This window comes from Gymnodraco acuticeps, unplaced genomic scaffold (assembly GCF_902827175.1).
Source record: "Gymnodraco acuticeps unplaced genomic scaffold, fGymAcu1.1, whole genome shotgun sequence".
Lineage (NCBI taxonomy): Eukaryota > Metazoa > Chordata > Actinopteri > Perciformes > Bathydraconidae > Gymnodraco > Gymnodraco acuticeps.
This window is the reverse complement of record NW_022991632.1, coordinates 2,326,106-2,470,284: the sequence shown is the minus strand read 5'-3', so window position 1 is coordinate 2,470,284 and position 144,179 is coordinate 2,326,106. Positions and strand designations below refer to the sequence as shown.

The following is a 144,179-nucleotide window of genomic DNA, read 5'->3' as shown; positions in this document are numbered from 1 at the left end:
AATTAAATGCACCTTTGCTGAGCTTATTACAAATGTGTTTTAGACATGTTAGACAACATATTGAGTCTTTTTTCCATTTAAAAAATAAATTTTGTGCATGTCTTAGGCACAATCATTGCCAATCAAATGACTACAAGTAAAGATAATTTTCTTAACCCCAATCCAGGGACAAATCTTGTATGCCATAGTGGAAAATTATTCTCGAAAGCAATGATAAGTACATTTCTGGGATGGGAAGTCCCTTTGTGAATCAAAATAAATGACCTATACATTGTTGCCATCTGTTACCCATTCAACTAAACATGTCCTCTTATACCAAAACAGCACATTTATTTGCCAATACCTTTTTTGTTGTCTCTTTAAGACATTCTTGCACTCTTGCAACTCGATCCTGCACATAAGGTTTTAGTGTCTGGCCTATAGCCTATTGATTCAGCTTGTTCAGTTCTCATATACTGCGCTGCCAACTCATTTAGTGGAGGAAAGCTTTGGGCTAACAACCCTTTAGAGAACACCATGCTCATCCTGTGTACTTTTTATTAAGATTTTTGCTGAGGATTGATTTTAGGGGTTTATCCTTTCCATCTGCTTTCTTAAGGCAATGTTGGATGTTAACTAATTAACATCCTTTAACATTTTGGCCAGCAGAGATCAAACTGAAGAGGAATTTGTGGATGTCATGCCTAATCTCTTTCAACTGGAAAGCCAGAGCAATATCTGGTCTTGGAAGCACTATTGATTTTATTTTCTTCATGATAGAACGTCTGTATACCAGTGCAGTGATGTTGTGTCTGTTGGGCACATTACAAATTAGATCTATGATCTGAGCCCGGCTAGTTCAATTGATGCACTTGAAATAAATAATAAAATTAATCAAAACTTAATTAAGTGTGACTCAACCGCTCACAGTTCATTAATGGAGGGACTCAACACGAATCTTTGAACTTTGAGTGTGTGTGTGTGTCAACACCATTGCTAATCGTATCACCCTCAATTAACTTGACTTCTTACTACTGGATAAACCTCTTCGGAGGGGGACGTCGGGGGGAGAGAGGGGAGTGGTGTGCCCCTATACCCCATCCCTCCACCCCCTATCTCTTTACAGGACTGCCAGCCCGTCTAGAGTTATTCCAGGAATGCGTATGAACATGGCTGCCGCGATGAAGGCGCAGAAAACGGGACTGCTGGAACTTCGACTGACCGTGGACCGCTGGATCCGGGTGTTGGCCACTCTTACCGAGGACACGCTCACATTAAACCCCGGGGAGGGTGCCGAGGAGCCCGCAAAGCCAGCCCTGAACCCCGCCGGTGCTATCAACGGAGACCCCCCGAACCTAAGCTCGTCCCCGGTCCCGGAAACCATCACCAACGTGAAGCGCACCGTGCGAGTTACGAAGCAAGATGTTGGAGGTCTGGGAATCAGTATCAAAGGTAAGGCACTTTAAATAAATAATTACCAAACCGCTAACTTCATAAACGGCGAGGCGGTGGTAGTTAGCTCAAGTTTTGGCTAGTTGGGAGTTTGAGTTTATGTCAGCGACGGCGAAAACAAAACCGTGTAGTCTACTTGTCAGTTAACTAACCAACTTCAATCCGTTAGAAAGTGTCAATTTCCACGACGGTTAGTGAAGGCATTGTAACTCAAACTTATTTCATGGAGGGCTGTGGTTTGCATGGAGAAGAAATGACAGCTGTGATTCTCTCACGCTGTGCCTTACCTCAACAGGGAACCATTTCAGAGTCCCAGCCACCAGCGGGGATTACTGTCGTTTAACGTTAGCAGGAAATGAAGTTATTTATCCTACGTAGTCTTTTCCCCAAACACACCCGTTAAACAGAGGCGGAAGAAGTACTAAGATCTTGTACTTCAGTAAAAGTAGAAGTACCAGAGTGTAGGAATACTCTGTTACAAGTGAAAGTCCTGCATTGAAAAGATCCTGAAGTAAAAGTTCAATTATATGAGCATCAAAATGTGCTCATTAAGCAGATTGGCCCATTTCACAATGATATATTAATTAAATGTTTGGATTATAATGATTGATGCATTGAAGTGTTATCAAAGCTGGTTAAGGTAAAGCTAGTTTTAATAACTGTGCTGCAGGGTAGCTTGTGAATTTACTCCAGGTGTTGAAATTCTCAAGTCAAGTAGGCCTACAAGTAACTCAAAAGGATACTCAAGTACAGTACTTGAGTAAATGTACTTGGTTACTTTACACATCTGCCGTTAAACAACTTAAGGTCAGATAATAGCTACCACATGATGTATTTAATTTACTTTAATGCCAACCCTCTCCTACTTGTTTTTTTGTTTTGTTTGGGTTGGTCCAGCAAACTATCTTCCAACAACATGTTATGAACCAAAATCCAACATTACATATCCACTGTTTGCAACTGTCGGCCAGCACAGTTGTTTTTGTGAGTTTTCTTAACCTTTTATATTCATATTTCTGAAGGGTGCATCTCAATTAAGTACTAGGCTGAACATGAAAGTGGTGAACAGAGAATCACAGAAAAGAGTAAAACCAATACTGTTTTTACAGAATATAAACTACTTTGGTTGGCTTGAAAAAACATTATTAATGCATTTGAATGCACAAATATGCATCTATATTCCACCACTGCTACATTATAGTTCCACCAACATTGCTCTTATAACCTTGCAATGAGAAAAGGTTGTGACCTCTCGATATCTTACAAGCCAGACTTGCATACCTGTGCTGTGTGCTGTTTGACAACTGATAAAAGCCTTTTCCTTGTCCTGTTTCCACGACCTGCAGCAACAGGCTACTATCGTGATGGAGATCTCTGTTAGGAAAATTCAGGGCTGCTCATTTGGAATCACTGTAAAAATAAAAAGAACAGCATAGTTGAAATACAGTCTGAGCCATATTTGATTTGATTAGATGGATGTGACCAAAATGGTTTTCCAATCTTGTAGTTCAAATTTTGTAGGTTTTTATTTTATTTTGTGCTTTATGTCACTATTTAGTTTATTGATAATTGTAATCTTACTGTGGACCACATTAAGTTTCTATCTTCCTGGCATACCAGACCTGTTTTAAAGGTTAAGTTGTGATTGCTCAGTGACACTTACCTTGTTTTGGTTGATACATTATCACAACAATATTGGTGAATAATATACACACATTTTGTTTGTGTGTGTGATTTTACATGTGTGTTAGAGCCTCCACCTCCTTACTGGTCTGCAGTCTGAATACTGACATATTGTCACCTGACTATTGGCTGATGCACAGGGTCGATTGGATTGGCGGCTGTGGTCTTGCATCACTGTCATTTTGCAAAGAGGGATCATCATTGTGGCTGCTGGTGACATGTTTATTTTCATCCCCCCACCACTACCACCACCACCATCACCAACAACAACAACAAAGCCCCTAATGACATAAATGTTATGTCCATCTTTCTGGAAATGGGTGGCTTTGAAAATCAGACAGTATGCTATTAAAACAAAAATCATAGCTGGCACCCTGCTGACTTGACATTGTTGTGATGCCTGTTGTTCAAAGGCAGAGATGAAGAGATGGAGGAGGAAGGTTTTAACAGAAGGATAGAAAGAGAAAGCCATACAGGAAACAGGTCTTGAAAAAAGCCAGCAATAGGTCAAATGAGTAAGAAATAGTGCAGTTTGAAAAAGAAAGGGGTTGAAGAAAATGAAAGAACAGGGCAAAGCTGTTGTGGGCCAACTGACACCACATTGTGAACAGCTGACAGGAGCAACCCACACTAACAGTTGTCATTGGCCAAGGATGAAAGCTATGTGGCTGGGAGTGGAGTCCTCCACTAGTGTTCATTTTAGGGAGCCCACCCCAGCTTGCAGAAAAGCATGGACAACCTTTACTCTCACACGTCTACATTTAAGAAGAGAGGCTAGGAAGTGAGGCTCCAGAGTTCTACAGAGGCCTATTGGTCAGCATGAAGTAGAGTGTGCTTCTGCATTTCTGGGTGTAGCACTTTGGTGTAAGCTTTGTGGGTTTTTACCACAATTAAAGTAACAGTGACAGTATCAAAATACATTACTTGAATGTAATAGCTTCCTTGACACTGTTTAAAAATGATCCCAGTGTGCTTTATCTGAGTCAGGTCTGACAGTTTTAGGGCAAACATTATGAAACAATGTTTTGATGTCTGAAAATCTTTCTTCACAACATTTCCAAAATGTGAGAATATGTGTCAGCTAATAAGGCCAAGGTGGAGTGTTATGCAACAAATAAATAATTAAAAAGCCATTGTCTTCTTATCTGGTTCTGCAAATTCATCAGGAATATGTTATCAGACTATTTTTGAAGATTTTTGTGTTACATCTTTTGCTGTAGTTTATTCCAGTGCTCATTAGCACTGCATGCAACTCAGCTGAGTTTAATAAAGTTAACTGCTAATCATGCGAAATTCTTTGAAATAAGCATTATCACAACAAACACATTGTGAGCAAATAATTACCTAATTAGGTACATGTCAGTGTTGTAGAAATTAGTACCCTTCATTTACCTGTCATGGGTAGCTCCAGTGGCTCCACCCCACCTCCACAGTGCCACCTTCCTGTCAGCTGAGTGACAGGCTGCCGGCTGAGGGGTGCTAAGCTGTGTTTGATGTGAAAATTGGAGAATAAAAGGTAGGGGTTGGAAGGGAATATGGAAGTGTTGTGTAGGAGTGGCAGACATTGATGCTATTTTTCCCATATGTCAAAGATGCTTATTCAGCATTCATGTCAGCAAGAGATATTTCGGATACAAACCTGAAAGCAGTAAAGAGAGGACAAATAGTCTGCCTGCCCCAAGTTCAGACCTTTTTAGTGTGTCAAATCTTCTTATCCATCACATAAGTAATTGTGTCCTCTTATTGGTTCAAATATCTACAATCTACGTACAGACATCATTGATGCAGTTGCCAGGTCATTCGGACACCAATATCATCCTCTCAAATGAGCCAGCTTTCTTTTGCCTTCTTCTCCAACCATTTACTTTAAATAGATCCTTCACATTCATTTGCACCACTCATCATGTAAAAGGAGATAGTATTGCAGTCGGTAAAGTTGGAAGTCATTTGGTGAACGCTCTATTAACATTGGTTTGTCACGAAGGATATTAGCATGTCATATTTTAATGAAGCTGAAAGGTCACCGGACGTATCCTGCACTTGTAATGATGTTCAAGTCTGCAAGACCCCACATCTACCCTGCATTAGTTGGCTTTCAATTAATGTTGTAGTTGGACCAGCAGCCCAGCAGTAATGTACAGCAGTAAAATGAACTGAGCGTTAACATTTGCAATTTGATACTTGATACAAATACTTGAAATCAATGAAAACTTCCCTTCCCAATAGTCCCATTAGTAAACAACTGTTGGATATCTAGTGGTAAATCTGTAAATACTTCACGTAAGAAATCAAAGAGTCAGCAGTTTGTGTATTTCTAAAGTACCAAGGAGTCTTCGCACACTCAAAGGATAATATAGAGCATGGTAATTCACTACAGTTTCTGTGGTAGAGCAAATGTGGGAAAAGGGTAACCTGAAGGTTAGAAAAGCAACTTGTGACAGGGAGGTATTTAAATATAATCCTCAAACCAGCTGGGAAGATTTGTATGGAGGCGATGAGCAAGTCACTGGCCCCACAGGACAGCAGACCCTTTAACTTGACATTCAGAACCACACATATGTTATTGTTTCAGATAGTGATCAGCGGACAATCCCAGGCATGTGTCAGCATGTCTGTGAACTGTTGAGAGACAAGCAGCATCATTACTTAAAATGAGTTTCACTGTTTTTCTATCATATTTAATTAGAATAAAATTACTTTGGAAGTGGCAAATCTTAATTTGTGGTTGTGTCTGGCTCTTTTGCTGACCTGCTGTGGGAAGAATGTCTCCCTAAGCTTCTAGATGGCATGGCCTCGTAATCATTGCCTCCCTGCATAATAATAATCTACTTTAATAATGTAACTGTTCCTAAGGGTGCTTACTGTTTACCACATGAGGCCAATTCAGCAAACTCGGCTTTCCGCACAGTTGGCTATAATAGCGCATTGCATTTAAATGTTTGAATCATTACTGTTTTGGGAAAAACACATATATATTTTACTTGTTTTTAAAGGATCAATTGATGCTGATTCATGTCTCTATTAGCATTTTGGGATTGTATTAGCACAGGACACCAAAAGATAGTTCCTTAGCAATACCATTCCACAAAAAACTCTATAGTAGTAGAAGTACTTCCCTAGGGTATGGAAAATACACCGTCCATCACTTCTACCTACAATGCCAAATAGCTTGACTTACCTACAAACGGAACACAATATCTTCACTTTTTGGCGCGTTTCCACTGCAGCGGGTAGCTCGCTTTTAAGCGGCCGAGCCCGTTTTTGGTTGCGTTTCCACTTGGCCTAGTTTTGGCCCGGGGCTACTTTTCACCTTTTTTCTGGCCCGACTAAATCGTGGTTCTAGGGCCAGGAACAACCAGGCTGAGTCGGGCTGAGTATGCTAAACTAGAGAGAGAATCGCTGGCAAGGGGGCTACAACTACAACAAGATGAACATATTTGACCGTGATTTAATTGTAATACACGTTTCAAAATGATGCCGAAGTAACAACATACTGATACCGGTTAGTAAAAACCATGAATTAATGCTTTGACAAGTCTGCAGACAGACGGCAGGCGAAAAACCCTTTTTAAAATGCGTGTTTTCTGAATGGAGACCGGCTAAGCTAACGTTATATATGCTCCGACCGTCCACACTCACAACAACGGCCTACAGACATAATAAACCAGCGACTGTATTCGCCATGACACAGGCAGTCTGTGGTTTGTACTTGTTTAACTTTTGTCTAGTTTCTGAACAAATATGAGGAGCTGTGAGCTCTGAGTGCTAAGAGCTAACGGCTGTGTTGTTTTTCTGGGGCTCTCATTGAAGATGACGTCACGGCTCCGCCTACACTGCGTTACTATAGTAACTGCCCCAGTTCCTAAACTGTAATGGAAGCGCAGCATTAAAGTGAGCCGGGCCTAATGCGCGTTTCCACTGCAGGGGCCTCGCTCGGGCCGTCGCTCGGTTTGGTTAGGCCTTATTAGGCCCGGCTCACTTTAATGCTGTGCTTCCAGTTAAAAGAAAAAAGGTGAAAAAGTAGCCCCGGGCCAAAAAAGGCCAAGTGGAAACGCAACCAAAAACGGGCCCCGCACGGCTCGGCACGCTTAAAGCGAGCTACCCGCTGCAGTGGAAACGCGCCATAAGTTACACAGAAATGTTAAAGAGGTCAGTTGTTCTATGTTTTGTACAAAGCTAATGCTAAGTTTTTTCTACAGCACACATCATATGAACATATGCTACAGTAGTTTGAAGATCTTTACCTAAGATATCTAATAAGTATTATAGTATAGGATTTAGTATTATAGTCCAGAATAATAAAGGAGATAACTAACTTATTTTACCGATCCCCACATTGGTTTAAACTCAAATGAAAACAATGGTTAACAGATGTTGTTCTTTGGTGTACAATGAGTGATGTCAAAAGTTTGCATCATAAGTTGCATCACTAGCGGTGTTGTGGAAAAAAATCATGCTCATATCTTTAAGGGCCTGATGCAGGTTCATTCATGCCGCGCAGTCGGAATCCAACCATGTCTCTATAGAGGGTTCCAGTGTTAGGCATGGCTAAAGCTGGGTATGATGGGCTCCTTTTCCCCCCACCAATAGCAGTTTTCTTTATGGAGGTTCATTTCTGACATGCTCAGGTCTCTCGGGGGAACTTAACAGTTGCACAATATTGCGCTTGTGTCACTACTACAGTTCTTGTCTGACAGTCACAGCTCCTCACTCACAGCTGCATGTATACTGTATGCAACAAATATGTGATCAGAGACAGAATACTGTTGTTTGTCCAATGGAAGATGTCCACTTCTTCTTTTCCGCTGTGCGTCATTGTATATGGTTGTATTTAAATGCTGCCTTTCTATGTTTTGTGCCAAATTCCAGTAACTTTACTTTATTTAATGATTCAAAAACATTAGTGAAGTTCATGATTTTGGTTGAAATACTGAAATTAAAAACGCTTGATGAGATAATCAGGTTGCACCTAATCTCCACTTAATATTTCTATCAACACATCACAATTTAGGGACTCTGTAAGTAAAGGGGATCATATCACTTCTAATACTCAGTCATGCAGTGAACAACCATCTGATGTCACAGAGCGGTCAAGTAGCTGCAAAATCCCTCCTTCTCAAACCCCAACAGCATGACTGACATAGTAGGAGTGTGTCAGCTCAGCCCTGGTGTGTTTAAATGAAGAACACCATGCAGTGGCCTCCGAACGATTATACATGATTATACATGAGTAAAATCCAAAGGAATCACCCAGAGGAAGCAACCTGTAGAAGATGTATTTAAAATTAATTAAATGTAATTCTCTTTTAGATAATTCCTCACATGCCTGAAGGCCAGAGTCCAACTGGCGGCTGACATTAATGACCATATTTCTCATGAAGAGTGGAAGCCCACAGCAACAAGCAGATCCATCAGCCTACTAGCTGCTGACCTTCATTTAATGAGAGAGAGAGAAAGAGAGTGAAGGGGGAAGGGGGAGAGAAAAGGAAAAGGAGGGAGGGAGGAAGAGGAAGAGATGGGAAACTGCTGAGTTAGTACAGGAGGCTAATTGCTGCTCTCAGTCTGTCCTCATATGGTCTCTGTAGTTTATGTGACTGACATCTTTAGACCTTGATTGCTCCAATATGAGGATAGTAAATGGAAGTAAATTATGTGTGGAGCTTAAAGGTGACCTATTATGTCTTTTATACATCAACATGTGTGTGTCCTCTGTGTAAAGAGATTCTGAAAGTTTCAGGAAAAAAGATTCTCTCTCTTTTTGTCCTGATCCATTTCTATAAAAACCTGTCTGAAAATGAGCTGATCAGACTTTATGATGTCATAACGATTGTTTGGCTTGTGTAACCATTAGCCAATCACCAACCAAGGTAACCCCCCCCCCCCCCCCACACACCTAATCACCTGAATCTCCTCCTAGAGCACCATTGTGTTCTTTTTAACCAAATATCTCTCAGAGGGGCGTGGGGAGGGGCTCCTTATTTTCATCTCAAGTAACAGACAGAGAATCAGCACTTTGGAAACAGGGCTGAAACAGAGGGGATTATGGGATGCTGCAATGATCTGTTTGGTATTTCGAGCAAAACACTTCAGAGACATGTTTTTTATCTGAGACCTATAATCTATTGATGAAAAACAGTATAATAGGGGACCTTTAATTATTGTATAGTTAGGTTCTGTGTCTAAAACATGCAGTTATTGGACAACATGCTAATGCACTGTATATTTTCATTAAACTAAGCTGTTATCTTTCTCTTTGGTTTCAATATCAGTATTTATTCTATTCCTGGTCTTATTTCACTGTGACCTGAAAACTACCTTATGCGTGTGAAGTTGTGAATTGCTCCCAGCTCCATATTCCAACACCTTTTAACAGCATGCCGTATTGGATGTTGTTGATGTACTGGAGCTCTTAGTGTAAGCACTTGCACTTTGCATGGATTGTGTAAGTAGAAAATAACTTAATTCCCAGCTGCTCCGATAAAGCTGATCAGGGGTCAGGGTGGACGGTTATGGTTGCACTATTCAAGTGTAAATGTATGAAATCACGTATAAACACTAAGTAAAGTAGCAGATCCATGAACAAATATAAGATGAAACAGCAACACGTTTTCCTTTATTGTCATTTGGCAGGTGGGAAGGAGAACAAGATGCCAATCCTCATCTCCAAGATTTTCAAGGGCCTGGCTGCTGACCAGACGGAGGCCCTTTATGTTGGGGACGCCATATTGTCTGTCAATAGCTACGACTTAAGGGAGGCCACACATGATGAGGCTGTGCAAGCACTGAAAAAAACTGGCAAAGAAGTCATCCTCGAAGGTAAGATTGATTTCACTCAGAAAAAAGACTTTGTCTGAGGAAGTCTTCTGTAATCGCTGTCTTTCTTTTTTGTCTCTGCTTTGCTGTTAAAACGTTTCCTGCCAGGAGATAACACTTGTGAAATATGTCACCAACTTTTTCTATCATATTTATTTCAAAAATATAATCCTCAGAGCAGTCAAAATAAGATTATTCTCCTTCATGACAAAGGAGCATTTCCCTTTCTTCACTAGCTGCCCCAGATATATGCACAGATGAAAACAAAGGAAACTTTTGATACTTGAATATGTTTTGCTGCATTTCTCCTGCAGTTTTGGTTCCTTTTCCCTAAAGGGCCACATGTGATGAGCCGGGAGACAATCTGTTAAGTAACAACTTTGATCAGACATCCTCAGAAACATCAAAATAATGAGTTGAAAGGGAGAGGAAACCAAATATTGAGAATATTGTTGTGGCTCACACCTCTGTCGTCCATCAAACGCTGTTAATAACAGAAAGTATTGTGTTGCTCTTGGTGTCAGGACTGAGAACTGTTGAAAACGTACACGGTAAGACCGGCTGTACTGTAACAAGGTTTTCAGTGGAGTCAGCAGGTATTTGAAATAGTTTGTACCGTAACTCTGTCTCTTTTTGTCTCATGTTTACAGTAAAGTAATTTGCTGGATGTGTTTGTGTATGCAAGTTTGTCTTAAAGCATCAGTCAGGTGTGACTTCTCTTAATATGAGAGGTGATCTTTAGCTGTGAGGACAGAAGAGTGGGATTAAAAACAATCTATCGTCTTGCCAACTGATTGCATCACAGGAATTCTCCGTGGCCTCCCACGAAGCTGGGTTTGAATTGAAGATTCGCTACAAATGCAAAGATTCTAGAGTTTGATTGATGTATTATACAGAATGTTACTATTCAAAAAGAATATGTTTCCATCAGGAGCAGTAAAACTTGACATTTTGTTTCTTCACATTTATTTATTTCTTCTATTGATCTTTATATTCTCTGTGTTTAAAAGTCAGTGTTACGAGAGCGAGCTTGCCCACAGAGTCCAAACAGAAGCTAACAATTATGAGCAGCGATGTGAGTCGAACTGACACTTCAGACCTTATGTGCTTTCAATGTATATTTTCAGATGAAAACCTAGTTCGCCAAAGGGTTTCTAAGGTAACTGTGCCCACACACACCCAAATTCTTACGTGGTTCGAACAAAAGGATAACTAATGCAACACGACATCAAATGTGCTTTTGAGAAAGTAAATGTCGGAAAGTAAATCTAGAGTTACCAGTTTTCTCAGTCAGTAACGTCAGTCAGCGGAGCCGGTACAGCCAGGGGAAATCATTGCAAATCCCCCTGCCTTACTTGTCTGTGGTCAGGCAGAAAAGTGTTGATATCAGACGGCTCAACCAGCGCTGCTCTGTGATCCGTCATGTCAGGAATCATTTCATGGGTTTCCCTTCCCCCCCAAGGACCTGATAGAGGAGTGAGGAGATGAAAGTGTGTGTGTGTGTGTGTGTGTGTGTGTGTGTGGTGTGTGTGTGTGTGTGTGTGTGTGTGTGTGTGTGTGGTGTGTGTGTGTGTGTGTGTGTGGTGTGTGTGTGTGTGTGTGTGTGTGTGTGTGTGTGTGTGTGTGTGTGTGTGTGTGTGTGTGTGTGTGTGTGTGTGTGTGTGTGTGTGTGTGTGTGTGTGTGTGTGTGTGTGTGTGTGTGTGTGTGTGTGTTGTGTGTGTGTGTGTGTGTTGTGTGTGTTGTGTGTGTGTGTGTGTGTGTGTGTGTGTGTGTGTGTGTGTGTGTGTGTGTGTGTGTGTGTGTGTGTGTGTGTGTGTGTGTTGTGTGTGTGTGTGTGTGAATGAGAAGCTTTCAAATCATTTTAGATAGAGGAAATAAAGAGTGAATGTTTTTGGTGCACAGTTAAGGGCTATGAGCTTTCTAGATCCAGTTTTCAAGATTCAGATTTGCCTTTCAATACTATTTGTGCATCATCAAAAAATACTTGTGAGTGCATTTGACATGTGGTCCAAGTAAGATGTTTGCTTTGGTTTATTCAGAAACACTGTCCGAAACAGACTCCTACTTGGCACTACTCCAGTGCTTAAGGTCAGAGTCGCAGTCTTTCCTACAGCACAGCAACAAACAAGCCACCACTGCTGCGCTTAAGGCACTTTTCTTCGCTCTGTGAAATTCACAACAAGGAGATCAAGGAGACACTGCCCACATCACATTAAAATATCTGGAATGTGTGAACAGTAATACTTGAATCTGTCAGATAAGTACTTTCACAACATCTAGGTGAGTTACATTACAAGCCTGAGTGGCATTCTGCGCTTGTGGCAGGATCTTTCCTTTTTAACCTCTTGAGAGTCAAGAGGAAGAAGAAATATTTTTGCCTGTATTAAACTGATTTCCGCTCACTAAGATTAGTGGAAATTAGATTGTAATAACAGCACATGTAAGGTATTAAATCTGAGCTCTGCCTTAAACCTTAAGCAGTATAATCAAGGTGAGGAATGTTTTCAAGGTGTATGTATTTTTCTTTCAGTGAGTGAAAGTCCAAATTGTCTAAATGCCTAACATTAACAGACTAGAAAACAAGAAAATTACTTTTAAGATTGGTTTTGAAAAGCGTTTGGTGTTATAGCTGATATGGCACAGCTGTAAATAGGTTTACCATTGTTCACTTTATAGATTTTTAATAAATCATGTGAATATATGTCCCACACAGTTGCTTAGCAGCCATAAGCAGATGAAAGGGGCAGCACTGTTGAGTGTTAATATTTGTAAAACTTCTGCATCCTGCTTTCCTAAATCTGTTTTAAAAAAAAAAAAAAATGTTTATATGTTTCCAATAGGATGCCCTCTGCACGCTCTTCTTCCTCTGTAATCATGTCTCACCATACATCAAAATGGTGATGGAATAATCAGTGTGTGTCAGCAGGAGAGGAACAGTAACCACCTGAGAGGGTCAGATAAATATAAGAGACCAGATGAAACCCTATAACCACAGGGCCCTTCATTTCCGCCCAGCGACATTTACAGCCTGACTGTGTGTGTTTGTGTATGGCCGTATAAGCACATGTACTGTTAGCATTCCTGTGTGTGTGTGTGTGTGTGTGTGTGTGTGTGTGTGTGTTTGATAAAGAGCAGGCTGGTGTATCCACAAGTGTGTTTATGTGGGAAGGGAAAGGACGAGGACAAAGAAGATAGGTACATAAGTCACCTTAACATTTCACCGCATGCCTTATTATCACACCTGAATGTGCTATATATAAGATACATACTCATACAGGGTTGCATTCACAATAAAAGGTGGATTTATATAGATTTAGCTAAATCTTCAGTGTGAGAACATCATGGAGCAATTCAACATGGCTTGATGGAGCAACAATGAACACATGTGAAATAAAAAATAAATTGGGAGAGAAATAAAAGAACAAAGCAGACATGTGAGGCAGCTCTACAGGACCAAACCACAAAGCCTGACAGAAAATCACACACACAACCAAATTCTACACACACTCCCACATGGTGTGAAACAGAGACGCAGGATAAATTGGCTCCAAAGGTCAGGGCACCGAGGTAAGTGTGTGTGCATGGGAATGTGTTCAGTGGGATAAGATGCATGTCAGTGTCTCTGTGTGTGAGTGCTGTTCATGTATCCGAGAAGTCAAATTACTAGTACACTATGTTTTGAAGTGCAGAGGAAGAATGTAATACTATTGATTGAGCTGCTGAGGCATGTTGTGAAACCAATAGTGTGGATGAGTGGCTGCTCAGAGCTGTTGTACAACTACCTCATTTATATTCTAGTTTTGGTAGCCAGTAGCAGACTTGACCCTCTTACTTGGTGGCTTAAGACTTTGCTATATTCACAAAGAAACAGTGTGTACAATATGTCCTCAGACCACATCTAAAAGCAAAAGTGTTTTAGGGATTCCAAGCAGCCACACACAGAAGCGGTAGGTACGAAAAACCTGTCATTATAGAGAGGAGTGCGATGTTAGAAAACGCAGCCCGTCAATTCCGTCTCCAGAAATAAGTGGGAATAGGGGGTTTTATCTTACATTTATTGGAAGCAATATGGTGCTTGTAGTTCTCAAAGTGCCAAACTATACATCTGAGCAGTGTTTTCCTAAAATCATGACCCAGTTTCTCAAGAAAATCAACAGACCTTTTTGTGAGCAGTTTGATGTAGGAACTTTTTCTTTCTACCAAACTACACCCATCAGTCATTAGCAAAAACAAATAGGTGATGTCACATTGACTAAACTTCTTATAGTCAATTGATCTCTTCTATGTAAGTTAATAGAGTAACACAATACAGATAGAGAGACCTGTTTTCTTAAATGAGTTAATTTGTGGAAGAGTCATACTTATTTTGTATTTCTAGTCCATATGGGGAGCTCTTTCAGCTGGCACCTAGACTGAAAGTTTCCATTAAAAAGTACATCCAGCCTCTTTCTGACGAGAATGTTTGACAGACTTGTTCCATGTGGTGAGGTCCATTTTTCTTCTTGGTGAGGATAATGTCAGCCTGAATTTTCAGGACAATTTACTTGGAAATCCAGGGGTCATCATTTTCTGATTGTCTGTGCACGAGGGTATAAGGGACAGAATGAGATAGAAAGACAGAGATACTTTTCCTCTACCAAGACATTTCTGAACACAGCTGTTTGTGTCTGTCCTGCCTTTTGTTAATGTAGGTGTGCTCGAATAATAAACATAAAAACACACAGATGTATTCAATAGACTTAGTTATGGAAGCTCTAAGGTTTCAGTCTTTTCATTGTCTAAAAGTTATTTTAGTAGGACATGTCTTGTTTGATAATTAGAGTCTCCTCATTTCTGTTATCCCCATTGGGCTGTTGGCCAATGTGTAAGCATGAACTATTGATACACTTTGTAAAGTATGTCATGTTTCAAGCCAAAGTATGATGCACTGTTTTATCAGGACTGTAACCCCCTAATCCCACCAGGAGCGTCTGCGCTGCGTTGCGCTGCGGCTGCGGCGTTTTTAGCGATCGCGGCCACTCTAGTCAATGGGTGCTATTCCACCAGACACGCTGCGCCGCGCTGCGCCGCGGCTCGAAGCGTCCCAGAAGCTCCTCGCCGCAAGGAATTTCTAAAATATAGGATGAATCCTATTTTTGGCAGGCAGGAAGTGGAATGTTCATCCAACAACTGCGAGGCTGCACACACGACGCTCCGCTTCCGCAACGTTTTGAAACGCGCCTGGTGGGTTAGGACGCAGGAGGAGGTCGCAGCGCGGCGCAGCGCAGACGCTTCCGGTGGGATCAGGGGGTAAGGCTTTACCTCAGGGGTGGGGAACCTCGGGCCGTATACGGCCCGCGAGACCATTTGGTACGGCCCTCGAGGTAATTTATAAACACACGCAAAAAAAGAAAACAATTCAAATTATCTAGACCGCAAAATAATTAAACAAGCGAGTGCCTGTTTTTCCTGGCCAAGGTCAGGGTCCTTAAACACAACACGAGCCTAACGTGTCATCACGTGGTATATGTCTCGTCTGACCTTTATATATACAGTCTATGCGTCTGACACGGGTGTAGTTCTAACGGAGAGCACCAGAACACGGCTCCGGGCCGGGACTTCACAAATTGCAATACCCATAAGGAGCTGTACACATGCCGCAGTTTTTGCGTGGCTGTGTCTTTAGTTGTTAGCCCAGTGGCGATCTGTTCATCTGTCATACTGATCATACAGTCAATAACTTTGTTGTTATTAGCATCTGGTTAGCTAGCTATGCTAACGAATATAAGAAGCTTTTTCTCCAACCAGTGAGGTAAAGGCACATCTTTATATGATCATTATAGTTGTAAAAAAATAAGAGAATAAATTAAACAGGAATAAAATACTATATGACAGTAAAAAAAAGTTATTATTAATAAACAAGAATACAGTTTAAAAGGGGAGTGATTTGTAAAATATCCATAAAGAAACAAATCTGCTTACAGTTATGTTTCATCTGGGTGTTGAGAGATGTATCCATAGATCTATTAATTTGACTCTCAAAGTGCACCAGATTGATGCTTTTAACTTCAACATTTAAAAAAAATCTTCCTGGTGGTGCATGCCCCCAAACCCCCCTAGATGAGGTTAGATCCCCCCCCCCCCCCCCCCCCCCCCACTTAAATCATGTCCACATTGATATGAAACTAAATACATTTGCACACATCTTGTGTCCATATACTTCTGTTTTGGTGGTCATGCATGCGCGGCTCATGGTCAAATATCTGGATTAAAAGGTTGCCGTTTCTTTGCACAGCATGAAAGAAAGGCGAAATGAATGGGCTGTGATTTTAGTTTTTTAAGCAGACGTTGAGTTCAATAATTTGTACGGCCCTCGGAGGAGGTTGTAAAAATTGAAATGGCCCTTGAGAAGAAAAAGGTTCCCCACCCCTGCTTTACCTGAATCAGACATATTTGATTTGAATCTGATTTGGCTTTGACGTCCAAAAGTTGTTTGATGTATCAATGATGGACAATTTGACTGATATGTTTCCATGAGTGTAAAATCACACGACAAACAATCGCTATGTTTTCACTATTGTTGTGTCTTTGTAAGCGTAGAATAAGCCCATCAAATCGACATAGTCCTCTTCCATAGAGTCAGCCATGTCGCACCACCATATTTGTACAGTAGCCCAGAGTGGAATGGACAAACCAAACTTTCTGGAGACCACAATAGGATCAATAACCCACCGGGGAGGGGTGAGCATAGCAGTATTTAGTTGTTTTAAACAGCCTTTTGGCAAACAAGATGATATTTTCTGATGGTGGTGCCCAATGTTTATCTCCTGTTTGAAGAAGTCGCTGGCTGGACACAACTCTGGCATGCGTTCAGAGTGGACTGGGTGCCAGTGTGCTCGCCCACCTGTGGATTGTTTGCAAATAAAAATGAAAGATGCTAGCCGTGTGGGAGAAAGATCAGCAACATGCAGTGTATGAGACAAGTTTCTTTCCAGAAAAGCGACTGCAATCAGATTTTGGAGAAACAACTACCACTGTTTTCCAGCACTTTGTACTTCATGCGTCAGGACAGACAGTGAACCCTGCTTGTCTTTGTTTGCTTGGCGCATGAGGGGATGAATTGCAATAACAACAAAAACATTGGCACAGGCTATCTGCAAAACCGTTTTTATAAAAAACATCAGTATCGTTTCAGAATTTCATATTTTGTATATCCCTTAAATAAAACAAACGCTTGGATTACAAGACACACACAGGGAATATGCATCACTATCGGCTCAGTACAACATTACTCCACTATATCTTTGCATATAAATAAGTGGTTTGCTGCTATATTAATGACACTTTGTTTACTGCACTAATGACCCCACACAACATGGCACAAATCTGCAAGAATTGTATTTTTGAATTCTATAAATCAAAATGTTGTCACATGTTGCTTTCTTCAGGAGAATTGAAAACAACACTAGTGTGAAAAGAACAGGTGATTGAGTTTTAAATACTCACATGGCAATCAACATGAATGTAGACACAAAGCACATATAAAGGTTATTCAGCAATAAAAGGTCTCCATAAACTATTTCTTAATTTGAAATGTTGCTACATTTTTGTTTCTATAGTTAGTAGATTTTAGAAATATGGAAATGTAGGACCTTTCTTGGCAATAAATACCTCTATGTTATCTCTTTAATTGATTGATTCTTTTTGATTTCCTACTGATTTGAAACAACTGTTCTACACACTAAACTATGTAAGCTGGTGTTTTTAAGGTTTTCTTTTAATCCCAAAGAAAGAAAGAAAAAAAAAAATCTTCCATTCTTAAAAGTTGCTAACCATTAGAGGCAACCTATGTTGGGCGAGAGTTATTTAGATCATGCCTTTCATGCAGGCTATATTTTGAAGTTTTATTATATCTTTTAAAATGAAATCCCAGCCGACACAGTGGTTGCACTATTGATTGTATAGTCAATGAATCTGATTACATTCACTGCATAATTCCACTGGAACTGCATTTATACTGCTTTAAAATGGTCAGAATGTGAAAATTCAATATGCACAAGTAGGAATGTGTTTCAAGAGTGCCCGAGGTAAGATTAGATTTAAAGAGGTTCATTCGTGTCTGATGAGTATTAGCTGAAGGATGCTTCGTCAGCATTCCCAATAAGAGCTAGACTCAAGCCTCTATTTCTCTCTCTCAAACACGCAGGCACACAACCTGTGACATTTTAGAGAGCTACAATAAATAACTAATTGTATTGAACAAATGTACTGAATTGCATACAAACAAGATGTTTGACGAGCAGACTGATTGTTGATCAGTTTTGGTAATGTATAAAAGTGTTCATAATATTACATAATTTGAGGTTTTAGTACAAGGACAGGACATTCAGCTCTTTAGAGAGCTGAGGAGTGCAGAGAGTAGCAGTTAGTTACATTTTGCTTTGAGGGATAAAAAGTATAATTTTTTATCTACAGGCTCTTCAAGGACATGTGTGAATATAGTCCATCAAAAAATGATACATACCACATAGTCTTTTTGAGCAAGGCCAGCAGAAATATATACGCCAGCCCTATCTCTCTGCACTGATCCAAGTCTGGTTAAGTGAGTGATATATGGAATATAATGACTTTGGGGAGTTTAAAGCTCCTTATTCGGACATAGCATGCTTCTGGCTAAGGCTGTCTGTACTAAATACATTCTTTGTCTAAAATTATTTTCTAAGCCTACAGGTTCTGTTATTGAAGCAACATAAGCCTCAGTTGTGTTGGCTGTTCACATATGATATCATCTGTAAATAGACTGTGCTCATGTATGCAAGCACATGCACTTGGATATTAATTTGCACACACATATTTCTGTACTGCTGATTCAGAGGGGTCACCCATGTCAATCAATCAATTAATGTTTATTTATATAGCCCAATATCACAAATGTTACATTTGTCTCAGTGGACTTCACAGTTTGTACAGAATATCAGTATGACAATACGACACCCTCTGTCCTTAGACCCTCACATCGTACAAGGAAAAACTTGTTTAAAGGGGAAAATGGGAGAAACCTCAGGGAGAGCAACAGAGGAGGGATCCCTCTCCAAGGACGGACAGACGTGCAATAGATGCCGTGTGTAAATACGTGTCTCGTATTGGACTTTACCAAACAGGTAGCCAGGGACGCAAGTGAGATTTTCTTAATTCACAGTTTCCGACTGCAAATTCTGGTGGTGTTTTTGAGCTAAAATGCCTGAGCCTAGTCAGAGATGTGAGAGTTGCGATTTGTGTGGAATGCTTTCTCAAGTGGCTCTTTTTGTTTGACAACTTGTGTGGGGTCCTTCTAAAGGCCATTTAACACTGTACTAGGAGAAACATGGTCAAATCTATAGTCATCAATCCAAAGAAGTGGTTGATTACAACAGAAACAGACGGATATTTTCTGTCTTCTGTCTAGGCTTTTGCTGTGAAAGAACAACATATAGATAGTGGCTTGATGTATGTCTGGTTCTCCCCTGATCGGCCAGCACACTGAAACTAACTAACTAACTAGCTTGAGTAATTTCTTGCATTTAAATAACTGTTTTGATTTGTTCCAATCAGGCTTTCGTCCAAACCACAGCACTGAGACTGCTCTTGTAAAGGTATTAAATGACATCCACTTAAACACAGACAGTGGCAGAACTTCAGTGTTGGTATTATTAGATCTCAGTGCTGCGTTTGACACTGTTGACCACAACATATTACTAGACCGACTAGAAAACTGGGTGGGACTTTCGGGAAACAGTTCTAAATTGGTTTGAATCCTACTTAAAGGACAGAAACAACTTTGTTTCTATAGGTAAATACACATCTGAGTTGACAAATATGACATGTGGGGTTCCTCAAGGCTCCATCTTGGGGCCTCTTCTCTTTAACATCTACATGCTACCACTGGCTCAGATAATGAAGAACAACAAAATAAGTTACCATAGCTATGCAGATGACACACACATTTACGTAAAAATTTCACCAGGAGACTATGTTCCAATTCAAACACTGAGTAAGTGCATTGAACAAATCAATGACTGGATGTGTCAGAACTTTCTCCAATTAAACAAAGATAAAACTGAGGTAATGGTTTTTGGAGCCAAGTCAGAACGTATAAAAGTTAGCGCTGAGCTTCAGTCTGCAATGTTCAAAACAACAGATAAAGCCAGAAATCTAGGTGTAGTCATGGACTCTGACCTGAGTTTCAACAGTCACATTAAAACAGTTACTAAATCAGCCTACTATCACCTAAAAAACATATCTAGGATTAAAAGACTAATGTCACAGCAGGATTTGGAAAAACTTGTCCATGCTTTTATCTTCAGTAGACTCGACTACTGCAATGGTGTCTTCACAGGTCTCACTAAAAAGTCTATTAGAAAGCTGCAGCTAATTCAGAACGCTGCTGCTCGAGTCCTCACTAACACTAAGAAAGTGGATCACTCCTGTTCTGAAGTCTTTACACTGGCTTCCTGTGTGTCATAGAATAGATTTCAAAATACTGCTGCTGGTTTATAAAGCACTGAATGGTTTAGGCCCAAAATACATTTCTGACCTCCTGCTAAATTATGAACCATCCAGATCTCTCAGGTCTTCAGGGACTGATCAGCTTTCTGTCCCCAGAGTCAGAACTAAACATGGTAAAGCAGCGTTCAGTTATTATGCTCCAAATATCTGGAACAAACTCCCAGAAACCTGCAGGTCCGCTGCAACTCTGACTACTTTTAAATCCAGGCTGAAGACTTGTCTTTTTGTCGCTGCTTTTAATTGAACTATTCATATCTTAGACTGCACTGTAACTTTTATCCATGTATTTTTTCTTTTAATGTTTATTTTATTAGCTTTTCTTTTTAATGACTGATTTTAAATGCCATTTTCTTAATCTCTTTCATTTTTTTGTAAAGCACTTTGAATTGCCTTGTGTTGAAAAGTGCTATATAAATAAACTTGCCTTGCCTTGCCATCCAGCTAGCAAATATGCTACAGACGCAACCTAGCAACCTAGCCTGCTATGAATCGACAAGGTGGGCTCACGTCAGCTTGCTCAGTGAATCACACTTCCACTCTAAGGTACCGTTATTCTCTGACTGCATACCGTTATTTTGTTGAGTTTCCTTTGAGTTGTATTAGAATATTACAGAAAACATGTTCTGTGCCATAAAAAAAGTGATTATACTTATTGGTTTGTTTAGCAGTATTATCTCCACATATACATGTTTAGTATAGAGCAAAGAATGTCTTAACTCTTCAGAGTTTGACCTGAAGGACTAGTACATTTCTCATTCTATCCCTTGTCATGCAGGATTTGTGTAGTCACTGGTGAAACCTTTACCGTAGAGCCATAGTCTGCTGTCCTATTCATTTATGTTGCTTTGCTGACTTTTACTGTCATCTCAGTCCGTAGGACCCAGAACTCCCCCCCAAACTAAAAGGCAAATGTATAAGTTAAACTAATAAATAAAGCCATGAACACTGGACTAGATCCACCTCCACACTAAAATAATAAACAAAAAGACAACAATAGAGAGCTAAATCCTAACTAAAGATCAGTGTCAGAGCCAGCTCCTTCTCTTCCAGCCTTCCTTTGATTGTAGACATCAGGAACACCTGAGTGGAGGCAGAGCCAGGAACAGATCAGGTGCACCTTTACACTGAGGAGAGACGGAACCAATAGGTGCGACGCCCGCGTAACAATCTCTTCTGATTAAACTTTTGTCATAACTGGAAGACCAATTTAAAGCTGAGGATTGGACATGCATCTTTTTCTCAATATGATCTGTCCGTCAAATTTAATTGGTGAGAAGTTCATCTGCATTTGGCAATATTTGAGTGTTGAATATTTGAAATCTAACATGAATGGTTTGCTGATGAGCTTGTCTGCAATTAAAAAAACATGGTACAAGTTTCTGTCTGCCTAAAATGCACAATGTTGGGATGTCAGTAAAGAAGTAATTGTATGAAACCAAACTCGTGTTTTGACTGGAGCTGTACAGTGACGTCAGTGACATGCATGTACTTCATCACCCAATTAAAACCTTCTGGCTCTCGCTCCTGTGACAGAATAATGATTACTTTGAAAATAAACCTTTCCCTTGTAGCCCGACTAAATCTCTCAGCCACATCCCTCCAACTTCTTACTACCTATTGGATCTTTGTTCTCAAAGCCACCTTTGTTCTCTTATCTTTAAAGATATAAGTGAATTATTTAACAGTAAAGAGATAAAGGATTTTTTTCTTAATTTCAGATGTATCATTATCTAGATATAGAATCATTTTATAGAGCCGTTCAGTGCAGAGTTCAGCTTTGTATAATGTGTTTTAATTGCAAACTAAATTGAACTCTATTCACATTGGTTTCAGATAACCTTCATTGATCTCCTCATTTTGGAGATAAAACATATTTTGCTGTTATTCGTTCATTTTATATAAATAAGTAAAGTTGTCTGTGAAACTGAAGTATAAGAAGTATTAGTAAAGAGAATATAATTGCCTGTATATATTTTCCAGTATGCAGTAGCTGACAGAAAAAAAACGGGCAGTTATTTTCCGCTTACATTTCACCACAGTACATTTGACACCAACACACAAACGTAGACCGAAAGACACACAGTACTTACGTACTTAGTGTATCTTGTATCAATATGTTGTCTTCACACTGACCTAGATGCAATGATGTTGTGCCCTGTTCCTGTAAAAACCTTCAATTTAGGATTCATACATATCCACCATCTCTGGGTCTTCTCAGGACACAATCAATGTGATGTTACTGACAATTTATTTGGCACCTTCAGAAAAATAAATCCCACCCAGCTGGTGTTCCAATTCTTTCAGGTAAACAATCACAAATAGCCACTGCCCAGTAAAGTCAAACTTGTTTTACTTTAGTTCTGCAGGTTGTTTGGAACCATCCACAGCAGTGTCAGATTAATAATTGTAGTATCATGAAAGGATTGTTTTTCTCTCCTCAAGCTTATGGCTCAGTGTTGTTTGTGTATTACGAATGTGTCAAAGAGTGTTACCACAGTAGTACCAATTCATGAAAAGCAAATATGAATCTTCTGTTGAAAACCTACCTATACTGTAAACCTCGCTTTCTTGAAGCCTTTGGACGGGAAAGGAGAGTATGAGGCAACACAGTGGATTTACACTGTATTTGCATTTAAAGCAAATCTTCATAGATAATTCCTGTCCAACCACTCTTCTGCTCTTTGAATGTATTTGACTGAGTTTCTGTCTTGAATCTCTCTGCTGTGAAACCTCTAACCCTCTGGACACACAGCTTGGTTCCTTCTCCTGCAGAGCTGCTGGCCCGTGAGGACATTGTGCTTATGCTCAGCGAGGGAATGGATTCATTCGCAAAATAACATAGCTTTATTAAATCACAACTGTCCCTCAGACCCTCTGTCCCTCTGTGGCGTCAAGTTTTCTTAACAGGCCCCCTCTCAACCCCGCTGCCCTGGTCCGGGGCCCCTGGTAAATTGGTGGCCAAGTCTTTGTGCCCCTCTCTCACTTCATTACAGACTCAGACTCCACTGAACCGTCTCACAGTATTGTGCAGCCTCTGCATAAAGGGGAAGTGGGGGTAGGAGGAGTAACAGATATGCCAGGGTGTGTATGACGCTATTATTCTAAATAAAATGCATGAAAAACTAAAGGTAAAAATATGAATTAATCCATTCTTCAGCATATCTAAAAACTGGTGATGTACCAGCCGACACGGATTAAATTGACTGATTTTTCAACATGACTACTTAGGATTTAATATATGTGTCTATAACTTATGGTACATCATTTAACTTTTTTTTAATAAACTCTTTACATTTTCTTTTAAAGTCCATCGCTATTTAAAATTCAGAATCACTTGTTGTAAACAAATACTATAAATGAGGTTCCTAGGTCAGACAGCAAGATGCCACTTTGCATCACTGCTTCAGGCAGCAAACAGACCTCTCGACGCAAAATTAAAAACGTTTTTGGAAAGTACGGTTCAAATGTCTGCCACTCAACCCCCCTTTTTATCTGTTCTTGTCCTCTGCCAGACCCTGCGGAAGTTTCTTTCACTTTGTTGAATTAGGATAATGAACTCTCCTGATATGCAAAGTAATCAAATCTGTGCTTTGGCAGTATGTGAATTAATTTAAAAGTCTGATTCGGTGTGCTCTGCCTCTCTCACACTTCTCTCGTACCACAACCTCCCAGTGGCGAACCGTCAGGGCCTTCAAGGTATTCTGAGAATACCCTGGAACACTCAGATAAAACAAACAAAAAATCGATTTAATTATATAAATAAAATGTATATAAAATGAAAAAATGAGAATCGTATCTGTGTTGATGATCTGTAATATTACAGTGTTACGTTGATTTGTTTGTCCTTCTCGGACCATGCACTACGCATTTCAGTGGTTTTGTGTTAGAAAAGAAAGCAACCAATCAGATCTTGTTCTGGGTCTCTGGGTAGAATATCCTTCAACCAAGGTATTCTACATCCTTGATCGAATGCCCTGGCCGTTGCACTGAATGAGAGCGTACGTTTGGACTGACAGTTTGATCATCCAATCATATATTGATGTGTAGCCAATGGGCGTATTCTTTCAGAGTTCCCCTCGGTTCCAGGGTATTCTAGAAGGCCCACTAGTTAACTGGCTCGAGACAGAGGATCTAGATGAATGCGACGAAGCAATTCATGCCGTTTTATTGTTTTTAAAGTTGAAATGACAAGTGCAACAGGTGAAGATGAAGTTGTTGCGGAATTGTTGTGAGTACCCTTTTCAAGACAACAATTCAGTAAAAAGATGCCGCGGCGGGGGTTGTGTGTGTCTACAGAAGGTCCAGTTGTGATAGACACGGTTTGCCACTGCAACCTCCACACCTCAAGGTTGGCATTTTATCCATGACTTTAATGAGATGGGAACAATTAACTTATTTAAATCATTCAGAACAGGGAAAATCTTTGTTTGGCTGATTGACGCTGCCAGAAAGAGACACCCATTAAATGGAAACACTAGGGACACATGAACCTGACATTTATTAGCTAACTGTACGCGGTGTTGTAGAGATCCCTGAAAGGAGTCATGATGTATACTTTTTTTAGTTGAAGTTTAATTAAGTTACTTACATAAACTAATTTTTTACAAGAATCCCTTCAAGCTGTTTTAAAGAGTACATTGTACTTGATTTCCATTACTCATCCACCTTCATATGCTGATGTGATATTAGCTAACATTGGCTGATGGTCTCGTCCATGCTCTTGTATTAGTCTTGAATCTGAACGAGTTCCTTTTCTGCATGAATACACTTTTGTTACTGAATATGTAAAATGTTAACAACAATTTGGTAATTTTGAGTTGCATCCTCTTTTGCACAGTTCCTATACCATATTTTTTAAAACACAAACTAGATACAAATTGACACCATCTAATTTATGATTAGCAGAGTTGACTAAATAATGACTTTAATTTATGTTTACCTCCATTGACCTCAATGTACTTATTGAAAACAGCAAGTGTTCCTGTTACTTTGCAGTTATTTATGATGTTGTTTTGGCCCGGGACATCTTTCCTTGTTGGTGGTGTAATATTGGGACATTCTTCGTCAGACATGGTTTACAGAGCCAACAGCATGCTTCTGAGGTCGCTGGCTGGCCAATGGCATTCCAGCTGCTCCCACGGTAACCAGCAGTGGTGGGAGGAAGGGCTGGTGTTCAGATTCAGAGCATTGTTTTCCCTTTTATAAGTCACTAACACTTGTTTACCGCATGTTTTGAGGCATTTTAATGACTGCCAATGACATTAACTTCCTGGTTTTATGATTAGATACCACAGAAGGCCGTTCAAATTTTGTATAATCAAAGATAACTAAAAAAATAAATAATCGAGTGCGGGGATGCAATCAGAGATTTTGGATGATGTTGTGTAGGAAGGGCTACAGTATGTGTGCAAAGGTAGTGCAATCAACACAATGGAGAGTAATGGCTGGCCAGAAGTTGAAAATATAGACTTGTGGCAATTTGGACCGTCCAATAAACAGTAAAAGAAAGAGCTTTTCAAACCACAGTTAACTGAATTGTGTAAAGACTGAATTGGCGGAAAATGTCTACTCAGGATTTGTGAGGTTCAATGTAAAGACTTTAGCAGAAAAAAGCTTAGTGGCAGATTCTGCTAAGGGAGCAAAGAAACCACACACACACACACACACACACACACACACACACTACAGTACAGTACAGTACAAAAGTAGTTTCACTGGCTGACAGATAAGCTAAAGTAATAACAGTGCCATCTCAGCTAATTTTAGCTCTGTATTGAATGTGCCGCCACTGGTATTCATGGCAACATTTCTGGTTGAGCTTAACTCTATGTTTGGTCTCTCTGTATTGCCTGTCTCACTCTTTCTTGTTCATTCCTTTCCTCTGCCCCCATATCTCCATCCCTCTCTCCTCTCCTTTTCATTCACTACTCTGTTTGAAAGCTATCTTGCCTGATTTGTTATGTGGGGCCACAGCTAATGCCTTACATTTCTAATCTGGGAAAAACCAATGTGATCATTTGGAAATCGCCTTTTTTGGATAGTAGTTAATCCTCTTAAATATCTCCTTATATGTTCTACGGTTGGTGTTTTTGCACAGCTCTTACAGCTATGCTTTCTTGGTCCTGCCTTTCTCTAACAACACTTTTACGAATCTTTTATTTGTTTAAGTGTTGCAATAGCTGCATGGCTGAGACATAGATATCGTATCATCATACATCTAGCCCTTCTATGATGGCTTCCACTTGAAACTAAAATATAGACAGTCCCATTTCCGTTCCCAGTCTTGTGGATGAGCCTGCTGTATTGAGATTGACCACATTCATTTGGAATGGCCTTGGTCCAGCGACAAGGAAGCAGTTGGCCTTCCCATGGTACAAACATCAATGGGTTGGCACGGGAACAAATGGACTCAAGCTCATTTCCATGAAACATTACGTATGCAAGTTGACGGCCACTTCAAAGCTGTAGCTGGTACATATTGGTTGCTCATTGATTCCTAGTCTACAGTACACACCCACAATATGTCTTGTTTTGTCAACAAATGTGCATTTGTTTATGGTAAATTGAGCTGATATTGCATAGCTGTAATGAGAAGCAAAGTGATAAGTGAAAATAACTCTTATAGATTCTTCAAATGCTTTTGGGTCATGTTATGTTAGTGTGATTTGTGTATGAGACCATACGCAAAACATAAGGTCAGTGGGGCATTCAGTAGAACAAAAACCACAGTGGCATCTAAGGGGTCATTGTGCACTCACTACTTGTTTTCTTTATGGCTGGGTCAAATGTGCCAATGCTGATATGATGCCGAAGTTTAATGAAAGCTTTGGGTATTCTGTGCTGTATATAAAAAGCACCATGGCTGGATTATCAGTGATTCCAAAATATAACTATGCTTTTGGATAGGCATTGATTTTGGTGCTCATTTATGTGTGCTAAACCAGGAAGAGTGTGTGAGCAAGTGTTTGCGTCAAACCCAGACTGTGTGTGTTTTGTAAATGCGTGTCCCAGGAAACCATACTGGTAGACTAGAGTGAGAGAAAGAGTATGTAATGCAGACATTTCCAAAACTCTTAATCCAAAGTGGAGACAAAGTCATTCCTCTCAGTGATTCATTATAGATTTGAGAGAAAAATCTTTAATGGCGAGAGATTTCTATATTTCACATTTGGAGACAATCCACTTCCCAAACCAACCTGAAAATGAACTGACCTCATCTGTGATGAAGGGAAGGGTTGGAGACACATTAGAGTTCCAGGACAATATCATTGAGAGAGAATACGTTCTCAAAAGAAGAAGAAGTGCAGACAGAAGGATAGTGAACTTTCCGCTGACTCAGAGAAGCTACTGTGTGTTTATAGGTTTAAACTAGGGCTGTCAGTCGATTAAAATATTTAATCGCGATTAATCGCATGATTGTCCATAGTTAATCGCAAATTAATCGCACATTTTTGATCTGTTCTAAATGTACCTTAGAGGAATATTTGTCAAGTTTTTAATACTCTTATCAACATATGAGTGGACAAATATGCTTTATGCAAATGTTCGTTTCATTTGAACAATGACAAATATTCTCATGAATATTAAACACAACAACCTCTGAACATTACAAATATCCGCCTCAATTCAACCTGGAACCTCTCGTGTGTGTGTGTGTGTGTGTGTGTGTGTGTGTGTGTGTGTGTGTGTGTGTGTGTGTGTGTGTGTGTGTGTGTGTGTGTGTGTGTGTGTGTGTGTGTGTGTGTGTGTGTGTGTGTGTGTGTGTGTGTGTGTGTGTGTGTGTGTGTGTGTGTGTGTGTGTGTGTGTGTGTGTGTGTGTGTGTGTGTGTGTGTGTGCGTGTGTGCAACAAGGCATATGCTCGAACGGGAGCTGCCTGGACGCTGCAATCATGTTGCGCACTATCCGTGCTGACTGTTCGTACAATGTCCCACTGTCTGGCTGCCTGCATAAAGTCAAGTGCTCGGCGCAGTTGTCGGCGAAATGTCGCTCCTCTGTTTTCATTTAAACAGCTCCTTATATCCGTTAGCGCTGCTAGCTAGCACCAGATGCTAACAACAACAATACACGTAAGGTCTCTCTCTCGCGCGCCACACATACACACATACACACACCCTCCCGGTCCTCCCGATGGCCAATCCGTGCCTGCCGGTGAGCGTGGAAGTGTGGTCTGCTGCCGCAAGCGGACGGCAGGAGCGGGGCTGTCAGCATCAGTGACAGCTTGTAGATGGTATTTTAAACTCAATGCGCTCTGAAACTACGGGGCGGCCGAGGACAAAAAATACACATGCGTTAATCGCGTTAAAATAATTAGTGGCGTTAATTTTTTTTTGCGTTAACTTGACAGCCCTGGTTTAAACATTAGGTCATGCCCTTTTCTGCTGCAGCTTAAGTCCCCTTCAGACATATTGTGCTGCCAGTTTTAAATGTAGGCATCTTGCTTTTTCCCCATAAAAAGGCAGTTTTCCTACTTAGGAACCACGTGTGAGTACATTCAGTTCCTTTGCCATAAAAAACAACGTTTTATGATGTTCTTCCATTTGACATTTCTGCATAAAGCATTAGAATCAATCATGGGCGGCCAGAAACAATTAACTGTTAATGCTAGGCTATTAATCATATTAAGGATTTTGAAGTGTACTAACTTTGAGATGGCTTTTATAAGAATGACTAGAGATGGTTTGGTTTTACATTCACAGTTGCGTCTTATTAGTCCTAGACATGATGTACTGCTTGTTTTAAAAAATAACTATGGCTGCCTGTCTGTCTGACTGGCTGGCTGGCTATGGGCTCTATTTGAGGAATGGTGGATCCCCCTCTTTCTCTCCTGTTGTCCTGTGCTGTGACTCTTCTGCTTGCCCTCTGACTACATGCCTCTTGTCCTGTGCAAGAAGAGCACTTCACACTTCCCCGGTGAAACCAGAGCTCTGCCTTCAGCCTTTAGCCTCATGCCACGCCATGTCCTCTGGGCTATTTTTACTCCAGCAGTGGCCACTTCTGCCAAACCCATACCACAGCCTACTGGTCTGCAGCTCAGGCAATGTGTGTATGTGTGTGAGTGTGTGAGTGTGTTAGTGTGTGTGTGTGTGTGTGTGTGTGTGCGTGTGTGTCTGTTTGTAGGTAGGGTGTGAGTGTGAGTAGGTGTGTGAGTGGTAAAAACACATTAAAAAATAGATGAGAGCAGAATAGAGCTGGGCAATGTGCCAGAATGAAATACAATAGATTCTGATAATTATTGTTTGCAATTGTGATTGGAAAATTACAAAAAGGTCCAAATTACAAACAAATACATTTGCCCCTTTTGGGTCATTCATACAGTGCATATTACAAAACAGCCAATACTTAAAATCCCATTGACCATATTGACTAATGCCAGCATGAAAACAGATAAACCACTGTTGTCCAATTGGCAGGAATCAACCAATTTCAGTCAATAAATCACTTTTGTTGTCCTCAAAGAGCAATTGGTTATGCATGCTGTGAAATAACAAGATAAAAAGGACACAAAGCACATGGAATAAACTAATTCAGTTAAATATAAATGACATTTATCTAGAAAGTTCTTCCACCGCTTTTACATTCCCCAACGTGTCAGCCATGCCAGTCGGCTCACAGCTGGAAGAAACCACTTCCTCCCCCACACGGTTATGAGTGTGGGCTGCACATGTGATGGCAGAATGCACTGTGCATGCAGAGGGTCATAAATTGACTGAATTATTATTTAATATGAATTCTTATTTAATGGGATGCTGGCAAATGATCACATGTAATGGAAGAGTATGCTGTTGATTACAGTGCATGTTTACAATTAAATTGGAATACTTTTAATCAAAACATGCCATGAGACCAAGTATTGTTTTTTTATATAAGTTCACAATTAAAAGGCATGAATTAAATATTGAAATCATGCAAAATCCCTGAGCACAACTTGCCTTTGAGATTTCTCTGGAAATGTACCAGACATTTCTGACCCAACCCTAGTTAGACCTTTTCTTTTTCTTCATGAAAGAGCATGATAAGCACTGTATAAGAGCTGAAGAATCTGAAGTGACGGATCATTCTTTACAGATGAATTTCTTTTTAAAGCTGTTAAGTGCTACAGCTTTCTACTCATCTCAGAACCTGGAGGCTCCATATTCAAATCCCAAATTCCTTTTTCTCTGCCTCCTCTGTGCTCTTGTACTTCTTTAGCCTGTACGCTTGATCTAATTCTCTCTCTCACACTCTTGCTCTGTTTCAGTGAAGTACATCAAGGAGATGTCGGCCTTCTTTAAAAACTCGGGGTCTCCCGGGGCCGCCCTCCCCTGGGACTCTCCCCCCTCCACCCCTCAGAGGGGCACTGAACTCTCACCTGCTGAGGGGAAGGAGCCCCGCAGCATCCCGCTAAAGATGTGCCAGGTATTACGGAGACAGTGCCCCCCGGACACAGAACACAGGTACAACACGTTACAAGTTTTATGTAACATTTTGATATTTATAGCTCATAGATTCCTTAAGAAGAAAACAATATAACAGATCTCATCTTGAAAATAACAAATTGGTTCAGAGAGAATATTGTAAAAGTCACTTCCCATCTCCTTCACATATTCTCTTTTTTATTGAAAACCTCTTCACCCTAAAGCTTGTGTCTCTTTGCCATTCCTCTTTTATTCCTCTAACTTTCTCCTTAGGGTTAGGGTTAGAGGTTAATGTTGTCTCCCTGCTTACTTATCTCGGTCTTACTCTCGTCTGCCAGGTATTTCGAGGTGATTTCAGCCAACAGAAAGAACTCTGTGTTCCTGCGGGCTATAGACCCAGCCATGGCTCAGTCCTGGTTCAATGCCATCCAGACCGGCACTGCCAACCTTCTACCCCGAGTGAAGGGGGAGATGAAGAGCATGCAACTTGGCATTGATGTCAAACATCTGGGCTGGATTACAGAGCAGGTATGCAATACATGATCCATATTGCAAAACTCACTTTGAAATATTTAGCAGTCTTTATGTGTGTGTTAAAGGTTCCCTATTATACTGTTTTTCCTCAATATATTATAGGTCTCAGATATATACAAACATGTCTCTGAAGTGTTTGGCTCAAAATACCAAACAGATCACCCATTGTAGCATCCCATAATCCCCTCTGTTTCAGCCCTGTTTCAAAAGTGCTGATTCTCTGTCTGTTACTTTAGATGAAAATAAGGAGCCACTCCCCACGCCCCTCTGAGAGATATTTGGTTAGAAAGAACACAATGGTGCTCTCGGAGGAGATTCAGGTGATAAGGTGGGGCGGGGTTACCTTGGTTGGTGATTGGCTAATGCAGGGGTGGGGAACCTCCGTATACGGCCCGCGAGACCATTTGGTGTGGCCCTCGAGGTAATTTATAAACACACGCAAAAAAGAAAAAAATTAAAGAAATCTAGACCGCAAAATAATTAAACAAGTGAGTGCCTGTTTTTCCTGGCCAAGGTCAGGGTCCTTGAACACAACACAAGCCTAACGTGTCATCACGTGGTATATATCTCGTCTGACAGGGGTGTAGTTCTGACGGGGAGCAGTGAGCACCAGAACGCAGCTCCGCTCCGGCACTTCCAAAAATTGCAGTACCCATAAGGAGCCGTACACATGCTGCAGTTTCTGCGTGGCTGTGTCTTTAGTTGAAAGCCCAGTGGCGATCTGTCATACTGATCATACAGTCAATAACTTTGTTGTTATTAGCATCTGGTTAGCTAGCTATGCTAACGAATATAAGAAGCTTTTTCTACAACCAGTGAGGTAAAGGCACATCTTTATATGATCATTATAGTTATAAAAAAATAAGAGAATAAAGTAAACGGGTATAAAATACTATATGACAGTAAAAAAAAGTTATTATTAATAAACAAGAATACAGTTTGAAAGGGGAGTGATTTGTAAAATATCCATAAAGAAAAAGAAAATCTGCTTACAGTTCTGTTTCATCTGGGTGTTGAGAGATGTATCCATAGATCTAATGTTGCTCTCAAAGTGCACCAGATTGATGCTTTTAACTTCAACATTTAAAAACAAATCTTCCCAGGGGGGAGCATGCCCCCGGACCCTCCTAGAGGAGGTTAGGTCCCCCCCACTTAAATAATGTTGATAGGAAACTAAATACATTTGCACACATCTTGTGTCCATATCTTTCTGTTTTGGTGGTCATGCCACAACCGTGCACGTGCGTGCATGCATGCGCGAGTCATGGTAAGATATCTGGATTAAGAGGTTGCTTTTTCTTTGCACCACATGAAAGAAAGGTGAAATGAGTGGGCTGTGATTTTAGTATTTTTAAGCAGAGGTCAATAATTTGTACGGCCCTCGGAGGATGTTGAAAACATTGAAATGGCACTTGAGAGGAAAAATGTCCCCCTAATGGTTACACAAGCCAACAATTCGTTATGACATCATAAAGTGGCCAAAATCTGATCAGCTCATTTTCAGACAGGTTTTTATATAAAGGCGCGTTTCCACTGCAGCGGGTAGCTCGCTTTAAGCGTGCCGAGCCGTGCGTGGCCCGTTTTTGGTTGCGTTTCCACTTGGCCTAGTACCGGCTAGCGGGTCCTAATTCACAGTTTTTCTGGCCCCATAAAATCGTGGTTCTAGGGCCAGGAACAACCAGGCTGAGTCGGGCTGAGTATGCTAAACTAGAGAGAGAATCGCTGGCAAGGGGGCTACAACTACAACAAGATGAACATATTTGACCGTGAATTAATTGTAATACACGTTTCAAAATGATGCCGAAGTAACAACATACTGATACCGGTTAGTAAAAACCATGAATTAATGCTTTGACAAGTCTGCAGACAGACGGCAGGCGAAAAACCCTTTTAAAATGCGTGTTTTCTAAATGGAGCTTGGCTAAGCTAACGTTATATGCTCCGACCGTCCACACTTACAACGGCCTATACAGACATAAATAAACCAGCGACTGTATTCGCCATGACACAGGCAGTCTGTGGTTTGTACTTGTTTAACTTTTGTCTAGTTTCTGAACAGATATGAGGAGCTGTGAGCGCTGAGTGCTAAGAGCTAATGGCTGTGTTGTTTTTCTGGGGCTCTCATTGAAGATGACGTCTCGGCTCCGCCTACACTGCGTTACTATAGTAACTACCTCTGTTCCTAAACTGTAATGGAAGCGCAGCATTAAAGTGAGCCGGGCCTAATAAGGCCTAACCAAACCGAGCGAGGCCTGCAGTGGAAACGCGCCATAAATGGATCCGGGCAAAAAGAGAGAATTTTTTTTTTTTCTGAAACTTTCAGAATCTCTTTACACAGAGGGGACACATGTCTATGTACAGTGGGGCAAAAAAGTATTTAGTCAGCCACCAATTGTGCAAGTTCTCCCACTTAAAAAGATGAGAGGCCTGTAATTTTCATCCTAGGTACACCTCAACTATGAGAGACAAAATGAGAAAAAAAAATCCAGAAAATCACATGACAGAGGTCAAACGTTTTCTGTAAGTCTTCACAAGGTTTTCACACACTGTTGCTGGTATTTTGGCCCATTCCTCCATGCAGATCTCCTCTAGAGCAGTGATGTTTTGGGGCTGTCGCTGGGCAACACGGATTTTCAACTCCCTCCAAAGATTTTCTATGGGGTTGAGATCTGGAGACTGGCTAGGCCACTCCAGGACCTTGAAATGCTTCTTACGAAGCCACTCCTTCATTGCCCGGGAGGTGTGTTTGGGATCATTGTCATGCTGAAAGACCCAGCCACGTTTAATCTTCAATGCCCTTGCTGATGGAAGGAGGTTGTCACTCAAAATCTCACGATACATGGCCCCATTCATTCTTTCCTTTACACGGATCAGTCGTCCTGGTCCCTTTGCAGAAAAACAGCCCCAAAGCATGATGTTTCCACTCCCATGTTTCACAGTAGGTATGGTGTTCTTTGGATGTAACTCAGCATTCTTTCTCCTCCAAACACGTCTAGTTGAGTTTTTACCAAAAAGTTCTATTTTGGTTTCATCTGACCATATGACATTCTCCCAATCCTCTTCTGGATCATTCTAAATGCTCTCGAAGCAAACTTCAGACGGGCCTGGACATGTATTGGCTTAAGCAGGGGGACACGTCTGGCACTGCAGGATTTGAGTCCCCTGGCGGCGTAGTGTGTTACTGATGGTAGCCTTTGTTACTTTGGTCCCAGCTCTCTGCAGGTCATTAACTAGGTCCCCCCGTGTGGTTCTGGGATTTTTGCTCACCGTTCTTGTGATCATTTTGACCCCACGGGGTGAGATCTTGCGTGGAGCCCCAGATCGAGGGAGATTATCAGTGGTCTTGTATGTCTTCCATTTTCTAATAATTGCTCCCACAGTTGATTTCTTCACACCAAGCTGCTTACCTATTGCAGATTCAGTCTTCCCAGCCTGGTGCAGGTCTACAATTTTGTTTCTGGTGTCCTTTGACAGCTCTTTGGTCTTGGCCATAGTGGAGTTTGGAGTGTGACTGTTTGAGGTTGTGGACAGGTGTCTTTTATACTGATAACGAGTTCAAACAGGTGCCATTAATACAGTTAACGAGTGGAGGACAGAGGAGGCTCTTAAAGAAGAAGTTACAGGTCTGTGAGAGCCAGAAATCTTGTTTGTTTGTAGGTGACCAAATACTTATTTTACTGAGGAATTTACCAATTAATTCATTACAAATCCTACAATGTGATTTCCTGGATTCTTTCCCCCCATTCTGTCTCTCATACTGTAGTTGAAGTGTACCTAGGATGAAAATTACAGGCCTCTCTCATCTTTTTAAGTGGGAGAACTTGCACAATTGGTGGCTGACTAAATACTTTTTTGCCCCACTGTATACAATACATGAAAAAGTGGATTTTGCATAATAGGTGACCTTTAAGTATGAGATGGTGCCTTTTTTTCCAAATGCGTTATGCTTTTGTGCTTGTGTACCGGTTTCCCTTGGCATTTCTGTCATGTATGGTAATCGTGAAGTACCTTATGTTGAATTTAAATAATTTCTCATTTGCAGGTGACCCAGGGTCCAGAGAAGCCGGTGCTGGCCATGTTGACAGACAGAGACCTGCTCCTGTATCCCTCCCTGCCTGAGAGCAAAGAGAGCCTCAGCAGCCCCATCAAGAGTCACCCGCTCATTGCTACCAGGTTCAAACACACACATGCCTGCATTTATACAAAACACCTCATGCAATACTCAATATTTAACAAAACACGTAGCACATTTGCCATTTCATAAACTTCTGTCCTTCACCCTGAGCAGTCCTGTGGCTTGTTTTGGCCCAGCCACGAGAGAACCAGCTCACTCTTTCCATAACTGGACTGTTGGACTTTCTGACTCATAACATTCATTTGGAAAACATTAGTAGATCCAGAAGAATGAGTCATGTGTTTTTCCTTCCCTTCTTTCTCTCCTGTGCACTCCACATCTTGTCACAAACACACATATCCCTTTATTTGCTCCAAACGTTTTCTATAAATTCATTTTATAGAAAGATTTAAATTCATTCCGAGCACCTCTCCCTTGGAATCGTCTTCCATTTCAGATCTGCGAAGCTATTTCCGTTGACTCCTTTCAAAGCAAACTCAAAACCCATCTCTTCGCATCTGTCTTGTCAACTAATTTCCATCACCTAGTTTCCATCTACATTAGCATCACTTCAGTCGCATGCTTTTATCACATGGCAATACTTATGTTGTTGTATAATTTTTTTATAATTTAAAAATAATTGTTATGCTATGACATTTGTATTTAGTTTTTGTCTTTGCTTTTGTTTGCTTTCTACAGCCCTCTGAGGCATTTCTTGTGATTTGGGGCTATAATACATTTTGATTTGATTTGATTTACCCTTTTTCTAATCCACATTCTTCTCGTCCTTTTTTCTCCCTATAGACTGGTCCACTCCGGCCCAGGAAAAAGTTCTCCTCTCCAGGACTCTGACCTCTCATTTGGCCTGCGCACAGGCACAAAGCAAGGCGTGGACACCCATGTGTTCAGGGTGGATTCTGCCAAAGAGCTGTCCACCTGGACTCATCTGTTGGTGGAGGGCTGCCATAACGCTGCTGAGCTCATCAAGGAGGTCACCACGGGTACAGACACAGAGATTTGTCTCAATGTTCTATATTAATTCCTGCCACACAGTTTTCTAAGCTATGATGAAAAAAATCTAACTCTGCTCTGAATGACTCAACCAATGTTCAGCGTTATACTCCCACTGAGGTCATTGCACAGCAAGTTCCTTAATACAATGATTTCACTAAATGCAACATAACAAGAGGAATATCCGTGCATAGGAAAATAACTGTGTTGTTGTGCAAGCTATGTTAATTCAGTTTGCGGTGGCTGCCTCTATGAGTACTTCAAAGTAAGGAACTGCCAGTTTAAGAGGAATATCAGAAACAAAAGTATTTCCTAATGGAAGCATTATTAGCTTAGAATGTATATAAAATACCAACAGTACATTTGTACAATGTTGGCAAGCGCACTTTTTCGCACTTGAATTGACAAAAACGGCTCTGTAGCACAATCCATGATCAAAATATGAACAAAGGAAGAGCCCCTCAACCAAAGCTCCATACTCGACACTGCTGTCACTCTGAGTGATTGACAGGTCTTTGACACTTGATAATGTAAGGCAAGCTATGAAAAATGTGTAAACATGCCTACATTTTATTTGAATATGGATGTGCTGACAATGAAACGTGCTCATTATATCAACCAAACTCCTCAATCGTATTCTATAGCTTACCTCAGATCTATTTAGACAAAACAATGAATGCTTGGGAACAAGATTCTGTGTCTCCTTGCGATCATAAAATATGTGTGCACCTAGGATAAGTAATAAGGGAGCAAGGAACTATTCAACAAAGACACAAAAACATGTTGCTTCATAACAGAGGCCTGTCTAACAAAGCAAGATTAGGAGTTATTATGTATTGTTTCTTGTACAATGATTTAGGGAATGTAGTCGTCTGCAACATTTCCTCTGGCTGCATGTTAGACTTGAACTGTGTTTTTGAAAGACTAGCGCTTTTCGTAACCTAATTTTATGAAGAGCTTGCAAATATTCTGTGTGAGTACAGCTGTAAATGGTGTTTTCTATGCTGCATACAGATTCTGCATTTTAGTCATCAAAGTTTATTTTAGAACTAGTAATCCTTGTATGTGAGTTTCAGGCAGCAGGTCAGTGTAGTGTAGTTTTGTTATTATACTGCCCTCTGCTGGTACTATGAGGTGGTGCAAAAAGCTTCAGCATAAAACCTCAAATGGTATAATTTTAGTAACAGAATACAGCTAAGCATTCTATTTATCTAAGACCTCTTATCTTCTCTTAACAATAACTGTTATTTGAATCGTAGTGTTATCCTTTCACTGTCACATCTAAAGGATACTGCCAACACTTCTGGGCTCGGTATCAACACTGTAACTCTAACAACAAAAGGAGAACACAAGAAATATGTAATATAAATCCAGGTTTATTTGAGAACAGTTTCAGACTTATACTGTAAAATCATTACCCTTCTTTTCTCGCCTCTTTGTAAGCCATGTTGTTTTTTCCTACCCTGGCAGCCTGCAGTTGGAATGGGAAGGAGTGTAACCTGGGAGTCCACATTGATGAGGGCTTCACACTATTCACTGAAGAGATGGGTGTCAGGAAAAGTATTCTGCTGCAGCAGCCCTTCGAGCGCCTCAGAATGTCATCAGATGATGGAGTTCGCATGATGTTCCTCGACTTTGGAGGCCCTGAGGCCGAGATTGTAAGTTCATTTGTTCTACTAGACTTTTCCCTCAATGCAGCATTTTTACTAATAACCATACATTTGAGTTCTTATGTTGAGCACTTCAAAGTCGGCTTGGGATGTTGACAGTGTTTCTGATTTAAATAAATCAAATGGATAATAATAAAACAAGTAAAGGTCACACCTCTATTATAATGCCACTGGTATTTCTAAGTTATTTTGACAACATCATCTTGATTTTTACTCTGGAGCCTTTTACAGAGCATTCAATCATTATCTGTCTTTATAAGTGGCTGACATTTCTCAGATTGCATAGCTAACAAATTAGCCTTCAGTTTGACAAATGAGTAAACCCCAATGCTGATGAAGACCATGACATGAAGAGGTCAAGAATTAACTCTCATGTCAGATTTACCTGGAATCTGACATGTTTGTTTTGTTTAAATAAACATTTAGCACTTTAGTATAAAAATTCATATTTTTCGTCAAAAATATTGATCATTTACTGACTCAACTTTCTTCCTCACTCACATTTCCTACTCTGTCTCTTCTTTCAGCAACTGGACCTCCACTCTTGCCCCAAGACCATCGTCTTCATCATCCACTCTTTCCTGTCTGCTAAGGTCAAGAGACTTGGCCTCCTGGCATGATAATGGCCAACCATCCGGAACATCAACGATAGGAATATTCAATAAAACACATAGCCAGAAGACTCAGAGACAGACGGAGGATGTGGCCCTCGTAGGCCTCTAAAACGATCGATTCTGGTCGGGCAACTGCTGGTTTTTCTAGGGGATTGAAGAGAAAATGCAACATTAATGGACCTTTGTTGAACTTGTAGTTGTAAGGTAAAGAGAGGTTTGACAGATCAGCAGCCACTTAAGGGATCTGACATCTGTCAAATCTGTTACAGTGGGTCACGACACTTAATGATGGCAAACTGTGTGAAATGACAGCCTGCATCCTAATGTTTCTAAGCTTGAAGTCCCACCCATTTTACGTTTTTTCGCCCCATTGTTCAGTTTTGTTTCATGAGTCACAGCAGGCCTTTGTCATGAGCATCCTTTCATCTTTCAATCTATGTGCTGTGAGCAGTCACAACAAAAGTGATTTCACAAATGTCCTGATTGATGTTGGACAAATATTTGTTCTTATAAAGGCAGCTTCAGAGAAGTGACAGAATGACATGACTGATCACTACATGATCAATAGTCAGTTGTGAACAATGTAGACAATACAACCCTAACTATTTGCTTGTTATGTAGGTGCTTGAGTTGCATTTACCCTGTATTGACAAGTTCCAAATCAAGTATATTTTTCATTACAGTTGAAAAACGTATTTTTTATTTCCCTCTCTGTCTCTCTTCTTCCCTGTTTTCAGTGTGCTCATCCATGGCCTAACAAAGAGAAATGACTAACAGAATATGTTATAAAAGGTTTTTCTTATTATTGTGTTTTAGATAAACAAATTAATTGGAGAAAAACTTGTAATTGTCCTAACAAAAATACACCTTTCTTGTGTCTGAATGGCTTTTGTCAGACAGTATGACTGCAGTTGTATTTCCTATTAGCACCTGTGAAGTACCAAATAAGAGCACTTGTGTTTTTAGAGTCCTACCAACAAAGGTTGATCCATTATCATGTATTTATATATGACAAACAGTTGGCTGGCTACTTCTCCTCTATAATTAAGCTTTCAAGTACATACCCGTACTGAACTCTTGGAAAACACAACTTGACAGTGTGTTTTGTCTGTATTTCACAATGTAATCATGAGAAGGGACAAACGTTTTTCATCAAAATTCACCGATCTGTTTTCTACACAATATCTAACATTTAAATATGTTATTTCACCATATGAAAGATGTTGAGTTGTTTACATCATAAAGTGTATGATTGTACTCTTTTTCTTTACTTTTTGTGTTAACTTAACATCCACAACTTGGGGCCTTTTATCTGTGTCACACTAAACAGACATGTATTAATATATACTTCAAAACTAAAAACCTGTTTGCTTTCAAGAATAAAATGTATTGTATATTCTTATTTAAACAGAGGTGTGCCTTGCAGGGTTGTTTGTATATAAACATGTAATAAACTTTGTTAACTTTTATTGTCCACTTTGCATTGTCTTTATTGACAGAAAGAAACCTTATTTCTTGTCAGTAGCTTACGTGCTAAAGCTACGCTATGTTTGCTTGAATTGAAGACCCACTTTATGCTGCATTGCCCTTTAGCTCTTTAGAATAGTTTTTTGTATGTTTTAGCTTTTTCTTTTTCAGTTTTAAACAAAACTGCTTACTTGTCAACTGTTTTAAGTAGAAAAACACGTTGAAAAAAACCCATTGACCAAAGTAAGCAACACATTAATTAAGTTATTTAAGTATTTAGCGAGTATAAGATCATGATTTAAGATTTGGAGGAGACCAAAAACAGCAAAAAGGAAAATAATAAAGGACACATCTTCATCAGGTAGACAGAAACACGACTCTAAATAAACTCTAACATTCTGTGTCCGCTGGTTATGTGAAAAGGTTTCTGTTGCTAACAACAACTGCATATGGTCAATGTTAAGTGTATAGCTTAGTTTGCACTGCTGCCTGTGGCAAGACACACACACATTTAAAGCAGCTTTATATTCTTTGCTGTACAACCATGCAGTGTAGAGAAACATGGATATTGTGTGGGTTGCATCCGACTGTATCCTGATGGAGTATTTTAACTTGGATTTACCACTCGCCATCATCAAAGAAAATACATTTGGGGTTACAAAGGAGTAAGCCTTTATGAGGTTGAAAGCTTGTCTTAAACTCAAATCATATTTATACTTATTGTTTACGTCCTAATCACCTTATGATTCTCTAGTTGGAAACAACATTTGTACTCCATACAACTGAATGAAGAACCAGCACCTTACCGTGGTAGAGAGGTTTGTGTGCCCTGATGAACCTGGGGGCTGTGTTGTCTGGAACCTTGTGTTCCTGGTAGGGTCTCCCATGGCAAATTGGTCTCAGGCAAGGGGCCAGACTAAGATTGGTTCAAAAGACCTCATGAAAGACGACACAAGAAGTGAGGATACCCGGCCCGGAGGAAGCCCGGGGTCCCCTTCTGGAGCCAGGCCCAGAAGGAGGACTCGTCGGCGAGCGTCTGGTGGCCGGGCTTGCCACGGAGCCCGGCCGGGCCCAGCCCGAAAAGGCAACGTGGGCAACACCTCCGCTTCTCCGTCCCGCGGGCCCACCACATACGGGAAACATCGATGGGGTCGGGTGCGCTGCCAGAAGGGTGGCAGTGAAAGCGGAGGGTCTCGACGGACCAGACCCGGGCGACAGAAGCTGGCTTTGGGGACGTGGAACGTCACCTTTCTGGGGGGGAAGGAGCCGGAGCTTGTGCGGGAGGTGGAGCGTTACCAGTTGGATCTGGTTGGGCTCACCTCTACGCACAGCGTCGGCTCTGGAACCTTACTTCTGGATAGGGGTTGGACTCTATTCTTCTCCGGAGTTGCTCAAGGTGTGAGGCGCCGGGCGGGTGTGGGGATAGTAACAAGTCCCCGGTTAGGTGCCTCGTTGTTGGAGTTTACCCCAGTGGACGAGAGGGTCGCCTCCCTACGCCTGCGGGTTATGGGGGGGAAAACTCTGACTGTTGTGTGTGCTTATGCACCCAACAGCAGTTCAGAGTATACGACCTTCTTGGAGACCCTGGAAAGAGTCCTGTATGGGGCTCCTGAAGGGGACTCTTTAATCTTGCTGGGAGACTTCAACCCACATGTGGGCAATGATGGAGACACTTGGAGGGGCGTGATTGGGAGGAACGGCCCCCCTGATCTGAACCGGAGTGGTGCTTTGTTACTGGACTTCTGTGCTAGTCATGGATTGGCCATAACAAACACCATGTTCGAACATAAGGATGCTCATAAGTGTACGTGGTACCAGAGCACCCTAGGCAGAAGGTCCATGATCGATTTCGTTATCGAATCATCGGACCTGAGGCCGTATGTTTTGGACACTCGGGTAAAGAGAGGGACGGAGTTGTCAACTGATCACCATCTGGTGGTGAGTTGGGTCGAGTGACGGGGGAAGCCTCTGGATAGACCTGGTAAGCCCAAACGTGTAGTTCGGGTGAACTGGGAACATCTGGAGGAGGCCCAAGTTCAGGAGGCCTTCAACTCACACCTCCGGCGGAGCTTTTCGGGCATTCCTGTGGAGGTTGGGGACATTGAACCAGAGTGGTCGGTGTTCAAAGCCTCTATTGCCGAAGCCGCGGCGGGGAGCTGTGGTCTCAAGGTCCTAGGTGCCTCAAGGGGCGGTAACCCTCGAACCTCCTGGTGGACACCGGTGGTCAGGGAAGCCGTCCGACTGAAGAAGGAGGCCTTCAGGGATTTGTTATCCCGGGGGACTCCCGAGGCAGTTGCAAGGTACCGACAGGCCAGAAGGGCAGCAGCCTCATCCGTGGCTGAGGCAAAGCAGCGGGTGTGGGAGAAGTTCGGAGAAGACATGGAGAAGGACTTTCACCAAAGTTGTTCTGGAAAAATGTCCGACACCTCAGGAGGGGGAAGCAGGGAACCATCCAAGCTGTGTACAGTAAGGATGGGACGTTGTTGACCTCAACTGATGGAGTGTTAGGGCGTTGGAAGGAACACTTTGAGGAACTCCTGAACCCGACAACTCCGCCCTCTATGTTAGAGGCAGAGCTGGAGTATGACGGGGGATCAACACCAATCTCCCGGGGGGAGGTCACTGAGGTCGTCAAACAATTCCACAGTGGCAAAGCCCCGGGGGTGGATGAGATCCGCCCGGAAATGCTGAAGGCTCTGGGTGTTGAGGGACTGTCATGGTTGACACGTCTCATCAACGTTGCGTGGAAGTCGGAAAACAGTACCGAAGGAGTGGCAGACCGGGGGTGGTGGTTCCCCTTTTTAAAAAGGGGGATCAGAGGGTGTGTGCCAATTACAGAGGCATCACACTACTCAGCCTCCCCGGGAAAGTTTACTCTAAGGTACTCGAAAGGAGGGTCAGGCCGATTGTCGAACCTCAGATTGAGGAGGAACAATGCGGATTCCGTCCTGGTCGTGGAACGACGGATCAGCTTTTTACTCTCGCAAGGATCCTGGAGGGGGCCTGGGAGTACGCTTATCCGGTCTACATGTGTTTTGTAGACTTGGAGAAGGCGTTATGACCGAGTTCCCAGGGAGTTACTGTGGGAGGTGCTGCGGGAGTATGGGGTGAGGGGGGTCTCTACTCAGGGCCATCCAATCTCTGTACTCCCAAAGCGAGAGCTGTGTCCGGGTCCTCGGCAGTAAGTCGGACACATTTCCGGTGAGGGTTGGCCTCCGCCAGGGCTGCGCTTTGTCACCAATCCTGTTTGTAATATACATGGATCGGATTTCGAGGCGTAGTCGTGGGGGAGGGAGTCTGCAGTTCGGTGGACTAAGGATTGCACCACTGCTTATTGCAGATGATGTGGTTCTAATGGCTTCATCGGTCTGCGACCTTCAGCACTCACTGGATCGGTTCGCAACCGAGTGTGAAGCGGCTGGGATGAGGATCAGCACCTCCAAATCTGAGGCCATGGTTCTCAGCAGGAAACCGATGGACTGTCCACTTCAAGTAGGGAATGAGTCCTTACCCCAAGTGAAGGAGTTCAAGTATCTCAGGGTCTTGTTCTCGAGTGAGGGAACAATGGAGCGTGAGATGGGCCGGAGAATCGGAGCAGCGGGAGCGGTACTGCAGTCGCTTTACCGCACCGTTGTGACGAAAAGGGAGCTGAGCCAGAAGGCAAAGCTCTCTGTCTACCGGGCCATTTTCGTTCCTACCCTCACCTATGGTCATGAAGGATGGGTCATGACCGAAAGAACGAGATCGCGGATACAAGCGGCCGAGATGGGTTTCTCCGCAGGGTGGCTGGTTGTCTCCCTTAGGGATAAGGTGAGAAGTTCGGTCATCAGGGAGGGACTCGGAGTTGAGCCGCTCCTCCTTCGCGTCGAAAGGAGCCAGTTGAGGTGGTTCGGGCACCTAGTTAGGATGCCACCTGGGCGCCTCCCTAGGGAGGTGTTCCAGGCACGTCCAGCTGGTAAGAGACCAAGGGGTAGACCTAGGACCAGGTGGAGGGATTATATCTCTTCGCTGGCCTGGGAGCGCCTTGGGATCCCCCAGTCAGAGCTGGTTGATGTCGCCAGGGAAAAGAAAGTTTGGGGCTCTCTGCTGGAACTGCTACCCCCGCGACCCGACCACGGATAAGCGGGAGAAGATGGATGGATGGATGGACAACTGAATGAAAGAAGCTATAGTGACCCTTTAAACTACAAAAAAAAGTTTGGAAAAAACTGTCTTTCTATCCCATCTATCTTGTTCTGCTGTAATAGCTCTCTCAAACGGTCTTGTAAAGTCCTTATGAGTCAGTCCAAATGCACTTTTCATATCCAGCTGCAAGTTTGTAATGTCATATCTCATGGTCTTTAACGATCCGTTCCACTGCAGCACTTCAGACAGCAGATAGGCCTAGCGCGCTCTTTATTTAACAGTCCCAGTTGGTGGTCTGACAGTTTTATTAAGTCCAGACAGATCTGTAGAATAGCAAGTGCAAAGATGATGATGAGATGCTTAAGTCAGCGGGGTGTGTGATGGAGACAGTTAGGCCTACTGCTAGCCATTGTGAAGGGAACTAGCAAACAGTCCTCTCTATGCTTTTACTGCTATGAGGCAGCGTTATCAGTGAGGCGCAGATGCTGTTTGTTGCTGTGTAAAATGTGTGTGTGTGTGTGGGGGGGGGGTGTGGGTGTGTGTGTGTGCATATGCTTTTTAAACACACGTGTGCATTTGCATGTGTTTGCCTGAACAACAAATGGAAGCGGGAGAGTCTAGTAATAACAAACTGTGAGCTGTGTATCAGCCTATCAAATCAGAATAGAGTGTTCATATTTGATCATATCGTCTTTCTCCTTTCTCCCCTTTCAGCCCCCACTCCTCTTGTTGAGATGTTACCATGGCAACAGCAGGCAGCTCTCACATTGGCTGCGTCCGTCACTTCCCCCTGAACTATGGTTTTGCTGCTGAAATTGCCAATCAGCCTCTCAGATCTGCTGGAGAGGAGGAGGAGATTGTGTGAATATATTTTGATTAACAAAAATGGAAGGGCACTTAGGAGGGAGAGGAAGGGGGAGAAACTTGTCAGAAATATGAGGTTAGTAAGGGGAAGGGGGCTAAGAGAAAATGTTGCATTGGATAGAATACACTTTGCAATCCCTTCTTTTGTGTTGAAGCCTGGAGAGCAAATAATATTACACACAAAGAGAAGGAATATTGACTCTAAATCAGATTGAATAGGCACTGTAACATTTGTCTGCCAATCGGTTATTATGCTCTTGGTTTGAATTTCCACAATAACCAGGAATATTGTGTGAATGTAGACATTAAAGAATGAAAAGACTGAAATGAGACACGGGTGGGGCGATCGAGCCATGCACAAAGACTATTGTTTTCTATTGTGGTTTTCTACGATTGTTTTTTAAGTCTTAGCCCAGATTGTATTTATAAATGTTGCAGCATGATAATGCAGAGCAGACATTTCAAATAAATCTGGCAGCTGCCTTATCAGCCAACAATAAGGCATATTTGACAACTGTGATTAACATGGAGACACGTTGTTCTTTGAAAGAAGGAGAAACACATTCAGATATGTAGACAACATACTTTGCCAAGGGGCAAATAAGAGCTCTACAATAAAAATGGGCTGAAACAGCAAACACTGATCCTCTTAAGCCCCACGGACCCGGTTCCGGGGCCGAAATCACGTCATTTGCAGGAAACAACGTCTAAGGAACCTTAATATTTAATAAACTATGAATATTTCATATCCATATAATAGAAAAAAACTCATTTAACTGATCTTTTTCATTTTTTATTTTAAAAAAAACACACAATGCTAACACTGACCCTCTGAATTAGCCCCGAGCGAAAAATGCTAACCTATTACTGCACCAAAAATCACTCCTAGCTCCCTTATTACTTATCCTAGGTGCACACATATTTTATGATCGCAAGGAGACACAGAATCTAACGGTGCCCACCGCAACACTGAAAGATACAAACTCGCGATAACATGGCTTACCTTGGTCTTTGTCTGGTCAAAACTGGTCTTCAATGGCATTAAAACGATAAAAAACCGATGCTGTAGTTAATCCATAGGTTAATATCCAATGTGACTGTGTCCCCTTTGAAATGTTCTGATAATCCATAAGCAATAAAAACTGCTTTTCCGTTTCCAGGTATCAGAGCAGGGATATTCCTACGCTCTGCAACAAGATTGCATGTGCAGAGACGCCAGAGTCTATAGACTCTATGGGATGATTTCCCTTTGATTCTATTGGCTCTAACGGTCAGGAAGAGATGTCACATGTCAAAATCGAGCAAGGGGGGCCAGAGATAGGTCAAATCCACTCAAATGGCCCCAGAAGAGGTTTTTTTTGCTAAATCTGTCTAAAAAGGTCAAATATCACTTATTTTGCATAGGGTACTTATTATCTGTTGTACTTTGGATTCCTAAAGCTTTTAGTCTACGAACCCATCATCCAAGGTTAGTTTTCACTATAAGTACAACATATTTTTTGGACGGACACTATAATTTACAGTTTTTTACCATGTTCAATCTGAATTTTCTTTAAAATAAAAAACATCTATATTGATTCTGACTTTTCTACATCCAACTCACAGGTTTATCATTACTTTGAGAAAAAAGATTATTAATTTAACCCTTTTAGAAGGGAAGATATGGTCATTTGTTCTGGGAATGTCATTTTCTAGCCTGAAACCTGACAGGTGTAAACCAATGTTAGGAGTAAATAAACAAAACATCATTGAATACAAGAATAAGTAAATTCATCATGCTGTGTTTTTGAGCCCAGTATGCTGCACTGCAATCAAATAAACCTGATTATTATTGCCCCCCAGCACCTGCATGTAGTCAATAAAATGTTTCCATAATTGTAGCTTTGCTGCAATGTCCCTACGTTCCAGACTAATGACATGTTTTATGTCCTAAATGCTTTATGGCTTCAGTAAAAATAGTCTTATGTGAGGTTCCACTGCCAGTGTTTTTTTAAAGTTTAACTAATTACATTCTGACATTTTTACTAGTCCCTTGTTCATTTTTAGTCATTTTGACACAGTCAAAACGCTTTTAAACTAATAAAAAAGACAAAGATGAACAGTTTTTATATAATTGGCAAGCAATCAAAGTGGATATGTCATTTTAAATGGCAAGATAAAAATCCTCTTAAATAACTGCTGGAAGCATACTGAGTTGGCACAGGCACAGCGTGTCCATTTGGCATCATTTCTCGACTTTATTACTCCCTTAGAGCTTCATAAAATGAAGCATCACTTTTCTAAAATGACCAACTATTGGTAAATGTGTTGATCAAATCACCAGTACAGCTTCTTGCCTTTTGTTTACTGTCTTCATCACTTCCTTATCACACTCACACTTCAGTTTTAGAATCAGGCTGTCTTTATAACCAACATATCAAGTATGGTTGTTAAAGCAAATCTCATAAAACCTATATCTATAATATATATGCAAGTCAGATGGCCTGCTTAGCCTGCTTGACTAAACAACTAGTTGTATACTTCTAATACACCTATTTTAGAGGCAAACATACATGGAGGTTCTGTAGTTGCTTTGTCTGATACTAAGATGTTTTACATGTAATGGATGTAACATTTTCAATTTAAAGTGTTTTTTTTCAGTGTTGTATTTAACTTTAACTCAAGTAGGCTTTTATTATTTATTAACTGAATGTCACGAGCATGAAACATACAACTAAAAACAGACAACTGCAAACAAACACCGAACAACCCTCTTTTCCAAACTGTCCGAAGCCCACTGTGTGGATACCATCCTTGCAGGGTTTCGAAAACTCGTCTTTAATGCTCTCATGGTAAACTAATCAAATAAATCTTTCAGTTTTTGCAATTGGGGAACACTTTTTCACACACAGGGCTCATACTTGGCCCTAAATATACATACACAGTACATGCAGTTACCACAGCAGGACCCTGGTCACATCACATCCTGCAGGGTGTATCACAGCAGACAGATGGCAGTAGAGTTTTGAGGGAGCAGAGAGAGCTGGTTTTAATGAACCTTCAGAAACAGTAGGGGTCTCTGTCTCTCCACTCAGAATAATCACACAGAGATGGGGACCAGTGGGGGGAGAGAGGGAGAGAAAGAGAGAGAGAATGCATTTAAGCTTTGATTGGTCCTGACCTAATTCAGAACAGGACATCCCACAATATTCAATACTTATAACAATGTAGTTCATTCTTCCCCCTCTCTCTCTGCTCTCGCTCTTCTCGGTCTCTCTCATCGTCTCCTCTCATCTCTCTTCAGGCGTCTTCTCTCAATTCTCCGAGGTCTGCTCATCTCTCTCAGTCTCTCAAGTCGGGGGATCGCGTAACTATCCTATCTTTATTGTTCCTCTCCTCTTAACACAAAAGGACTAGAGAAGAGGAAAGAGGGCAAGAGAATTAATACTAAGGCTCTGGCTGAGCAATTCAGATTCCAATTGGAGGAGCATGTTTCTATTTTCTTCACACTCCTTCATTGTGCTTCTCCTCCTGAGAGGCATTGGAATCAAAGCAGATATCAACAGGAATCCAACAGGACTTTCAAGGAACCCAACAATGGCGACAACATTTAGTCGAGGGTGCAACGTTTCACCCTTGCACAGATCCAAACTGTGCAATCACACCCTCACATCAACTCCTCAATAACCATGTCAAATTATGGACAAGAGGAGTGGGGTGAGGCAAAAAGCTGAGTCCTGTGTCATTGAAAGTCATTCATCCAAGCTTAATCAATCTAGGTTATTTGATTCAATTCAAAATGCCTCCCAGGCAGAAGAAGAGAGGAAGAGAAAGGAAGAGAAAGGCAGAAAATGAGCGCTGAGCTGACTCTTTCTAACTTTAACAAGGCTGCTATCTCTCCTCCATGTTCACCCCTTTTTCTTTCACTCTCTCCATCGTTTTTCTCATCTGGAGGCAGGAATTATATGTACTCATTTCATGCTAAGGCATAACATGGATTTCTGTTTTTGATATTGAACATATTTTCTTTTAAATATTGTTACTACTGTGTGTCTTAAAGACCAGGTTAGGGTTATTAAATATGCCAAGCGAATTGTACTTTCGCTCAAGTAAGCTCCTTGGAAATATTCCATCAGGGCACCCTTTTATTCTTTCCAAATGTAGTTATGCATTTTAAAGTAGACTTGAATTACTGGAGGAGAGAGGTGTGTGATCAGAATACTGAGCAAAGCCCAGATTGGAATTCCTTGTTCTTGGAGCATTGAAAGGGGAGACCGTAGCTGTCAGCAGGAGGGGTAAACAAATAAAGAATAGGAGGTTAATATTGCACCTGGTGACGATGAGCACACTTAAGTTTTTTTTCTTTGTTTGAGACAATGGGAAAACGCCAGATTGCTTGCAGTAAGGTGTTACATCAAACATTGCATAAAATGAGAGCATGTTTGCCCAGTTGATAAAGAAATAACAATTAATGCTCCTTTTGTATTGCCTCACATGCTTTCCAGGGTTAAAATCTTCTTCTTTTTCATAGCAACACCATCATCTAGACATTCAGATCCAACACCACCACCCCATTCTGCCTTCTTTTTGTGTATTCATGAGCATATGCTCCTGTGTGAAGTCCCCTGTCAATAAATATGCACAGTCTTAATTGTTCCCATCGTAATTAGACTACAGTTCTGTTCTTTTTGGCTCAGGTGTATGTTAAAGCTTTTTCTTTTGTTTGTGGTTTGGCACCTCTGATGATTTCCATGACAATCATTTGAGTGAGCGAGGAAGCGAGAAAAAGGGGAGAGAGAAAGAGAAAGAGGGAGAGAGAGGAGGTGAGAAACAGTTGCTGGAATAAAGCCCCATCTCAATCTGAATAGCTTATTAATAGAGCTGGTCCTGGCAAACAGATGGCAGCTGCCAAAAACAAACAGAGAAATCACAGAAATGAAAACCGTAATTCAATTAGGTAGGAAGCATTCCTTACTGCAGCAGTTATTGAGCAGTTTCCCATTCATTTGATAATCCTTTTTTATGTTTAAAGAAACATATTAAAAAGTGCCTTTTCCAGAATGTTCTCATGTGTTTAATATCTGAGGCTGACAAGCAGAGAAAGAAGAGGCCGCAAGCTGCATGTGTGTGGGTGTGAGAAGAAAACAGGATTAAGTCATTACTGGTTCATGGTTAACAGATGCAATTAAAGTTGCTAATGAATAATACAATTGCAGTGTGTGTGTAATATGAATTCATGGTTCAGATTTAAGGAGTCCGTGAGATCAGGTTCTTGGCTGTTCAAATATAATATTCCATCTATAGGAGAGAAAATATAAAAATCATTTTTTTATGGGAAGTTATTGGGGACACTGTTTCTTATCGATCTCTTCAAAATAACAAAATAGTGTTTTGCAGAGACTTAATTGTAGGTTGTTTCAAGGTTGTCAACATGAAGGTTTCCTAGTCTTGGGACAGGAGACTGTGAGGTCCTGGTATCTCAATAACTGCTGGAGGGTTTGCCGTAAAATGTAATAAGCACGTTCTTCACTATTTTGGTGATGCCCTGACTTCCTCTTTTCTACAATAATGAACTCAGTATCTTTCAAATAGTTTGCGAGTAAACACCTAGCTAATGTTGGCATGCTAACATGGTAATCACTACAATAGCTTAACGTATGATTGTTAACATTGTCATTGGAAGCGCTAGCATTCTGACGTTTACTGACCATTTAGCCTAATATTTAGCCTCAAAGAGACTGAAAATGTGAATTCTACCTGTGACTAGCAACCACAAAAGCCTGAATTGTTACATTGTTCTTGTGTCTGACCCAAAATACGTCAAGTATTTTGAGCATTTACAGAGTTTATTTACTTGCAGAATGCAGAATACTTTGTGCTTCTTTGTAATTTTCATATTTCAAATCCAATATAATTCCATCTATAAACCCTATCAATCTTCATTTGTGTCTGTGTGACTTTTTCTTTGACATGGCTGTAGACTATTACTCTTGATTTGATATGAATATATTTAACAATTACAAACCTTGATACAAATGAGGTCTCATATCTCATTCTTGACCACATTAAGTGATATCATACAAAAACACAGAGATGAAATACATTAGTGAAAGCAACTTTTGCATTTTAACCACCTTAATAACGGTGGCATAGTTCAACATTACCACATGATAAGGTTACAAACAGCTGAGCACAAAAATTCAGGATACATTTATTTCAAGGATTCTCTTACATAATTATAAATGCTGGAGTCTCTGAAAACATTCCCATCTGAACACCTGACCTGTCTCACAGCTGCTGCCCTTCTCCATGCAGCTCATCATTAAAAATGTATCCTATTCAAAACACCTTCTGTACTAACATGAACAAAAAAAAAATGTGTTTGGGTAGCATCGAGAGAAAGAGATAAACGCTTTAAAGAAGAACTCATTTTTATTTGTAAAACCCATGCGTTGTCACCACAGGCCCATCATCAAGTTTGTGTGGCGGCACCGGGAACTCTCTCCAGATAATGTATCCCCAGATGATCCTACGAATTGAATCCTTGAGTTTGAATTCAATCCACATTTTTTCACCTGCTCCAAACCTTTTAAGTCGATTTCTTTTAAACCAGGGAGACTGATTGAAAACACTTTGGAGTGTCATTACTTGGAAGAGAGACAGAAAGCGAGAAAACTGGAGATAGTTTCTGATGTATTTGATTGTAATGAATGCAGATGCACCTGACAAAAAATAATGTCCCTTGGGGAAGAAAAGAAAAAGTCACACAGACAACAAATGAAGATTGATAGGGTTTATAGAACGAAATTATATTGGATTTGAAATATGAAAAATTACAAGAAGCACAAAGTATTCTGCATTCTGCAAGTAAAACTCTGGTAAATGCTCAAAATACTTGACATATTTGTGTGTCAGACACAAGAACAATGTAACAATTCAGGCTTTTGTGAATTCAACATTTTCAGTTTTTTAAACCTTTACTGATGAACCTTTTCCTTTTTTCTTTCAAGGTTCAGTATTTCTATAAGCTGAGTAACAACCTACCTAATAACAAATCATCTCCATTAGGCCTAATGTCTAAAATGAGTCCTTTGTTCATACTTCCTGGAAGAGCTCTGTTTCTAATGCAAGGGAAGATTAGATATTCTGGGAGATATTTTGGCATTATAAGTATTAAAGCCTGTATGCAGTCCAGTTCCTTCTTTGGAGTTGGCGTGTCTGTCTGAAACATGTTTTATTTTTTCCTTTTTATGAAAGCTCTCTTCCAAAGGACCAATGTGTATTTGTTTGTTTTTTTCATATGGCACACTGCATTGGACAAATTGATTATATCCTCTGCACAAATGAGTTGGCTGGAGAGCTTTTTTTGCTTTTTTTGTCCTGCGCTAAAAGTCATTAGTTTGTTGCTATTAGTGGATTAGAGAAAACAACATCTCAAATGACCATTAAATGCTAAAATATATATATTTTACAAGTTAATTGAGCACCGCTATTTTAAACAGTATAAAAGCAATGATTAAGTCAGTCAAATTGCATTATGAAGTTACTTTTACTGTATATTGGCAACGCTTATACCACAGCTTGGTTGCTATGGTGCCGATTTTAAGAACATGGACCTTTTCACCAACCAAATGCTAAGACTGTCTATTATACAACATGCCAGCATGTTGCACTATATTCAATTGAATCCTTTCCCAATCTCCTCTTCCAGCCTTTTCAAACAGTCTTACATGCCATGTGCATGACCGAGCTGAATACCTGACTTCCTGAGTAACTATTTTCTATTTTCATAACAAGCATTTAATCCCAAACATCTGGACCAGAACCTTGTTACACTAACACAACCATCTCTCTCCAACACTCTCTCCAACATGCAATTATTGGAGGATCTAAGGTGCAGCATGTGTGGGCGATATTGCTCAAATAGAGCAGCTGCGGCATTTAAATAAGCGTCTGAAATGACTGCATATGGCTGGTCCCGTTTCTGTGGCATGGGATCCAGGGCATTCAGAGACATGACTTTCACAGACGACTGCAGGGGTGATGAGAAAATAGTTATGTGTGTGGTTCTCAATCTGACTCATCACCACTTCAAGTCAAGACTTAGGAACTGCTGAGAAGGAGAAATGTGAGGCACTATTATTTTACCTCTTAGTCAGTGAGCACAGTGGTTTCTGCTCAGGGATGTGGACTTCTACCTCGTACAACCCACAGCCAAATGAGAGAGAGAGAGAGAGAGAGAGAGAGAGAGAGAGAGAGAGAGAGAGAGAGAGAGAGAGAGAGAGAGAGAGAGAGAGAGAGAGAGAGAGAGAAATATCTTTCTTTCAACCATGATTTCCACGTGTCCACAAAAAATCTAAAGTTAAATAGCAGCCTGTTAAAAACCCTTTTTCTTCCTCGGAAAGGCAAAATAGACGACATATGGAACACATTCAAATATGTCATGTCTTTGTTGTATGTTATTTAACACATATAACACATATTAGATATATTACTAAATAAATGATATCCTCTTTTCTATATACTAGATTTATGGTTGAGACTATAAACAATATACAATTTTCTGACATTTTTTGAGTTTCCACTGCTTGAAAATGTGTACTTTACTATTGTGTTAAAATAATGACATCTCAATCTCAAATAACAGATTTTAAGTGGAAATTAGTAGTGACTATGACACTGATATAGTTTGTTCCCTTTTAAGTTGATATGGTAAGCGTGTTAACTAACAGTAGGCTATTTACACAGCCAGTGTATACAGAGCAATATTACCAATATTTGAATTCATGTGATGGAGCTCTCTGGAGACTTTGCAATGAAACTGACTCGCTGAAGAGCGGTGAGAGTGATTCAAAACAGTTTGCTTCAAGACGGTCCTCAGAACTGACTTTTAGAACTTAAATCAATATGATTCATGCTTAAGTGTTAAGATTTAAAATGGTCAAAGTTGACTTTGTGCTGACAGAGGATCAATCCAGTAGGAAGCACCAACATTTTAATAACCATTCAAAATAGAAAATAACTTCTGACAGAGCGCTTTCTTTTAAACCACAAGGCCAGTTAATTAAAAATCCAAAGAGCTTTCTTTTTCACTTGCCAGCTTATTAAATTGTGGTGTCTTTATGATTTTATAAAGGTAGTTGTACTTTTATGGCCATAAGATGTCATGGATATAAACTATGTTCTAATGATCCCGCAGTGTGAGAGGCAGAGTAGCCAAATTGATATTGAGATATTCAAATTCATTCAGTCATAGAGAGACATTGTTCATCACCTGATGTTTCATAATGAGTCTGAGGGTAATTTATATTTAAAAATAAATTGCACCACTCATTTTATTAAAAGACAATGCAACCACCTCAAAAATGTTGACAATGCAACCACTTTGAACTTTTTTTTTAACATTTTGTAATAATAATAAAAAAGCAGGAAATGCACTTCATTTGGCTTCCGAAGGCAGCATTCGATGGTTGTCAAAGCTGACATAGCATATATGGTAGGTTATGTAAATATCTACAGGTGTGAAACCACAAGTGTGCCTTAGGTGTTGTGTCCCATTTTTTGACCTTTTGTTTCCTTCAGAGATATTGTGCCTATTACGCACACTGCAACTGTCATTGACCAAAAATAGCTTCTACAAAACACCACTATAACAAAATCATGAATAACTTTATGTTATGCATCCATATATGGTAAATTCAAAAATATTGCTGAATGAAAGTGTGTTGTTTTGTTGGTTCGAATTCACTTCATGCTGTACAGTTAGCATAAAACAGAAACCTTAACTGATACTGAACACAAAGCGAAACCCATTTCTTGTTAAAGCCACCCACATTTCCTGCTGTTTGTTGCTCCACCGCAACACCCAAGTTGCAACTGAATGTTTTGCCTCTTTTTCTGCCGTGTGAGAGGCTCGGTGTGTTCAGTTCACCCAGAGCACTGACCTTCTGGCCTGCCTCTCTTCAAACTCAAAGGACAGAAGCGCTTCAGTTTATCCGCAAGTTGTCTCATGTGGCTTATTTGTATTCATGCTAAAACGTTATAGTGTGTTACTTTACCACAACAACATGAAAATAAAGAAACGTTTTTTTGTTTTTTTAAATAAAAGGCTTTTGAAAAGGGTGGATCTTCGAAGACTGTTGGTGATGGAAATGTTCCGACGTTGCCTGAGAGACTTACACACTCGCTGAGGTTGATCTCAGATTCATCATCGACACTCTCAACCTGTTGTACATGCATGGTTGTATTTTTTACTAATAAGATGCATAGGCCTACATAAATAAATATACAACTAAATCAATAAATAATCTGGCAGCCATGCACACAGTTTCCAACTCAGAAAAAATACTTAGCAGGTCTTGCTTTGTCTTACTGTGATGTCAACATTCTCCTAAAGTTTGTCATTTTTTGGACACTTAATAAAACTCAAATAAAATCATGTGACTTCAGACTATCTATTATTCAACCAATCTGTGTTTTCAGTTATCATTTTTTGTTTCAAATACATGGGTGCAAAGGAAACACAACATGGCTCAGAGAAATAGTTTCAATCCATTTTAATTTAATGATTACATGTTTTAATATTTGCTGGGCTAATGAATTAACCTGAATTAATGTCAAAAACACAAAGAAAGTACTATTGCATCACTTTTATTTTTGCTCTCTTCTAAATGGATACCACAGTGACCTTGTCTTCTTTATCCAGCCTGCTATTACCGATGCCATCCATTTTAGTCGCTGCAGTGGTCTTTTGGATTCTGCAGAAACCAACAACACCGCTATATTCACCTCCTCAACGGCATCCTTCAACATGAATTGTAGCTTTTCATTCTCCGTCGGCCTCATGACATTGACTCTGACACGAGGGATGGGATTAAGGGTGCTGACGGGAGTGTCAAAGTGATACTGTCTACTCGCAGTATTTACCTCAGTCTTTCTACAGACAATGACAGCATGTGCATGTATAGCAGAGAGAAAATGTTGTAAGGGAAATTAGATGCTGTTGCAATGCACGCAGAAATATATTTACAGCTAAAGAGGTGAGGCAACACCCAAATACATAAAAGACACATAAGCAGATATTCATACAAACACATGGAAATATGTACACAAAAGGCGCAGGCAGGGCTCTGTGTCTGCACCCAACATCTCTTTTATCTTGCATTGCATTTATAATGTACGATTGTGATTTTCATATAATGTGTGTCATATCACAAATTGTCCAATGACGATCTATTTGCCAACTCAATGCTATAGGCTAGAGCAAGAGACGGCAGGCAGACCTAAAATGAATAACACATTGAATGGAGGAATTGCAACAGTTCCATTTCAATCTCTTATTCTCTCTCAGAAAGTCTCTGAGTAGACTTGTGTGCAATTGGGATAAAATCAGTACTTGGATGGTTGCCTGGGTTTGTGCGCACATTGCATTTCTATGTTCTCTTTATCTCACACTAGACGCCTACGATGCACCACTTTCACAAGCAAAGCAAACGTTTTTCTCGCATCTGCTCTCTTGTTTGTTAAGATAGTTTACTGGCAATATCCACGCTGGCTGGTGTACTCTGTATCCACGGCTAATTAGTAAATTTCATTGAAGCCCCGAGCTAAATATAAATATAGGATAGGCCTACAAATGTGACCCTCCTAAGTGCCTACACTGTAGGTGCAGTACATCGGGGGTGTTGGTGGATCTTTAAAACAACGATGATCATGTCTAAAAAGTAAGTGCCACGAAAAATAAAGAGGCATTAGGCAGGGTCACTTTTAAAACTTTTTTTTATTATGCAGGTTTAAAATAAAAGAAGCATTGTGACACAAACAGATGCTGCTGGCAAGGGGGAAAAGAGCAGCACCCAAAATGTAAAAAATAAAGAAATAAAAACATTGTTGTGGTCATCATCATTGTTATCAAACCAAAGGAAATGAAACAATAAAATAAAATAAAAATACACCTCCATTGTAAGAAGCAAAAATATCTAATTTATTTCATAAATAAGAAAAAGCTGTCAAATGGCTGATGGGCAACTATCGAAAAAACAATATATTGATAACCATTTAAAATATGTATCATTACTGGCTTTACAAATAAAATAACTACAATTGGCAGGTTTTTTTACACAACTTAAAATGTTATAGTTCTGTAACAACTAAAACTGAAAATATGCTACAGTAAGGAGATACATGCAGATGTTTTTGTCAGCAAAATGCATTTCTGTTAATCACACAAAAAGTTAAAAAGATGAGATCAACACAACCAAACACCAAGTAGAAACTTATCAAAATCACTGTAATATGGATGTGATGGCTCCATTCACATATTCTGTTACTTCACTTCTGCATGTCGAGTAGACAAAATTGACATTATGGTCAGACAAAATAAGAAAAGGGAGGCGGGGGCATTTTGAGGCAATATCTTTTTTTTTTCACCTGCAACATTATATCTCATTTATCTCACAGCGTTTCTTTCTCTCCTCTATCTCTCTCCTCTCTACCTCTCACCTGGCTCTTTCCATTTAATGATCTGCAGGACACATATTGTGTATTCAGTTTTAGATTGAACTTTATTGGAAAAAAACACACCAGTGAGCACAGATTTAATGCAAGAACGAGTGTGAAATACTCCTCTGAAATCCAGCTGCACAAGGCTGTTAAAATTCACGAGAAAGACTCGACACTCGAACACTGAGACACTCTCGCACGCAAGTGTGTGTCCGTGCACATACACACTCGACTTCACACGTCATGAATGGGGTACATTCTAACGTCCAGACACACACACGCACACAAAATGACTTACATGTAATATTAAAGAAGAAACAAATCTATCTGGACTTCCAATTCCCAATTTGATCCCATAAAAGTGATATTTACAATCACACTGTGACAGCTCAGTCGACCTGAACAGGTCTTTAATATTTGAAAAAAAGAATATTTTGTTTTGTTACTTTTCCCCACCCAAGCTTTTTGTATCAATTTGCAGGCCCTTAGGCAAAGCTACCATAACATCAAAGCCTGCGCTGAACCTACTAGAAGTTAATATTTTTCTACAGTACAGGGCCCAACGCTTATTGGCAAAAAAAAAAGGAACAATTTGCAAGCCAGAAATAAATAAAACAGCAACAACAACAACAACAACAACAACAAAAAGGCAGAAAAAACACAAAAGGAAATTAAAATGATTAAAGAAGAGGAAGAGTATATTTTTTTCTTCTCATTCTAATTAAAGCTGGATGGGGTCCCTGAGGGGACTTTGATGGTGACACAGAAGAGGGGTGCTCTACAGCCCGGCCTGTATCTGGGAGGGGGGGGGCAGAGACACACAACTCAGAGAGGAGGGTGGGAGCGGGAGGGAGGGAGGGGAGGGGGGGCTTTATAAGTGCTTGGCAAATTTAAAACAGCAAGAGGACTGCTAATACATTAAGCGGTACAGACAGCAGTCATCTATTCAAAAAACTCTGATCACAAATTATTCTAGAAATGATAATTACATTGACAAAAAAAGGTGGCGGTGATGGGGTTGTGGAATGTGTATGTGTGTGTGAGGAGGTTTGTATGTGTGTGTATGTTATTGTATGTTAATTGTGAACTGTGTTTCAGTGTGTGCATCAGAAGAGGGGTTGAGGGGATAGGGGTTGGAGGATGGGGGGGGTGAGGGTAGACTCTTCAGTGTCGTTTTTTGTCGACAGGATCTGAGCATGATCTTCAGTTTCAGGTGAGGTAGAGTGGCTTGTCCCTGCCAATCATGCTGCCACTGGAGAGAAATAAATACAAAGGCACAGATTAGATTGCACACAAAGACAAAAGGGTACAGAAAAGAAGGATTCAAACAGGAGAGGAAGTATTTATTACTTTCATTGTAAATATTTTGTATTCCCTGATGGTCAATAATGAAGCCGAAGCACCCTCTATCTTAGCTTTCCTGCTCTTAGCAAACCCTGTAAATGTAACGAAACATTTCATAGCGTTTTAGCACCAACACTTGGAATACCTTCCCATGCTGCAACACTGCGTGCCTGCCAAAGCGTTTAGTACAATAACAGTGAAAACTTGTGTTGGGAACATCTGTTTTTTTACTGCTGTCTGACAAACACATGACAAGCTCTATTATCTCACCATTACCTCTCCAGCTGTCTCCTCTCTCTCACTGGAACGCAGCTGACAATTTTCAACACTTACATTGTGAAAGCAAGGGAGAGACGTCTGACAAGAATACATATACGTATTTGTAAGGGAGCTCGGGTCCTGACTTTGATAGGATCTGTCTATCTGAAAAACTTAAATCGAAAATAATTCCCACTTTTTATAAACAGGAAGATAACATTTCCATTTGATTGAACTCAATTTGTCTCCATTCAAAACGTCCATCACAAGTCTAGGATTTAATGAGTTGCAGTAACAGAGCTTATTGTGGAAAAGCATATTAAAGCGTCTCAGCTGACCTGCAGTGGTTGCCACACTCCCGATTGCAGTATTCACCGTCCCAGTCATGGCCCTGAGGCACTCCAGGGCCTGGACCAGGGCCAGGGGCTCCTGGAGACTGGGGGCCCCCAAGGCTCTTCTGATACTCTGACTGGAGGTGGGAAAAACCCTGGAGAAAGAAATCAAACTAAGCCACCATCTTAACGTATAACATGATTAAAAAAGGAGTTGTGTCTCAGTGTGTTGCTCTACCTGCTGCCCAGGAGGAGGGGAGTGCAGAGAGGCCTGCAGCCCCATCTGGTGAGAGATGATTGGCTGGGACTGGACCTGCTGCATGCGGATAGGCTGGTTGAGGAGCGAGCTCTGGTGCAGGGAGAGCTGCTGGTGGGGGTGAAGGGGAGGGCTGATCTGGAAGGAAGAGGGGGGAGAGGCACTAATGCTGGGCAGCATCTGCGATTGGCTGAGCGTCTGGGACAGGGCGTGGCGAGGGGCGTGGCCTGCGTAGCTCTGCAGGTCGGTGAGGGGGAAGCCCCCGGGCCCCAGGTAGGGCGACGATGGCTGGGGGGAGTGTGGCACGCTGTACAGGGGCTGGTTGGCTGGCATCATATGTGAAGAAGCCTGGCTGGTTTGGGGACCTTTTGTCTCGCCGGGATCGTTATATGTCTAGAGAGAGGGCCGGAGAAGGAAAATGATTAGATTTATTGTTCAGATAATTAGAGTTTGTCACAGTGTGGTTCATTTTTGTTTTGTTTTAGGTCTCACAAATTAGCTTTTGCTGTGAAATTAAGTATTTGTGTGATAACCCTGAAATAAAATGGTTTGGATAATGTGGCATAATTGTTGCTTGTTAACAATCGTTTCTAGTCATGTTGACGTATAATCTACAAATGAAGGCCAAAGCTACAAAAATACTGTAAGACACAAGTTTTAATAAACTGTAATTATACTGTTTAGATACATCCAGTATTTACTGAAATATAACAGTTTGCACCTTGCCAGAGGGTTCATGTAAAGGTTATAACTTAAATATTTATGAAATGTGGATCTGTAAGATTTATTTAATTTTGTATTTCTTGGTGTAAATAAGTCAAAGTACTTTTACACCGTTCTTTCCAGAATTTTAACAGTATGCAAATTATAGGACAAGTTTAGTTGCAAATATAGAACAAAAGCTGATATCAAAATGATAAAATGTCCTATGATTCTTTGAGCCTCCTTTTTCCCACAGAGATATATCTCTCAGGGGAAAGTTTTCAAAACAATGGAGCAAAAGAAAAGGAGCAGCTGGCAAATTCAAAGAAAATTATTTAAATATTTCATGAAAAATGTAAAAGTGACATGGCTCCTCTTCCAAGACACTTTAATCTGATGTGAACATGCAGTTTATAATTCTATACTATGTATTAGTCATATGTTAAGCCATTGCTGCTAATGCTACCCACAGTCACCACCCTTTTCCCCCTCTCTTTATTTATGTATTCCACACAAACCCCTGTTGACGCTGTGACACCCGACACACATTCATTCTGCAGCTTTTTCTGTCTGCCTTTCTTTTATGAGGGCGTGTACTATATGTATGACATACATCCAGTGTTTCTCATTAACTGTCAGACGGGCTCGAGTGATGTGTGGCGGTCTGCTACTTAGTAATGGCTCACATCCATCCCTCTGAACCCATGAAATAATCAATGGAACCTGATGGAGGGATGGATATAAGAGCGGGTCAGATGCATTTGCAGGGTCAAGTGGAAGATGAAATACTGAGGAAAAGGTGTGAAGGGAGAGGATGGCTGTTATTTCTTTCACCTTGGAACTAAATATTTTAGGGTTATATTTGCAGTATATTGAATATTCATCATAGGAAATATATGATGTTTGTGCAAATGTATGGGGATTGAAACATTTATGAAATCTCTAAAAGTGAGTTTTTTTTATTGAGACTTTTTTAAAATGACATTCTGTACTTTGGAGATTTAGGATTGAAATGAGCACAAGAGGAGTGCCATGACATAAAGTGGGAAGCAATCAAACTTTTGTTTTTTCTTCTTCTCTTAAACAAACCAACATGCGTCACCAAACAAAAAGGCAACAGGTGCACGCTGAAGATGCGAATCCTTCAAATGATACTCCAATTACCTCCAATTCCACCCTCCCCAATTCACTTTGAAAAGGCTCCTTCATTGGTAATTAACAAAAAAGAGTCACGTTGAATCATGAGATTCAGCTCTGCATTCAGATTGGCTGGTCTTGAATGAGCGAGGAGGGGGGGCTGCAGGGTTATTTTTGTTAGTCAGTTTTTTGACTGGCAATCTTCCAACATATAGCATCAATCAAGCCTCTGTATAGGAGCTCTGACATGAATGTCTAATTGCACCAAAGACAAGAGATGAGAATAGTCTTTTTAGTTGAAAGTATGCCACAGTGAAGAGGCTGATGAATTAACTATTCATGCCTTAATCAAGGTGCTTGTTTTTGGCCCATGAGCACGAGAGGAAGTGTGGCGTTGTGCGGAGGGGAGGAAGGAGGACAGGGAAGAGGGAGGGGGAAGAGGAGGAGCCTGGTATATGCTAATGCAATTTAGAGTTGTGTTCCGAAAACAATGCAGGATAACGGAAATGAAATGCAGTGTAAAAGCAGAATGAAACACCCCTGTACTGTGGTAACTATAGTGAAAATCCCTGAAAATGTACAAAGACTGCAGCATATTATAGCATGTTTTTTAAATATGTTACTTTTGCAATGTGGTTCATATAATGTTCTGGACTAAACTAGAGCAAAGAGAGACCAGTAAGTGTGAGAAAAGCTAAGGCAACACATTAGTATCCCATCAGGGAGGACAGCAAATGATAGGTAATGCCTCTAACATGTGCACACTAAAGAGCTAAATAGCACGCACACACAGACGTGCACTGCTACTTTTCATTTCACCCCAGGTTGCAAATTGGGTGTGTGTGAGGCCTAATTGTCACTGTTCTCCACTGAGCACACTCGCCACACACACACACACACACACACACACACACACACACACACACACACACACACACACACACACACACACACACACACACACACACACACACACACACACACACTAACCCCTCGGTGCAGCAAGTGGACCCTTTCCGTGGAATAAGAGTGAAAGGAATTTCTGTCTAATTTATCATCCCTTATATCGTCGCTGACCCATGTATATCAAAGATGTGACCCCCGTGGTTACCTTGGAAACCAGACTGGCTCTGTAGGCGGCCAGGGCTTTCAGGTACTCCTTCTTAGCAGCCTCTGTTTTCCTCTTGTAGTTCTGCAGGAGCAAACACAACAACAACAAGGATTTATTACAAGGTGACGCCAAAGGCTGAAATAACCCTGTGGTCCAAACTGTGGAGGAGATTTGAGTCAAGATGTGATTTTTGTGACTTAGCCTCTGTGATGAAAAACAAATCAAAAACATCCATGGCACAGCTATCAAGTAAAGAATATTTGACCATATGCATGATGTCTCTGCTTTTTAGTCATTTATTTATTCAAAATGTCCAGAATGAAATGCAGAGAAAGCTTGTATGCACTTCAAGATGGAGTTTGACATATTATGGAGCTAAATGAGGAGTGAGAAGCTGTTTGTCATTGTTGCTTTCCAGCCTCTTCCTCTATTAAGGCTGTTGCTCATCTTTTAATCAGAGCTGATGTCCCAGCAAATCATTCAGACGAGGAGAACAAAAATAAAAGAATTCAAAAAAGCATTAGCAAAGAGGCAATTGCAAGCCTTCTGAATGAACCTCAAATGATGCGTTAAGACAGGGAATTTGAGTTAATGTCATCACATGTCACTCACAGGCTCTTTATAGCTGCCATTGCCTTTTTGAAGCGGGGAAAACAAGTCGCAAAAAGTCCACCCTTAAAATCGAAGAGGAAGACTCAGATCTCAGCTCATCTCTCGCGCATTTTAATATGACGAAGAAAGTTTGTTTGTGTGTGTGTGTGTGTGAATGCAGCGGGTAATTACTGATCCTCTGTGAGAGACTATCTGTGGCTCCATGGACGGGGTCATTTATTTCCAAGAGGTGGGGTAGAATAACCATTAAGCATTCATGTGTTGCCAAATGCACAAAGGCTGGCAGCAGCTAACACATACAGTCAATAAACAAACATACATACACAGAGAACAGCAAACAAACCTGGATGAAGACGGATACAATCTCTTGCTCAAACACCTGATGTTTATCCTCTCACTCGTCCCTATTTACAATATTATTATTATTTTCCCTTCCGTCATATAGATTCAGGTATTTTAAGAAATAACCGCATTGAACACGAAGCTTTAAATAAGGGAATACACTATTTTTAATAAAATAGATAATCCCCCTTAGAAAATGAATTACAGTTCTTGTTAAAAAAAAAGAAATGACAACCTAACCCCTTAAATATTGATGGATACATGGCTGCCTCTTTAATGAACCCCAAACTTCTCCCAGCAGCTTTAATTCCAAATCAATTTAACACAGCTAATGACAGATACTTTTAAATAAATTACCATGCCTAAGGATGTCTAATTATTCGAAAGTGAGTGGATTCATTAGCAATTGAAGCCGTCAGAGGCTGCAGGTCAGTTGAAATTAAAAATAACAAAGCTGCAAGGGGAGAGCATATGCCTCCATCGTAATCCTGACACAGAGGTGTCCCGTCTGAATTAGCCCCTAATTGTACCTTAATGAAATGTTCTTGTTTGATAACCAGTTAATTACAGGAGACAATAACTCCGCACCCTGCTGACACTGAAGGGAGTGATTACCCCGACGACCGAAAAGCCGAGCGACCGATGAAGGAGAAGGAGGAGGATAAAAATGGGAGGTAGAGAAGGTGGAGAGATTCGAGTGGTGAAGGAAGGAGAAGAGAGAACAATACGTCAAGAATAAAATAAAGAAATAAAAAAACTGTGGATGTGAAAGTAAAACAAAGAGACAAAATAATTGACAGAAAAATATATATAAATCTTTGGATAGATGCTAAAATGTAGCTTATATGTGGAGTATAACATCTAAACATACAGGCTAAACTGAGTGACAGTGTTTTCTTCCTTCTATCTCTGACCTTTCACTGATACACAACTCCAACACAGCAGACTCAATTAAATAAAGCTAAAGTCTCTCCTCTCTCCTACCAAACTCCATTATCTCTCCACTGCTCCTAAAAAAAACGTAAAAATTGATCTTAATCTTTAATAGCAAAAACAAGCAAACATGTTATTTTGTGTTTCTAGGGCAGCTTTAACATGTAGTCACCTTGAGGAATAACGCAGCCCAAATAACGCATTGATCTAGCGCTATAAAACAAGGGCCTTCGGGAATTAAAAAATGCTATACAGCGTGCAGGCATCCGAAAACATCTTAATAAAAAGGAAAATATGAACATAAACATGAATTAAAAAAAAGACTTTGTTCTCCATAACTCAAGGGCGACACTGGAGAATACACAACAATGTGTGCAACATGGGGAAAACGCACATTGAAGCTTAAACGAATCACAAAAAGAACACAAATCACGACAATGACACTTCTGATCGTTTCTTCAATAAAGTACAGCAATAAAACGAGCTGCCTTCAATGCCTTTATGTGAATTCGGCTGCATGGTGCGTTTGAGAAGTACTATAGGTAATTGGAAACAGGGGCCACGTTCTAGTTAAAACAAAGCTGTGTGTAGGGGAAGGGCTGTGTTTACATTCTGGTGAGCCTTCATGGCTCCAGAGGGTCTGACTGTGACATTATAGAACACACCTCATCGGTCCTATAGAGATTACATGACAGCCGATGTTGGAAGAAAAAAAGGAAAGAAAAACCATAACAGCATAAACATTAACAGTCAACGAGCAGGGAGAGACGGAATTAAAGGTGTTTATTGAATAATGTTTAAGGTCTCTGGAATGAGAGGTTTTCACGCTAAATGCATTTTATCATAATGATTGGTCATTAATTGTGGATAGAGGATGCTTTAATATGTTGTTAACACCAAAGACATACATTTTAATATCTTTTGACCTAAATGAGTATTAGCAGGCAGTAGCTGAATTGGTTGCACTCTGTAAATACATGGTTATCAAGTTTATCCATTTGCTATGCAGGAATAAGTGACAGCGCTAGTCACAGAGAATAAATAGAGCAATCACAGTGTTATTGCCCAGACAGGGTCCTACATCTCATTCCATAATGACATCATTACCTCAAGTTAATTATGTGTCTTGCGAGGTGACACGTTTGATTAAACATATAAATGCACAAACAAATCAAAAAATTAGCTGTTGAATGGCACAATGAATGGGCAGATTTTTATTGACGGAATTGCCCTTTTGTTAGTGTCGTCTCTGTTCACGGGTAATACTGTGAAGGACAAATGCATTTAGTAGTAGTGAGAGACAGAAAGAAGGAGGAAGAGAGAGAGAGAGAGAGAGAGAGAGAGAGAGAGAGAGAGAGAGAGAGAGAGAGAGAGAGAGAGAGAGAGAGAGAGTTACATCTACAGTGCAAAATCTAAGTCGAAAAAGAAGCCGGGACACAAAGGGTTAAGAAGCACAAACAATAACATTTCAGGAGCAGATGTCCTTGAGGCAAAACCAAGGACAAGGCAATTGCTAATCTTGTATTCCCAGCATGATCAAATCACCAGGCAACAGATATAAATAAAAGGACAGGAAATGAGGAATTCACATTCAAGGGTGTCAGCGGCAAAATGAAGATTCATGGTGAAGAGCCCCGGTGAAGGCGGCAAAAATTAACTGCAAATAAAAGGGACAGACGGCCTCCAAAGTCCAGCGTATAAAGTAGGTTTGGTGGGAGAAAAACCCACACATGCTAGATAGGGTCTATTTTGACGGTGGCTGGGGCTGAGGAGAATGGGCTGCACTTTGTCATGGAGACAGGTGCTTTTATTTGACACCCAATAGGCTGTGCCCTGACTGGATATTCTAAAAATATGAGTCTGCGCATGATCATCAGACTGTCTCGTTTTCTATTCATTTCACACCATCATTTGTTACCACAAACACATTGACTTTGGTCTGAAAAGCTGAAATGAAACAGAAAATGTGCTGCGTGGAAATGTTGATGCAGTTCCCTACGCTCAAGTCAGGCTGTAATAAAAATAAAATCGACTCGTGAAAATATTCAGGGCCATATATCTATCAACACTGCTAATGGTAACAAACGTTCCTCTTCTTTCAATGATGTTCATATGAGGAATCACATGTCAAATATAATGGAAAATGAAGGTAACGAAACCACACAGAATTGGATCAATCTCACAGTCATATGTTCAAACAAGAAATATATAAAAGTGCCTTCCCAGCACCAAATACAAGACAAATAAAGTTAGCAACAAACTGGTGAACATGGTATTTACCAGCTCAAATTGAAGATAATAATCCCAGGAGTGGGTGGAGACCAATAACAGACACTGTCACTACAAAGATCAACTAATGTAGATGTACGGAATATAAATGTACCTGTTTCTGCTCCTCTCCCAGTCCGTCCCACATGGAGGCCACTATCTTGGATACGTCTCCAAAGGTGGCGTTGGGATTCTGTCCTTTAATGGCTGCCTGGGTGTCTCTGAAGAACAAGGCATAGGCTGACACAGGCTTGGTCGGCTCATTGGGATCCTTCTTCTTCTTCTTTTTTTGGGGTTTGGGCTTGGGCTTCATCATCTCTGAAGACGGCCGCTTCTCTCCCGTGATCTGGAAGACCATCAAAAAACACAAAAAACAAAACGACTTATTGACACTGCAAATACAACGCTTTCTAATTTGGTGGTTAGTTATTTTATTGCAGCGCGATTCACTGACAGTAACATTTTGACACCGCCACTGGTTGACAGCAGTTATTTTTTCCGCCTTACTTTGTCAGAAATAACATCTGTTAGTTGAATTCATCAAACCTTTTCACATTTGTATTCTTCAATTGTTCAGCAAGTCATAAATCCTGACTTTCGAGCTAGGGGTGAAAGGAATTTTAAATCGCCTGCTGTATCTGCTCTGGCTTTGATGTGGTCTCAGAGTGCATTGGAGAGAGCAAATGGTATTACTCACTGATAGGAGAGATGGTAATCATTTTTATTCACGAGATGTGAATGAGAGATGAATATGCAGGGAAATACATTTTCTTTAACTAAAGGATCATTTCTTTTATACTGTATCGCTGAATGCTGGTGGAGCATTTAAATACACAGATGCATCTGAAACACTGTTGATGTGGCAGATTCAATTATACACTCATTCACATTCCCCTGATAGAAACGAAGCAAATCCACAGAGACATTGGTTTGTGGTCAATTTATGAAAGCAGTTTTACAGATTTATACAAACCGAAAGACTGTAAACAAGTATCCTTCTCTTATCATTTAAATAAATTAGTGATTAAAATGAAGTGTAGCTCTCAAACCAGATTGTATATAACATTAATGACAAAATAAGACTTATTACTTTGTATCTGTGTTATTGATGATCAGCCAATTACAGTATTCATCGCATCTGTAAATAAGGGTGGTCTGTTCTCTTTAGAAAGAAAATGCAGGAAATTCCTAAATAACTTAAGGGAAAAGGTTTCATATCGTTTCTCATTTCATGTGTCTGTAAGTGGAAATTAGAAAAAGAGAACATTTTAATAATGGTGTCTACACCTAGAATCAATCATGAAGACAATATTTTAATATAGTTTTCTTTTCTTAATGTGACACCACAATCCTACACTAAATTACATACTCATATAAAACAAAGGAAATCATGGCTTCAGTTCCATTCAACAGCAAACGTGTGCAACCAGGTGAGTTTCCCAGCAAACCCAATAACAAGCACAAGCATGGCTACTCCTGTTTGGATTCCACAACTAAAGTCAGCATGCAAACCATCTCTGACTGCCCTCGCCTCCTACTCCACTGCTATAAGCCGGACATGCGTTGCTACATCAGTACCTTCGAATGAGGATCAGTCTCCTCTTCCTGATTGGAGCTTGAGGGGGAGGGTGTGGCCGATTTACTCCCGGGAGGAGAGGGAGAACCATGAGGCAGGGCACTCCTGCTCACATGAGGGTTTAGCTGGGTCAGTGCACTCATGGGGTTGGGCAGTATCGGAGGTGAGCGGTTTATCAGGGAGTGGTGACGGGCGCGGTCATAATGAGCGCCGTCTGGGTGCTGGTGATGGTGTTGCTGTTGTTGTTGTTGGTGGTGGTGGTGGTGGTGGTGCAAAGCCATCTCCTGCATCTGGGGCGAGAGAAGAACACCAGCTTTACTATTTGCTCCTCTACTCAATGTTATGAAAGTATGCCAATTAGCCAAATATGCAAAGACTTGGAAAATAGTTTGAATAAATATGCATGTGTGTTAGAAAAAAATCTATAATTGAGGAATGAGGGAAACTACACACACACAAAACCCCTCGTGCAGGTTCTCATTGTTAAACTACAGCTGGTCATTGGAAAGCTTCTCTTTTTGTTTTCAATTGTCTTTTGCCAATACAGTAGCAGGCCATTTGTTCAAACTTGCAAGTTTGTGGCCAAGTTCATTTATTTTACTTCTTTGGTACCTGGCTTTAGCACATTTTTGAATACTGGGAGCAAGGTGATTAATCAGCTTTATATCTCCCAAAAAACATATGTTATCTCTCAACCCCCACCAACCAACACAACTCACTCAGACTTTGAAATAAATCTACTTTGCTTCCTATTACCATTCAATCTTAACTAACCAGACAAGAAAAAAATGAATATAGCATCTGTGAAATTCCCCATAGTTTTCTGAAGGTTAATTTTGAAGCCTGAAAGCCTTTGGGTGTATGGCTTGCTGCCATATTGTCAGTTACCAGAGCCAGAATATCTAGATATCAATGAGTTGGAGGTGGATGGAAACTGATGAGTGCAGAAGTCAACACGCCAAGCTGTGATAGGCTCAGACAGCTGTCAATCAAAGAAATGAGACCCCCATAAACCTCTGTAAAGATCTGTTTCTTTTTAATGAAAGGTATGACTATTAACATACGAATAGGTGAAAACAGCCATTAAGAGCTTAAAGCAGCTGTAAAGTAGTATTTTACACATGCTCAGAGACCCCCCTTAGCAAAAGCATTTATCGTCTTTGAACTTATAATAATGTTTTTTTAGTCCACAACTTCCTTCTCTTTTATTTTTTATAGTGTGTGGTGGAATCACCCATTTGAAATGGCAGATGTTTGCAGCAATTCTCTCACTACAATACCATCTCAGCACCAAATGGCAGACAGAAACAGGAAGCGACCATCTTTTGAATGTTGGAGAGCAGCTAAAGAGCCAGATATATTTCTCAGGACTTAGTGAGGACCCAAAACAGAGCTAAAATTAGATTGGAATTATTTTGGAATTAAAAAATATGTTTTTCCCCGATTTAAGTCAAAGTTTTTACACTTCTTCAAATGTCAAGCCAAACATTGGATAGCTTCACAAAAATTAGCTATGACACCTTATCACTTAACTCAGAATTAAATCATTTGTCAAAGGAGCTTTTTATTGCAGTTACAGTAAAGGTAAAATCCATGATTTACTTTCACTTCTATTTACATCTATAAGTAATCACTAAGTAGTGCAATAAGTGCAGGCCCTCCAGGGTCCTTGAAACATGGTGACCTGGTTGTGTTTGCGGAAGACTTCAGTTCCTGCTTCTGGAAAATTTAAAGTATAGATCTGCACCTTGCAAAGCTATCATCTATGGAATTGATCAACAACCCTATCAACCCCCTGTAGATGTATTATGCTCACTGCACGCTGTGAAAGAGAAAAATATCACTTAGTGCAAAGTTAAACACCACCTTTTTCTACACTTGGGCCTAGAAATAGCAACAAAAGTGGAGCTCGCAGCTGGAGAAAGCCCCCCCGCATAGAAAACACCCTTCAGAGTGATTACAGAATCAGACCCTCACAAAGTTCTGCTCTTAGCCATCTTAAAAGATATTCAATAATAACTACATGAAAGCTTTTTCTTCAAGATTCATCCGGACAGAACATGAACACAGACCAAAGGATGCTTTTAATGTAGGCATAAATGGGAATGTTTGGCAATTTACAGATCAGAAAGTGATGAACCAGCATTTGTTAGCTCTTTGAAACATTTATGAGTTAAATAATACATTACACATTAGTGAAGTGCTAAAAGATCAAATTGAAAAGCATATGAAGTCTTGATAAACACGAGCAGAGGTTCAAAGATGAAGGCTCTGCTCTCTAATCATAATTGGTCCCAGTAGATTGCTGGAATAAAAATGCACAACAAAGTAATGTAGTACGAGGCTCTGGCCTGCTTTGAAAACTCATAATATTCACACGACATTAGATTCTGTGTTTGCCTCAGCAGCTGCACACAAAAGGCAGACATGAACAAAGACATTCCTTTTGCATTTCAAATAACCAAGCTCTAACCTCCCCCCATCCACAGCAATCGACAACTTCCAATAATAATTCAAAACACCACCACTTCTTGAAACATGAGAAAATAGCTTCAGCAAAATAAGTAATAAGAAAGCAGGGGGAAATAAGAGGAAGAAAGGGAAAAGAGAAGGAAATAGAAATCCATTAATTTTCCATTTGCTATGGACTTGCTCTTTAAGGGTCCTCACAAACCAAGAAGCATTGAAAAACCAATTAATCAAACATGAATGGCCTATCATAGCTATAGCAGATGCATTTCCATAGCAACAGCCTCCAGGCAAAATTGTCACCCTTTAATCTGAGCCACACCATGTTTAATATAAACAAGAAGCAGACATGCCGAGCAGAGGAGTTCACCGGGGGAAGGCAGCGTGGCATTATGGGTACTGAGTGTCGTAGAAGCAGAAACTAAAAAAGGGTCACTTAAAAGCTCTTACAGACTCGCAAACATTTATTTTCAAAGTTAAATTGAAAGGGTTTAAGACACATTGTTTTTAATTGTAAAAACATGTGATATGGGACTCAATGGGGATTGCAGTAGTGGCATCTTATGAGTCCAATTGCATTCATTTACATAAATAATCAAAATAATTCACAGTTTTTCTTGGTTTTATTTGAAATCAAACACACATTTCATTTGACATTCTTTATCTTTGCTCATATTTCATAGCGTTGAGTCAATTTTCATTAGAGCCGAGTGCTCTGTCTAAACTAATGAAGCGGTAAGTCACCAGAAAATACAGAATCAAATGAAATATTAGCTTTGAACATTGTTACTGTAAAAACAAAGCAATGCAAGCAGAAAGAGGCTGATTCGTATGTTTGAAAGTGTGCATTACCTTATGACTGTTACTAAAATCAATGTATGCAGTATAAGACCTACAGGATGTGTGCTCATTAGACATAATCACAACAATCCTACTGAGATAATGTACTCCTAATAGCTCTTATGTAATTATTTAATACGTCTCCGGGTGCTTTTAGTTAGTGCTTTCACCTGTGCGAGGCAGAGAGAGCTAGAAGTTATCACATAGCGCCATCAAGCCTGAGCTAAATAAAGCGAGCGGCAGACGGCTGTACAAATATTATGAAAGAATCTGACAAAGGTTGCCGGTTGCCATAGGTACTGTATGCTAATTCCTAATGGTATCATCCGGAAAAAAAGGGGGGGGGGGGGCACAGTGAGTAGCAGGACTTTGGTCACTGCTCTCTGCCTTTATTATCTAACACATACTGACTTTTTGCGGACTTTTGACATAGACAGACAAGAATACTGATTTGTATTTCCGGATACATGATGTGCTCTGTGACGCAGCATGGAAATGATTTTATATTTTTGAGCAGCATAAACGTGATGGTTTTGGCTTGAGAAAGCTAGCCTGGAAGTTATCTTATTACATGTCGAAGCAGCCAACTCATAACTCTTCTGTTTGTTCTGCTGCATTTCGTGGTACTAAACCAATAACTGCAAACTTGAGCAATGCAGTGCCCTAAAGTTATATTTCTTCCATATTTAGATTATTTATAAAGTTGGATTCTGAGTTCTCTTGGGAATTGTCAGGGCTGTGCTTAACCTCCAGCAATGTAGTTGTTTGTTGTAAAGCCCCAGGAGATCTCTCATAAATGGAGAGGAGGAAAAGGCAAAGGAAAGGAAAGAGGACACTGGAACAGACAGGCAGAAAGACATAAGAGAGAGGAAACAAGTAGGGGAACAGCATGAAAAGAGACACAACAAAACCACATGACCTCAGTACTAAAATCCATCTGCAAAGTTAGCAAGGGGACAGTTAGATATTGCTTTGGTGATGAGCAGCCAGGCAGACCAAAACTGTGATGTAAAGCCAGGAAACTCGGTGCGAACGTGTTCCTCTGCCATCGTTGCGCCTGTCGTGTTTGTATTCACATCTTGTACATCATAGTCAAATGGGAGTCAAATAACAAAGGCTTTCCAATTATGTGTAGCACATTGTGTGTGAGATGGAATATCACAAAGCCATTGTTCGCCTGCTCCTGCTGACCTTACCTTTGAAATGGTTTCACGGCCGCTCCAATTGCCTGCACCATTTGATTTAGCTAAGGGGATTTGACCACCAGCACAGAGATGAGAAAAGGGGAGAAGAGAGCCCTATGCAGCTACAAGGGGAAGGAGGAGAGATCCATACTGCAGGAGAGTAAAGCAGCTAACCTTGCTCCGTCCTCATGGTGAGTATACCAGAGTGGCATCTGTTTCATCTTTTAAATAAGCAGGTTGATTGCTATGCAAGGTTTTATTGCCCTGCCATCCTATTAAACCAGTCTCTTGATGCTTAAGAATCAATAAATGTTGTGCTTTAACTTTTATCATCATCTAAAAATAAATTAATAAATATTCAGTGTGTCAGTTTTTAATTATGTGCAGACTCATTTCCCTTTTAGTACTTAAACATGTAAATTGAAGGTGGAATGTGTTTGCCAATGATAAGACTTTCTTCCAATGCATTATGTATTTAAGTATTTCGATTTTTAAAGAAACGTCACCTGTTGAATTGCTTTAATCTGTGCTAATATACTTTCAGACCCCCCCTCTGTCCCGTCCCGCCCTGTTTGAATACACAGTTATCAACGCTCCTGTTCTAAGAGTCCTGAGACTTTCCTCTCCCCACTCGCTGCTTGACTGGAGCCATCTTGTTTAGAGTGATGGCTCACTCACACAGGTTCACGGCTGCTATTGTAAAATCACCCAGCGTTTAATTGAAACAAATGACTATAATAATAGAACATTATCCCTGCAGGCACCCAGCCATGACAGCTTTAATTAGAGGCGCGTTCAAGACTGATCCTTCAAAAGCACAGCCGCCGCGCAACACGTGGTAAACACGCCTTTAGGTAGGGAGCCAACCCTGGGCCTCTCAGCGCTCAAAGCTACTTCTCATTCACCCCGAGGGCAAAGCACTAACAACTCTGTTCCTCAAAGAGCCTTCGAGCCTCCACCTCTCCCTTCCACACTCTCTCCTTCTTTCTCTTCCTCTCTCTCCCTTCATCCATGTCTTCGGTTTATCAAGCTTATATATGCCCAGGAGGGTCATTTACACAAGCTGTGGAGAATTAATGAGAGAGTGGATTTATGAATCATACGCTACTTAAGTATGAAAGCAAAGGAAAAACGCTGCTTCTGTCTTCTTGTGATATCAGACAGATGCTAAGTACGAAAATGTGATGGGCAGCAGATGTTTAAGAAGAAGACACACAAGTACCAAAGCTTAATTTGATACATTTCAAATGAAGTACTCAGGATGACTTATACAAAATCATTGATTCAGCTGTGATATGATGCTATGATCCAGGTGCTCTAGCAGCCAACTGCATTTAGCAACGCACTGTTAAAACCTCATTTTATTTCACAGCTTGGCAGTCCCTCGGTGTTACCAAAACAAGGAACAAGGTCACTTTTAATCGTTCCAATTACATGTTAGTCAAAAGGAAAAATGTGAAATAGTTGCTCTTGCACCTCCTGTGCTGAACTGTGATCAAGTAATTCATCTGGCAGGGGAACAGCAATACCTCACAAACCAACAGCGTAAGGACATCATTATTTGTACTTGAAAAGGGAGAACAAGCTATTTACAAAGAACGTTTTGAGTAGCCGCACTGTTGAAATGGACTTTGCCAAACAGAGTCTTAGCCAACGCGTTTGGTATTAGTATTTTCATAAAACACCTAGGAATGACTTTTTAAGTTGTGCCACAGAGATATGCTCAATTAAAAAAAAGTGTAGACCAGCAAATGGTACAACTTTTAAGATGTTTTACTTTGCAACCATTTGTGTTTTCTTTTTCTTTTTGTGTCAAGCACTTAATCACTATGCTATCTTTTATTATTAATTGTTTTGAAACACCATTATTATTTTTATTACACAATCCAGCTTGGAGCGTTAGCACAAAGAGGCAGACGTCCCATTATGATTGACTGCTGGTTTGAACAGTACTGTACCCCCCTGAACGCCTCTCAGAGAGAATGTGTGGCAGCAACAAGGCAGTGGTTGATTTGCAGATAGTAATGTCATGATGTCCCCCTCGGCACCATCCTCCATGTTCCTCATTACTGCTAATGTCAGAACCTCCTTTGCTTTTATTCCCCCCCCCTACCAGTTATCTCTCTTGTTACCCGGTCTTTTTTCTTCTCTCCCTCTCTCTCTTGTTCTCTCTCAGTGTCTCTTTCTCCCCCCGTGTCGCTCCCTCTCAGCCCGGGCGTGTCTCCGAGCTCACCTCACAAAGCACGGCGTCAGAGAATCAGAGCCTGACATGACATGTAGGAGACGGTTGTGAGGAGCGGTAGGGACACACACTCCTGACAGCAGACGGCAGGGCTCCTCTGCTCCCACTAATGAGACTCCTGACTGCCGTGTCAAACACACTTTGTGTATGTGAGCATGCGTGTGTGTGTGTGTGTGTGTGTGTGTGTGTGTGTGTGTGTGTGTTTGTGCACGCTGGAACAACAAAAAAGAAAGAATGTAGATGCAGAAATAATGAACACAAAAACAAGAAAGAGCACACAAATGAAAAGTAGGTGCATACAGTACTGTGTGCGCCACACAAGTGAGTGCAGGTCATGGAAATGTGATTTTCATGTGTGTCAAATCCTCTCGGAGAAATTTCACACCTTTCTGACAGAAGCCATCCTCACCTTATTCTGCAGCTTTGAATTATCACAAATGCTGCAGCGGATTACTAAATAAATTAACTCATTGCAATTGTTATGGAACATGGGATCACACGGTTCACTGCATCACATCATGAGGTGTTTTTACTTCACTGATCACTTAGGTTCATGGTCAAGTTTTTTATTGTTACCAAGACAACTCAGAAAATAGTTTTTGTAAAATAATAGAAAGAAAACCAAATGAGTTACTAGGAGCACCTATAAGTGAGTAAAAACCAAACTAAAAACAATATATTTTTCTACTCTTAAAGGTGGGGTATGTCATTTATTTCAGAAACACTTTTTGTTATATTGCATGGAATTCTCTTAACATCCCGATAGCAATGAATATATTAAATGCTTTGACAATAAATACATACAATTTTTTTATCTGTGGAAGCCGTGGTACTGTAAAAAGCACGACCAATCATTTGAGCCAGCCCGGCTAAAGTAACTGGATGGCCTACCTGCCTGTCAGCCTTCCATCTGTGCACAAACTTATCTCGTGCCCTCATTGGTCATGTGCGCGTTCGTGTGTGTTGGAGGAGGGGCTCTGTAGACACAGTGCTCTATCTAGACACATCTAAGATATACTAAAGCCTATTTTGTGTCATTGGTATGGTTTTTGGCTCACCTTTCCCTTTTATTCTGATATGAAATGTAAACTGTGACAATCATCTTATCATTCCTAGAAACATTTTTCTCCTACTTGAAACCATTAAGGCTAAGTGCCACCTGTGAATCCTGCCTGTAGCTTCTTGCCTCTTAATGCTGCATTACAGTAACACAGTGCATATGAACTGTGTAACATGAATACACAAAGTGCTTTAATCACCGGGCTCGAGCCATTGTCGTCCACTGGCTGGTGGCACAGCAGGCGAGACATCCAAGAGTGAGATGACACGGGACGACTCTCCGCCGCCACCAGGGCAGATTATTCCTGGTGGTGAACGCAGAATGAGCTGATGGATGGTTGAGATAGGGCACAGTGCAATATGGACACGATTTCATGGCATGATAAATCTCAGCAGGGGCCCGTGGCTAAGTGTAATATGAAATCCCTTATCTATGTATCTGCTTCATAACACTGGCTATCTGCTGCAGCTGAATCTGCCTTTGTTTCTTTAGCCTCAGTTCTCTGCTTGAATGCCACTGTTCACATCTACACTATGGAGGAGGACGCTGACAACAACATGTGTGCGATAACACATCTTTTATTTGCCTGTTTTTGAAATACGACGTGATGAATTATCTAAATGGAAAATTGTCACTGTGGAGATCCTCTTCCATTACCTGTGATCACGCTGATAGGCAGTGTTATTAGAAGGGATTCTGCATAGCACACCATAATGTGGCTGACCTCTGTTTGTACAAAACAAGTTTAAATTAAACCTGCAATATACACGAAATGCAATTTGTCGCACAGCACTGATCCTTTTAAAGTTTGGTGTGTGTTATTTAACACCATCTCTTTAGAATATCTGATTAAAAAGAATGAAATTAAGTCGGCACCTTATCCTATGATTAGCTTAATCCGATAGGTTAATTGACTTTATCAGGGTGGAGAATATAGATGAGCTGCCGTTCCAGCCTGGATACAAATCCCCCCAAAATAATGAAATTGGAAAATAACCTATATTTCTTTTAAGATATTTCTTAATATACAACTACAGTTTCATATCACATTGCCAGAGAAATAAGGCACTTTCTCCCAGGAGATGAGAAAAGAATTGCATTTTTCCTTATCGGTCATCTATTTTTCACAGAATGCTATTACTTGCTGCCTGCCGTTGCTAAGCAACAGGAAATATTAATAGGACCTTTTATTAGCTAGGCTTTACCAGTGGAGTACTAAAATGAGGAAGTGGAAAACATGAATGTGTTACATAAATCTCTGAACCTTTCAGGGTTTGCACAAGTCTCTGTTTGTCCAGTGATTTATGGCTGTGATGTTTCATTTATGGGAGAGGGAGGTGTGAAATGCCAAATGGAACATTAGCCTAAGGGACAATTTGAAAATAAATAATCACAAAAAAAGTGGAGAAAAGGGGAAAAGCAGTTTAAAGAACAGCCCCATTTTTCCTGCAGATATCAAGAGGCCATCAAACAAGCAAGCGTTATTTTTTTGTTCAGCCAGAGGCATTGATCATTCTGAATCATCTATGCCTGAATCAACATTGGAATAACTAATACAAGTCTATCACCGCGCTTGTTGAACTGTGGTGGAAAGCGACAGACATTCCATCATTTTCCGGAGCCGCTCTAATCCCTTTAAGAAAATGACTGAAAATGAAGGTCTTTCAAAGGAGAAATAGGTTTTCTTCAACCGAATGAAAGTATAGAATAAGGCAAAGCCTCAAAGAGAAGAACGTCTTTAAAGGCTAAGGTAAGACACATTTAAAGTCCATATTGGAAAAGTCTAAACACATTTAATTACACTACTTCTGAAAAGTCACTTGATAACAGTCCAGGTGACGCACAGGACTATTCATTTTCTTCAGACTTAGAATTAGCAGTCCGAGATTTTCTCTATACATGCATCACCTTATCGCTAATCCACCTTTTTTCTCCGTTCCATGTTTATACAAAAACCAGCAGGTGTACAGTATGCGATAATACGTTTGCTGAGACCCTCCATCAGAGAGAGAACACATTAAAACACACCTCTGCTCTCTTATCATTAATTCATCCCGGCTTGTCTGTGACAAGTTCAGTTGACATTGCAGCTCATATTTCATTCACGCAGGCTTGGAGAGCGAGCACCTGCCAGGTTCACTTAATGCCTCGCTAGAAAAAAATAAAGAAAAGAAAGAAAACACAGGAATCCACCGACTTAACATGACAATCAGTGCGGGATTAACACTTGATAATTAACCCGAACAACTGAATATAAAGAGCCTGGGAGGAATTTCCTACATTTAAATGTTTCTAACAAAAGAAATTAAGAGTATGAATTTGAATATGAATACAGCTGGCAGACCACCGTCATTACAAATGAGCTGACCCTTATTCAGGCGGATTCACGTCTTGTATTCCGGAAAATAACAAATTAGATAATACCTGGGAATTTGATGGTGCTGAGGCTGCATACAGTATACAGTAGCTCTTTCTGCTAACCATTTCACATAACATCCCCTGTCTGAATATACATTCATCATCTGTTACATATTCAAACCATCACACTTGAGCCAGTTTGATGATGGCTAATATTGCATGCATCATTGAGGAACATGAGAAAAACGTAATCAAAGATAATTGATTCCAGTCGCAGGCACAAGTCATATGAATTACAGGAGCGTCTTAAATATACCATAATTGAATGTGTAGCCTCTCTTTTCAAATAGATTGTAGATGTATTTGTCACAGCACAGGTGTGAGACTAATACAAAACTAGATTGGCTTTAGGCAGGTTTAGGTGTAAGTACAGACACAACAACAAGGCCATTTCACTTGTGAGTCTAGCAATTATTCACCAGCAGCAGCAGAGATGTGTATCTTTCTGGGCTCTATTGATAAGATCAATGCAACCTGAGCATGGCTATTAAATGTCTAATGTGTTTTGGAACTTGTAGATGCTATGACAGTGGGGGCATTAACAGACAGAGGCAGAGTGAGAGTGGGAGGGAGGTCCTGCCAAGTGCATCAGAGCATCAGAGAAAAGAGCTCTCTGAAAGATATCAGGTTTGGCCAGGAGGGGCTTCGGACTGCAACACAATAAGCATCAGAAAAAACGAAAGAAAAACCTTATGAATTGAAAATGTCCTCTTCACAAAATTAGGAGAGTAGAGTCAATTATGTCTTTCAGGTTTTGAAGATGTTACCACCTGGTTTGGTGGGGAAATGTGCTTCTATCTATCCATCCTGCTGTTCCTTTTAGTGATTTTTCAACTACCTTTTCAGGATTAGACTGGCAATATTCAATATGTTAACAAATCCCATGGCCCAAAAAAACAACCAACAACCCAAAGATAATGAATTTACTATAAAAGTGGACTAAGAAAAGTAAAATATTCTATTAGGAAGTTGGAACCAGTGACTTTTTGGGACTAGTTGACCTCTTGATTCAGATCTTAGCCAAACAATTTAAACACATACATTTAACTTCTTTACCATGGACATGTTTAGTGTCAAGTCTACATTTACCATCCTGCTAATACATGGTCACTAGCAAAGCAAATATGTAGTAGTCCGCAGCTGAAAACAGTCCTCAACAAATTCCAGTGTAGTCGACAGCCATTTTAGAGATATTTAAGAACATATATTTGTGACCAGTTTGTAGGGTCAGAGGGAAGATGAATGTCAAAACATGTGAGACGGTTTTGGTCTTTTCATGTGTCCCATGGATAAGAAGATAATATAGAATTACCATAATATTATTGTTTTAAGTTTGTCTAGTCTTTATTTTGCATCTGAGTGAAAACCTATGGTGAAAACATGGTAGTTTTCCTTGGTCCGGAGCATCCACACCCACAATCCACCATTGTACCCGCCTATAGATCTACATCTAACACCATTTAGTCCCACAACACCACACGCAAAACACACACTATCTATTCTGTCTCGGCGCACCCTGACTATGATCAACTGCTGCTGTTATGCTGCTCTACTCTAAATCCTCTTTGTTATATAATCGCCCTATTTATTTTATGTTTATATTGTTGCACCTGCAATGGAGTTTTTCAAACGTCCTCATACTTGAATCACGTAGGCATGCATTTCGAAAGCAGAAGCTCTCAGCCTTTTGTTGAGATAGAATAACCTTATTTCACTCAAACGAATTATCTCTAAAATATCTAATAATGAAATCCAGGAGGTACAGAAAACTGGAGGTATATGCTCATTTTAAATAAGAGTTACCTCTTTCCTCTTTGCAATTTCTTCTTGCTTTCCTCCCCACAAATCCCCCCCCTCTCTCTCTCTCTCGATCCTCACCCCTCCTCTCTTCAACCAACTCTATTGCACTCTTTTCATTGCCCAGCTCACGTATTGAATCTGCCTGATGAAAACAGATCTCACTGCAGCACCACAATAGAATGGCTGATGCAGGAAAGATGAACCCTAATGGATTTTTTTTTCAATGCGCTCAAGATTGAATATAAGGCCTGACCTCCAGATGTAGTGGATCCATTTCAACAGCAGAGATATTGTTTATAGTGAGGACACAGAAACACACACTTGGACACACACCAAACACAACAGCAGCAAAATCCCTTTTTATCTACATATAGCACTAAAGTACCATTTTTTAGCAGTGGTAACCGACTACAATTTGGATTAACCCCTCGTAATTTATCTATCCATGTCAAGTGAGGTATTCATTTTGATAGAATCTCATGTTTGAACTGCAGAGTTTGCTTAATTACTCTGCTCAACAGACTGTGTCAAGGTGAGGCTCCACTTTAATAGACACTCCGTTCTCAGCACAAATGAACCTCTGCTACGGTTTGGTAGTTTCGCCAGGCAGCCTATTTGACTTAGAAATGTCTGAATTCACTTTATATGCTGCCTTTTGCAGTGAAGTTGAAGCATAGCCCTAAAAATGTCTCCTATATGTTCAAGGAGCTTCACCTCAGAGCCATATAACAATATCAAGGTTTGGGGGGTTATAACATTTGTACTGGTTAAATGCTGTCATTTCCTTTTGGCTTTCTCTTGATATATTTACTTCTCAAAATTACCCCCAATGTGAACTTCATTTTCCATTCACAAAATGTGTTGCCCATATTTGTGTGTCTCCAGCTTCAAACATAAAGCATCGTTTAAATGCATGGTTATCAGAATGGCACATTTGTTTTGATTCAATGTTCATTGTGTTTCATTTCAAACATTTAAGAACTCATGCATTTTTACCGCACAACCTGATATACTCCGTCTATTAAAACCACAGAGTGGGGCCCAGCAGCTGTAAAAAATATCCTGACTGCCGAGCGAAAGACTGGCCAATCAACCACTGTCTCCACAGTAAAGGTCATGACCAACATGTGAAATGAATATGAAGATAAATGAACCATGAATCCAATACCTAGGGGGAATATTCCACCATTATATATAATATACAGTATAGTATGCTTATATATCAGATATTTATGGAGTTGTATTTTGGCTTTATGCTGACAGTTGTTTAATCGTGTTCCCTCTGTTTATGATGATCATAATATTCACCTGAATGTATATCATTTTAACTGTATATAACAGATTATTTTTGATTTTCATTTACATACACAAAGCATGTGTCTGAATAATAATGAAGATGCCTCAGACAGAAAAAGAGCAATATAAAAAATCATTATTACGTGCACACAATGCATTCAATTACCAAAGAGACACAGCAGTCGGGTGTAGCTATTTCTGTATCTCTGTTTGATACCATAGTAAATACAAAGTGAGTTATAAAGGTATAATATTCCCACCTTTAATCTCACCCTGAACACAAATATCTTTGCATATATAAATTTGTTGACCATGTCCTCTTTCTTTTATCTATTTTCTCAATGCTGGAATAAATATGCATTCACACATGTCCATATTTTAAAACAAAGGAATTTAATTGCATACAGAACCTAAACATTAAAGTTATCCAGTGAACCACAAATGTATATTTTCCAAAAAGATTACCCACCTCATTTAGACATGTATCCTATATGAGAGACTGCTAAATGGAAATCCTTGATTATTGCAGCCATACATAATGCTTCATGCATAAGCTTTACATATATCATTTGTTGTGATAAAAACCTGCTCTACTTCCTGCAGTCCAATTACGGTTTGGAGATGCTAATTTGTGGAGGAGCAGTTCTGTGTGGAGCTGAGGGAGTAATCAGAGCGTATTCATGTTTGAAGGCTTGACAGATTGACCGATGCATGCTGTCGAGGTAGATATGATGCTGATGGATTTACCCACAATCCCTTTCTCCATGCATCAGAGCTGACATGCCAACCGCTGAACAATCATTCAGTTCCCCCACTTAGCCTCCTTTTTCATGTCTTGAAAATTACATTTACCTTATAGGGTTGTAATACGTTTCATATTAGAGAACTCTTTCAAATGGCTGTTTTGGATGTCTTGCAATATCCAAAAGCTTTTAAAATCATTTTAAAAGTCAAATTTGGTCACTCTCTTGTGCACGATCATGTGTGTGTGTGTGTGTGTGTGTGTGTGTGTGTGTGTGTTGTGTGTGTGTGTGTGTGTGTGTGTGTGTGTGTGTGTGTGTGTGTGTGTGTGTGTGTGTGTGTGTGTGTGTGTGTTGTGTGTGTGTGTGTGTGTGTGTGTGTGTGTGTGTGTGTTGTGTGTACATGTGAGGGTTAATAGATTGCCATGGTTATCTCAGATACATAAATGCACTTTTCCAAATGTACAGTTTTGGTAAAATCCAGCAGAGTTCAAATGGTTTAGTATAAGAAAAACCTCTTTCCACTGAGGCATTAAATAACTTTTTACTATTATTAAATCGTCCAAAACATGTGTGACCATTACTGAAGATATTCTCAGTCACCTTAAACATCCCTTTTTTAATTGGACCACAGTTTTCTGATGCTACATGGCCGTGGTGGAATGGTTTAATCCACGCTGTTCTACTCACCGAGGGCATTTGGCTGGAGACGAGGTGACTGTCCTGGGCCAGCATGTTGGACATCATGAGTTCTGGGTAGGAGTACGGGTTGATGAGCCCATTGTGTTGCAGCGAGTGGCAGAGGTAGCCTGTAGAGTCGTGCTCCATCAGGTGAAGAAGAGAGGGCTCGGGGTGGTTTGGAGGAGTGATGGGGGGGATCTCGTAGTCCTCGTCCCCATTTCCACTGCCCGAACCGCCACCTCCTCCTCCTCCCCCGCCGCCGCCACTCTGACCTGTGTAGCTCTGAGGACACGAAGAGAACAACATGAGAAAAAGGAAGTAATGGACATCTGTAGGCAACACTAACGCTAATTAATAACTATTTTTTTCCTATGGGTCGCAGATGTAGTCATAAAGTTGGATAAAGTTAAAAGATAAGGTGTAAAGTCAATTTCCTGAATATATAGGCCATGTAAGAGGAGCAAATCCAAGGCTTAAATGTGTATACAACTATCCCATTTTGCATCGTCAGTACCACAAAACATGAGTATTGCATTACAAAATATATCAAGTGTTCCGATAAGCAGTCAAAGATACGTGAGCGTACGTGAGACGTAAGGATAAAAGGCAATTACAACTCTTAAAGTGCATTTTGTTAAGAAACATTTCATAAAAAATTAATATATTTAGCAGTTTAAATCAATGTTCAAACAATGTGACAGCTATGGAGAGTTGTTCTCAGAGCAATAGCAGCTTAGCTTCATATGTATCAGTGATGTGGTCATTCAAAATACACAAACATTGTTTCTTTTTTAATAACGGGAATTGACAGTGCTTTAGTGCAGTTCCAGTATCCATAGTAACAGTACACGTGACCATACCTACTTGCTAACAGTTAAGCTAACCTTAATTGTACGGATGTAGCAAAGGAAATGTTCTCCGCCTTCCCTGCATGTATATATATTTTTTACATACAGTCACCTTGATGTTAACTATTGCTTAGATTAAACTACAGGTAACCATAGTAACAGTAGCCGAGTGCAGCTTTGTGCCACATAGCCAGTTATTGTTAAAAACTGATGTTCAGCTAACAACAAACAGAAAACGTTAATAACTGTTAAATCCGTGCTAAAGTGGAAATGGTACACTTTGTGGTGTCAGTATAGAAAATATGACAGCTCTTTGTTGTTGTGTTTGCGTTTCCCTCATCCATTATTTTTCATATATCAGGACGTGTTGTGTCGCTTAAAGAGTGTAAGATAGAAGGAAAAAAAGGTTGAATTGAATACTGACACCCCGTGGTTCTCAATTTCTTGCTGAGGACTCAAGGATATCAAATATTTGGCAGAGTAACCCTAACTGACAGCTGTGCTAACTACCATCTAATTGTGTGAGACATTGTCGATCCAAAATAAATGCAAAACGTATTTATGCTTGGAAATACTGATTACTATATTGGTAAAAACATCCAGTTCTGTGGTCTACAGTTGATTCTTTAAAAATCTACTATATAAAGTCATATTTACAACATTTACGAGTGGTGTCAGTATCACTTTAAGAATCATTAATTTGCTAGCATCTTGTTTACCAATTCATTCAGTTTCCTGCCTTCAACAAATAGCTTTGTAAACTGTTTCAATTCTGATCTGTCATTTTGTTGGAACAGGTGTAATTTTGTTTCAAATGTTGAATGTCTCATTTTGGTACAAAAGCTGGATGCTCAGCGATCAGTAATAAAAAAGACCAACAGCCTCTGTATTTGTGTGCTGTCGCACTAACACAGTAAGCCCAATCAGATCAGAGTTCTGCTCAGAGCAAGAAGAAAAGAAAAATAGCAGGGAAATTCAACGGGGAATGAAAAGCAATTTTGTCTGAGACGATCCAACTTGACTCCCATTGTAATGACTGAGTCAAATTAATCATCACAAATAATATTCTAGTGTCAGCCATTCAAGGGTTTTTTAATAGAATTTTTATGATTCATGTCTAGCAGTATACATCAAACAGTCAGTTCTGCAACATTTCTGAAATAAATTCAATATCATCTTTGTGTAGGCTGTCATCCTCGGCAGCAGAGTGGTCATTTATCTCTCAAACAGATACTTTTAGAAAATAAGGGGCATGGGGGAGATGGAAGAAAGGAGAGAGGATACAAAGCCCATTTTTTCTTGCTTCTCTTAACCCTGTTTTACTATAAAGGTGAGTGAAATGCTCATTTTGTAATGTTGTCAGCATATAAATACAGCTTTGCTAAGATATACAACCCAAAAGATTACAGTGCAAAGGATAAATTAGCATTTCCAGCTGCTTGGAATAAAAATAGGTCTGTTTAATTGAAAACAAATCTTTTCAGAGTCAGGAAAATATTTACTGTGGAATTTGTTGCTGTCTAATGTTGGTGTTCATTTTGAAATAATAGTCTTCCAATCGTTCTGTTGTTGTATTTGGTGCCTGGGCAAGCCTTTTTCTCCCATTTGGTGCCTTTAAGTACATAGTAAACAACATTCTTATTTTTAACAATAGCTTTCAGCAGGATTCAAATGCATTAAATGTCTCTTAAATGAACGCCTGAAATGTAAGGCAGTAAACACAAAGCCAGATGAGAAGAATTTCATTAAGTTACAATACCTATGACACTAAAATACCCATATTTAATTTGACCACAAAAAAGGGTTAGCAATGTTTATCGTAAAGCAAGAATGTAGACACAGACTCAGCGTTTAAAGCGTACTTTCATCTTCCTACATGTTACACCAAATGAAAAAGATGGCCTCAACTTGATTTACTTTGTCCTGAAATAGCCTGCAAGCCAGTTGATATTAATTTTCTGGACCGTCCTTTGAAGACAGATGTTTTTGTAAACCTCTGGTGAAGGTGTTATTGTTTGGTCTAATGGACAAGAAAACGAGCATTTCCTGAGATTCAATTTCCCTCATAATTGTTGGAAGGAAACTAAATTGTCCGCTGTAAACATTGGAGCCATTGTGTAAAGTGAGTCCCTGTGCGTGTCCCTCGGAGCCTTTGCATGGCTGTCGTATTTCACCGTGCTTCACTACCACTGAGGGTGACTACTGTGTAATCATAAGGCCGCCGCCGCCGCACTTAGTCATCATCTAGCATGTTCATCAACCTTTTGTTTCCTCAGTGTATATAAATATATATCCACGCCACAGAAACATTTTCCAGCCCCCATTTGTTTTGCTTGTGATTTTGCAAAGGGACGTGGACTAAGGATGTGTCATGTGTTAGATTGTTGTGAGGGCTCATCCAGTGCCCTTGATGATAACAATGTAAATACCAAGGACGTTCCCAGTTGGATTGTGGCAAGATAAATTATTCATATGCCTCTATTGAGAATAAGCTTGCATGTACAGAACCACGTGTACACTCTGGCTAATGTATACTCTTTTCTCCTTTAAAAGTAAAATCCAAACAAAGGCAATGTATTTGATGGATCGTGCAGACCAGCGTGTGTCCTAGTATGGAATTGGCTATTCAAACAAAAGCTTTTTCTTTTTTTTCCACCTATGAGGTACTCGTCATGGGTTTACTTTTAATAGCCAGGACCACATTCCTACCAAAAGCTGCATTACACAGATTCTATTTTCCCACTGAAACATCCTCTATTTTCCTCGTCTGATCAATACCACACACTACAGGGAGCGTTATTTCCAATACACAGTATGCTCCGTCTGCACAGTGAGCGAAACACAATCTGTAACATTTTAATTAAGAGACAGATCTCTCGACTGTAAGTGTTACATAGCAGCACACCTTTCATTTGAGAGAAACAGATGAACAGACAGTTGGTCTGGGACTGAGAGAGAAAATAACATTGATTGGGAAGCTTTCCAGCTTGTCTTTTATTTGGCACAGATCTCTGTAACACTGTCTGAGTATTCAAGACCTTCTGGAGATGATATTGACTGTGGCTAATGGCTCATTATCTGTACATTTTTCTTCTTATTACATTATTGTTGCAATGCCTGTAGGAATCTAGATCTGGGACATAATCAAATTAATATAACATTGTATATTCATTCTGAAAAATGTTCACTGTCAATTCTAATTATTATGTACAATCAAAGATCTGTATGCTGTTACATTACATGATCAAGGGGAAATGTTGTATATGGAACAGTTTTATAGTTGATTAAGCATGTTCAAGCCTTTTTAAAAGACATGTTCTGATGTTCTGTGTTTCATATCATTGCAAGGAAATATTATTTGTAATGTGTGTCAAACAAAATAAGATATTTTAAAACATCAATTAGTATTTTTTCTTATTTTTTGACATTCAACAAATTAACTTGTTAATGAAAAATCAAGAAGATTGCAAGAAGATTAATATATAATAAAACAATCATTAGTTGCAGCCCTAGTCACATCGCGTGCCTGTTTATTAAACATCAAAAGGAGCGCCATAATTAAAACATGTGGGCCACATACCCTGAACACTTCCTCTTAAAAATAATTAAGCTTCAAATGAAGTCCCACAGTAAGAACATATGTGCTTATGCATGCCACATGCTGCCACACAGAGTTTGGAGTCCTCTCAAGTCAGCGTTTGTTTCGGGGAGAGAGGGCGGGACCGACGGCTCGGAGACAGGCGATGACAGATCTGCCTTACCACTAATGTGCACTTATCTGCCTATTGGAGAGCTTTGTCACAGTGGTGATTTATGCTTAAAATCCCCCACACACTACCACTTCCATCACCACCGACACTTTGTTCCACCACCTTCCCGTATTCGCCGTGCAGCAGTCTGCACACAGAGACAAAGTCAGGCCCCGTTATCTCTCCTTTCCACGCAGTCCGGTTTGCAAGGAAAACGGTGGATTTATCTTTGGGAGAAATTTGAAAGCATCATCTATTTTCATTCGCTCTGCCATTGCTCTCCCAGAGGAAGATTATACTGTATATTTATGAATGATCCTGTTTACTGGTGTACACAGAGCTCTTGTTTTAATGTCGCACAGCAGAGGCAAATACTGTTGTCAGACTACAAAGATCAATTACTTTGAGACGTTTAATCTGAACCGCATGACCTGATCTGCTATTTCTGTTTATTGGGTTGTTTGTTTTCTGATACTCCTCCTTCTCTTTTTCCCTTTCCTCTTCCTCCCTCTCTTTATCCCTCCATCTCTCTCAGTCAACTCAGGCTTAATTAAAGCCATAGCTGTTCTTCTGCTACAATATCATGTCAGGGGGTATCAACACACCACAAAGCCTTCTCTAGCAGAGCCCAAATAGAGGGGGGGGGGGGGGGGGGGGGAGAGGGCCACGGATCCAGTTACAGCCACCCTACACCTCCAGTCTCCTCTTCCTCTCTCTGCTGGCCCTACCCCAGCCTGCTCTGTCCCTCACGGAGCCCAAACAGTTCTGGTCCCTGCTCCACATCCCCCGGACCCCAATCAACCCCCCGCCCGCCTGCCCATCACCCTGTCATCTCATCTCTCTCTAAAACAGCCAGGCTGCATTATTTATCTGTCACTATGTTTCTGTTTGGAAACCATGAAAGGGGCTGTGGGGATGTGGATGCTAAACCAATGCGAACTTGGTTTCTGTTGGGTGAATGAATAGGACAGGAGGGTGGGAAAAGAAGAAGGTGGGAGGGAGAGAGAGAGATTGTGAGGCAGCGAGGGGTGAGACTGGGAGAAAAATAATGTCAAAGTCAAGCTCTTTCTAGGAAATAAAATCCAGCTACTATTTCTTCAGCCCTGGCAACAGCTAAGTGAGAAGAAATGCTGCCGTCTAATAAAAAGGTTTCTTTTTTATCATTATGGAAGGGAATATATGGGGGAAATTGTGAGAATATTTACAACTATCTAAAGTCCACAGATGCAGATGGCCCCTTTCACCCAAGATACTGAGTTGATTACTAACTAACCCCCATTGACTAAAACCAGCCTTCCTAATTGCTTATATATTCCTCTTTTCTTTTATGTTTCCTTCCCTTCTTCTCCCTCGTGTATCCGGTTCCCAGTGCTCGTCTCACTTGTCAGTCAAGGTCAGGAGGTCATCCTCATCTGATCGCGTGTCAGAGCAGATTAGAATCAGAGCTTTTGTGCCATGTCATATTTCATTATGCATTTGACTCATCTGGCAGGTCAAGGGGTCAGTGTGATTTGATTGGATGACAGAAATGATATAATTTGTGTTTAACCCTAGGCTGTATGAGGCTCCGAGTGGCGTACTAATGCATTCTGCAAAGACGGGGCAGGCCCTCTCCACAAGCGACTAATTTGAAGTGGCACACCGCGGAGTTGAAGGAGAGCCAGAGCTATCACACAACATGCTGAGGTTATAAGAGGGGCTTTATCAAATAATAAACACAACCCCCCTTGTACCTCTCTCTGTCCGTCTCTCGCACGCTTTCCTTTTACTCCACAAACGGATGTGAGTGCCCAGACATTAGTTGTTTTCTGCGCCCTCATATGTTGCTTTTCCCTTCCTCTCTTTATCAATTTGAAAATGTGTCACTGAGCCTCCTCTCTTTTGTTTTTCACTTGCTCTTTTTCCTCCTCACTGTCTAATAACAAAAAGGGGACGAATAGAGTGCTGTCAGCAACAACAACCACATCATTATTGCTGAACATTCAACTGGAACACAAACAACATTTAAATAGCTCCCCAATGACTATCGAATGTAATAGAATGGGCTGTAATATAATAGAACAGAACAGAACATAATAGAATATAAAAGTCATTAATAGAATATTATTATTCTGATGAGGAGTAAAAACCGGGTTTTTAAAAATAAATAATCTTATATTAATATATTCCCCTAATTGTTTGCATCATGTGCACAGTTTAGGACCTTGCGGTTGTAAACATATGCAGATGCTGCACAGTTTCAGTGAAAATTCAACTGTAATCTCCACTAATGCGGTCAGAAAACAAACCATGGGTGCACACGATTGCTCGGGTTTCCCAATCGTCATCTCCAGTGATTGTGATTCCGATGTTGATACTGCTATGGGTGACAGGAGAAGAGTGGGGAAAGAGGGGAGAGGAGCGTAGAAAAAATTGAAAGGAATGAGCAGAAAATAAGGGGGAAGGGGAAAGATATGAATCCAACATTTCAAATGAGAACCGCAATCAAACTTATTGCATGACAGGGTGAGTCTAGGATTACAGGTTACATCGGCAGACATACACTGTTTTTTCTAGAGTCCTCTGTCTCTTCCTGTTTGGAGAAGCCATGTCTCCTGGAAAGGGAAGCCTTTTTAACTTGTCACACCACTCTCTGCTTGACAACAGCCACTGCTACTGCCAAGTTATGAGCAAACAGAAGCTGCCCAGAGACTCAAAAAGGCCAACAAAACAACAGCTAGTCTACTGTTTTTTTTATCATTTTAAATGACTCTTCAGTTATCTACTTTTCTACGCTCACTGTCAAAATCATTATTAGCATGTGGACAATGGTGTTACTGTGTCTGAATGACAAAACTAATTATTGTTATAAGAGCAAGTAAATGGACAAAAAACAGCACAATAAAGGGTTGGTGGATCAGTACCGACTGACTCTAACAATGTTGAAAATAACAAAAGGAGCGCTGATGGCGCAGTCATCCAAACAAACGTGCATTATTCTGAGAATTGTTAGGATCCTGTCACCCACAAATAACTCTGCCATACACCAGGAGAAGGGGGGGGGGTGTAAAGTGCATTGGGCTGGTGGGAGTGTGTGAGCGTTTGTGTGCCTGTTTGTGTGTCGTTGAATCTGACTGACAAATGTGTGTGTGCAGTTCTTCTTGCACAGAACTGAATGTAATAGCTTTTGAATCCTTTGTGATCATTTTGTAGGTATGCAGTATATTTCTTAAAAACTAAAACGTACTTTCAGAATCTTCCTGTTCTGTGTGTGTGTGTGTGTGTGTGTGTGTGTGTGTGTGTGTGTGTGTGTGTGTGTGTGTGTGTGTGTGTGTGTGTGTGTGTGTGTGTGTGGCCTAGCATTACTATACTTGTGGGGACCTAAATCTGTTTACACAGTCACGTGTGGGGACTCGCCTCCCTTATGGGGACAAATTGGAGGTCCCCATGAGGGGAATCATTCATTTTAGGGTGAAGACTTGGTTAGGTTTAGGGTAAGGTTAAGGGTTAGGGTTAGGCATGTGTTGGTTATGGTTAAGGTTAGGATAAGTCTCCAGGAAATGCATGTAAGTCAATGTAATGTCCCCTGAAGTGATGTATACATGGTATGTGTGTGTGTGTGTGCGTGTGTGTGTGTGTGTGTGTGTGTGTGTGTGTGTGTGTGTGTGTGTGTGTGTGTGTGTGTGGTGTGTGTGTGTGTGTGTGTGTGTGTGTGTGTGTGTGTGTGTGTGTGTGTGTGTGTGTGTGTGTGTGTGTGTGTGTGTGTGTGTGTGTGTGTGTGTGTGTGTGTGTGCGTGGTGTTAGTGTATTCTTAAGTGTCTCCCCTCCCTGGTGCAGAGTCAATGAGGCTGTGTATCGGAGGCTGGCACAGCTGGTGAGAGACTAACATCTGGACCCACGTACTCTTGGTGCCATTGTTAATAAGAGGCTGGTGGGGAGTGGAGGGGAGTGGAGGAGACAGCTCTCCAGTGTCAATGAACCTCCCTGTCTCACACTAGAGCTTGGCGCTGCAACTCACACTTAACCCTTCACAAAAGAACCTCCAGCATCGCAGCGATTCCATGACTAAGATTTCAGAGTAAAACTCCGACAGGAACCGCTTAATCAGGCTCATTTTTGTAGATTTTTAGCCACGCTAGCCTGTAGGGATTGCAATTTTGGAAAATCATTCAAAGACTTTGCTCCAGACTGGAATATAATAACTATTGAATGGATTGCCTTGAATTTTGGTTCAGACATTTATTTCTCCCTCAGGATGAATTATATTACATGTAGGGATCCCTTAGCTGGAATATAATTATCCAAATTACCAAATACAAAAACATTCTTATCAGGATCTTTTGTGTTTTGTTCATATTTCCAATTATTAAATGTAAGTATGCTAAGTAACAATGGTGAGTTAGTTAAACATTACACCGTATACGCATCAGAATGTTAGCATGGTGTTAGCTCATAGAGCTAGCTTGGCTCAACTCGTACTCTTGTGTCACTGCATCAGGATAATCCAGGACATTTTCTGTTCCAGGTCTGGGTTGTACTGCTAGACAAATTACACAAATATATATCTGTGATATAAAAAATGTGTCTGCCTCAGGCTTTCTACCAATATACTTGCTGTGTGCTGCTTAACCGGTTTAATAAGAAACATTATATTACCTCATTTAAACTTTCTCTCAGAAGAGGAAATAAGCAAACATGGATCGATGTCAGCTTAGGGCTTTTTCTCATACCTTAAAGATACTGCATACAAAATTAACCGAGTATTTTTGCTAATGAATCTTGGTTCAGTGAAACATTTTCCTCTCGAACAACCCACCACTTTATTTTGCAGCCGCAAGGGAAAACGAGTTCAGGGCAAACTGTTTATATTTTATTTTTAAAGAGATTGAAAAATGTGGTTATGAAAAGGCTAAACTGACACTGGCCATTTCATGTATTTTATAATACTCTGGCCTGTGATCTAGCACAAGAGTGAGTGTTTGGTCTGTCATCGTTCAGTCCAATGGAGTGAAAGGCCTACACAAACACATTAAGGTTGCCATTAGTTTCATCTGATCACCTGGGGCAACAGGGGGATGGACAGCTTGGCAGAGCGAGGGCCTTACACAAATATACAGCTGTGCATTTATATGTGGTGCCATGTCAGATGAGAACTTCAACCAGAGTGCTTTTAAACGGGGCAATGAGTGAGTGAGGAGAGTTTCCAAATGACTGTAAAAAGGCCATCGGGAGAGAGCTTTCCATCTTTCTGCTGCCGCGACAAATATGCCTGCACATCTTTCTGCATTGTCTCCGCTCCCTGCTTCGTCAGCGAACAGCTATAGAAATATTTTGGCAGGCTGCTCTTTGTTTTCATTTTCACAAAAGATGTAGTGAGGGAGTGAGAGAGAGAGAAAAGAAGGGGAGTGGGGGAAAGGGGGAGGAGGGGGCAGGTCGGAGAGGTACTGGGCAGAAAAAAGTAAAGGGATGTTTTCAGAGAATTTGGAAAAAGGAGGATGAGGGGAAGAGTGGGGAGAAAGGTTGTACTGTGGAAGAAAAGGAGAAAAGACAATGGAGGAGACAAGTAGGGGAGAGAGGGGAAAGGTGAGAAGAGCAGTGGATTCATGTGACGTTCGAATTAGGTGAATCACACTGAGAAAACTGAAACATTGACTTTAATTAAGTGTATAATGTTAGAAAATGATACAAAACTGTATTAGGTTTATTAAGTTGAACCTAATACAGTATACAGTGAAATCTGTTGACATAATACATTTAATTAAAGTCAACGTTTCCGTTTTTTCAGTGCATGCGAGGTGGTACAAAAGAGAGAGGGAGTGGGACAATTGGGGAGATGAGTAGAGGGTGAGGCACAAAGTGGGAGAATCAATTGAAAGGGGGCAGGTGGAAGTGTAGGGGGAGGAGGAGCCTGCCACTCTGGTCCCCCGCTCCAATCTAAACAGCGGGAGGAAGCTGTAAATCAGACTAATGTGGCCGAGCTATAATTCAGACCAGCAGGGCCAGGGCGCTGGTGCGGGGACCCCAAACGGCGGGAGTTTACAAAACGTCGCCGTAAGGCTTTAATCAGTGCAGCGATCCAAAGATACCGTCTCCCCCAATCAGCGGGCTTCCTGTCAGTCACACATGACTGAACCTGACCAATCACGCTCCGCCGAGGTTCCAGACAGGCTGGCTGGGCTTTGGGCAGCTGCCAAACAAGAGAATTACTCATCTAAACTGGAAAGGTGGAATGGGCCTTTAATTCAGAGCATAGAGGGACGAGGTGATAGATTTGTCAAAGGTTGGACATAAAAGACTATGGGATCATGTTCTACAATGGTTCATCAGAAACATATGGGGGATAGATGAGAGACACGGGGGAGCTGTGGAGAACGACTTGATCATACTCATCAGACTGGAGTTTCAACAAGTTCAGGCAGTAAAATCGTATGACAGACATATCTGTTAACAAGAGTTCTTACACCACTAAATCTCACATTGGAAAACATTTAATAATAAGAAAAAACAACATGCCTCATTGTGAGTTCCTTATGTTAGTGTGTTTTCTAAACTAATCATAATCACATCTGTTTGCTGCCATATAAAAAAAACTCTTTCCATCGGTCTCCAATCTGTCTCTGCTTCTCACAGATCTGCTGTTGGCACTCAAACAGCTCCCTAATTACAATTACAACACCCAAGGGGCCGCTACAATCCCTGCCAACAATGACTTTCAATAGAATAACAGACGAGAAATAGCGTCAAATGTAGCATTAAAACATAATTTGAACTTCCAACATGTAAAACAGGCAGACAAACTTTCAAATCACACATTACCAGAAGCTGCCTTTTCATACCTGCATTTCACTCAATGAGGAAGGAGGGCAGTGTATTCACTTAAAAGTGAGTGGAAAAATGCAAATGCAGTCCACTTTATCATCAGGCATTCAAACAGACCCTTTCAACTCGGCAATCCATAATATTTCAGCCTTGACGCTCAGGAAATGGCCACAGCTCGACGGTAACACGGAGCTGGATTCTGTTGGAGTGGTAGCAGGACTAGTGTGACTGGCTGGGCTCCACACACACTGTGCATGTTAAAACCACATGCAGCGTCTTGGCAGCAAAGACGCTACAGCGGCAGCCAATCAATAAAACCTTGTTACGCTAATTGCAAGATCATAATCTCTGTTCCTACTTCTGCTGAATATCCAAACAGTCACTCCATTAGCCGAATTATTCCCCTGTGCAGTTTCTCCATCTCTCTTTCTCCCCGCTGCCCCCCCTTCCATTTCCTCCTTGTGTTCTTTTTTTTTACTGTGACATATTTCTCTCAAACAGCAGTTCTGCTAAATGAATTCATAAGTCAGGGAGAAAGACATCAAAGCAAAGCATTGTCAAGGTAAAGTGCTGATGAAGTATAGTGTTTCTTTCACTTTGCTGCGGAGCTATGAGAAGGCATCTCCACACTGCGTGTATTATCTTTGATCGCATCGTTCCGCACTATTCTGTTTAGTATTAGAAAGAGAAATACCACTTCAGGTCTACGAGAACCTTTATAATAACAAAAAAGGCTCTCTACTTGGTGCTTCTCCACTTTCCTCTGTGGAGAATTTGTGTCTCTTTTTGTGCCGTGGATCAGATCAAACCTCAGAAAAGACACTGGAGCAAGCTTCTCGTCGTGGTTACTTACTACTTTGTTGCCACGACAATGGTCAGTGGCCAAAGGGGCAGACAAAGAGCTTGTTGATGCCAAGACCAGGGTCCGTGACCTTGTCATTGAATCAGTAACACTTTGTCACTCTGCTGGGGGGGATCGAGAGAGACTGGAAGGAACACTACAGAGAAGTAAGCAGGGTCAGACTGCGATGCTCATGGGAACATCGATATGACAATGACACTGACCCCGTTTCCTCGTGACTCATCACAAGAACATACCCATCTAAGCATCTCACTGTATGAAGCAGTTGGCCGGAGCTACTCAACAGGGCCCTGCTTCTGTCCTATATGAATGTACCTTATGTAAAAAAGAAAAAAAAGGTATTTATATGTGAGCCAGATGAAATAGAGCGATTACATGCAGAAACGGAAGTGAGAGACAGTAGAGCACTAAGAGACACACTTTCACAGTTTGGAGGTGGAACCGCTGACCCAAATGCATTTCAATGCAACCGGGGTAAGAGAGAAAAAGTAAACGAGCAGAAGAGGGGGAGTCGGAGTCATTGTGAAAAAGAAAGATAGCAAACTAAAGTAAGATGATAAAGCGGCAAGCAGGGAAAATCGAGCTTTAGGCAGTATGATTTGTTTTTATCCAAGACGGAATATAATGAGAATAATACAGCTACTGTACAGTATATACTGTGCAACACATTTCTTCAGGAATAAAACTAGTTAATAAAAGAATTGCCCTGCAGCTGTCTTTTTTCTTTGTTACTTTCACCATTTTTTTCTCAACACAAACAACACAAGCATAAACTCATAGACAGTCAAACACTAAATCCAGTGAAAAGGTCTTACTTGCAGAGAACATAAGCTGTTTAAACGGCATTATTATTGTTTTGCAGATTGCATTGAATAATTTAATGCACTTTAACCAATTTGAATTATGACAGGTTTTCAGACCTGTCAGCATATATACTAAAAAGATGAAAACACTTTCTTCTTTTCTTTATGAGTACGCTGTTGATGCACGGTGTACATCGAAAGTTGAGAAGCGAGACAACATTTGAAACTCTACAGTTCATGGTAAAGATCCAAAACTATCTCAAAAAACTAAAAGGAATAATACTTTTTTTAGAAAAACATTTAACTGCATCTTGTTAAGTTTAATTGTCCAATGGAGTTTGATCGACAACTGACACAATTATAATACTTTAAGTATAAAAGGGAATTTATTAAGGAAATTATATTTTAGCTTCTTGTGTTCTTACTCCAAAAACAACAATTATAAGTAAAGGTATATAATACGTATTATAGCGTACTGTAAACCATTAGTATTAGCATTGTGCATCACCAGCACACTCAAAACTGCACCACCTTTAGTCGACATACTGACATTTCTACGTTAATCGATGTTGTGAGTTTTTCCGTGTGAACACACTGCATACTTAAAACGTACTTAGAATGATTATGTACTGTATTGTAGAATTAGGTCACAGCTAGGGATGTTCAGATCAGTGATTTTTCCTATTTTTTCCATTTCTATGTGTTGTTGTCAGTGTGTGTCCACCCCTAAGGCCCTCCCTGATTCAAGCTGTCAGAGGGAAGGAGAGGCTAAACTTGGTGAAGCGGAGAATAGAGCAAGGCACATGTCAAATATGAGGGGATCTTTGAGTAAACAAAGTATAACACAGAGCAAAGCAAAATCGTCTCTCATCCCATCACTGTGTTTCACGCTATTTCTTCTCTCAGTCTCCATTTCTCTTGCTTCCTTGATCCCCACCTTTCCCTCCATTTTCTCTTCTCTATCTTCCATGCCACATTTGCGATGTTTTATCTGTCCCTCAGTAATTCAGCTAAAAACATTGTGCACATCAGCACGACTTGTAATCAGTCAATCAGCACTGCAGTAAAAGTACATGCGCTGAATCAAAATGGGCGATAAAGGCAGTGGTTCTTAAGATTTTTCAGAAAGCCAAGTACCAGCACGAGAAATTTGTCAGATTACAGCACCATCTTAATGAAGAGATCACTTTGTAAAAGACATGTTTGGTGTCAGATTTTTCTAAATAAACATAGAGAACCAAGCAGCAGCACAAGCAGCTCCTTCTCTTACTCTGGGCCTTGAGCCACACTTTAACAAACCAGCGCATTAAGAAATTAAGAAAAACAGGGAATGCAACAGAAACACAGAACTACTGTAGCCTATGGGAGATTCTAATAATTGCAATTGACAGGGACAAATTCCCTGCTCCCCTGTTTATGTCAGATGGGCTTATTCCCAAACTCCACAAATCCCCCTGTCCAAACACAACCATATGGTCTCCCAGTTGTTGGCAACCAGCTGTGCTACACTGTATCTGGCATGGCTGCCATGTTCTGCAGAAGAGCGCTGACTCCCCTCTATTCTAACTTAATAAATCCTTTGCAATGAGGCCAACATTCACTCAGAGTGAAGCAGCATTTTCTGCTTGGCTTTTACCAAAGTGAAAATTGTGTGCACAGAGGATGATTGCATAATTGGAATGAAGTGAATTTGAATTGTATGATTGCAGTTAGCTTAATGGATGACACTGAAAAAAGGTCCCAGCACTTTCCCTTTTGAATGTGGATGTTTTTGCCGGTTTTGGTTCTCTGGTTTCCTCTGAATGTACTTAATATAGTAAGGACATGACTGTGATTGACTAGCAACCCTTTTCAATTATCTCTCCCCAATGCATGCTGGGATCAATTTCAGTAAAATAGACACAACATATATTTAATTGTATAGAAAAACCTTCACTACTTTCACAGTTTACATCACAACCTAAAACAACCATGGCAATGTAACAAATACTTCAGAATCAATTGAAAATACATTTTAAATCCTAAACATAAATAAGTAAATTCATCTTTAACTTTCTTTAGAGGTGGATGTGTGAGTACATTGAGATTTGTTATTAATTGAATGTTTTACAATTAATTGTTCTGTGTGTTTGGTTTTCATGATATTTTATTTGTTGTGGAAAAATGTGGACCCGGGAGGAGCCGCTGTTGCTGAGGTAACAATTAATTGTTATCCAAATGAAAACAATGAAAACAGGAATCTTCTGCGGTCACTTAGGTTTATTTACCCTCTAGGTTCTAAGACTATAATACATTGTTCTGTTTATTCCAAACAGGGACAGATAACACACATATCACATGTTATCATAGTATTATCCTGAACAAATACTTTACTAATAAAGTGCAGAATGCTTTGAATGTTTTTTTTCTGTTACATGTGAGAGAGATTGCAGTCCCTTTGCTTTCAGCTTTTCAGTCATATAACTCTGAGGTTGTTTCAGTAACAACAATTTGTCATCCATCCTAACAAGCTTGAACAATGGTGAAATGAAAATGGCTCAGGCAACAATCATGGGAACAGATGAACTAAAAGGGAAAGAGGAAAAGAGCAGGTATTTCATTAGAGGTCATTTTAACTCACCTGGTTTGGCGGGAGGAAATCGTGGCTGTTTTCATTCATGTACATGTTGTCACCATCAAACTGAAAAGAGGGAGAGAGAACTGAGTAAAACAGTCAGGCAGAGGCCGACAAATCACAACAGGGACAGAAAACACTGATTTTGAGTCAGTCAGTGGAGACACAGAGACCGTGTAACACAGCAGCCTAATGACTGTGAGTCCTCGGCTTATAGACCTCGATACTCTGGTGGATGTCAGTAATTACAGTTCATTAGAGACACGTATAATTAGGCCCTGTCAAAGCTTGTGTAACTCACACTCTTCGTCTCGGCTTCCCGACAGCCAAAGACTGTGTGTAAGCGTGCGCACACCTAACTGTGCAGTGATTCCTCGGGTGTCATAAAGGCACAATAGAGAGATAATAACAACACTTGTACCGACGGCCATGTAGTTAGTCAGCCAGCAAGTTGGCCAGTCAAATTAAATCAAAGGTAACATTAACAAACAATATATGACAGGTAAGTCGGCAAAGAGTTCAAACAGAAATTGATTTGCTGCGCCGCTACAGGAGCTACAGGGATTTCCAGGGGCCTACTTTTTGTGTTTAGTTTCAGTCAGACTCAAAGAAACGTGTTCCAGATGATTTCTATTGAATGGAAATATTTTTGGACAGCTGTAGGAGGTTTATGCTACTCGCTCTAATCCAACATCATTTGTGCCGTAGTGCTGGTTTTCCAAAATTCTCTGAAGAGCAGGTGATTATTATAATGACCATTAAACAAACTTGACCAGCCATGGATTCTGTTTCCCACTTAGCCTAATCAGCATTTTAGTCTCTGCCAACCAGCCACCCAGCTAGTGACCAAGACTACACAGGCACAAAGGGTGAGAACAGCCTTTAGCTCGAATGCACTCTGCCAAATAAACGAAGACAGGGCAACCCCACTAATCCACAACTCAGAAACCCTGAGCTCAGAAAGCCTAGAGGGGAGGCTGGAGGAGAGGTGACGGTTTGAGGTTATTGGGATGAGAAAGATGAGGGTGTACCCCTGAGCTAATGGTGAAAGAGTGGGCAGAGATCATATAAGTGGGAACAAGCAGGAAAGATACTGTAAGAAGGACAGAGAGCATGAATGAAAGAGAAATTGGAGAGGAGGAGAGTTGCAGCATCAGTGGCAATAGAGCCTGTGGTTGTGCTGGCTGTAGTGTGATTAACACTGGGGTCACAGCCACAGCGTGAAACACACAGGCATATAAACATCCACACAAACACACATACACGTCACACACACTCCCAGAGGCCTATCCGGCTTCTCTGTCTGACACTATTGGCACCGGCCATTTATGAGGAAACAAAACACACCTCAAGTCAGCTAGTATTGGCTAAGATCAATTACTGCTGCTACTGTAAGTTCAAGTAACTGGATGGATATGTGCCCAGAGTAACATATATATGGGTGTTTCTCAAGCTATGTGGAGGGACCAAAAATAGTCCACAATCTGTTTTAATGGCCATGTTTCGCCTCGTGTAACATGTCATACGTTCCAGGAACTAAATGTACTCTACTGTAGCTGTTTGCTATGGTTTCTATACGAATTTGTTCCATTCAAGTCAGAGTTTTCTTGCATTTATGTTTTTGTCTTTATAAGTGACACAGTCAGAGCCCCAAACAAACTAGTAAAATTACAATTTATTGCGATATTGTTCAATTTGAAGCCTCGATTCCAATCTCACCATTATCATTCAGACTCTGATAGAGCTGTTACTTCTAGTGCAATGATTTCTGACTGATAGCACTATTAGTTTGCTGGAGAAATGATCATTGTATTCTGCAATGAAAATGAAATCACTTTCTTTATTGCTCCTGGAAAATGATTTTACCTGCTATCCTAATCACATCGTTGGAGAGGTGACGGTATATTGGAATAGGTTTTTTTTCACACTGGCAAACCAGATGTCGATGAGCAAAACACGGTAAGTTGAAAACAATTATACAGAATGTCAAAGTGCAAGCTGGTGGCTGTGGTGGTGCTCCTGCAGCACAATGAGAAGGAGTCACTGAGGGCAGAGAGTTGTTAGAATAACAAACAATATCTAAATCGAGGGGAAATGTAAAAATAATGAGTTCCTGCTTCATTGTGGTTAGCAACTGGTCAGTCAAGTTTAGTGTACTCATGCTATAGTTCGTATGCAGGAAGTACTGTGGCTAACAAATCTCCACTTGACCCTAGGTTTGAGTTTAATAGGCCTTCTTATGTGTAATACATTTAAAGAAACAGGACAACATTTTGGGAAACTACATGGCCTTTTCTTACTGAGAGTTACACAGACTTGAAACAGGGGGAAACAGCTAGCTTGGAACTAGTTTGAAGATAAAAAAATCCAAAAGCTTGAAATAATAAAAATTATGTTTTATCTATTTTATTTTATTAGTACACAAAAGGTAAATGTAAAGTGAGTTGTAGTTTTACTGGATTGAATAGTTCTCGTTCTAGTCTTCATGCTACGCTAAGCATAGCCTGTCTAATACTACTACTACTTTACTTTAATTTCATCATTGATCCCTGCTCTGCATTTTGAACTAAAAGCGAATAACAAAAGCCCTGACATGTTGGGAATAACAAAAACAAAAACTTGAATTTGAGATGCATAATTGATAACTGAATGTATACATGTATCAAAAGCGCCAAATAAACTACAATGCACTAAGAAAACATAAATAATGCATTTGGCTTTACAGCAATGATCGGGGAAATCTGCTCTTTCGGCCAGGTGGCGGTTGTTGTGTGCAGAATTCAGATAAAAGATGTGTGCATACAACATTTTTCTTCTCATGCAAGCTGACTCAAATTATGTAGATATTTTTAACATGCTCAGAGTGAACATACAAACAGTTGAAATGTAAAAAAAGGGGGGTTGCAAGGGAAGGGCGAGCTTGTTGTTTCTCTCTCCCTTTCTCTGTTTGCTTTCCTTAGGCTTTGAGGTCATTAATCATAGCGGTCAAATCTACAGCAAAACAATTGAGCAAAGGAAAACACGGAAAGAGAGAGAGTGATAGGGGGAGGTAGGGGGAGAGTGTGAAGGTGAGAAAGAGGGGAAAGCTACAGTAAGATGGGGGAGAGGGGAGTCAAGAATTGAGGGAGTGAAATTCTGAGTTAGATTGAGGTTTGAGAAAGAAAAGGGACAAGTACGGCCTTTAAAACCAATGCACTCGACTCAAGACTCCTGTTTGCACAACATAAATGCAAATACACGCGATGGAGAGAGTGGGAGGGAGAAAATAAAATGGGAGACATGTTATAAATAGCTTTGTGTTTGCGTAAAGCCAACCAATGTGAGTTTGATGCGGGAAGAGCTCCACAGTCATAGAGGTTATAACACAACTGTTGACTGGAACACATGAAGTTCCAGGAACTTCAGATTGGACTTCCAGCAGCAACTCAAAACTTCAATACATATGATATGTTAAAACTGATTCATGATCAAATAACCTCTCTTAATAATGACAGTAAGAAATGTTGGGTCAGTTTATACTGTATACCACAGTAGGTACACTCTGTTGATCTACTGCACTCTAATTAGTGCCACATTGGAAATAAGTTTTTCTTTTTATTAATCAAATGCTTCACTTTTATATATAACATCTACATTTGTCTTCATGTGTTTTTCTAACCCTTGGGTTTTGTCTTGGGTTTAGCATTCGCTTTGCAAGTAGGCCATGTTACATGTAAGATATTTAACAATTATGGGTTCGATTATCCATTTCTTTCCCTTCACCTGGAACCAATTCCAAAACCTAAACCCTGGGTATCTATCATCACTGACTACTGATTGTATATACAGTAGCTTCTCTCTTTTAATTACATTTACCAGATATGTAATTTTCACAATGTGGAAATGGTTGCGAAACGCGAGAAATCATCATGCTCCATGGATGCTGTGGCACTCTCAGTAATTATTTGCATTATAGAAAAAACTCTGAATTCTATAATTCACTAATTTGACTAACTTGATATGGAGCAGTTGGCCAATACAGGATACACTGTTATCTGTCGTTTCTTTACACCATTTTGTATCAATTTAATATCCTACTTCGACAGCTACTTTGCATTCTGTGCTACAGCGTTGCTAACCTGCATTGATCTAGACGAGAAGCTTTTCTTATAAGGTCGCTGTAAGCATAGCTCTGCTTTACTGTACGACGTACTGAATACAAAATCACACAAGCAGTAACTGCGTCCGACAATGTTTTAGATTTAAAGAAAGATGAGGCTGGTGAGAGACGGAGAAAACCGAACCTAACCCTCCTATAGTCTCTTTTTATGGTTACAATGCACGCCTCCCTAGTTTTTCACCCCAGCGTAACTAATCGCATGTCAGTCAATGTGCCGATGGAAAGAGGCAGCAGTCAAAATACCTGTGTCAGGACTGTGGTCATTAGAGCATTCAGTGACTCGCTGGCCGGCCGGCACACACACACACACACACACACACACACACACACACACACACACACACACACACACACACACACACACACACACACACACACACACACACACACACACACACACACACACACACACACACACACACACACACACACACACACACACACACACACTCACACACACTCACACACACACAAACATAGACACATAACCAAAGCATGTATGGGGGATGGTGTGGTGTAAAGCAGATATGGATTGCCCATGTGTGTATGTGTGGATATCTCTACTGCTGCATGTGTATTTCACCTCTATGTGTTCCTTATGTGTGCATGTTTGCATGCTGTATAGATAACTACAGGTCTAGGCTCTGAATGTGTGCACATTGCATGCGTGCCGGCGTGTTTGTGTAATGTATCCTGTCCAATAATACACACATTGATCCCGGCGAGATAAAGATAACAAAGTTAGACCTTCCATAATATTTATTTTCCCATAACAGACCTGTTCAGCCACGCCCAGTCATATAACTCCATGCAGATGAAATATGGTCTTCATTACCTTTAAACCTCAACACACAGAAACTAGTGAGGAAAAACTGAATTGCCCTTCTTTCGCGAGTGAAAGAGCACAAAATGAATTGGAGCAGCTGAGATTTTTACATTACCATGACAAATATGTCGAAATGGAAAAGGCGAGGGAGAAAGAGAGAAAGAGAGAGGGAGACATGACGACAGACAGAAAAGGGCAGATCAGACAGGAAGACCAAATTGTGTGAAAAAAGAAAAACACATCAGCTCAATTTGTGCTCGACTGTAAGCTGTGAGCTGAGAGGAGAAATAAAATAAGGGATTTAGCTGGGAATCATGTTAAACCATGCAAGTGAATGAGTCCCCAGAGAAGAGTGTTCCCTCTCTCGCTTATGATGGACTTAATTGCCTCTATCAGTGGTAAGATATAACATTCATCTCAGGTTTATTGCTCTGCTTTATGGTCTTGTCCATCACACTGAGGGGTTTCAAGAGGCGGGCCACTCCTCAAATGGCACCTTAAAATAATGAGACAGATTACAAAGCAACGAGGGGAAAGGGAAAAAGAGGGGGGAAAAGCATCATTTAAATCTGGAAAATGAGAGCATTTGTAAGCAAATTTGGTATGTGAGCGAGCCCGTGAAGCAGTTTTGATGGTATGCTGGTTGGATTACTCTTTGGTTTCTGGGTCTTGCAAAAAGCATGGTCCGTCAGGCTAAAGGCACACACATCTCCCCCACCTCTGACCCCCGAAAGCTCTGGGTAGGTGTAGGGTTTCAGATGGCCACACAATCGTACCATTGTGCTCCTGTTAGCACAATGAAAACAAAGCTAACACATCGCTGACATTCAACTCCCCCCGCTCTGCCTAACCTTGACTTTCAACACAACTCAGGTAAAACACAGAAATGGTAAATCAAGAGATACAAAAATTCAGGAAACAACTCAAAAACTTGAAATCAAACCATTCTATTAGTGATGTAAATGGTTTCTGAATAATCAACAATATTTAACATAAAATCAAAGCTTAACATGCTTCTGGAACATTGCAACTTTGACATTATCATTTCATTTCTTTAAGATGTGGCAGTGATCTCCTAAAAACAGGCTGTTTCTCATCACTTGAGAGCTAGAGAACCATGTCTGCACGTTCCATTAAATCTATTAAATCCACTTGCATTATATCATAGTGCTTACCACACAATAGGAGCCTTTCAAGGGCAGTCCCAGAGGAAGCCAACAAAGGGCCCTCTCTTTCAGGGTCTAGTCAAGTAATTCAAAAAGAGCCAAACACGATTTGTGTGTGTGGATCTTCTCCACTAGAGCAGCAATTTCACCAAGTAAAGAAAAAGACAGTCAGAAAAAAGGAGTAGAATGGAAAAAGAGAGCAGCAAGATGCCTTTTTTCTCACAAGTGCCTTATTTAAAAGGACACAGGGTCTAGTGGAGAAGTGACACTATCCCTCAAATAGTGAATCTCAGAGAAATAAATGCCAGACATTGATTTAGGGCAAATAAGGGCTAATTAACTTGAATAAATACTCTTCGTATAATGTTGACAGTTCCGTCAGTCTGTCAGCCTTGTCTCCATATATGAACATTGTAGATTGACAATTCGGCAATAATTCTGTGCCAAGGTTTTTGATATGTTCGTGTTTTACAATATGTGCACTGCCAACAACGTTACACTAACGTTAAAGGAAAGATTGTGTTTCGTTGAAAGTACGCTCTGATAAGGGTATAGCTAACATTAGGAAACCGAAAAACGCAAATGTTAATTTGATCATCCAGTCTGCTGTCAAAGATGTATTTTTTTAGGTATACCAGGCTGGCATGTATCTGCTACCTGCTCTGGATATTTAAAACAGTCAAAAGTGGCAATCAGATTTAGTGAAAATCTCAGGTGAGGCAGAGCTATTCAATTTCGTGGAATAGCACCACCATGTGGCCATTAGCAAAGACTATATCATCTCTATTACTTACATGATGCTTTGATTCTTCAAAGAGCGATCTTCACATTTTGGCCATAAGGGTCTAGAGTCTGACCATTTGACATTTTGAACAATCCATTCCTTTACAAAGCCTTTTTATGGCAGGACAGAATTGAGTTGTATCTCCAAAAACCATGGCACCCATTCCTTACAGCCACATAATATAAGATTCTGTATTTTTGCAATTTAGCAGAGGCAACCATGCCCCTATAATAATAGTTACATAATGTTGCTCTAATCACCAGGATTGTCTTTCACTGCAGATTCAGATCTATGGTTGTGTAAATATTTTACACATTTTAAAACATAGAAGATTGTGCAGCCTTGGCGAAGGGATATGATCTCTGATTAAGAGTTTTGCTATAAACCTGCTCACCGTTTTATATTGGTGCAGAAATTGACTGCATTGAATTGTTTAAATCACAATTATTGTCCCTGGCTTCTTCTGCAGCAGTAAAGCATAACTTCAGTCGTTTAAGAACCTTTCTTCAATCCAATCTGTGCACAAGTACAGTAATTTGAAAGCACACAATAAAGCATGACCAGGATGTCTTTCTGTGTTTGAGACCTCACCATGTATTTAAATCTAAATGCAGAATCCAGCACTGTCTACTTCTGTCAATAGGGCTGAAAATAATTCACTGTTCTTTCATTCACTGCCATGCTGACTCCACATCCAGTCTCTGCCACTACCATTCAGGCATATTTTTTTATATTACCAATCTAATTGCACATTCCACCCTGACAAGAGCTCATTAAACCTTAATTATACACATGTTGTTTTCTACAAACATCTCCATTTGGGTCTCGCTGCCTTGTAATTGTTCAGCAGGGACAACCAGTTGAGAGTTCACAGATAGAGAGTGAATAAGAGACGGAGAGAAAGAGAGATGGAGAGAAGGAAAGAGTGAGAGAAAGAGAGGTAAAGGGAAAAAGAGAGGGGGGTGGAAGAAAAAATACAAGAGAGAAAGAGGAGTGTCTGGAAGTAGGTCATGCCTCTCCATAAACAAGGCATGGTTTCTAAAATAATATACCCATCCAGTGGAAGTAATGCCAAACAACTGAGCGAATGTGGAGCTCATGTAATATTTACAGAGCACTAATACATAGATGGCAGGTCTTTTTCTCAGCAACCCCACCCCCCCCCCCCCACCCTTTCCAAAGCCAGAGGTTTCTTTTTCTTTTTCTTTTTATCTCTTTTTTTTTTCTTCTTGCCATTTTAATTTCAAGGAAAGCCAACTACATTGATATATCGGGCAGGGGGGGGGGGGGATTTGGGGTGTTAAGATGTTGAGTTCGCCTCACTTTCTTTCTCCCTTCTTTTCTACCTCTCATACTCCTCTCTTCCTCTCTCTCTCCATTGTTCCCCCCGCTTTGGCTGTGATGTTTTTTCACACATTTGTTAGATTTTAGCGAGGGAAAGTGGGCCTTAATCCAGACTCTTTGAGGCATGGCCGATGATATTACTGTGGAGAATCGCCCTTTTAAAGACTTATTTTAACTCCAGCTGGTGTTGTAAGGTCACCGAGCTCTTGTTCGAACGTCGGGCCCAGCGTGATGCTTCTGGGCTCTGGACTAACTGGCTGTGTCCACTCCAGGCCGGGCATTCAGGGCTTTAGACATCGGCTGGCAATGTCACTGCGAGAGGGGAAAGACTGTAAAGGGAAACCTCTTCAACAAGTTCGGTTTGATATGCAAGACCTTTCCAGTAGCCTACATGTGACCTGGATTTGCTAACTTTCCCTTTATAGTAAAGTCAACCTATATTTATTTTGGTTTTGGATTGTTGGTTGGACCAACAGGGCATTTTAAGAAGTCCGCTGTGCTATACCAATGATTTTAGTTCACTATTTTCTGACATTGTCAAAACAATTATAATTGATTAGCCAATTATAAGTATATTGCAGTAATGTGTTAATAATAGAGTAATGCATACACTTTGAACACAGTCCAATTAATCAATGTCACTTTGCTTACATTTTTCATGATGTCATTATATTGTTAATCTGATGTTGATTTCAGCCATGTCACCAAACACCGTCATAACAAATACAAAGTTGTATTATGTTTCCAAACTTTATTTATGAGGCTTGTGTTCATGACACCCAAAAATCAGATGCTTTTTCACAATCTGTGGTGCCAACAAATGAGATGTCTATTGCAGACCGAGGGGTGTCACCGCCACTTAGCACCCAAAAAAGCATCAAGTGTCCAAGCTGAGCCTCTCAGTCATCGCCCAGGATCTTCTCAGCCTGTCACTGTTGACACTCGCTGTATGCATCATTGATATCCACCCAGCAGCAGAAAATAAATAGCCTGCCATCAGATCACTTCTGCTTTGCAATATCACAATTATCTTGCCAATGTTTTGTTTTGTTTTAACAGCAGGCATTTATTTGTGTCTCTGCTTTGTTTGTTTATTGAGTTGGTTAGTTAAAATATTCCGATCTTAGCACAATTACAGTGGAACATCACTCAGTTCTCACCAACATCAAACACACTCACTGTACGGCAGGATGTACGCAGTGTCAAGATAAACAAACATGACATATTAAACAGGAAAATTAGTCACTCTTATTATCCCACCAAAATATATCTGGAATACACTAATTATAACAACCTGTGCGTGATCCTGACGCTTTCACCCGTTCTTTTGCTGTCTCTGTAACAATGTATGTACTGTACTGTGTGTGTGTGTGTGTGTGTGTGTGTGTGTGTGTGTGTGTGTGTTTGTTTGTGTGTGTGTGTCACATTCTTCTCCTGCTGCTGCCTTAATAAGCAGTCTCTTAGATATTTGCAACAGAATAGCGCTCATGCAATATTAATATCGCACCAAAATATGGAAGCTGGAGCCCCCACTCCATCTCTCACTCCCTACATAATTGACTATGCAAGGCTCCAAATCAGCTTGGAAAAAGATGGAAAGACACAGAAAGACAAAGCAAGAGAGAGACAGTGAAGGAGAGTGAGAGACATGAGAAAACCAAGTAAACTAGACAGAGGGAAAGAGAAGGATTCCTGAAACGATGCTGTCTTCTATGCTCTATAGCACACCCTGAACCCTCACCCTATGTATCACTGTCAAGGCAGTGGAGCTAAAACAACAAAAACAATAAAAACAACTACCATAGCTCAAATAGTTTGACTCCCTGCAAAGACAACGCTGATGCTAATCCTACCTGAGCTAAAACAAACCTCCACTCCAGCCACTGCGAGTGATTGTTAAACATTCATTTCATTCTTTCATTTGATTGTATCGATTACTGTAGCTGAAGATGACAATAGACTCTGAACACATAGAGGTGGTGTGCGACGAAACACATAAAGGCAGTTAGGGAGAAGACTGAAAGTTAACATTGATGTAAACGCATGTTTCAAAATGTTAAAATAAAATCTGATTTGCAAATAATTCATGATGAAGAAAATGAATTTAACATGTTTATTTAATCTCAAGAATACACAAAATGCAATTTATTGATAAACACTGAACGTAAATATAAACTGTTAGTAAGCGCCTAAAAGAGGTGAAAAAAGGGATAATGGGTGTTAATGGGTCGACTTGCTGACCTAAACTCTTTATAAACACAACCTATTTAAAATAATGATTTTTCTGTAAACCTGCACCTTTGTTTTCTAGTTCATGCTGTAACTTAGCTTAGAATAAAGACACAGCTATCCTGGTTCTCCAAAAAGATTCCTATCACAACAAAAACATAAAATGACAATTTGTTTTCAAGGGAGAAACTGTACTGTAACCGTTTTTCACTGTTTGTGTTCAAATTAACCAAACAAGTTGACTCTGAGGGTTTGTTGGTGGATTCTTTAACTTTGGACAAACCTAGGATAGCTTTCCAGTGCTCTTGGTGCTTATGTTAAGCTAGGCTAAACACCTCCATCCGTAACTTAATGTTCCATAAAGTATAGTCATTAAGAAGTTAATAATCTCAGTCATTCAAAAAGTTCCCTCACCAAGCCCTCTAAAAAAATTAACTTTCTTAACAAACATGCCAGCCCTAATGAACCACACGCACATTTCGAAGATTTCATAAAAACCAAAGAGCACCTATTCCTCGGCAGAGATTGTCTTCAAAGCCACTAATATAACAAAGACCCCCCCCCCCCCCCACCTCCCTCTTATTCGTGTACATGCAGGGATGGCAAGAGCACCGCAGAGCGCTGGGGGTCAGGCCCTTTGCACCGAGAATAATAAAAAAAAAATGAACTGTAGGCATTTAGAGCCATAATAGATGTTAAAAGAAAGAAAGAAAAGGTTGCGGGGGCAGAGCCCATGGATGGGGGGAGGGGGAGCAGGGCAGTGCACCTTGACAGGAAACATAGAGGTGAAGAGCAGGAGTTGGAGGTTAGTTTGACAGAAAGAAATGAAGTGGTGGTGGTGGTGAGGAAGGGGGGGGGGTGGCTGCGGAAGTGCCAAGCCCACTTTTAACTGAACCGAGGGTGGTGAGTGGTGGAGGGGTGAGGCAGGGGGGGTGTGAGACAAAGATAGAGATCAGGGGAAAATAAAAGGGGTGTTCAGGGGGAAGGAAGAGCGGAGGAAGGAGAGGATGGGTGAGAGGAGCTTGGGGTGAGAATGAGGGGGGGTGCAGGGACCTACTGCACCTTGACACTAGCTCTCACCACAGCACCTGATAAGTGCAATGGAAAAACGTCTGGTTTCCTCCTGCATGTTAAGTGGTTTATATTCTCCTCCCTCATGCAGCCTGTAGCTACAGTCTGCTACTGTACTGACGCTACACCCAGGTAATAACAGACAATAGGAAATGACAGAACAAAGAAAAATAGCACATGTTGTCTCCTTTTTTGCAGTTTTTTTGTTCTTTTTTTATTTTGTATCAGTGTGAGAGATGGTGCCGGGAAAAAAACAACTAAAGCTATTTAGAAATGTCCCTCCCTTAATGTCTATCCGTCATTTTTACCATGTCCCATTTCATTTCAAAAACCATTTCTGCATGGAGATTTAGATGCAGCATTTTATTTGCTCAACAGAGGATCAGATGAAAGTGGATATATATCTTTACTACCTTTACTGACAAGGAACTCATTCCCATGATTTGTAAGTAGGTCTCTCCACAGAACAGCATTAACAATATTCACTTTAGATAACTTATGATTCCAGGCCCCTAGGAGAAGATGGGTTTCTTAGAAATGCTTTGTTAGCACTCTCCCCCTTGATAAAAGATTGAGGACATGTGGTCTGAGACATCAATACAATCTCTGTTGTAATTAAAAAAAGGTGCGCACTAACAATATTACACAGCTTTCACTTTGTCTGTCCCTCCCTCTCTTTCACTCCCTCTCTGTCTCCCCCACCCTCACTCACTCAGCCCACTCTTCCTCTCATTGAGCCCCGGAGCAGAGAAGAGATAATTTAAAAAGCACTTGCATGGAGTGAAACATGAAAAAGAGAGACATATGAAATTAAATTCTCTCTTTTCGCTCTATTGTTCTTTCATTTTCTCCCCTTTGTTACATAAATGCATAAAAGCAAAGCAAGCTAGATTCTAATTATGATTTTCAGAATACTAAAAGATGTTCTTTTATTAAAAAAATGAAAGAAAGGTGTCACAAACAAAGCAGACTTACTGTTCCAGCACTTTGTCAAAGTCAAAGTACTGCAAGTACTAACTTCAATAAACTATTTTTTCCCCCTTTTTTTCCCCATAGTTAACATTTATATGTGAAATAAAAGTTTTTGTAATGAGCCTTTGATGCCTCAATACAGCTGCTTTACAACAAAGAAGAAGAAATAAAGGGAACATCACTATTTGTACAAAATCTAAATATTCCCCTCATATATTTTAAACCTAAAACAGGTCAGCAGCAGAAGCAGATGCATGCCTTTGTTCTCTCTGAGCACAAATACAGTCAGTTGGTCGGCCTATCAGCTGCAGCGAAATGCTTCTGTGAGTAGCTACAGGCAAATACCACAGAAACCACCCAGTCAGATGGGTCCTTTACTGGGAGCCCTGCAGTGCCCAGTGAGGCTTTGAGGATGGGGGACTGAGCAGGTCTATCATGGTGGGCATGGGTTGAGTAATAGCGAGATGATGGCTTAAAGGATGAGGGACAAAGGTGGTGGTAGTTGAGGAAGATGATGCGTTGTATTGTTTCTTGACCATGTCCAAGTCTGTCCCCAGTCCAGATGTTTATAATGTTGTTATGCTGAGACTATCTATCACAGGAACAACAACCCCATTAGAATCCAATTGGCCCAAACTTTAGAACTTTAAAAATCAAGGTAGGTAAGGAGAACATGTAGGGGTGAGAGGTGGGGTGGGGGGGGCTGGGAGACTTACCCCAGTAGAGGGCAGTCTCTTGCCGTCAGGGTTTGGGCGCATAGGCAAGGAACTGTAGAGCCTCACACCTCGATCTGCAGCAGTGTATCTGTTCTGTAAGAGTAAAGAGAGAGAGAAATGTTAAACATACTTTCCTTTGACAGATAAATCAGCCTTTGCAAACAGGAAACACTTCACACATCATAATAATATCACAATCGGGATTTGAATGTATTAACTTCTAAACTCACTTCAAAGTCAGTTTTATTTTTCTTAACCAAAGTGCAGGGATCATAAATACTGTAGATCTTTTCATGGTCCTACTTTTGTTCACCAGTGCGGGTTTCGTACATTTCCGCCAAGCCTGCACATTGGATGCCAAGTTAAATCACATCACCTCATGGTGATGTCCCACACATGATAACTGGATAAGGTTGGCTCAGCGGCGGCACTAATGTAACGAAGCTGTTGTGTTTGGTAACATGGTTCCTGTGCTCTGCTCCACTGTACTCACTGACTCCATCTTTATATACGTTACACAGCCTGTAATTAGAGTGGTGGGTCCCTCCTGTGCTTGCCTACGTGGGCTTTAGATGTACAACATAACCTGAGGGAGTGGTAGCAAAGCCTTCAGTGGAGAAGAATTATTCGCAACAAGCGGTCCCTGCCAGGACAGTTCAGTGTGGTCCACACAGGGGTCCACAACCTCAGCGGGGCTTTTCCCAGGATTCACTTCTAATCTTACTTTCTCTCTCACACTCCTTGTCTTTATCTCACGGCTCACATACACATCTCACTACACCTTCTTGATATTCTATCTTTATAACATTAACATCTCTGACTCTAACATCTGGTCAACAGTTTGCATGTGGTTTCCTCCATCTGAAGAGTGATAACCTATTTGTGTGTATGTGTGTTAATTGATTATACGATCTACAGACATTTCTGGTGTCGGAGAATCTGTTTGATAGCTGTGCGTTGCCTGCTGTTAAAATGTATTTAGAGGATTAAACATGAATATATATATATATACAGTATAGTGGTAATGGCCATAGCTCCTTTCCGCTCTGTGCTTAATAGCTTTGCCACATTTGATACATACAGTGAACTAATGAGGAAGGGATGTAGATCATTGAGGAAGAAAAAACACAAACTCATTCAGAAAATCACTCGCAAATACAGCCAGGCACACACCTTCATATTGCTATGCAGTGAGATATGCAGTGTTTCACTATATTCGAAAATGTAGAGAAAAACATCCTTGCACCACCCAAAACTGGCCCTGCCTTTAATTTCTAGTCAGTCACATGGTGCAGGCAAACACGCATTCAGTGCACTCATGAGCATTGCAGGCCTCAGCTTTTATAGTGGAACCGCTATAAACACACCTTTGCAGATTGCGTTTATGGGCCTAAATGCGTAGTGATTACCACGCACTGAAACCCACAGGCAATGTGTGCAGAAGCTTATGTAACATACCATGCATGAAACACATTAGAGAAATCACAGTCTTTTTAGAGCAGGATGTATACCTTATAATAAGCAGTGTTATATGCAGAACAGTATACAGTATACTGACCTAATAGCCTATCACTGACAGTATAAAGCGGCGGGCTATCCCTTGAGGCCGAGCGAGAGTACTTGCTGTGTAAGGTTTTGATTTCCTGCGTTCATTATGAAAGGTGAAAACAGATGAGTAGACAGCAGTGGCCATCTCGTCGATATGGTTCGCATAATGATGACACAGCGTTATTAAAGAGAACTCTCATTTACAACTTGTCCTCGATGCTGCGGCACCCTGACATCCAACAAGCCATTTGCATTATTTTATAAGGGGGTTTACATTTTTCATAGACAAAATGTAAGAAATTATTATTTTACACTATTTCAAGTGCCATGCTAGTTCATAATCAGCAACATGACCCAGTATGTTGAGCCTTCATATCCTCTAGTCGGATATTTATTTTCCTTTCTGCCTTTAAGAGCAGCTACTGTTCACTAACTGCCTCCCTCAATGGAGACTTTTTCTTTCTTGGCTTGTTAGGTAGCTTGCCAGCATGGCCGCTAAATGAATGCCTCGCAGAATAGCTGCTTTAGCCATCAAAGGAGCCACAGTAAGTGAATGTTTGATATTTCTCCAGTGTGCCAGGCTAATCTGGCCCTGTGGCATGCCATTACGGGGCTAATAACAGCTGTCTGCGGCCTGGAGGGGACACAAGCAGGCCTGGCTGCGCTAACTGGCCCTGACAGACTCATTAGGAGTGCTGGCACCCAGAACAGCAACAGCCAAACTCCTCACATTTCCTTGCTGGCTCACAACAGTTTGCAAGTGCAGAAAAGCATTGTGCTCTACACTTGTTCTCTGACACCTTTCTTTTGTTTTCTAGTCCTCACTTCAGACGCTCTCACCCGCTGTTACCCTTCTTTCTGTTTCTGGCTGGCTCTAGGTTGCTGTGATATTTCTAACAAAACCAGATGCTGCCAGCCGGTTACCATCTCTGCTCAACACCATGGTGAGTCTAACCACTTGTTCGTCTTTGTTCTTTCATCCCGCACATCAACACTGTAGTTCTGACCAAAATAGAGCAGAAGGCAGAGTTCAGCTGTTTGCCCATGCTACTGTAATCCCTTTGGGAGAAAGTAAAGGTAAAATAAATAAATATATAAAACAATAACTCTTTAACTCACTCACAGTTTCTAACTGACTTTGGTGTGCAGCCACAGGAAGATGCTGCACCACACCAGGAAGAGGCTGGCATCCTCTGAACTTTGTATCAGTTACTGTAGCCGGGCCGGGCCGGGGACAACAGGGACTTCCCCAGGCAGACAGCAAAAGCAAACATTGTCCCGTCGCTTGGCAAAGAGGAGCCAATCAGAACAAGCTGAGCAGGCAGACAATAAACACGGACAACCAATAAGGGGTCAGCTGGACGTAGAGCCATTAACAATGGGGGGGGGGGGGGGGGGGTGGTAATGTTGGGCTGTGATATGCTCTCTGGCACGGCTCATGCCATGTGACACATTTTTATGCTCATGTACAAATGTGTACAAATGCTACTGATTATGCTGATGCAACTGACCATTGCAGGTCGTTTTTTTTAAGATCAGATGTTAAAATAAGCTAGAAAAGTTAAATGCTAAATGTTTCCACTAACAGCGAGTGATCGAACCTCAACATTGTATAACTAAGGCAAACTTAGATTAAACAAATGATTGTTTTGTACCTAATGTATGACATTCAGCATATCTTTTATTAATATGTTTATTTTCTTTATAGTTAATATTAACCATATCATTATTTATTTTGAATCTTGAAATCTTTAGGATTTCCTAGCTTATGATGTGATATGTAAACACAAAACAATTCAAGAAGGAGCAAAAAGATTATGGGCTGATATATTGTTATTGGATTTTTATTATTCTCAATATCCATTAAAATCTGTTATCTGTCAAGTTCTTCTCGTCTAATAAATAATTCATCATCTTTATTTTCCTCCAAATCAGCAGCAGTAGACGCTCTGATACGTCTACTCATTAGTTATCAGCGTTGGCTTTTTATAGGCGGGGGTGGTGGGGCACTGCAAAGCCAAAGGCACAGCTGTGGGGTATAGTTACCTGTAACGTTAGCTGTTGCATGTTATATTATTTACGCAGATCTGGACTTAATGGAACACATGTGTGTCTGCAGCCGACATTCTTCCCAGATTAGCTGAAAGGCCTGCACACATCAGACTCCACCGATGAGAGGAATGCAAAAGGCCTAGGCCGGCTTATGAGGAAACCCTATCACTCGTCTATAGTATACAGTCATGTACGCACACACACACAATCATGTGTGTACGCACAAACTGTATTTAGACAGAGCTCCATACTGTATGTACAGTATGCACTCAACAATGCATGTGCAGTGACATCATAAAAACAATGATACAATGCATTACTCTTATTTCAAATGCAGTCACTATTGGTGCTGTTGTTCCTGGTATTTCTGCGGCAACATACATTATCCTGTTATGTCTGTTGCATAAACAAATTACACAATATCAGTCGAATTTCAAGCTGCGGTGGTCTGAGATACAATAACAAAGCATGAATCACTGTTTCAGTGGTTTTTGAGACTAAAGCCTGAGACAATATTGTGATGAATCAATCATGATCCTTTTGTGAATTTGACAACAAATAAATCAGGTATAATTTTCACTTTCTTTCCTGTCTGATGATTTTTACATACATACTTGAATTAACGGTTTCTTAACTTTGTGAAACTACCTTTGCTTTGCAGGAATGTGGGTTATATATAACAGTAATATAACCACCACCATATGTGAACTCCAGCCTTTAGACCTTGTTGACAATTACATTTAAATGTTGTTTTTTTGAAAGCGTAGAACAGACTTTAATGTATAATATTAACAGAAAAGTAACCTAATATGGCTCAAAGGGCATGTGCAGACATTTGTTAGTAGTCCATTGTAAAGCTACGCTAGTACTTATTATTGTGATTCAATACAAAGCATTGATCCCTAAAGGCTGGAAGCTACAGTCCAGAATGGCAAAAACATATCGATGCATATTGTGCATTCCCATGTACTCATTTACAGTGATTGTTTGTTTAGGCATTTCTGTTGATATTATACATAGATTTTAAATAATCAGCAGTGTCACATCCCATTTGGCTCCATTTGTATGTGTTATTCATTTTGAAATACCTGCAGTGAGAAAGACAGAGAGATGAGAGCTTTTGTTGTCAGTGCAAGTGTGTAAGTGTGTCTGTGTGTGTGTGCGTCTGTGTACGTGCGTGTGTGTAAAAGACATGTCAACTGGGGCCTAAGCAGCTCGACCATAACCAGGACATGAACCCGCGGGCTACCTGCCTCGGGCCACTGCTGACACTCAAACTACTGATCACACCATTGGGAATATCCAGCCAACAGCAGCGTTTGAGCCCATGCTATTTATAGCTACCTTTTACTCTCCATCCATTCCTGGTGTAAACGCATGTGAGTTTGAACGTGCGTACATGCTTGCGCTTGTGCTTTTAAGGTGGGAACAAATTATGATATAATAAGAGTTATTAAGCTTTCCTTAAGCTTTTCATGGGATGTCTACTTTATATCTTGGCCTGTTCTGTTGGCTCGTCACTTCAGAATGCATCCATCCTTCCTCCGCCTGCTTATCTTGTGTTTATGTTTCTCCCCCCAGTCAACACACATCGTAATTTACACGCGAGCACAATACATCAGCTGAACCTCTGACATCAGCCCCTCGCTCTCTCTTGCTATCAATCATTGTGTATATTCATGTATCTCTATGTGTATATGTATTTTTTTCCTTTATCTCTATAATGTGAGTCTCCTGGCAATTCAAGACGTGAGCACGGTGTGTTGATATGTAAATACATGGTCATGTTGTTCAAGACAGGGAAATGGGACCGATTTTCCCGTCAATTGTTGACATTTAACCTTGCCCTTAATCAGAGGTGCTTTAGTTGTCGAAACCTTACCGAACCTTTTCATATTTAAAACTGTGAAAATGTTTTGCTCACTTTAGAAAACCCACTGATAAAATAATTATAGTGAATTTTGAGGTAATGCATCTGCAACAGTTTGGGTTTCCAACTCTGAGCTCATGTTTCAAACTTTTATGACATGCTTTACTTTCTCTTCCCCTGACTTGTTATTGTTCCTTCAAACTTGACTTTGTGTGTCTTCACCTGCAGCTACAGACTGCTGTCACAGATTCTGTATCTCCTGGAACAACAATGTAGAGTCTGGCTGTATGTTGTCAGGCAGGTAGATATTTGAAATAAAACAGCTCCATCGAACATTGTACCAAAGTTTAGATAATGAGTACAGTGGGCTGAGTAGATTGTTTTCAGTGGATTAAACATTGAGTTTTTTCTAAATCTGTAAGTGGAATTATAGTTATAGATGTAAATAAAGACGTTTACATTTGGAAATGGGGAAGTACAATTTGATGAAGGATTCGTCAAAGTGCAAATAAAGACAAAATGATTTCAAATAAAAGAAAATTCAAGCTTCATCTACACAAAAGTTGAATGTTTTATGCTTCCAATTTAAATCAAAGCAGTTTTAAACATTTTGTATAGACCTCTAAATATGATTGCTCTCTTTTCAATCACTCATTTTATGTTGGACATATAAGCAGGAGAGATGGAGCACATTAATAAAGTGCTGTGGCCTTAAACTTTTTTTCCCAGAACCCCTCATCTTTTGACACGGCTTTCTGAAGGCAAACAAACACCTTGTTACAACAATACGACTTACAACCAACAAGCAGAGCCAGCAGCTCGACTGTTTGCCACCACTGGTGTGTTTCAGGCAGAAAACAGATGGTGGAGAGAAGATTTAGCTAATACAAAAACTGGGGATTTCTCTATTTTTCACCCAAGAAGAGGTACATGCAAAGGCTAGATTAGTTTAATACAGGAATAAGCTAAAGATAATACTTCCTTAACAAATTGGGATTGCTAAAACTCCAGAATGTCAGTGAGCATTTGATATCATGAGGAATTCTATCACTGTAGTATAAATGTTCTCATGTTGCCTTTAACAGAACGTAGCAAATAAAGTACCATCTGCACTGCATTACAAGGATTGTTGCCAGTATGGTCCGCCTTTTTGGGTTTCTTTTATTATGGATTGAATATTTTGGGATTTTGGACTGATGGTTGGACACAACCAGTAATCCAAAATAAATATAGGAAATTGTGTGATCAGTATTTTCCTTTTTTTCTGACATTTTATAGACTAAAGATCAAAGTATTAATCTAAATTCAAATGCAGCCCCTATACAACACGTTTTAAACATGAACTTTGATAGTATTTAGACTCTTGTTTCCATTATTCTGGTTTCTTCTAAGGAGTAATATAGTAAAGTCTTATTAAAGTGGTACAAATGCCTTGTTCATTTGTAGTTTAGATTGAACTAGAAATAAAAAGTGTTGCTTTTTCTTCGAGGTATGAGGCACAGAGGAAGTCACTGACTATGTTAAGCAACTCTTTTAAGTAAGTCAGCTTCAGCAACATATTTAGAAGTTCAATCACACATCGCAGGAAGAGAAAGAGAGGCATAAGAGGAGACAAGGCAGCGAGAGAGAGAGAGCGATAGAGAGATAGAGGGAGAGAGTTGGGTGAGAGTTGATATGCTGACTACAGGCAGTTGATTTGGTTTCAGAGAGCATTGTTACGGTGCTTTGAATTAATGCCTCCCAAAGAGTCCAATTGTGATTCTTGGGTTGTGCTGACAGAATATTTGACAGCCTAGGGTGAGCTGCTGATCTCAGCTGAATCCTCTGTTCTGTGTGTGTGTGTGTGTGTGTGTGTGTGTGTGTGTGTGTGTGTGTGTGTGTGTGTGTGTGTGTGTGTGTGTGTGTGTGTGTGTGTGCACTTGTGTGAGAATGTATGGTTGAAACTCAACACATTATTACACCTACACATGTTCAGATGTGTGTGGATGTGCAAAGCAGTCAAAACGCCCACATGTATATGTGTAATGACTCCCACACACACACACACACACACACACACACACCACACACACACACACACACACACACACACACATACACACGCACGCACGCACACACACACACACACACACACCACACACACATACACACACACACACACACACACACACACACACACACACACACACACACACACAGACATACACAAAGAGACACCCACAAACACAGAGAGGACAGCATGCGATACTGAGCCTTAAATGAACCAACACATCAATTAAATCCTAAATGACTATTAACTAAGCGCTAACAAACAACCTGAGGTCAACAACTCTCATATGCAGCTGAATAGAACACGTTCAGAATTTGGTTTTTTTCCCCTACAGGAAACATACTGTCCCTTCTGGACTTCAGAAGGTAGACATGGATAGAGAGGCCCAATGCGTCATTACTGTGTTGGCAAAAAAAATATGCTCCATCAAAATAAATGCGCTGCACAGACTGGTCCAGTTTGACAGCAGCACAAAACATAATTTGTAAAATGTAATACACAAACCTGCAGATACTGCAAGTATATCATTTGTATTCACCATGCCAAGTAGCTTGATACTCGAGGTGATGCGAGGAGATGGGCACTGCAGTAGGCAATAATGAGTGGAAATCTAAAGATAATGTGTGCATAAGCTGCCATTATTACCAATATAGATTTAGGTGTACATTGAAAATTGATTCATATAATTGATTAGATTTTCCAAACACCTGAATATATACAATTGCAAATCAGTGGTACTTACAAAACTCAGTGGAAACAAAACACAGAGTGAAAAGCCTACTGTTTGACCTGCGTACATACATGTTCATGTAAAAGTAGTCTACACAGTGCAGATCAATATCTTGACATCTCATTATTCACTATTCTAACTATCTTAGTAAAGATGCGGTTAAATGCAAATAGATTTAAAATGTGTAGAAAACTGTAGATAGTCAATGTGTTTCTTAATATCCCTTCATGGCCGTTGGTTGGACACAAATGAAAATGTGATATCACCTAGGGCTCTATACAAAATATAATCATATTTTTAAAAAGAACATTCAATAACCACAAGTCTTGTGATCAAGACAATAGTAATAATAACACCTTAATCATTACAATTACGTTATCATTTGTTGCATTCCTATTTCAAATGTTGTGTAGTTTAAATTGTCAACAGACAAATGATCTGTGACTCGGTTTAGAGCCGGACTTGAGAAACTTGACTATGATCGTTTGCAACAAAAGGGTGAGCTTTCACTACAAAGAGGAAAGACCTATTAATAAACAAGCGATGCAAAATGATTCAGAGTTATTTTCAAAGTGTGAAACCCTCCGTAATACTCTGCATGTATGACTTGCCACAAGTTATGAGAGAAATGACACAAGTATCAAATGAGTCAAAGGGACATATTTATAGTTTACATTCATGTCCTTTTGAGAACTTTGCTCACCACAGTGTTGTACAAAGTTTAGTAACCATGTCATTATATTGTTTTTGTGTGTTCTTCAGACGTATCGACAGTGAAAACATCCTGAATCTCAAGCATGAGGAATATTCTCGATGGATCTTTTTCCAGGAAAACTCTACTTCATCAAAATGAACTGGGTAAGAAATAAAAAAACAATGGGAACAGCAGGAAACTCAATTCAAGAGTATAATTGTGATGCAGGTGTTGATTTCATGGATGGATACTTCATCCTCTTCCAGCCCTGCCTCTCCCAGGCCTTCCTCCTCTTCCTCTTTCTTTACCTCTGCTATCCACTCCTCTCTCCCTGCCTTTACATCTTTCTCTCCATCTTGAGTGCTGTGCCTCACCCTAATTAGAAATTCCCCCTCCGACCAACTGAAATTGAATTGCCCATCATTTGCATAATGATAGCTCACCGGGCTGATGGCCGATTTACCATGAGATGAAATGTAGCAATCACTTAAGAGAGTGACCATGAGGGAGTGTGGGTAAAGAAAAGGAGAGAGAGAACAAATGGAAGAATGAAATGGGATCACAAAGATAGAGAGAAGCAAGAGAGAAAGAAAGAGAGAAATCCGACAGGTATTCAGGTTATTGTCTCATATAGCAATATAGCCTGAGGGGCGGCTGTGTCCTCAATATGACAGCAAGTGGACACAACAAGGACACATAAGGGCGCTTATATAACACTGTTCCACCTCAATGGAAGCACTTCTGACTTTCAACTCTAATTATCATGGAGCATGTTTCATATAGAGCTGATATACTGAAATCCTGTACTCCCAAAGTCTGATCTTTAGCCTTCTACTTTTGTATTTCTTCCCCAGCTGCTTTCTATCTCAGGTCATTTAACATTTGTTTAAGTGGCAGACTATTTATTACAATTAAAAATAAATAGCACAACTCAGAGAGGAATGAGAGTTTTTTTCGGTCAGCAGAGGTTCAGAGTATTCTATTGAAAAGGCAATCAGCTCAATAAATAATATTCTCTCAAGCTCGGTCAACAGGTTGCAGCAGTTTAGGTCTGAAGAAACAAGAAACAACAACAAAGATGTTTGTGCATTTAAATGTTTCTACTGATAGGAAAAATGTCTCTTAACAAATTATGAAAGGTTGATTGTTTGGATCTAGGGTTATACATCATTTCTATTTTCAGAACAGAAGAAAATACATAAAAACAATTAATACATGTCTGTGACCTCCATTGTTGGTGTAAACGTTAAGCTGTTGTTTTTAGTTTCTCAAGTAGATGCTTGGCAAGTTCTGACTTTGTTCCCCTCACGAGATCGACATCGGGAACTCCTGAACCGCCCACGGTTTATAAGAAGTGGTCAGCCTGTGAACAGTGTAGCTGTCAGTGAACGCCCTGTCAGTTCCACAACTGACACACTGTGAACAAATTACTGTAATCAACAATATGATAATCATCCCGTTGTCTCGCCTCTGCTGGGGCATCGATCTCACATCGTACTTGGCCTGAAGATTTGATTTGGCAAAAATCCCAATACATCTTGTCTTGATGAGGTCACGTAAGTGTGGGCAAATCAAATAATGCAGTGCGGTGGGTGTGATGTGGCAAAAGGACAGGCTTAAGGCAGTCTGAGATGTTAACCCGGAGTCAAACTTGCCATTGAGGGGCCCTTTTTTTATCGAAATTGCTTATTCATGGGAGTGGGCTGAGGCAAAGGGTGTAGAGGTCATATTTGTTTCTAATAGTCAGCGTGATATGTTGGGCTATCAGGTTGGAAGCTCTGCCCAGCGACTGATAAGGCCACTGTTTATTGTCTAACTTCCACTCTTTAACCTGAGGAACCTCATACTCTCACACACGGTACTTTCCACTCCTAAGCCATTACCTCAATATGTGTGTGTTGTGTATGATGTATGTGTGTGTTTGCGTGAGAGTCCTTGTGCGTGTGTGTGTGATTTTTAGTTTCCATCACATTTCGTGACCTAATTAAAAAGTCATGTCGATGCTCAATAAGTGACAGATCATCAAAAAGCACACACACAACAGTGCACACACTCGCACACACACACGTCACTCAGTGCTCAAATCATTTATTAAATTCCTCAATCTCCTCTTCCTCTGTCCATCTCTACATAAGTGATCAGTGATCACATGTCGTATGTTAAAGTCTGCTGGCCCAGACAGGAGGGAGTTAAGTCCCTTATCTCTCCTCCCCAGAAGAAATTCCTACTAGAGGCCTCGCTCTGCCGGTTTCCTGCCTTCTTGCCCAATGCCCTATTTTTACTCATCGACTGTAGAATACCAGGGGCAGCTTTTTCCTTGTCACTAACATATTTCCTGCCATTCTCAGTCTGACATTTCTCCCCGCTGCACGCTCAAATCTTTCCCCCTCTTTATGGGTCATAACCTTTCAGTCGGGGTCGTTCATATTCAAATGAACCGGTCGATGCCGGAGCTGCTGCGAGCTTACCTGTCAGTCTGGTTGTCTTTTTTTTGCTTTACAGGTTTTTTAAACATCAGATTTGTGTTAATTTTAGATTTGTTTGACTGCTGCCAGAATAAATCAGGTCCACTTTGTGCTTCGGTTTATGGCTATGAATGCTTATCTACAAAGCCATAATATGTTCTTCTGGTTTTGTGTTTCAGGCTACCTGTTAACACTGTAAACACTTTAATGATGTGGAGATATGGTAACACAAAAATGGCTCCTTAAAGATATCTTAAGAGTTTATTTGCAATAGAAAAATGTAATTCTTAAAACTAATAAATCAACCACTTTGATTGATAATCCCTTGAGTGCACAAAAAATATATGATTTATGAAAATAATTGAAAACTGAAATATCAGTTTTTGCAAATGAACCAGTCACAACTAAAAATGATGAACCTCAAATCTAAGCTGTACATCTAACATTGCCCCTCGAGCTCATGGACTGCCTGTGTGGTTTTTAAAAATCTGACATAGGTCGAACAAATGATACCCTACAAACAGACTTCTGGTTGGAACAAGGCTTAGTCTTTTCATTATATGTAAAAACAAACTCAGTGCAGCATGTTGTACTTTGTCAGCTAAAACCGTCCCGTAAGTTATAAATAAAGGTCTCGATTTTCTGGTTACTCCACTTTACTGAAGCATTTTTAGTGCCTGAGTGACAAGTCAAACTCAAATGTACTACTTCATTCACGAGGCTCGGCAGTACAGAATGTGCAGTTAGAGAATTCAAAGTAAGAGGCCTGAGGACTTCTAAGGAGGAGAATGAATGGCAGTTTAATGAAAGCCTGGGGAGACATGATATCAGTGACTGACTCTTTCACTGCAGCTTTCCTCCTATTCATACACCAACATGCTTTAAATGCAGGTGGATCGATGCTGGTTACAAACACTAATGGCGCATAAAGGGAGCACAATTCACGTCTGTGTTTCTTTCTCGCCAGGGTCTGATCACTCAGACTACAAGTGGAATGCAGCTCTTAGTCGAGAATTTTGTGCCAGCTACAGGTGAACAAAAAAGCTCCATTGTCCACATTGTCATGGCTACTTTTCATACAAAACAGTGGCATTGAAATTCCAAATAGAGCTAGTTTTTGTTACCATTCACATTGCAGTAATAAACGGACATTCATTCTGATGAGTGGGATATTCTGAACCCGAGATGGTACACACCTGTGCTTGAATCACACTGTAATTAATATGTGGGGGGGGGTTCTTTCTATTTTTGTTGTCCTTATACAAGTACATATGAATATCAATATTATTTCCCAGTAGGAGGTAAATGGTATTGAATGATTGCCAGGTTGCCGGAGGGGAGAATACTCAGCTGACTAAAAAAGCCATTCTCCATTTTATCTCTCAATCAGTGTTGTGTATGTGTGTGTGTGTGTGTGTGTGTGTGTGTGTGTGTGTGTGTGTGTGTGTGTGTGTGTGTGTGTGTGTGTGTGTGTGTGTGTGTGTGTGTGTGTGCGTGCGTGTGCGTGTGTGTGTGTGTGTGTGTGTGTGTGTGTGTGTGTGTGTGTGTGTGTGTGCGTGTGTGTGTGTGTGTGTGTGTGTGTGTGTGTGCAAATGTTCCCTTTTGACGAGGAGCAGAATTAACTGGGGCTTGCTGCACTACTAGGCCATGTGAGAAAAAGTTCACGTGATGCAAGCAAATACAGCCGGTCTTCAGCAGGATGGAAAGACTGTAATCAAACCATAAATCAGAAATCACGAACTGCCACCGACCCACCCCCTCTCCCTTCTTTTTTTTACAACCCTCCCATTTCTCTGCAGAGCTCCCTAGCATGTTATGTTACATACAGCCATGCATAAACTGCCCTGGAAGAGAGCAGATCAATGAAAAATGCATTTTCCTCATATCAAAGGCTTTCATCATGAAATGTCTGAAATCAAACACTGGAAGAAAAATCCAATACTTTTACTCAGAACAATTGGTTTCTTCTAGAAGGCTTGGGCTGTTGTGTGTATTAAAACCATTTCTAAACCTAAAACAAACAGCTCTGCAGTCTCATGTGTGATGTGTTTTTCTGACTACTCACGATCAGACACAGTCCACATTTTGTCTGGCTATGACTTTCATAGTGAGCCACCTGGTGTGCTGAAATATCAGGAGAACAGTGGGGTCATTGTGAAGGAGCTGTGTGATATCAAGGAGAGTGACCCATTTAGAGCCCAGCCTCAGAGCTGACAAGCCTCTGTTATGTCTGGGACATCTGGAAGGCCGGAGTCGCTCACTCTGAGCTGTACAACACGTATGAGTCAATCCTTTCCAGGGAGGAAAAAACATCCGACATGGTCACGGATATTTCACACGCTCACCTATAGGACCTGGTCAGAAGAAAGAGCTGTAAAGAGGAGCTGAGGATCTATACAGTGAGAAATCTGGAAGGCATCCAAACAATATCTAAAGTTGTTCTGGTAATCTCACTAGAGATTTTAGAAGACTGGAAAAACGGTGCAGCGCAGGGTTATCTGTTGCTCAGCAGAAGTACCATGCAGATCAAGTGATCAGGGGAACAAACTTCTATCTCATTATTCAAATGGTAATTACTTTTTTAGTAGCTCATTTCATCCGGTGATGTTCAAAAGAGGGCCTTGCATATTCTACAAAATAACAGTAAGCAGGAGAAACTGACGGCCTGAAGTAGAGAAAAAACATTGAATTTAAAGAAAATAAATGTTAACATGCATGTATCATACACAATGCTGTACAAAACAACCAAGATTTGGCCAATGAAGCTGCAGCGTTGCGCATTATATAAAAATGAATACATGAATGCATAATGAGAGGCCAAAATGAGCCAAGGAAAGCACACTGAAAATCCCCCAGGGGAAAGGAAATTATTCACAACGGACAAGGACACAATTCATAACAATATTGAAAAAGGGAAACTTTTTTCTCCCTTTATTTAAAATCCTTGCTTTAAATGCTAAACCAGAACTACCCTGTATGTATGTATATATATATATATATTGAGTGGCTTACCTTAACAGCAAGATAAGGAATTTAAAGGATCTGTTTTTTTACAATCACTTTCAGAGTACGGCCTGAGGTAGATTGCCAAAATGATGAACAAGCTAACCTAATTTGAGTATGGTTTAAATGTAAGCATTTGTGCAAACGGTCTGATTATTTAATCTAAAAGAATCTCAATGTCATTTCACTTTCTATTTCCCAAACTATGATTCTGTATCATGAGGTAATTCATTATTGTGTGCAAAGGCAATTGGCTGCAAAGATTGAATCCTCAGCCCTTGTTTCATTTTCCATGTAATTAAATCAGCTTCTAAAAAAAACGATGTAAGCTGGCATACGATTTAGGGAAAATTAGCATTTTTAATCACAGTACATTACTTTAATAACTCAATAAATCTGTGGCAGCTGGAGCATCTGAGAATGTTGTCACAGCCACTTAGTTCTGCATTTGCAACTAATACAGGCTGATGAGAATCAGCCCGAGAGAGAGGGAGAATAAAAAGAGGGTTGGATAAAGGGGAGAAGAGAAATCCAAGCGAGAGAGACAGAGGATGAGAATCCAGATAGATAGGAATAACAGCATGGCAGGTGAGAAACAAGGGTGAGCAGGACCAGGAAGAAAGAAACATCAGCACAGACTTTGGCACAACTCAACGATTCTCTCCTCATTCAGTTATTAACTGTTAATCCCCAATTAGCTCAGCCGTCACCTCGGTGTCGCACACAGAACCTGCTAACCCCCTCGCGCTGCTTTGTCGCCTGGGTTTGTTTGTGCGGCTTAGTGATAGAAGTTGCCAAATACACTAAACAGCTCTGAATCATTACAGCAGAAATTGAATCTAATTGCGAAGGGTTGTCAAGAATGCGAACAAGCAAGCTACAAGAGTTGAAGCCGACATCCTGACCCCACAGAAAAAACATCGTGGTCTCTTTAAAGTAAAGGGAACAACAGGAATGTTTTTGTAATGTGAGGAAGTGTTGCTGAAAGGTCAGGCACTCTTTTATTGATTACTTCTCCATATCTACATTTCCGCATATGTTTTCCACCATCACCTCGCTATCCAAGGGACACCGCTTTGATTAAAACCATAAAACCCTCACAAACCAGGCGACTCTCCTCTCCAGAACTGATCGTTTTTTTAGCTTAAAAGACCCCTTCTTTCATTTAGTGCACTTTTAAAAGGCCTGTTTTGTTCAAAGAGTACACACAGATATTCATTCAACAATGATAAACTGATACTGAAATGTAGTAAATATTGTCTGACCCTAACCATAATATAACTGGGGCTGAAAAACTGCTATGAATCAAATTCTCAGTATGGACTAGAATATCTTAATCACTGGAAGTACAATATTTGTCAAGGCAAAATACGTATCTGAATATCCAAATTCCCCCTGGGATTATTAAAGTTCTTCTGATTCTTATTCTGTTTTGCGGCCGGGGTGCATTGTCCCACAAAAAGTATTCTACAGATTTTGTTTGGGACAGCTCCTCTTCAAAATCCAACCTAATTATTGTATTATATATTTTCAATTACAATGAAACAATAACAAAGTAAACATTTCAATGTCCTCCTATATCATAAATAAGATAAGATAAGATTCCTTGAAAAAAACCACAATTGGATATTTCTCCAAGTCATTTTGCAGGCACTTACATCTCATTAACGCTGGTTTTAACAGCCCTGATAAACAACTTATTTGGCTTTAGCTATGGGAACTTGTTGAAAAGGATCATGAGATCACACTGTGGTAACACCGATGTTTGATGTTGGACGAGGTTCACTCTGCGTAATGAGAATAACAGAATGTGTGAGCAGGTGCATGAGCACAAATGAAAGTGAGAGCTGTTGTCCTGTCAGCACATGCACGCCTGGGAAAGAGGACTCTGTCTTAGTTTGTGTGCATGTGTCACTGCTAATGTGTGGTATACAATTCTATTCTCTTCTTTCATTTTCTCTGTAAGTTTGCAGAATTACTCGGCAGGCCTCTTTCTCTCTCTGCCAGATAAAGCTCTATCTCTCCATCTCTTCTTCCTCTCTGTAGGATGTTTGTTTTCTAAGTACAAGGCTACAATAGAAACCTACTTCATTTTACAGCTTAACAGTCCATATGTCTGGAATCACACACACACACACACAGGTTTACCCACATATTTGTACTTCAAAGTATCTTCCAACGCGTAAACACAGAACTCAACATTTAATACAAATCCTATGACTTATTTGGATATGATTTGACATGCAAAATAGGCAGGAGAGGCCCATGAAAGCATGATGGCATACAAATTATCAATACCCTGAAGGTGTATTGGCATGGGTCTGTGCCCGTTCGCTTTATCTTTGCAGTTCCATTGAGAAGACTGAGGAGCCTTGTCTCCGCTGATATACAGCTTTTTGTTTCACTTAGCAGGCTTTGTCATATGCATGTTGGATTAAGCCTTGGACTGAAAATCAACCGTGCAGCTTGAGAGCACACAGGCACATGCTGCTGCAGCACTCACAAACCCGAAAACAGCCATTAGCAGGATGGTGGTAGATCCCGCTAATTAAGTCATCATCTCAACACCTCTCTCTCTCGCTGCATGGATCTGGTTTCAAAGTACACTTTCCAAAAGTGTCATGGTGTAATGAAAAGCATTACAGCGTAGGACATACAAGTATATTTCCTTGTGCTCTCTGGGGACAAGAGGCGACACACAGGACTTGTAGTTGCTTCCATCGACTATGTGACTAACATTAAAATAGCACCCAAAGAGGCTAAGTTGATTTGACAGGACACGTACAAGGAAAAGCTATTATAACGCCATGCCAGGCTGATTTTGTAAGAAGGGCTCGACTGGGCAGCTCGATCCATTTGCAGATCAGGCAGCAGTGGATAAGAAGCAACTGGATTTCTTTTTAATACTCCTCAGCAAGCACATAACAAAAACAGCTCACATTTATGGTTTTGAATCTATCCGCAACTTCCTTTTTCTCTCTCGATTTCTCATACAATTGGAAAGGGGGTTTTTACAGTGTGACTAGTAGAAATTTGTTAGAAAATGATCAAAAAGAAAGCTATGAAAGATCTCTTTAATGCAAGCTGTACAGTTTCCAAAACATTCTAATAAAAACTAGATAACATTTGTTTTCTTTTGTTGTGGTTCATACTGCTCTGAGGTCAATCGAGGAAGAAGAAGATCACGTTGTTCTTTGTGCGTGCCAAAACAACCTCAAATGTCAATTACTGTTGGTCTATGCACAGCTAAAAGCAAGGAAGTGATGACACAGGTTTTCACACTGTCTTTTGATCTTGTAGTCATTTGGATAATTAATTTCATAGTTTAAATGCTAGCTTTTGTTTCAGCCTTTTAACAGGAAACATCAATCAAATGCCAGATGTCTAATGCGAACTAATAATAAACTCTTTATCTTATCTCTTCTTGAAATTCTGAAAGTGCATCTAAAAACATGTCCAGACTTTGAATTACCACCGTAGATTAAAACCTGCAGCTGTCACTAAATGTTTATTTTCTAATGTGTTTCCTTGTGAACAAAACAGTCGGTCATTAATATCAAATTAGAACGGTTGGTGAAGTCTGTCACATGACTCAGTATGGATTGGTTACTTTGTGCTACTGAGAGATTCATACACTCTATATGGTAAACAGTGGTGTTGTACAGTTTCATGTGTAGACTGGGACCAACAACTGGGGTTTACATGTGACTATATATAAACATTATTACAAAGTGTGTTTCTGCACCATGGCCTCGTGGTTTCTGATATGGCACAGCCAACGAAATGGCAGAGAAGCCAATTTACAGTTTATAACTCAACCACACATCAATAATAGGAAAAAAAATAGATTACAGTAAATCCATGGTTCAAAAGCTGCATACCTTTCAAATGTCAAAGGGGAAACCACAATGGATAACTCATCTCAAAACTCATTTCAACTGCACAGTGCAAGCTGTATTACAAATATTCAACAGCCTACTGTTCCCTCAAGGTATTTTTCAGCAAAACACTCTATACATTTTCATTTTGGATGAGAAAAAAAGGAATGTATTTTTTCAGTGGCAAGCAGCCAAACCAATTTAATTACATTCCAAATTTCTACATATCAACCAGCCCGTGTTGTATTTCTCAAACTTCAACAACCTCCTTGACTTTCTCGGAGTAATTGAAATCTTCCACTCTAGTCATTATGCAGAGCTGCAGAAAGTACAACAAACCAAACCAAAAGGAACAAGGAGATCTGGCTCTCAGAATGAGCAGCTTTAGCCAATTTGTAACTTAATCAGCACATATTGATACCGTTCCTCTGAAGTCAATTAAACGAATATTAGGTGATGTGTATTTAGAAATAACTAACACCTCTCTCCTGCCAAAAAAACGGTAATTACCCATGACTGGAGTCAGCAGAAACCTGTCAAAGTCTGAAGAGAGGTCGCCGCTTTCCATTTTGGATTCATTCTTTAGCCTAGAGCCATGTCCAAAAAACACAGAAACATGCCTTTTGATGTGAAAATATTAATTCAATATGTATCTGAAAGCATTTCCTCTGAAAATGTCAGACCTTGCAAACAACACAGTCAGTGCCAACAGGTAACTTTTTAGTACAAACAAGCCCCAATGCGGTAAATATGGAATGGAAATATATCTATTCAATTTTGAAATGTCTCCTTGAGTTTGCTTCACCATTTCCACCACTGCAGATATGATGAATACTGTTTTGATTAATGTTGCAGTGCTTGATAAAACATCAAAATATTTTTTAAAAGAGCTTACTGCCAAGTCGTTTAGTGTCTCAGGCTTTTTTTACTGCAAAGAAAAACTATAATCTCAGAGAGGTCCTCCCATCTACCCGGTGGGTAATTATAGGATGGCAAGCAAATAAATCATCCATCAAAAATGGCAGTAAGTGTGGACTTCTGCATGTACTACAACCCAGAATAAGGTCCTGAGGTGGCCAAAGTACTAGGCATGGCTTTGGTCACATGATGCTGTGTTTGCTTCAGGAAATCCTAATAACTGACTGGGATGAAGGCTTACAGAAAGTCCCAAAAAAGGTAATCTTCCTGTCTAGCTGGAATAAAGAAGAACAAATAAATAAGTGTAAATGCTTTAAGATGTCTTTAATGCAAAACATATGGGTATTTATGTACACATACCTTAACTTCTCTCTCTCTATCACTCTCTGCGACTGAATCTGTCTGGAAGACCAGCCACATGCCAGTGCCTTTGTGTCAAAGATTAAGTGAAACCAGGAGTGCCAGCAATGCTGTGTTTGCACAGTTAACACATTCACTTTCAGCTGCACCAACACATCACATACCAATCAACATAGAGAGGCCCAAAACAGACCTAAAGCAGCTACTGTAGATCCACAATCAAAATGCAGAGGATACAAAAGTCATTCATTTTGAAAATGAGTTATGATACCAAGCCTCTTTACACATTACTGGAGCATTAGTATGGATTTTTGTAGATGTTAAAATAAGCTGAAAAGTCTGCAATACCAAAACAGATACAGCACTCATTGGCAAAGGAATAGAGAAATGCAATAACATCTACATTTGAGTTCAGGGTGAAGCTCTTCTATAAGATTAAGTGCTCTTATTTGACGCTGTTATCTTGGAGTAACAAAAACTGACTTATCAACATACAGCGAATGGAATTCCTGGAAAGCAAAGCAAAGCTACAATGAACATATTATGAACAAAGCCCAAAAGTGCCAGAGGTGGTTTGCTAGACTGAGGGGGCCTGGGGGGACTGTGGGTTTGTAGTGATAGGGGGGGGAGTCGCACACACTCACTTGGCACAGAGCGGCACACGGCAGAGGACCAACCCTTGGTGGCTAACAAACTGCCTGTTTAAAACTATAGTTACTCAAAGTGTGTTTTCAATGTGAAAACAATTTGATCAGACTTTATTATTGATAATATCACTCTGCGATAAGGCTAGTCACCCATCTTCCCTTTTTTTTCTTGTGTCGAAAGAGCTTGAAAAGAAACGTCACAATTGGAGAAGGAAGCAAATGAATGTGTGAAATGAAGAATACTGAGAAAATAAAGCTTCTTCCTATTTAATATAATACATGCGTCCCAACATGAAATCTTTATAAAACTGTGACTGATATCACACTCCATTTTTTGAACGTGTTGAACTGTTAAGACATTACTACAGTAAAGTACAGTAACCATTACAGCATTGTCTCCAAAATAACATGGCTGCATCTCTATGGTCTGTGTGCTCACACATGTGCACTTGTGTTTATGTATGCTATGCGAGTGTGGACATGCTTGGATTTGCATGTGTGTGTGTGTGTGTGTGTGTGTGTGTTGTGTGTGTGTGTGTGTGTGTGTGGGTGTGTGTGTGTGGTGTGTGTGGTGTGTGTGTGTTGTGTGTGTGTGTGTGTGTGTGTGTGTGTGTGTGTGTGTGTGTGTGTGTGTGTGTGTGTGTGTGTGTGTTGTGTGTGTGTGTGTGTTGTGTGTGTGTGTGTGTGTGTGTGTGTGTGAGAGAGTGTATGTCTCTGAGAGTGTGTACTCAGTGGGCCCGGGGTCTCTGAGTGTAGGCCTGAACCAGCCATCTCCAGTTTTATTTGCACAGGACATGCCTCAGGAAGCTAAGACAACTGCTCATGTTTGCCCATGTTGTGCACCCCTCTTAATACACCCGACAGCTGCATTCTTCAACAGCGCAGACACTATGCTTATCAGTGTTTTCATACATTTATCCTATGGAATCTATGGGATTACCCTATGCTCATAGACTTACTTCTGCTAATCAAGAGAGGAGCCTGGGGACTGAAATGCTAACAAATAAACCACATGCTATGATCATATATAATGAAAAACATTATAACCTGGATGAACTATCTTCAATTGAATGCATTTAACCTTCCTACAAGAAGGATTGAGTCAATAGTACAACAGTGTTGATGGGCAATGTGGTGCCTTCACAGACTTACTTACTCCAAGTTAGATTGTATCTTTCAAGCCATCAACCCGTCAAAATGTCCCCACTCTGATCCGTCAACATACTCAAAAATCTGCATTAACCCCCCTCTCCTTCCCTCCTTCCTCTCCTTAGTGTTTCATTTCCTGGTTATAGACTAAACGGCGGTCTCATACCATTTCATGTAGAGCTTTTTCTGAAAAAAATGCATGAAAGTACCACAAAAAACGGCTATAACGTACCATTCCCACAGAGATTTAATGAAAAACTGTTGGGTGAACTGTGAGATCTTTGCGAGTGTGAAAGTCAGAGATGATGAGCTCCGTCTGTGCTTATGTGAAACGTTGATATGGTTTTCTCATACAATGATTACACTAATTTATGTAGCAAAGCCTGCTTTACACAAATCTGCCAAGGCCAATAAATGCACTCGTAATCTCCAGCATCTAGAATAATGACTCTGTGGTCTATTTGTTTATGAATCAAATGAAGCAATTATCCTAATGAAGATCAGCTTTCTTGCTCGGGGAATTGCTGTATTTCAAAACACAGAAAACGATTTGCCTTTGTTGCATCTGTCTTGGCTGCGATACCTTAACAATAAAACAATGGGAGCGCCAGAATTGTTAGTGTATGATAATTAAAAACAAGCGATTCACTGCAGGGATGCTGAAACTGTTGCAGACTGAGCTGCGCACTTCCTGACCTGCAGTCGAAACCACACGCATGTGGATGATGCTAAATGTCAGCATCAACAATACGTTTGGTTGTTGCTCTTGGTGAACCAAAGATATAAAGTTACTTAACAGAAGGTCACAGCAGTTTCAGTGTTTCTATTGACTTTGGCCTATTGTTATGATAAAGACAGAGCTTACTATGCAACCACTTGTATTGCTAATACACACTTATCTCTATTGAAGCTTGTTATAGAGTATTGTTTTAGTGTGTGTACTTTATGGAAATATAAACACCACATTATGTAGATATGAAAACGAAACATTACTGAAAGGGGTTATTTTATTTCCTATTTGCGTGCTGAAAGAAAGAAAATGAATTTGCTTTGAAATGCTACTGTAGCCCTGTAAAATAACCCCGGTAGAGCAGAGAGCGAAGAACAGAAATGGTTAAATGGATCACATGAAGCAGATGTCTCTCTCTATCCCTCTCTTACTCTCTCCACACACACACACATTCATTAGTGAAATCCATCAATCAGCATTTCATGCAGTTTTGGTTTGAACCACACCAAATGCACTAAAACAATAAACGTCTGTCTTTCAAGTCGCTATCTGGACTGGAACACATCTGGTGGCAAGGCTCGTTTTGGTTTTCCACATCGTTGAATGACATTACAGACTCAAGGGCAAGCTGCAAAAATAAAGTACCCCTAAAAATCTCTCTCCATTTTCACTCCATCTTTCTCTTTCTCTCTCTCTCTCTCTCTCTCTCTCTCTCTCTCTCTCTCTCTCTCTCTCTCTCTCTCTCTCTCTCTCTCTCTCTCTCTCTCTCTCTCTCTCTCTCTCTCTCTCTCTCTCTCTCACACACATCCCAAATCTACTTCCCCCTCCCTGCACAAACCAGCTAACCTCTCAAATGCTATTCCACCACACCATCCCCCAACCAATCAAGAGCTGAATATAAAACAGCACAGGGAAACCGAATGGTGGAGGGAGAGATACGGTGTGGGGGGGGGGGGGGAGGACAGACAGAGGAAGACAGACGGGCAAGGCTATTGCTACTGAGGAACCATTGGCCTCCTGAGGTGAAGACAGTTTAAAGCGCCTTGGCACACTGGACTACTTTACACAAGTCGAGGGGATGAAACACACACCCAACCTCCAGCTGAAGAGCCAGGAGTCAAGCCTGACTGTAGTATTTGGGTTTCAAGGGGGCAGTGACGATAATTAGGGTTAATGTGATATAATGAGGTGCACAAGTTGGGCCAGGCGGGCTGCTTCGATTCACACTCAATGTCAAAATTGGAATTACCCTGACATCTTGGGATGGCTGTGTTTCACATTACATTACAGATTGCCATGCATGCCACCAATCCTGAAAACTAAGGCTCTCCGTCTTACCCTAAAAGCAGTTTTGTGATTTCTTATAATCAATTGACTTTCTGGATAGATTGGGATGTGATAGTTTCATAGAAAGTATTTGGATAGCGTTAGTATATCACAAATGCGTATTTGGACGGGTTTTAAAAATGCAATGTCATGACTGAATTCTTTGCAGTTAATGCAATCAATCATTGGCGTAAATAGCCCGTTTCTATGAACCTATGTGATTAAGTAGCTAACCAGGCAGGATAAACTATACTATCTATTTCCAGCCATACTTGAATTATGACCCTCTTAACACCTCTAGTAGCTCTGAGTCAAGTCTGGTCTAGATTTTAAAGTACAGAGCAGAGAACTGTAGTCTTTGCTACCTTCACTGTCGTGTAGGTTAAACCCGAGTCCACTGTAGTAAATCCCTCATACAGTATGGACAGTACAGTATCCCCTTGCATGTACTCTTAGCAGTCAATTACTGTCCCTGAATTCCCCATGACATCTTATGGTGCATCTACAGAATAGCAACCACTGTATCATTGATGCCAATTTGGGGATTTTTCCTGTGTTGTAACTGAAATAGGCAAATAAACATATTTCAAGAGAGGTGAACAATTCAAGTGTATGCAATTCACGTATTCACAATTTAGCCTTTTGATTCTGTTAAAAAATGTACTTCCATTCCTGTTTTTAAACAATTGATTAAAAAGGCAAATATGATAAATAGTTCAGTTTTTTACTACTGTAAGAGTCTGTGCACAGAACACAATATAAGCTCTGCTGCTCCGGAGAATAACACTGTAGCTACTTATCATTAACTCAAAGACACAATCAGCCCCAGGCGATCCGGCTTCCCTCCATAACCTTTTGACATTGCTGCTGGGAAGGTAAATGAGAGAAGAAGTTAGACACGAAGAGGGGGAGAGACGGGGAGACAGAAAGATTTGATTATGAATAGTGCCAGAAAATGGTTAGACCAAAACACTTAACAAAGTAGACTGCTGAGGGGTTTTATAAAATACTAAACATTGTTTTCATGCCATGACTTCATTTTCGGTTATCTATTATTTGCTCTTAGTTAACTGCCTGGAACGGGATTGGAACAATAAACTGGCCACTTTCAGTATTCCCAGTACCAGCAGCTTTAGAGTGTGTTTTCCTCTCTGGTGTGCATTAGTGCCATGCATGGGTTAACATTTTCCCAGTGAGAACGGTTGGGATATTGCAACTCGGACTGGCCAGTCAGCAGAATGTTATGAATGGGCACAATGAAAAACCCCAAGTCCACGCTGTCGACCCAAGAATGCTTGCCTCCATGTAATTAACTGTTTTCTGTGTACAGAATGAGGTACTGCTGGAATATCTCTTTCTTTTTTTCTGTTTCTATTACAGTCATGTTTTGAAGAGAAGAAAAAAAAAACACATTCTGAGAATTCTACATGGAAAGTATTTTTGCCTGTCCATACTTTGAAGTATCCCATACGGTGATTATTAGGGTAGTGGTGGTAATGGAACGGACCATTTGAAAAGGGTTGGTACGTGCTCTGCAAAAGCCGGCCTCATTGCTCTTTGGGTGGACGAATGGCAGCTGCTTGTTACGTGCATTTATGTGAGGATGCAATATGAGGTAGTATGAAGTATAACATGTGGGAAAACCTGCATCAAGGTATAAACGACGGTTATCTTGTTAAAAATGTTTTATACATTCAGCCTCGAGGTATAAAAGCAATTAGGAATGCGTTAACTGCACACACACATGCACGCATACAGTCATACACAGTAATGCTTTGATTGAAAAATCACCTCTCTTAGAACTGCACAAACTGTGTATCACTAAAGAGTTCGCTCCGCACTGCGGTGAAAATGGCCCCAGCATATATAAATAACGTACAGTAACTGGGAACAGACTTCAACTATGTAAAGAATAACATCTGCAAACCATTGGATTATAAACCTACAGAATAACTACAGTATAATTACTTGAGAGCCTCTCTCTTGGGCACCATGTTGTTAGAGGGAAGAGGGATGAGGAGAAAGTGGAACAGCTACAGTAATCTATCCAACTTCATTTCACTGGAGTGATTCTGCCTGGGGGTATGCACAAGTCATAATGCATTTGACAAATAGTCTCTCGCTAAAACAGGCATTTGCGAAGAAGTGGCCTTCAGCGCTGGTATACACAGCTGAGTGTACGCTGAACAAACAAGACTCCCACTCAGTGAGGAAAGATACAGAGAGCTTCAAAAAGATTAGGAGAAATCTTGGGCGAAAAGTAAAGATGACTCACGGTGATTGTGCAAGTGCAGGACAATGCAAGTTGGATGGAGTTGAGAAGAGCAACAGCGCCTTGGGGTTCACGGCAAAAATAAAAAAGCAACGCTCATCTCATGTGTTGTTCTTTGCGTTGTTCTGAAATGTGGATGCACAGGTTCTTTTATGAAATAATTTACAATGACATGCAGAGAAGTACAATGGCATTTTCATCTAACGCAATCTCATCATCATTTTGTAATTGAATTAAATGTAGGTTTGAAAAAGGAAATCAAAGTGTAAAGTACATTAGACTCCCTTTGATTCCTACATTTAGAATGACTGTATTTTGTTGATGTTTAAGGTATAATTGTAGGAAAACCATTGCCTAAATTCGTAGGTCAAGTGCATTCATGGATTTGTGGTAATGGCTTATTCTGTCAGTGTGATCCATATTCCTGGCAGCCATCAATCAATCATCAGACTGAATGTGGTAGATCAGTTCGAAATAGTTTCAACTTACACATTCCTTACGTTCCTCAATTATTAACCCCTTCAGGTAGAGAACAGCTTGAATATGAGCACACACACAAAGCCATTTTCGAAAAGCCGAATAATCACTGGCAGAAATAGATGTGTTTGCTAGAACAGGAAGTGCTGGGCTTTTATAAATGGACTGTCCCACTTAGTATTATACACACTTCCTGTTAGGTTAATGTATTACTGTACAGTAATGATGCAAAACCACACAAGTGAGTTTCATACAAGTCATTTATTCTGACTGTTTCATTTACCCTTATTTCATTTAAATAAGGGTAAATGAAAAGCTAATACTAATTGAAAAAACGACATTTAAACCATGCATGCAATAGCTATAACCAACTTCATATGGAATGTGAAATACAAAAAACTATATTTTCATCATCTTTATCTTTATCATCGTTGCAAGCTTCCCTATTAACACCTGCTCACATAGTGCAACTCCAGGGGGTCAACTCCATCTCGCTCACAAATTAAACTGCCATAGAGGATGAATTATTGGCCAAACGCCATATGAAGCTCCTGTATCATTATTCAACAGTTATGTGTGGTAGTCGGCACAGATCGGGCTCAGATAATATGTCACTTTACATCTTAGTCACAGATGCTACTTTAGAAATGACAATGTTATACGATTCAGTCCTTGAAACCCAAATCTGCTTGGTAGCGGGCCAAAAACCTGAGAATCATGATATCTGCTGCAGTTCATTGTGTTAACGCTACAAGACCTGAGACATGGCCTCGGTCCGAGAGCCAGGTCTCATTGTGATCTTAAATACACATCCGCAGCAGCTACCGTGCGTGCTTAATTTGCTTATAACATTATCACAAAGAGATTACAAAAACCCTTCAATGTGAGAATATTTTTGCTTGTAATCACTTCATTAACAGGCTAATTTAAGATGTGATTTAATATTATTCCACTTTAGGATCAGTTCATGTTGGGGTTTAAGTTGTTTTTACAGCAAGTTAGGGGTTAAGGAATGACTGTAGCCTCATGTATTGTAATTCAAATCTCCCTCTGCAAAGTGAGAGTGTGTGTCTGTGTGTGTTATTCGTTTATACATACAGGTGACTGTGTGTATGGACAGGGGAGATTAACAATTCAAATATTGTACTGTGCTATAATGTTTCACTTTGTCATCAGCAAATGTTAACTGCCTGCTGGCCTCCTTCCAGGTGCTAAGGCAAGCAAACCTATTTGTATGGCTGCGGGTATAATGCCTTCTTCTAGCTCTGCCAAATGTTTACACAAGTTTTACCCCTGACCACATGACAAAATAGCCTTGTGGCATGTGACTTGTAATCTTGACATATGTTGTAGATTTGCCTAAATGCAAAACCTTTATCAGTCAAAGTAAGGAGTCAGAGCCAGTGCACAATGCATTTAACGAGTGAGAAGGGGACACAAAGTCATCTCTTTACAGTACCATGATGACATTCAACAGAAAAATCAGCAAAAATCAGTAAACTTGACAATGTCCAAATATAGACTGATGTTAACTGATTTGGTGATTATTTTTCCTCAAAAGGCAGCTTATCACAAATGATAATTCTACTGCAACTACTCCTACTTATAAAAGTGACTGACGTTCCGGTAATATTGGATACGATTCCGTGCGTAAAAACGCAATTCCTAACTTCTCACCGATGTTGAGAATAGCTGATAAACAAATTCCAGTATGTGATACTTTAGAATTGCAAACCACAACATTGGTTTCTATTTAGGTTGGAGACGAATTCATTATTCCTAAAAAAGTTATTATGTGTACAGTGATGAGATTGGATGTGTGCGCAAAAGCTAACCAAGCCTGTAGTCGAATGTATATTCTTCATGAAAAACACTTTTATCGAGCAATGAAACACATACAAAATATTATGCAGACTGTTCAGCTAATAACTGAACAATATACATCTTAGAATCACAAACACCCCGATCCCTAACCTGCAGTCAAGTTCACATTTAGAAGCAATCTTTACAGGTTTGTATTAGACTAATTGTGCATTGACCCATGGGTAGCTGTTTGGAGCAGATAAGATAGCACTTTCCCGCAGTTAGGTCTACACATTTTAAATAATATGGGTTGGATTGAGATTTTTTTCATGCATTTAAGTAAGGGGGAAAAAGGCACAATCAATGTGTGTGTATTCAGTAGCTCCAGTGCGCTGGAGAGAGGGGTGCTCCAACTCAGCTCACAGGACAGCAGTACAACGTGCCCTTAGTTTATCCAGATTAACACATTACATTTATGAAAATGAAAGGGTGCACTAGCTCAGAACAGGTGTCATGTGTGCCTTTCTGCACAGAGTTCAAAACAATCTGCTAATTAAAAATACAACAAAGTTCAAAGACAATGCAGCTCCAAGACTCATTACATTCTAATTCATCCCGAGGGAAATACATGTGCAGCACTCCCCAGGCAAGCTCCTTCTACACATACATTATGCTCCTGCTCATATGGCACACCATGCGCGTGCATCATCACACCAATTGCTGCACCTTTGACCGACTATAAGTCCGTAAAGTAGAAATCATTGTTACCTTGTTGGAGTGGTAATAGTCCAAACCGGAGTCAGTACATGAACCCACGCTTGAAGGGGGAGCTGGATAAAATCTGACGTCCATCTCAGAGTCCGCAAGACTGACGGCATGAAAGCGTAGCTCCACAAACCTGCGCGACTTTTTTTTCTCTCTCTCTCTCTCTCTCTCTCTCTCTCTCTCTCTCTCTCTCTCTCTCTCTCTCTCTCTCTCTCTCTCTCTCTCTCTCTCTCTCTCTCTCTCTCTCTCTCTCTCTCCCTCTCTCCTGCACACACTCTCCTGCACAAACTCTCTCCCTCTCTTTTTCTTTTAAATCGAACAAAAAGTAGAAGAAGAAAAAGAGGTCGTTCACACACGTCCTACACTTACTTTAGCACTATCTGGGCATTCAGCATGGTGATGCTCGGATATAACATCCCTATAAAGTTCACTTGGAAAGAGGGGGAAACAAAAGGGCAGCTGCACGCCTTAGTGAGCAAATAAAAAGCCAAACGGTCACTGAAGTTTGTTTGGCAGCGAGCCGAGCAGAGCTGAGCTGCAGGTAAAGGTGCAGAATGGGTCTTGTCGACGGTTTCTCCACAAAAACGCCCCGTGCTCCGTTCCCGGTTTCCAGACGCGCTGCAGCTTTGTCATGTGGGAGCGCTCAGACACATCCATGCGTTCCCGGACACAGAGGGGCTGCTCGGCTGCGACCTCTATCGGCCAGAACAGGGACAGCACTGGGGTCCCTCAGACTCTCCTCAGTTAGAGAGACAGTCTATTTGTTGTAGTGAAGACATCAACAATCTATCTCAAGTTCATTTAACAGTCTGATTAGTAGACAAAATGTTGGCCATACACGTGTTTAACTGTAATCTCTGACATTGTAATCAAGATCACAACCAACCAATCAATTGAAATTGGATGAATGGATTTGTCCATTCCCTGTCATTTAAGAAATATACAGTAGTGGACGAAGTATTCCAATCAGTGAAAGTAGCAATACCACACTGTAAAGAATACTACTAATACTAAATAAGCATTTGAGAAAGTGTGTTTAAAGTATGGAAAGTACCTAAGGCAGCAACACGGCCCCTGTTTTTAATGCCATACTATTCTATTCTATGCTATTCTATTCATGGATTATCACTAACTTTCCTATAGTTGATCAAGGTCAAGCTACCTTTGAATGTTTTATATGGCGTTTGGTGGCTCAATTTAAAACAGGGCATTATATTTTTATTAGATTGATATTTAGCAAGAAAATAAGTAGTAGCTCAAAAAATGTCTACAGTAATTGAGAAAAGTAATAAAGTTACATTTAATTACTGGTCTACCACCACCGCCACAGTGTAATTCTTGTTACATGTATAAGCTAAATAAGCCATACAACACAAGAATATAACAAATGCCATATCTTAAGTTGAATTTGATGAAAATGTGAATATTTCTAAAATATGTCCCTCTGATGTAATACCAGGTTTGAATGTGTCACTCACGTAAACAGTATATATAGCTTCAGTGATGGAAATACCTAATACATAATGTATCGTGTTACGTTGTTATACAATGTAAGGGGGAAAAAATGTAACTCCGAAGCTACTCAAAGGGAAACATTTTTAATAGAAAACCAAGGTTCAAGCTCTTAACAGCCTCATTAACTTTGTATGATTGGAGTGTGACTATAATCCAGATGAGAAAATCTAACATTTCCCTTTTGTTTCTTTATAATGTCACTGACTGGACTGTCAGGGATGACCATTAAAAGAGCTACAGGCTGAATGTTAGGAGGTATACAGCTAAAAAGGATAACCCTGCACATTTGGCCAGACATAGAAAGGCCAAATATGTTTTAATATATTGAATATAATAAGACTTCCTGTTTGTGATCATTTTAAGGCAACAGACTACGGGGTTAAAAAGCTAACTAATGTTTACATAAATGCCGACATTTGAGTTTTGCCATCCGTGTTAAACATTTAAATGACTTACATCACTTCTAACACACTATGATGTGTAATACAGCTCTTATTAAGACCATGAAGTTCACGCTTTGCTATAATTTATGGTAAAAATCAGTTTCACATGCTCCAAACCACTAAATCCATCCACTGCCTTAAACTATTTCGGAAATATACTTTTTCTACCTTATTTCATTTTGATGCCTGTCTTCCATCCAGCAGGCAGTTGAATACACACTGAGAATAGATAGGTTCTCATGGTAGCTGACATAATATATATATATATTGCTACTGTGCTCCAGCTTTGACCCTTACAGGCACACACACACACACACATATACACATTCACATTTACACACAGCTGGACAAACGCAAAACATACTCACGCAGCGGTCGACACAACAGGATGTAAACACAGAACAATGTCCAACCAGAGCTTCAAATAGGTGCAGGGAGGGAAAATAACACCACTCACAGCCAAATGTGTATCACACTGTTCCTAAGAATGGGGTGGAGTGGTGTTATGTGCTCACTCATACGTGTAGGGAAGTGTCATTAATTCGTTTTTTGCAAGACAGAGCAACATGTAAGTTACGCATACCGGCCCAATTTGTGTATTTCTTGTTGTTCTGTGCTTTTGGTGCATATGTGGGAGTTTTCTTTTCTTTTTCGGTGTGTTTCTGTTACCAAAGCTGCCATTGTCAACCCAGTGGGTAACTTGTTGGCCCCCTCAGGACTGGGCCTATGTTCGCGTAGCTATTACGCAGCATGGAGGCTCTGGCCCTGGGGTGTGAGCTGCTTTAATACCAGGCACAGATGGGTCACACTGTGGGCTTGCTGTGGTGATCTGCCATCAGCTGCCAACTCAGCCTGTCCTGAATCCAAGCGTGTGAGGTTAACTGTCACAAAGACGCCGATTTCTCCTCATCCTGTACCTCTGTGTCGCTGTCTGTCTGACTCCTCTCTGCCCGTCTCTCACTGTCACTTGTTCACTCTGTTACTCAGTCACTGTTACAGCAGCAGATACAGTACACAGGGGTATCTGGCACCGGCCCACTCATGGCTTCATGGGAAAGGAATGCGTGTCATTCTTTGTGTTGCAGCGCGGCGTTACACGAGGTATTGGCCAGACAGAAAGCAAATGGTGCCGCAGAGAAGGAAAGACGTTTCATCAAATAAAGAGGGGGTGTAAGATATTTAGTAAATGGAAAAAAAGAAAGAAGTGGAAGGGTGA

At 40.5% G+C, this 144,179-nt stretch overlaps 2 protein-coding genes across 4 annotated transcripts; one reads left to right on the top strand and one right to left on the bottom strand.

Annotated features, from left to right (window-relative positions):
* The first annotated feature begins 1,087 nt into the window (after positions 1–1,087).
* On the top strand, positions 1,088–40,259 carry snta1 (syntrophin, alpha 1). The gene is made up of 8 exons (XM_034198415.1): positions 1,088–1,431; positions 9,745–9,930; positions 30,691–30,886; positions 31,186–31,375; positions 35,424–35,554; positions 36,300–36,496; positions 37,977–38,164; positions 38,704–40,259. Exons 1-8 carry the CDS (start codon positions 1,137–1,139, stop codon positions 38,794–38,796), a joined length of 1,476 nt encoding a protein of 491 aa, XP_034054306.1. The 5' UTR covers positions 1,088–1,136; the 3' UTR covers positions 38,797–40,259.
* Positions 40,260–56,985: 16,726 nt separating this feature from the next.
* On the bottom strand, positions 56,986–143,353 carry tox2 (TOX high mobility group box family member 2). Of its 3 annotated transcripts, none has more exons than XM_034198370.1 (10): positions 143,332–143,353; positions 112,269–112,361; positions 99,008–99,067; positions 83,337–83,609; positions 68,600–68,887; positions 67,137–67,379; positions 62,867–62,947; positions 59,899–60,309; positions 59,667–59,815; positions 56,986–58,978 (listed from the first exon to the last, which is right to left on the bottom strand). In XM_034198370.1, the coding sequence occupies exons 2-10, from the start codon at positions 112,308–112,310 to the stop codon at positions 58,936–58,938; spliced, it is 1,590 nt and encodes a 529-aa protein (XP_034054261.1). In that variant the 5' UTR covers positions 112,311–112,361; positions 143,332–143,353; the 3' UTR covers positions 56,986–58,935. The 3 variants fall into 3 exon arrangements, with proteins under 3 accessions (XP_034054261.1, XP_034054260.1, XP_034054262.1); XM_034198369.1 differs by lacking the exon at positions 143,332–143,353 and adding an exon at positions 141,009–141,208; XM_034198371.1 differs by lacking the exons at positions 68,600–68,887; positions 143,332–143,353 and adding an exon at positions 141,009–141,208.
* Positions 143,354–144,179: the final 826 nt, after the last annotated feature.

Bases quoted from the DNA above. Each gene is read 5' to 3' on its own strand.
- snta1 (XM_034198415.1), top strand. From the start codon at position 1,137: ATGCGTATGAACATGGCTGCCGCGATGAAGGCGCAGAAAACGGGACTG. The intron at 30,887-31,185 runs GTACAACACGTT...CTCGTCTGCCAG, and splicing joins CCCCCGGACACAGAACACAG to GTATTTCGAGGTGATTTCAG. The intron at 31,376-35,423 runs GTATGCAATACA...TCTCATTTGCAG, and splicing joins TGGGCTGGATTACAGAGCAG to GTGACCCAGGGTCCAGAGAA.
- tox2 (XM_034198369.1), bottom strand. From the start codon at position 141,092: ATGGACGTCAGATTTTATCCAGCTCCCCCTTCAAGCGTGGGTTCATGT. The intron at 62,948-67,136 runs GTACATTTATAT...TTGCTCCTGCAG, and splicing joins TGGGAGAGGAGCAGAAACAG to AACTACAAGAGGAAAACAGA. The intron at 59,816-59,898 runs GTAGAGCAACAC...TTCTTTCTCCAG, and splicing joins CCCCTCCTCCTGGGCAGCAG to GGTTTTTCCCACCTCCAGTC.